The 144179-nt window shown below is 39.0% G+C and overlaps 1 protein-coding gene across 1 annotated transcript; it reads left to right on the top strand.

The window, feature by feature from the left end:
* Positions 1-7726: 7726 nt before the first annotated feature.
* On the top strand, positions 7727-112939 carry LOC140738651 (uncharacterized). Its single transcript, XM_073066271.1, has 50 exons — positions 7727-7810; positions 9345-9398; positions 11390-11464; positions 11564-11792; positions 14180-14297; positions 19714-19804; positions 24564-24652; positions 31310-31499; positions 31640-31762; positions 35137-35257; positions 35348-35486; positions 35586-35678; positions 35754-35826; positions 35909-36046; positions 42061-42216; positions 43535-43629; positions 44725-44851; positions 50042-50276; positions 50362-50420; positions 50508-50599; positions 53972-54120; positions 54213-54351; positions 55100-55204; positions 55343-55528; positions 58335-58580; positions 59348-59504; positions 64064-64189; positions 66113-66251; positions 69658-69686; positions 70404-70928; positions 73541-73996; positions 76619-77074; positions 79688-80143; positions 82766-83257; positions 85871-86326; positions 88940-89395; positions 92020-92475; positions 95091-95611; positions 97811-97970; positions 98097-98329; positions 98867-99053; positions 99172-99388; positions 101309-101478; positions 104489-104558; positions 106293-106393; positions 106480-106511; positions 108031-108141; positions 109123-109171; positions 111308-111425; positions 112535-112939. Exons 1-50 carry the CDS (start codon positions 7762-7764, stop codon positions 112713-112715), a joined length of 9525 nt encoding a protein of 3174 aa, XP_072922372.1. The 5' UTR covers positions 7727-7761; the 3' UTR covers positions 112716-112939.
* Positions 112940-144179: the final 31240 nt, after the last annotated feature.

Here is a 144179-nt window from a genome sequence, read left to right on the forward strand (position 1 = left end):
TCATAAACCTGCATGTTCAATCTTACTAAAGACATCTCACAAACAACCTTGTATTTGGAAATGAACTCTAGTTCAGCACATTATTAGTAGGGGCATCAGTGTGTCCACTTTAAGTGATTTGATTCAGCTACTCCTAAGCAAAACCATAATGGAAATCACAAAATGGCAACATCCATTCTTTCCTCTACATGGGAAGAACAAAGATATTTGGTTTGTTTGCTGCCATTGTTGTTGACTCAACTGAGTTAGATGTTTTCTTCCTTATTTTAAACCTTCGCGCTCAACAATACCTCCTCTTTGGTAATGCATACATGGTTGGGTGTCACAACTCACTTGTGATGGGAAGGTGCCTGCAGAGGGGCTTGATGGGTGGAAAGGGATGAGCGGTCCAGGAAGTCACACAGAGAGTGATCCCTGTGGAAGGCAGAAAGAGGTGGGGAGGAGAAGATGTGGCTGATGGAAAAAACAAAGAATAACGTGCTGTATGTCTGAGTGATAGTTAAAGATCAGGAGAACTCTGCCCATGTTCTGTCTGGGGGGGTCTGATGATATAATGGGCAAGAAGATATGTACAGGAAGTAGAGGAGACGTGGCTGATGGGTCCATCAATAACTGAATGGGGTACCCTGATTTCAGAAAAAGGGGAACATCTTAGAGTGGAAAGCCCTCTTCTCAGGAATCTCAACATCATGAACATTGAATTCTGCAATATTATGCAAACTGTCCCGCTATCCATTTTCTCCCTTCTTCTCATCTATCGGTCATTTTCTCCCCTCCCCCATCCACTCCAATTGCCAATCATCTGCACACTGCTTTCACTGAGCCTCCTCTCCCGACTGGTACCACCCGTCCACCCCATCTCCCTTATGCTGTTTCATGCTCCATCTTCCTTTTCTATCAGATTCAATCACAGCAGCAGCACTTTGTCTCCTCCAGCTATCACCTGTTTCCACACTCCCATCCTCACCTGCATTCACCTATCACTCGCTAGGTCTATTTCATCCCTACTCTTCAGAATTTTATGCCAGTTATTATGGCTATTACAAGGGGGCATAATTTTAAGGAGATTGTATGAAAATATAGGTGGGATGTAAGAGGTAAGTGATTTTTTTACACAGGGAGTGGTGACTGCTCAGTGTTCAACATAATCATACCCTCAGTTCTAATCAACAAGCTCACTACTCTGTTCTCCACACACCCACGACTGATGCTAGGCGCAGCTGAATCAGAATTATTGTTGGTAGACAAAATGACACAATTTCAGATGGTGATGAGGAGGCAATATAGTGAGATAAATCAGATGGTTGAGTGGTGTCGCAATAATAACCTTGTACTTTGCATCATAAGACCGACAAATTACTTGTGGACTTCAGGAAGGAGAAGTTGAGGGAGCACACACCTGACCTCATCAAGGGATCAGAAGTGGAAAGGGTGAACAGTTTGGAGTTCTTGGGTGTCAACATCTCCAAGGACTATCCTGGACTTAACATATTGATACAATTTCAAAGAAGGTAAGGCAGTGACTATATGTCTTTAGGAGCTTGAGGAGAATTGGTATGTCACCAAAGACACTCACAGACTTTTACAAATGTACCACTGAGGGCACTCTAACTGGTTCAGGATCAGAAAAAGTTGCAGAAAATTGTCAACTCAGCCAGCTCCATCATGGGAACTAGCCTCCCAATCATCCAGGACACCTTCAAAAAGGGATGCCTCAAAAAGGCAGCATCCATCATTTAGGATCCCCATCCCCAGGACATGCCCGATGGACATGCCCTTTTCCCATTGCTACCACCAAGGAGGGGGTACAAGAGCCTGAAACACACACTCAGTGATTCAGGAACAGCTTCTTCCCCTCCGCCATCAGATTTCTGAATGGACAATGAACCCATGAACTCTGCTTTAGTATTTTTCCCACACTTCTTGCACTACCTATTTTTATATATGCTTCTTATTGTAATTTAAGAGTTTTATTGTTATGCACTGCCACCGTTAAACAAAAAATTTCATGACATATGCCAGCGATATTGAAACTGATTCTGAATGCCCTGCAAGGGGTAATGGTAGAGATATATACATTAGAGGCAATTAAGTAACTCTTATATAGGTATATGGAAGACAGACAAATGCAAGGCTCTGCAGGAGGGAAACATTATATAATCTCAGAACAGGTTAAAGGGTCACAACAACATTCTAACATTATACGTCAGGGCCAACATTTTCATGTGAAAGTGAAAGGTGAAAATTTCAAGGGTATAGTAAAGAACTAGAAGGGAAGTATAAGCTACTAGAAGATGTACACACAAAATGCTGGAGGAACTCAGCAGGCCAGGCAGCACCTATAGAAAAAAGTACAGTTGAAAAAGAAGAGGGAAGAGCACCAGAAGGAGGCGACGGGCAGGCAAGGAGATAAGCTGAGAGAGTGAAAAGTGGATGGGGAATGGTGAAGGAGGGTGCAGGTGCCATTACAGGAAGTTGGAGAAATTGATGTTCATACTATCAAGTTAGAGGCTACCCAGGCAGAATATAAGCTGTTGTTCCTCCATCCTGAGTGTGGCCTCATTGGAACTTTAGAGGAGGCCATGGATTGATGGCCAGCCTGTGGAAACCAGTTCCACAGAATTCACCACTCTCTGGCGAAAAAAATCCCTCCTTATCTCTGTTCTAAAAGGACGCTCCTCTATTCTGAGGCTGTGTCCTCCGATCCTAGACTTTCCTGCCACAGGAAACATCCTCTCCACATCCACTATCTGGAGGTCTTTCAACATTGGACAGGATTCAAAGAACTCATCTTTCATTCTTCTGAACTCCAATGAATACAGGCCCATTAAACGCTCTTCATCTGACAAGCTGTGCAATCCTGGAATAATTTTTTGTGAACCTCCTTTGAAACCTCTCGAGTGTCAGCACACCCTTTCTAGTATAAGGGCTCAAAACTGTACACAATACTCCAAGTGAGGCTTCCCCAGTGCTTTATAAAGCCTCAAAATTACATCCTCGCTTTTATATTCAAGTCGTCTTGAAATGAAAGGTAATATCGCTTTTTGCCTTCCTTGCCACTGACTCAACTTGCAAATTAACCTTTAAGGAATTCTGCACAAGGACTCCCAAGACCTTGTGTGCTTCAGATTTTTGAATTTTCTCTCCATTTAGAGAATAGTATACACTTTTATTTCTTTTACCAAAGTGTATAAACATATACTTCCTGATACTGTATTCTGCCGGCCACTTCCTTGCCCATTCTCCTAAACTGTTTAAGTCCTTCTGTAGCCACTCTACTTCCTCAAAGCTACCTGTCCCTCCACCTATCTTCATAGTGTCTGCAAACTTTTCAACAAATCCATCAATTCTGTCATCCAAGTCATTGACATATAGTGTACAAAGAAGTGGTCCCAACATGCACTCCTGTGGAACGCTACTAGTCACTGGCAGCCAACCTGGAAAGGCTCCTTTTATTCCCACTTTTTGCTTCCTGACAACCAGCCACTGCTTTATCCATGCTAGTATTGTTCCTTTAATACCATGGACCCATAGCTTGTTAAGCAATGTTGTGTGTGTCACCTTGTCAAAGATCTTCTGAAAATTCAAGTACACAACATCCACCAATTCTCCTTTGTCTATCCTGCTTGTTATTCCTTCAAACAATTCCAACAAATTTGTCAGGCAAGATTTTCCTTAAGGAAACCATGTTGATGACAGCCTTATTTATCATGTTGCCTCCAAGTACCCTGAGACTTTATCCTTAGCAATCGACTCCAACATCTTACCAATCACTGAGGTCAGACTAACTGGCCTATAATTTTCATTCTAGTGCCTCTGTCCATCCTTGAAGAGTGGAGTGACCTTTGCAATTTTCATTGCAGAATCTAGTGATTCTTAAAAGATCATTACTAGCGCCTCCATAATCTCATTAACCACCTCTTTCAGATCTCTAGGGTGAACACTATCTGCTGCAGGCAATTCATCTACCTTTCAGTTCCCAAGAATCTTATCTCCAGTATTGGCAACCTCACACACTTCTGACCGCTGATACTCTCAAGCTTCCAGCATACCACATGTGTCTTCCACAGTGAAATACTTATTCAGTTCATCCACCATTTCCTTCTCCCTCATTACTATCTCTCCAGCATTGTTTTCCAGTGGTCCAATATCCACTCACGCCTCTCTTTTACACTTTATGTATCTGAAGAAACTCTTGGTATCCTCCTTAATACTAATGGCTAGCTTACTTTAGTATTCCATCTTTATCTTCTTAATGACTTCTTAGTTGGTTTTTAGAAGTTTTGCAATCCTCCAACCTCACTAGTTTTTGCTCAATTATATGCCCCCTTCTTTGGCTTTTATGCTGGCTTTGACTTCTTTTGTTAGCCACGGTTGTAAGCTTGTAAGGTGGGAATGAAAGCATAAAGAATTCCGGTTGTTGTTAGTCAAGGCATAAGAGCATGGAGTTAATGGAACAAATTCATAAAATTTTGATTCATTGGAGCTGGGGGTATTGTGCTTAGTTCTATTCACTATGCTATAGGAAAGGTATGGATGCACAGGAGAGAATGTAGAGTAGATTTACCAGGATGTCACCTGGGATACAGTGCTTCATTTATGAAGAGAAACTGTAGAGTCTGGTGTATGTTGTTATATGGCTACTTGATTGTTTGCATGGACATGTTGGGCTGAAGAGATAGTTTTTACACTGTATGACTCTTTGCCTCTACTATTATTCCTCATAATGAGTGTCTTGCTTTTAGCTCTTAATTTTCCATTCATTTTGAAACTGTGTCCCTTCAGTCTGGAACCCGATATGCCTTGAAGTAATGGTGGAATTAATCTTAACCATATAACAATTTATGTTCTCTTACAATATTCTCTCTTTCAGAAACAAGGCTCCCCACCTGTTTTGCCTATACATTCTTTTAGGGGAGGATTCCTTTTTTCTTGGTATCTGGATGAACTAAGCTAAACAGAATGCTCAATGCATGAATCAATCTTTGCATTATTTCCAAACCATACCGATCTAGTCGACAATATCATTTGACCTTTCATTAATTGCACTTTATAAAGGCATTGTTTATCGTTAGTTGGTATTTTTTATTCTGATTTCCTGGTTGTGCTTGCAAATAATCAAGTTGCAATTCAAAGCCCAAAAAAATCTCCCCAATTCTTGCCACCAACAATTGAAATTATATTAAATGTTTGCTTTATTGACTACTCTGAAGAACAAATGTCTCTCATGCATTAGTCTTATCTGAAGGATTAGATTCCAAACTCTTTGTGAGTATATTAAAAGCCAAACCAGGAACAAGAACTGAATCTTAGAACTTGAGAAAATTTATTTGATTTAAATAAACTTACAGAAAGGAAATCCTGCAGTTGAAGCTCACAACTGCTCAGAGCTTACTTTAAATTATAGTTTTAATTATTGAAGCCAAATTAGATTCATGATGAATTCAGGTCTATGGGTAAACAGAGCGCACACATTTAAGTTCATGTTGTTTGAACTAGAAGCGTGGAGGTGAATTTAATTACAGCTTTTGAAAGGAGACTGAATAACTAACAGGAGGGGAAAGGTTTTAGAGAAAGAGCAGGGAAGTGGGATGAAATAGAAAGAGTTGTCAACAAGCTAACATAGACACAAAGAACCAAAGTGCCTCAACTGTTCTACACCATTGCAATCTATTATAATTTTGTTTTGTAGAGCAGTTAAGATAGAGAATTATGGAATTCTCTATCAGGCTGTCTAAATGTGTCTAATAAGCTGGCTCTGTTTTTTTTCTCAGATTGATGGCTGTCCCCTGCATCCTTTATGTGACTTCTTTTAACTTCCAAAACCTGAAAGGATTTAAACTTTTAGTTGCAAGCAGTGAATGTGTCCTCTTTAGATATGTGGTTTTCATCAGTGCCACAAGCCTTACCTGGAGCTCACTACTATTTAAACTGAACCCAGTGGGTATATGCTGAGGCAATAAACTGCATTTCATGCTTCCTGGACTGTAAAATGATGACATTGAGTTAGGAGCCTGAATTTTATGCTCTCCCGCCACCAGTATCACTTGGCATTTGTTTCATTTGTTCTCTTCCATACATTTTTCTGATTAGATCAACTTCAAACTCATTAGATTGTCATCAATTTAAGATCGTAAACGCAATTTATTTTGTTTCTCTAGTGAAAGAGAACCTCAATTCCTTCAGGGCATTTTGATGTCTAAGATTTTAAATTCAATTCCTTTCTTTCAATCCCACTTAAGGTTTACAATAGTCCTTGCTTGCGTTGTGTGAAAAATGTAAGAGTGCACTTACCCAAAATATGGTTGTGTCGGGGCCTTGCATAATGTTCTTCGTTGTAGATTTATTCTTCCAATAGTTTCATCATTCAATTATTGTCTTTTGTGAGGCTATTGGTGTTTCAAATTTTGGTTTGATGGCACCCTTTGAAGGCATTTTATTAGTATACCAGGGCATATGATTTTATTGTCATAAAAGTTTACTGCCCCCTGGTGCTTTGATTGCAGAGTTGATTATAGAATGGTCATGTGCTTTTTTCTCTGTAATGATATGACTGTTAATATTCTTGATTTCATTGAATGAAAATGCCATTGACAGCAGATGAGCTCAAAAATAATAATAGAACAAAATATCTATGATCTAAGAGATGAACCAACCCATGGCCAAAATATAGAAAATAAGTTCAGATTTTTCCTGCAGGTATTTCTGCAAAGTATAGAGCTAGTAAGCCTCACCTTTCCCCATGTTAAACAAAATTGCTGTTGTTTCTTGGCAATGCCTGTATCTATTTTGAAGTTCTTTTTCCTCAGTTCTATTCATGAAATTATATGTCTGCAAAAAAACACTGAAAAGCCTGTTATAGAATTGTTTAATTGGGAACTCACTATTTTTGAAATTGTTTCCATATATTGCTCAGCTATGCTAAACAAACTTCAACATATATTTCTTTTATTGACCACTTCAGTTTAGGTGACTATATTAAATGCAGAGACAAACAGAACAAACCCTATGGGAGAGTGTACATATTCAGAGGTAAATTGAAATTTCTCTGAAACCATGATTAATTGTTGCTCTTGATGGTTAATGGATCCATATTATAAAACAGATTATCTGACGATTGAAAAAAAATCATAGACAATGCATTACCAGAAGAATTCACATAATACCCTCATACTTTTTAATTATCATTTCAGATTTTATGAATGTATTATAAATATCTTAAGTATCAATAAGCTTTGCTCAGAACTTTAGTAGTCCGTTTTCAGTCCATGAACGGCCAAGTAATTGAGTAATTGCAATAATTTTAGCCATTAAAGAATGAAACTTTTTTTTGTAGTTAACTTATAGGTGTTTGAATATTTTGGAAAATTAATTATAAATATACCCTAAAATGTACAGAAAAATAATCTCCTATATATTGCGTCCTAAATAATGGATAGTAAATTTAATGTTTCCACAATGATTTACCACAGTATGCCTTTGAGGCACTAGGCAAATCCCAGTAATGTTAATGTACAAAAGACCCTTATGACCTTAGGGTCAATGCATTTGTTTAATTTGCAATCTTTTTCTTTAGAAAATCAGAGCTGAAGTGTCATAACTCACACTGTGAGGATCTGTATTAATCCTTTACAGTTGCCTGGGACTTAATTATTTGAAACCAGTATTTCAAGTTTTCATTTCCTCATCCATTTACATGGCTATGAACTGATAAGTATAAAAACCATTCAAAGGACTGTAAATTTGCCAGCAGCTGCAACTATGAAGCACACTGCATTACTTGTAATCTGGGTTCTTACCCTCAGTAACTGTAAGTATTTTTGTAGGATTACATATTTTAGTTATATAAAAATGTTTAAACTGATTAAATCACAGTGTAATGGTATTCTAAACAACAACTATTTATTAATAATTATTTCTTTTATTTTGCAAGTTACTTAAGGATCTTACTTGGTGATGTATGTTACTATTTTGTAGATAACTGATGAATGATAAGAAACAACATTGCAGTTAATTAATGAAAATTATAATTTTAAAATCATATTAAAAAACAAAATTATAATCTTAGTAAAATTTCTCTAGCATAGGTTGTACTACTTAGAACCCTTATTATGCATGATCACCAATTAGAAACAAAACTTATAACTATTATAGTACAGAGAACAATTTAAAGAGATGTGTTCATAACTTTGTTAGAATGCTTATCTTTTTACTGTATAGATGTGAATGTCACTATGTCCTTACATTGTATATTAATTTTTCAATATTAAACAGTTTATTTCTTCTTTGTGCACAGAGCACCCATTCAGTCTTGGTGGGGTAAATGTGTAATTTCCAAAATAGCGTAACCACTAGCCTAATTTGAATCATGCTGTTTCCTTATACTGTTTTGTTTTGGTACCACTTTCTAATATATTTTCCTTAAAGAGTAGAAAATAATTTTGTTAATTCACTGGTTCTGTGAAGATAACTGCAATTCTTTCCAAGCTAATTCAGTTGCTCTTTTCAGTATTTCAAGTACAAGTATAAAAATGTTGAAGTAGAGAAACAGAAGTGATGAAATCCTTGGCTAATTAATAGTTGCCAAGAAAATCACCTCTTCGGTTTCTTATATGTTCTTATTTAAAAAGGAGAAAATAATGTGTCCTATATACAATTGCCATCCTTGTGTTTTCTCCCATCCCCTTCCATTACTTTCACCTCTGAATGGTTTTGGAGAGCAGAAAATTTAATTTAATCAGAAAATTTAATTGGTAACTTCTAAATTCATCCTGCCTTCTGCAAGATTTTCTTTTGGACGATTGATTGTTCCCATATATCTCATTGTCCCAAAATGGTCTATGGTGTTTTTGGTTAAGGTTTGAATGTGGTATTTACTGAATATCATTTTTTTAGGGAATAATTCCAAAGAACCATATTTTGAGCTTCTGATGGATCATTGCCCTCCCAATTTATCCTTGATTCCTGTGTGCTCTTGTATATTTAGTTTCATTCAGTGAAAAAAGGTACTGCAATAATTTACATTCACCAAATTGGTTCAGTCAGTCTGGTGAATAAGAAAGAGGACATGATAGTTTTGGTCAAGGGTGTAGCTGGTCGGAACAGTTGGAAAACTATTTATCTTTTTTATTCATCTCCTCATCATTCTAGCAAAGATTAGCTAGGGGAAATGAAGATAAAAAATATACAATAATATTGGACAGCACTGTTTTACTGTTTACTGTTATATTCAAAGTAAATTTTGATGTATAATATACTTTGAATATCCAGACTATTGAATACTCCAGATAGTTTGCAGATGGAATAAGTGATTATTTTCCTTATTTGTTATTTTTCTATCACAGGTTATGACTCACTTGCTGGGTGGTCTAACCAAGACTACTCACATTCCTCTTTTGGTAAGTCGATATCAGAAAGAAACAAAATCTTTTTGTAATGCCGTGAACATCCAAACTCAATAACATAGATAAAATGTATTAATGGAGCCCTAAGTTCTTACTGAGCTACTGTCATAAATCTTTCTCACTTTGACAGATTTGTCAATGGGCATTTCTCTGAAAGTGATAATTGAGCCTTAATTTTCTTTTTGTCATCATGATCCACATTGCTGTAATTCATATTTTTTTTCATTTATTTGTTTGATTCACACTTTGAATAGTGTATTGTCATGATTAAATTCCTTCGGGCCATTCCCTTACCCAATGAGACCTTCCCTTGCCACTCAATTGGTAGGCATTGTTCTTCCACTTAGGTGCAACAATTTGGAGTTTGCTTCTTACACGCTATATTTATCAATCCTTCCTTATAATCAAAAACATTTTGGTTTAACTTTTCAGTATTCTTTTACACTATTTTCCCAGGTTTTCTTACATAATGCACAGTTCATCAAGAGCACCCATGTGTAATTTCACTCCTTTGTCTTTTCTCAGGAAGGAATTAGCTTTTATTGAGTTCGAGTTTCTCATGTGAAATACAGAAGTCACATGTTGATGATGAAAACAAAATCTAGAATGTCATTAATATCTATAGAATAACTCAAATAACAAATGTATCTACAACAACTCACAAACAGGTTTTTCTGTAACAAGTATAGAGTAAGATAGGGAAGCTATTTGAAGGGATTCTTAAGGTCCACATTTGGAAGATAGTGGGCTAAATTGGGGCAGGCAGCCTAATGTTGCGTGGGGCAAGTTTTAACAATCTTACAAATGTGTTTGAGATTCTTGAGGATGTGACCAAGGTGATCAATGATTGATGAACATAGGGCAGTGGATATGTTGGTATAGACTTTAGGAAGCCTTTGAAAAGGTCTCTCATAGTAGGCTGATCAGGAAGATTAAGATGAACCATGACTTGATATTTTTTGGAGTGCAGGCTTCACATCCATTGAAGTGGGATGTAGACTGCTGTTAGGATAGCTGAAGTGAATTCCTATGGCAGTTAATATGTACAACACTTCGCCATTAGATATTCCAAACTGGTTAAGTAAGAGCTCACCAGAACTGTCACATCCAAGCACCATGAGTTGATTACGAAGCAGACCCTTGTGCACCTAACTTTGCTTGAGACACCATATAGTCATCCAGTGAACTGAGAAACCCTCAGGTTGTAAGTCAAGCCATAGATAGGGTAAATTAAGAGAGGCACAGATAGGGTGACAACGAGAATCTTTTTTCCCAGGGTAGAAATGTTGAATACTAGAGGGCATGGCTTGAAGCAAAAAAGGCGGTGGGAGGAGGGGGGCATTATAAAGGGAATGCGCAGAGCATTATTTCTTACATGGAGAGTGATGGTAGTAGTGGAGGGAGATACGATAGCAGCATTCAAGAGGCTTTTAGATATGCAGCAAATTGAGGGATATGGATCTTTTGCAGGCAGAAGCAACATGGACGGAAAGGTCTAGTTCTGTGCTGTACTGTTCAAAATTCTATATTCTATGTTATACATAACTCAGGTAAAATGTAGATTAACATTTAACAACTTGCATTCACCTTGAATGAGAAAAGATATGCTCTTTATTATAATGAATGCAAAGTCTGCAGGTGTAAGTAACCAGTGATTCTAAACCCCATATAATATCAATATTTAATAGATTCCAATGATCAGAATGAATAGCTGTTTCCATATTCTCTGGTTTTATTTTATCAATGATCATTCAAAACTATAGAAATTTCTAGAACTGCTTGAAATATTATCATATTTATCTACATTTTAGATATGTTGATGGCTGAAACTTCAAATTTTAAAAATAGAGTTGACACATTTCTTCTGTTCAATTAATTATTTTAATAAAGCATGATAAAAGCGCAAGAACAGCATTCAAAATAAACTCTATACCAGCACTGTATCTTAAATAACATATTAATTAAAAAATATTATTTTGTATAAGATCTGCGTGGGGATGTCCTTACCCAAGTGTTCAGGCGTTCAGCAGATAGTGTCCGAAAGGGAAGAGAAAACCATCGTAAGTACATTATGTTCAGTGTGCTTGATCCACCAGTTACATTTAGATTGCTTGTAATTTTCAACTCTTATAGCAAGGGTATTTTTTCTTTTCCTCTAGATACCTGCAAAACATGGGGAAAAGGATTATTCAAGAAATTTAATGATGAACTTTCCTTTTTCAATTCAAACTGTGACTTGATCATGAGTAGACTGTGCAGCCCTGAGCTTGATTTTTATGAGGTGAAGTTCCGCCGAGGATCAGATGGGAAGCTAGAGCATATATTCATTAAAATTGAAACCACCATCATTGTTGTGAACAATGGCGTAATTACGGTTAAAAACAAAACGTAAGTTACTTCTGCAGAATTGTTTATGATTTCAGTTGTAAGACTTCCATGTAACTTACCCACATAATGCACACCTTCAGATCTCTATCTCCAAGTTTTCAACATTTAATATATTTTAATAGCAATAATTTAAAAACAGCCATAGTGCTATCATGGCTTGACATTCTTTCACCTAATAATGGATCATTGGTTGGCTTAGGAATTCTATAGGAGAGTTTGCAATTAGTGTAACTACTTGATGTTCTTATAAAATATTAATTTCTGAATTTGTTCCCAACTGTGGAATAGTAAAACTGACTATTAATAAGATAAAATTGATTTATGATTTGATTGTTCTTTTCATGCCAGATGGCACATTAACTCATAGCTTAAAATATCACAAGATGGCAGTGCAGTACTGCTAAAGGTAGAATTGGCTACTATGTAATCACTCCTGATGAAGGATTTCGGCCCGAAACGTCGTCACTACCTCCTCCCATAGATGCTGTCTGGGCCTGCTGAGTTCTGCCAGCACTTTGTGTTTTTACTATGTAATACTGTCTATTAGTGCAATCTTGGGGGAAGGCAAACTTGGCAGTGAAAAATTAGTGTGCAGTTAAACAAACAAGAGAAAATTTGAAGATGCTGGAAATCGAAGCAACACACACACACACACACACACACAATGCTGGAGGAACTCAGCAGGTCAGGCAGCATCTATGAAAAAGAGTACAGTCGACGTTTGGGCTGATGCTGCTGTTTAGCTCAATGCAGTTTAAGTCAGTTTGTTGACCATAAATTGGATGGCACAGAAACAGAGTGATATCTATTGCTGTTACCTCACAACTGCAGTAGCCCAGGTTCAACACTGACCATGGTGCTTTCTGTATAGAACATTGCAAATTTCCAAGATTGCATTGGTTTACTTTGCATGCTCCAGTTTCTCCCACATACCAAAAATGTGCTGGTTATAGATTAGTTGGTTAGTTGAAAATTAAGAACTGAAAAACCTGATCTTTGGAGTTTGATAGAATGCCAAGGTTCTTGTCTGATCTTAATTGTGTCTTGCATTTCTAACCTTAAAAGCAGTTATCTACATAGTGCAACATTCTGTTTCATCAAAAAAAGGTTTTCTGAAAATAATCTATGAGCAGGGAGAACAAGAATTCATTCCTGATCAATAGGTGAATCAGGAGAATCCAACAATCATTAAGCAGGTGCTTCCTCCCCACTGAGATTGCCTATTTATGGGCCTTTGACCTGAATAATAAATGTACTAATGGTGCTTAGTAATTCTAATTTTTCATTTCATTTTGTTTTCACTTGTGGAGTTTTCTATGATAATACTTCATTCACTTCAACATGTATTCGCACACAGTCACACATTTTTGGCCCCGGACCTCGCCATTCTTTCACATAAAGTTACTGAATTTGTTCAGTTTAATTTTTACTGTACCTTTTGACCAAGATGAATCACTTCAGCTTCTGTGACATTATTTCCCTACTTTGCAGCTTCTCCCCAATTTTGTAGCTGTTAATAGTAGCTCTACACGCTGATCTTAATAGCACTCTGGCTGTTTACTTTGAGGGCAACATGCACTCACTGCATATTGTCAATACTCAGTCAATATCCCAAACATAAGTGTCCATGATGGGACATTTCAGATATATCAATGGAACCACCAGCAACCAGCCATTCAGGTGAAAGAAGTCCCCGTTCTTATGCACATTGTGAATATGAATCTTGAAAGGCTGTGGTGGGGTGGAGAAGAGCAAAAGTCTAATTCTCCAGCTTGTTAAACTCATTATGTCAATAGTAAATCAAGCATCAAAAGGAAAGTATTGATCTGATTGGTGCTTACTAGCAGCTGGTGGTTCTGTAGATGATTGGCTTTCCAATATTCATAAAGCTTTGGACTTCCATAAGTCACTTCACAGACACTTTACAACAGGGAGAGCTGGTGTGCATGCAGTATAGCGAACCTAATTAAATGCGGGTCTCCATCCTTGAGGGTAAAGTTGTAAGTGCAGGCTTGTGCAAGATACTTTACAAACTATCTCAAATACAAACCTGTTATATATATATTTAATTTTTTCTCTATTTTTATTATTTATAAATAGTTATTATTCAAGTTATTGTTGTGGTTTAAATGTCGCTGACTATTAAAGACATACGAACACTGTTCAAAAGACACACAGCCAGCAAATGCCATAGAAGTTTGAACTGTCAGTAAGCTAGCTGAGACTTAATTGTCCATGTGGTCATTCCCTATTGCCTGACCTAGAAGCTGACAAAGAAAGGATACTGAATCAAACACAGTTTTGCCCAATATATCAATAGAGATAAAAAGACTTCATGATATGTTGCAGAATTTTTAATGTTATTTTCATATCATTATTATTTATAGAGTAACTTTGCCATATAATGACAAGGTGATCAAAATTCATAATAATGGAATTAACACCAGAATTACAAACAAGAAGAATTCCGTATCGCTGCTCTGGAATGGTAACGATGCACTGTCGGTGAGATATTCTAAGTATAACCTTCCATTTTAGGAAACATATTATGTTATACTTGATCTTTATTTTTGAGATACAGATAATCTCTCCATAATTTGGGTGGTTGCAGGGTTGTGGGTTGTGTCCCTAGAAAACAGGCGTATAATGATTTTCCATAATACAGAGCTGCATCATGACAAGCAGTGAAAAATATAATGTTTTGTTGATTAATTTAGTTAATGAGTACATAAATTCTATGGGAGCCAATTTTATTTTGTAACTGAATTTTTTGAGTTGTGGTATGTGAATTCTGCAAGGGTTAATTTCCATAATACCAACAGCCTCTATGTGTTCTCTTGAAGACAAGGGAAGGTGAAGTCACATTTCTCAAAAATACCTCTGTGCAACCTCAGAAAAAAAACTACCATTTTATCAACCAGTCTCATGGAGCTTTATTAGTTTAAATCCTGTCTCATCAAAACAGATATTTCTTATACCTGAACAAATAAATTTTACATGAAGTAAAATATTATAATGCACAATAATAAAAAGGTACATCTTAATTTCACATCAGTGCGTTTGGAAGCAAAATACAGTTTATTGTGAAAAGAATGTCTGCTTATTAAAGCTCACTCTAGTTGATATTCAGCCTTCAAACCCCTTCAAGAAAGGTTTGCAAGCAAATTTTCATAAGAATATTAGAAATAGAAGCATGAATAAGCAATTGGCAGTTTGTGTTTGCTGAGGCATTCAGTAATTTCATGGCTGATCTTTTACCTCAGTACCACATTTCCTTTTAAGTTCTTAATTCTTAAGTCCAGCAAATATCTAATATCTGTTGATCTCTGTCTTGAATATACTAAATTACTGAATCTTTACAGCCCTTTCATTAACAGAATTCTTCACCTTTGAGTAACAGTATTTTTTCTCATCTCTGTCCTGAATGCCTAACCTCTTATTTTGACATTCTAGTCCCTCATACTGACACCAGCCACGATAATTATCAGTTCTGTATCAATAATTTTAGGCCTTATAAGAATTTCTATGCTCAGCCTTCATTTTTTTGGTCAAGAGAGTATGGACCCAATCAGCTAATTTGTCCTAATCGCTCAAATACCTGTGTCTCAAGAATGATTATAGTGAATTAAGTTGCATTATTTCTTACACAAGTATATCCTTCTTTAGGTTTGGAGAACATGCCTAAATGTCAGAGCAGACTCGATGGGTCAAATGGCCTAATACTCCTCCTAGGTCTTATGGTCTAAACACAATATTCCAGGAGTGGTCCCTTTAGTACTTTATGTAATTAGAGTAAGAAGTATCTGCTGTTGCAGTCATGTGCTTACAATGGTCAAGTACCATTTGCTTTCCTAACTGCATGTAAGCATATAGAATGATACTCAACCTAACTCTAAACATTGATATCTTTTGACATTTTACCTTGCTATTCTATTTTTCTACTGAATGTATGTATGACATATTCCATCTGCCACATACTTGCTTATTCACTATGTCTGTTATTATTCTCCCAGCATTTCTCTATGCCCTCCTCACAGTACATATGTCACCCAGCCTCTTATCAACAGGAGACTTGGATATATTATAGCTGACCCCCTCATCCAAATCAGTGATGTAGCTTGTGGGTGACTGGGGCCCAGCAGTCATCTTGTGGCATCACAGTGATCATAGCCTCCCAAATCAAACTGACATGTCTATTTCCACTCTTGTTTCTCTATCCATTGAGCAATGCTCAGACTTCATCATTTCATCAGCTCCAATAATGTGCACTTGAAATTTGTGTAATAATCCCTTGTGTTTCAATACAATGAAGGCCTTCTCAAGGTCCAAATAGATCACATCAATTAATTTGGGTTTAGCTCTTCCCTTACATTAAAAATATACAATATGTTTGTTGATTGTGATTTTGTTTTTGTACGTACATGATGACAGAACGAACCTCAGTCATATGACTGAGAGGGACAATAGCAGCAATTGGAGTTCATTGTTGGGAAGATTTTATTCATGTTTGGTAGTCCAGGCATTAGACACAAGGTCAGCACTGATTGCTCATTCTTAATTGCTCTTGAAAAGATAATGGTGTAATTCTTCTCCCAAAATGCTACTAGGCTGGAAGGTCCATATTTAGTCTCAGTAACAATGATTTCTATGTCATGATGGTGTGTAACTTGTAGAGGTACCTGCAGGTGGCAGCATTTACATGCATCTGCTCATTCTTGGTGGAAGAGGTCATGGTTTTGGGATGAGTAATTAGAGTGCATTTTGTAAGTGCTATACATACCAATCACTATGCACCAATGATGGATAGAATAAATATTTAGGAAGGTGATAGTATTACTTAAAAAGGTGTTTTGTCCTGGTGGTTCTGAACTTGAGATCTGTAGAAGCGGTAGACAGTCAGAGAATATTCTATCACACTCCTAACTTTTGGATGATATAAGGGCCTTTGGAAGTGAGGATCTGAGATACTTGTTACAGAATGCCCATCCTCTAATTTTCTCTTCCACCACTCTAATAATGAGTGGTTGCAGATGAGGTTCAGCTCAGTGATGGTCCCTCCAGAATATGATGATGGGGGACCTGTTGATAACGATGTTATTTAATGTCATGGATTACCTGGTAGTTGAAGAAATTGGAATATGAGGCTAATGGAATGTTGGTAATCCTCTCAAGGGATTTGGTCAGACTTGGTCAGACTCTGTCTGGAACAATGTCTTCAGTGGTGAGATCAACTTATATGAAGCCTCAGAACAGAGGCTTGTTCTTTTATAATTGAGATGAGGAGGAATTTCTTTAGCCTTAGAGGGTGAATCTGTGAAATTCATCACCATAGGTGGCTGGGGAGGCCAAGTCATTGGGTATATTTAAGACAGAGGTTGTTAGATTCTTGATTAGTCAGGGCATGAAGAGATATGGGGAGAAGGCAGGAGATTGGGGCTGGCAAGGAAAATGGATCCACCATGAAAAAATGGACCAAATGGCCTAATTCTACTCTTAAAACTTCTCGTCTGATAGTCTTATTGGGCTTGAAGAAAATCAGTAGATATTCACAAAAATGGCACCAGCTTTAAGTATCTAATGCTTAATTTATTCAGTCCGAATAAATGTTGTCCCTATTTCTTTGAGTTAACATGATACAGTTAAATTATTTTCTCTAGCTCAAGGATCCAGTATAAGGGGCATAATCTTTAAACAAAAGCTAGGGAATTTTGGACTAAAATCAGGAAAACTTTCAAATAATGGGATAATCCAGAACTCTGTTTCCAAAAGTCAGCAGATGCTGGATCAATTCATACCTAATGTTATTACTGAGTTTTATAAGGCTCAAGGTTCTGGCAGTTCATTCCATATACTCAGCACCTTCTGTGCGAAAAGGCTGCCTGTCAGGTCTCTTCTAAATCTTTTCCCTCTCATTCTAAATCTATGCCCCCAAGTTCTAGTTTCCCCTCCCCGGGGAAAATGACTGTTACCATCCTTTCTATGTGTGCCTCTCATATTTTAAACATTTCTGTAAGGTTGCTCTTCATTTCCTCTATTTCAAAGAATAAAGACCTCGTTTGTCCAGTCTCTCCCTATAACTCAGGTCCTCTAGTCCTGGCAACATCCTTGTAAATCTTTTCTGCACTCTTTCCAGTTTAACCACATAGCTCTTACAACAGGGTGACAAAATCAGTACACAGTGCTCCAAGTGCAGCTCTGCCAATGACTTACTTATCGCACCATAATGTCCTAACTCTTATATTCAGTGCCATACCTGATGAAGGTCAGTATGCTAAATGTCCTTTTCAACTGTGATATTGATTGTAATGAACCATATTTCTAATTCCTTCTGTTCCATTAAGCTCACAAGTGCCCTACCATTTATAGTACAAGTCATACCTTTGTACTATAAATTGCATCGCTTCACATTCATCTGAATTGAAATCCATTTGCCCATTTCAACAAATAGATCAAGATCCCCTTGTAATCTATGATAATGTTCTTCATTGTCAACAACAACTTCTAATTTTGTGTCATCTGCAAACTTAGCGGCATTTGCACCCAAACCATTTATACTAATAACTAATAACAAGGGTACCAATATCAACTTTTGTGGCACACCATTAGTCATTGGTCTCCATTCTAAAACAAATCTTTAACCACATTCCTCTTCTTCCTACTTGAGCCATTTTGAATCCAGCTAAATAGCTCTCCCTAAATTTCATGAGACCTAGCCTTCCAGACCAACTTACGATGTGGCACCTTGATGAAGGCCCTGCTAAAGTCCAAATCGACGGCATCAACTGCTCTACCTTTCATCTACTTCTTTGGTTACCTCTTTAAAAAAAGTCCAGAGGGCTTGTCAAACACAGCTTTTCACACACAAAGACATCTTGAATGCTCCAAATAAGACTCTGTTTATCCAAATGCTGGTCGATCCTGTCCATTGGAATTCCCTGTAGTAATTTCACCACTACAGATGACAGGCTGACAGTCTTGTAGATCGATGGCCATATTGCTACTTACATTAGAGGGCATGTGCTCTAAGGAGAGGTTGGACAAACTAGGTTTGTTTTCTCTGGAGCAGCAGAGGCTGAGTGGAGATCTGATAGAGGTTTATAAGATTAAGAGAGGGGAAAATTGAGTAGACAGCTGGTATATTTTTCCAGTATAGAAATGTATAATACCAGAAGGCACATGTTAAAGATAGAGGTGAGAATTTCAAAGGAGATGTGCAATTGTTTTTTTTTTAAACACAGAGTCTTTGGTGCTCGGATTGAGTTGCCAAGGGTGGGGCTGGAGGCAAATACAATGGAGGTGTTCAAAAGGCTCTAAGATTGGTAAATGAATGTGCAAGGAATGGGGGTTATGGACATTATGTAGCCAGAGGGGATTAGTTTAATGGAACACTTGATCATTAATAGTTTGGCACAATTGGTCAAAGAGGCTACTTCTGTGGTGAACTTAACTATGTCCTTTGACATTTATTTATTTTGGACTATGATGTTCCACATTGTCTTGGAATATAAGCGGCAGTTGTTGTTTTCTCATTGCTGGCTTTCCAATATTTTCTGATCTACAACTTAGTGAAATGCATATACATTTAGATTATTGCCTATTTATCTCATTTTCTGGCTTGGCCTTATCTCAGCACATGGTTAACCCAGTCCTTCACACAGGTATCTGATGTTTTATTATTTGGCCACTTGGATTGAAGTGTCTCTAAGAGGTACTTAAGCCATACTGATCATTTTCAATCTGATAAATTTTATCTTTATTGTAAACCTTTCAAACTAGTTAAAGGATGCTTTAAAGATCAACAGAGAACAAATTTATTTTTAGATTAATTTGTGGTGATGCAATTTAAGGCGATGCTGTTTCTGCAAGAAACCTAAATAACAATCTTTGCAAATAAATTTGGTCCTACACTTTTGTCTTTCAGCTAAAACTTCACCCTAGATACGGCGGACGTGTTTGCGGACTCTGTGGAAATTTTGATAAGAAGAAAAACAATAAACAGACATTTAAACAAAGTAAGTATAAATTGTTGTTTTTTAAGTTAGCATGGATTTTTCTATGACGTTGTTTATATTTTTCTCTTAAAATGAATTGCCAAAAATATAATTCTATTTGATTATCAAAATAAGTGCATAAATTATGTTGACTTTGGATGGAAATTAATTTCTTTCTGATTTACTATGTGCAGCAGTATATTAGAATTCTCACACTGCAACCCCATAATGAGACATGGTGAACTGAGAGACAAACTAACAGATAGGATTAAACAGACTTACTGATAGTAAGAGTATGTATTCTAGAAAATAGCTTCATTGCGGTGGCTTTATCAATGCTATGCAGTCCAAAATCAATGTAATAAGAAAGTAAATGACAATAGGGAGCGTTTCTGGATAAGCTAATTCCAATCTCAAAATTAGAATTGCGCTCCAGGTGGGATCTACTTTACTGTGTTAATGTTTTCTCCATGCCTTATACATCCTGTGATATCACATAACACATTTAGAACTTTCTACACTCAAAATAGAGTTCTTAGATGCAGAAAATAACTGTTGTTTGCCAAAATGCAAATAAAACAACCTGCTGAATTAATCATCTTGATGTCATTTAAAAGAACCCGCAGCTCACAATCGAACCCTTCAGAAAGCAGCACCAAAACTCACTGGAGACTTAACTCACTTCCCAAAGTGTATACTGCTGTCAAACTCACAAATAGTTTGTCTACTAACTAAGTTATTTAATAATGAGTGTCTGAGTGATCCCTCTGCCCACAGAAAGGGTTGCAAGACTTATCAGTAGACTTTCTACTATTCCTGAAACTTTATTTAAATCAAATATATATTTATTACACATCTGTGGGCTTGAACTCTTTGCTGGACAGATAACTGTGGGGAGTGTGTGTGTGTGTGTGTGTGTGTGTGTGTGTGTGTGTGTGTGTGTGTGTGTGTGTGTGTGTGTGTGTGTGTGTGTGTGTGTGTGTGTGTGTGTGTGTGTGTGTGTGTGTGTGTGTGTGTGTGTGTGTGTGTGTGTGTGTGTGTGTGTGTGTGTGTGTGCGCAGATCCTAATGAACTAGATTTGGGTGCTGTGAAGAATTACCTTGAATTGTCAAGTGATTCATAATGTTTCATTTTTTGAATAGCTCCTTGTATTTCATTGGCTAATATTGAAATATTTTTCTTTGAAAATGTTGGTGCTCTTTCTATGCCTCTTCAGCAAGCAAAAATATACATCACCCTACAATGTGTCTGGTCTCAATATGACTGTGGGGAAGGGAACTTCATTTTCTGATTGTTACACAGCAAATTTGCGGTAGCCATGAGAATTGAAGAACTTCTATTGGTTCTCAGACAGATCTCAAATTAACACAACCATGCACTGATGGCTTTCTAAACATTTTACACCCAATTTTTGAGATAATTTTTGGGGCACATGATTTGGAAAAAATGCCTCTACTCACTAAAAGGCAGTGAAATCTATTTTCCAGGCTAAGCAGTGCAAACTGTAAAAGTTGATGTATAGATAATATTTTAAAAGTTATTATGCTCACAAGAGAACATGCTCACAAACTAAAAGTGACAGACATAGGTCAAATTTGGAAAATGTACATCTTGGAAAATTTAACCAACATCTAAACTGCGTTCCAGTCATCGGAACAATGCTTTCCTCTAGTCTGGTTGGCACCAGGCACAAGAAAGCACCTTTATTCTCCAACGTTCAGATAATCTCCTTCCTTCTCCAGGTAATGTCAAACTTTATCCAATTATTTTTTCCAACTCGGCCTCACATTCATAAACACCTTGTTGAGAACATTAGGAGCTTTCTGTTCCTCTTTAGACTCTCTGGCTTCAGTGAAAACCATACTGTCAAATGCTACAGTATGGTTGTCATGTGGAGTGTAACTTTAAGGATGACATACTTTCCTTTGCTACACGATGACATTATGGCACCTGCAAGAACTAGAGAAGATTTAAATCTGTATCCATACAGATCACTATTTACTTTATATTTAACGCACCTACTGACATATGTTAAGCCAGTTTTGAGGGACACTAGTAAAAATGAAAGTAAGTTTTTGGGTTTCATTTGGGAAAGGATGTTTTAGGATACTGATATTATGTGCAGTCTTATTCTGAAAAAAAGTGGCCAGAAAATGAGGTGCTCTTGGTCACCATGAGCTGATTGTCATGTTTTCTGCATTGCAAGAATGACTGTGCTTAAAAAATACTGCCTGTACAGCTCTTTGGGATGTGCTGATGTGTTGAAAGGCATTATGTTATTGGAAATCCTTCTACACTCCCCCAGGGCTAGTAAATGCTCATATTAAAGTGACATCGAAGCATTAGAAAAGATGCAGAGAAGACTTACAAGAATAACACTGAAAGTTGGAGTTGCGGTATATTTATCAGGAAAAATCAAATGTAGAAAAGGGAGTGATGTCACAGAGTTTTCTAACATGAAGTAGGTTAATAAGGTAGATTTAAGGAATATATTTTTACTTGTAGGGGAAGAACAGAAATAGTGATTATAAAAATAAGATGGTTACTTTTAAGTTCAAAGAAGAATTCAGAAGAATCTTTCCTTCCCATTGTTTGCACTTTGGGATTACTGCAGAAAAGAGTAACAGCAGTATAGCTGGATTTCAAAGTTCAAAGTAACTTTATTTACCAAATACTACCCTGAGATTCATTTCCTTGTGGGCATTCATAGTAGATACAAAGAAATACAATAGAATCAACAAAAAGCTACATACAAAGGTGGACAAATAATCGACATGCAAGAGAAGAGAAACTGCAAATACAGAGTAAAACAAATCATAACACAAGTTGTAGAGTCATTTAAAGTGTGTTTATATGTTGTGGAATTAGTTCAGTGTTGAGGTGGGTGAAGTTATCCATTCTGGTTCAGAAGCCTGATGGGTGAAGATTATTAACTGTTTATGGGGAGGTAAGATTAAAAAAAAAACAGAAGATATAGGAGCAAAATTAGGCCATTCAGCCCATTGATCCTCCTTCAGATTGAAGAAGAAAGCAGCAGTTTTTAATGATTGGGCTGGATGAGATTTATTCCAACAGACAAAGCTACATGATTTCATCTAACTAAATTGTTCTTTTGCTGCTGTTCACTTGACTTTTTACATTATTTTAGGATTCCCTTTCCCCTTCTGCTGTAACATCGCCATAAGTGTAAATGATGGAATGCAGTGCAAAAATAAAATGACAAATGAAGGAATACATGTGGGAATTGTACACAAAGAATGCTGAATAATGGAAAATAGTAAATGGCAGGAGAATAAAATCATTCAATCTAGCTTCACTTCTAGACTTGCAAATAAACTTAAAAATCCCCAAGAGTAAAACTTTCAAGGGATTTGGTTTCAACGATATATGTAACAAATGAATTTATCAAATGAGTATCTCAAATGTTTGATATACTGCAATTATTGAATGATACACTGAAGGAAGAGCAGTAGATGTAGCGTATACGTATTTCAGCAAGGCATTTGATAATGTACCCCATGCAAAGCTTATTGAGAAAGTAAGGAGGTATGGGATCCAAGGGGACATTGCTTTGTGGATCCAGAACTGGCTTGCCCGCAGAAGGCAAAGAGTGGTTGTAGATGGGTCATATTCTGCATGGAGGTCAGTCACCAGTGGGGTGCCTGAGGGATCTGTTCTGTCACCCTTACTCTTCGTGATTTTTATCAATGACCTGGATGAGGAAGTGAAGGGATGGGTTAGTAAGTTTGCTGATGACACAAAGGTTGGGGGTGTTGTGGATAGTGTGAAGGGCTGTCAGAGGTTACAGTGGGACATTGATAGGATGCAAAACTGGTCTGAAAAGAGGCAGATAGAGTTCAAATAGATAAGTGTGAAGTGGATCATTTTGGTAGGTCAAATATGACAGCAGAATATGCTATTAATGGTAAGACTCTTGGCAGTGTGGGGGATCAGAGAGATCTTGGGGTCCAAGTACATAGGACGTTCAAAGCAGCTGCGCAGGTTGACTCTGTGGTTAAGAAGGCGTATGGTGTATTGGTCTTCATCAATTGTGGAATTGAATTTAGGAGCTGAGAGGTAATGTTGCAGCTATATAGGACCCTGGTCAGACCCCACTTGGAGTACTGTGCTCAGTTCTGGTCGCCTCACTACAGGAAAGATGTGGAAGCCGTAAAAAGGGTGCAGAGGAGATTTGCAAGACTGTTACCTGGATTGGCGAGCATGCCTTACGAGAATAGGTTGAGCGAACTTGGCCTTTTCTCCTTGGAGCGACGGAGGATGAGAGGTGACCTGATAGAGGTGTATAAGATGATGAGAGGTATTGATCATCTGGATAGTCAGAGACTTTTTTCCCAGGGCTGAAATGGTTACCACAAGAGGACACAGGTTTAAGGTGGTTGGGAGTAGGTACAAAGGAGACGTCAGGGGTAAGTTTTTTAATCAGAGAGTGGTGAGTGCGTGGAATGGGCTGCCGGCAACAGTGGTGGAGGTGGATATGATAGGGTCTTTTAAGAGACTTTTGGATAGGTACATGGAGCTTAGAAAAATAGAGAACTATGGGTAAGCCTAGTGATTTCTAAGGTAGGGACATATTTGGCACATGTTTGTGGGCCAAAGGGCCTGTATTGTGCTGTAGGTTTTCTATGATTCTATGTTTCTAATATCTTGAATTGTCATTCTGCTGTAACTCAGACAATCCAAGTTCATCTAGTGGTTTGACTGTAAGCATGGTACTAGCTATAGTTCAAAATAGAGTTTCATTTTTTTCATTCTTCTCTAGTGACTGAATCCACTATTTTGAGTGAGTCTGTTTCAACCACCAGTTGCAAAATCGATGTACCTAAACCTAAATTTTGCCCAGAAGCTTCGGTAAGTTTTGTATTTCTGTATGATTTCTTGTACTCACATTATAATTCACTTTAGCACACGTTTAATCTGACACAACCTAGGAATAAATATTTATTAATTTGGTTCAGGGATGGTACAAAACCCTGATCAATAAACAAACAACAAAGAAATCTCTTCTGAATATTTAGCTAATGAGTTCTCTTTAATTTCTTATTTCTTTTAGAAGGAAAAAAGATTTAGGAGAAACCTTGAATTTGTGAATTTGATCTTCCATCCAATAAAATTATGACTGACATTCTTACCAACTCCCCCTGAGCATATCCATCTCTCGGGGTAGAAATTTTCAAAAACTGAAAATATTAAGTGAAGAATTTTCTGTTACACTGTATCTTCAGACTCATGCACAGGGTCACACAGAGACTCAGAAGGGTTAAACTAAACTGGGAATTTTATTAACAAAACAAAACAGTTGAACTTACAAGGTCTTGGATCACTTAGCCAGAACTTCACTAGGCAAGGATCAGGACAACCAAACCAACAAAGGCTTAGCACTACCCCTTTAAATACACTTGAGGGCACAAAGGTGTCTGTGCTCAATTGATAAAGCTCCAGGCTAATAACAGGCTTACAAATAACTATTCTAATACGAGACAAATGTCCAAGGATGCTTAATTGGATACCTGCAAAGTCACAGAGAATTAATTGGAAGTATTCAAGGTCAATTGTAACTTAAATGTAAACTAGAGAAGACCTGAGAATAGCTTATTAAAAATCCCAAAGCAAAACAATACAGATAATTATAACTAATAAGATGCAGAGAATACAAAACAAAAAGCAACAGCAAAAAACTCAGAACCCTCAGAATATTCTACCAACAGTCCAAGGTCATGTCAGTCCTAAATGGGCAAATTATTATGCTATGAATATGAGCTGGATTCCAAAGGTCCAGAGCAACCACATACCCATAAAAAAAGCAAGAGCTCCAAATTCCGGATACAAGTGTATCTTGAAATTCACTCATGTCTAGGATAAGGCAAGAATGGAAAGTTATGACAGACATCAACACCACAGAAAGGCTTTTGGAGTATAAAAGGTGCATAAGATATAGGAACAGAAGTAGCTCATTTGGCCTATTGAGTCTGCACCACATTCAGTCATCGGCTGATCCAATTCTTCTATCATCCCCACTCCCCTGCCTTCTCCCCATACCCTTTGATGCCCTAGCTAATCAAGAACCTATCTATCTCTGCCTTAAATGCACCCAATGACTTGGCTTCCACAGTCATTCATGGCAACAAATTCCACGTTTACCATACTCTGACTAAAGTAATTTATCTGCATCTCTGTTGTAAATAGACATCCTTCAATCCTGAAGACATGCTCTCTTGTCCTAGAATCCCCTACCATGGGAAATAACTTTGCCATATCTAATCTGTTCAGGCCTTTTAATATTTGGAATGTTTCTATGAGATCTTCCCTCATTCTCCTGAACTCCAGGGAATACAGCCCAAGAGCTGCCAAATGTTCCTCATGCGTTAACCCTTTCATTCCTGGAATCTTTCTCGTGAATCTTCTCTGAACCCTCTCCAATGTAAGTATATCCTTTCTAAAATAAGGAGCCCAAAACTGCACACAATTCTCCAAGTGTGGTTTCACGAGTGCCTTAGAGAGCCTCAGTGTCACATCCCTGCTGTTATATTCTATACCTTCAGAAATGAATGCCAACATTGCATTTGCCTTCTTCACCACCGACTCAGCCTGGAGGTTAACTTTCAGAGCATCCTGAACAAGTACTCCCAAGTCCCTTTTCATTTCTGCATTTTCAATTCTCTCCCCATCTAAGTAATAGTCTGCCCATTCATTTCTTCCACCAAAGTGCATTTCCAATGTTGTATTTCATTTGTCACTTCTTTGCCCATTCCCCTAAACTATCTAAATCTCTCTGTCTCCTCAACACTACCCGCTCCTCCTCCAATATTAAAGTGAAATTAGAATAGCAAACTGAATGTTATGGAAAAATATGGGAGATGGAAGCAATCTAAACCAAGATATGTTAAAGATATGTGCCAAGGAAAGATTAGTCTGTGAAGAACAAATAACTAACACTTGTGTAAAGATGGAGGATGCACAAATCATAATATCTGGATATCATGTATCTCAGCCTCTTAAAAGAAAGAAGAGAGGAAATACTTACATTTTCACATTACTTCCATTTTGCAAAGTTGTTTGGTTATGGACAAGGTGCCAGAGGGCTGGTAAGCTTACTTATATAAGCCTGATTAAAATAGAGAAAATGAAACTGGCTACAGAGCTGAGATTAGCCAAAGGCAAATTGTCCTGAAAAGCTCTGAGGGATGGCATAAATCAACATTGAAACAAGGGAAATTAATGTGGATCTGTTAAGGGAACTTTTTTGAGGTAACAAGATTGAAGATTGTTTCTATAAAGGAGAACAAAATGATTGTTACTGCAGATCTGATGCTGCTAAAGAATACAATAAAAATACAATAAATAATAAACACAAGTAAGTCTGCAGATGTTGGAAATCCAGAGCAATGCACACAAAATGCTGGAGGAACTCAGCAGGTCAGGCAGCACCATTGATGTTTCAGGTTGAGACCCTTCTTCAAGGCTGTGAAGGAAGGGGGAAGATGCCAGAATAAAAAGTGGGGGGAAAGGACGGAGGCTAGCTGGAAGATGATAAATGAAGCCAGGTGGGCAGAAGGGGTAAGCGGTAGGGAAGAGTGGGCCATATGATAAAGGAAGGCGGAGGGGACACAGGGGGAATTAACAGGTAGGTGAGAATAGGTAAAAAGGTCAGAATGGGGAAGTAGAGGAGGGAAGGGTGGAATTTGTTTACCAGAAGGAGAAATTGATAAGAGTGGCCTCTTCTCGTCACATAGACCGACATGTTGAAAAGGGAATAGGAATTAAAACGTTTGGCCACCGTGAAGTCCCACTTGTGGCAGATGGTGTGAAGGTGCTCGATGAAGTGGCTCCCCAATTTACGACGTGTCTCACCAATGTAGAGGAAGCTGCATCAGGAGCACTGGACACAATAGATTACCCCAGAAGAGTCTCAGGTGTGGTGTCGCACCTGGAAGGACTTCTTGGGGTCCTGAATGGAGGTGAGGGAGGAGGTGTATGGGCAGGTGTAGCACTTAGGATGATTGCAGGGAATAGGGAACAGTGCAGGGAGGGAGATTAGTGGGGAGGGAGGAATGGACAAGGGAATCACAGAGGGAGAAATCCTTGTGAAAAGGAGAGAGCTGGGGGAAGGTAATGATATATTTAGTGCTAGGATCCCTTTGAAGATGGCAGAAGTTGTGGAGGATAGTGGGTTGGGTGCGGACACTGATGGGGTGGTAGGTAAGGATCTTTATCGCTATTATGGTGGCGGGAAGATAGGCTGAATGCGGATGTACATTAAATGGAGGGGATGTGGGTGATGACAACATCAATAGTGGAGGGAGGGAAACCCAGTTCATTAAAGAAGGAGAACATATCTGATGAATAGAATGAGGTGGAGGATAAATGCGTGGCTGAGGGATTGGAGCAGGGGGCAGGGATTCAGATTTCTGGATCACTGGGCCTCTTTTGGGGCAGGTGTGACCTGTAATAAAAGGATGGGTTGCACTTGAATCTGAGGGGTCCCGTATCCTGGCGGGAGATATTATGACTAAAGCAGATGAGCTTAGAGCGTGGATCAGCACTTGGAGCTATGATGTTGTGGCCATTACAGAGACTTGGATGGTGCAGGGGCAGGAATGTCTACTTCAAGTGCCAGGCTTTAGATGTTTCAGAGGGGACAGGGAGAGAGGCAAAAGAGATGGGGGCGTGGCACTGCTGATCAGGGATAGTGTCACAGCTGCAGAAAAGGACCAAGTCTTGGAGGGTTGTCTATGGAGTCTCTGCGGGTGGAAGTTAGGAACAGGAAGGGGTCAATAACTCCACTGGGTGTTTTTTATAGACCACCTAATATTAACAGAGAGCAAATAGGGAGACAGATTCTGGAAAGGTGTAATAATAACAGGGTTGTTGTGGTGGAAGATTTTAATTTCCCAAATATTGATTAGCATCTCCCTAGAGTGAGGGGTTTAGACAGGGTGGAGTTTGAAAGGTGTGTTCATGAAGGTTTCTTGACACAATATGTAGATAAGCCTGCAAAAGGAGAGGATGTACTTGATCTGGTATTGGGAAATAAACCTGGTCAGGTCTCAGGTCTCTCAGTGGGAGAGGATGTGCTAGAGCTTTTGGAAATATTGAAGTTGATAAATCTCAGGGACCGGATGGGATGTACCCCAGGCTACTGTGGGAAGCAAAGGAGGAGATTGCTGAGCCTCTGGCGATGATCTTTGCATCATCAATGAGGATGGGAAAGGTTCTGGAGGATTGAAGGGTTGCAGATGTTGTTCCCTTATTCATGAAAGGGAGTAGAAATAGCCCAGGAAATTATCGACCAGTGAGTCTTACCTCAGCGGTAAGTTGATGGAGAAGATCCTGAGAGGCAGGATTTATGAACATTTAGAGGCATAATATGATTAGGAGTAGTCAGCATGTCTTTGTCAAAGGCAGGTCGTGCCTTACAAGCCTGATTGAATTTTTTGAGTATGACTAAACACATTGATGAAGGTAGAGCTGTAGATGTAGTGTATATGGATTTCAGCAAGGCATTTGATAAGATACCCCATGCAAGGCTTATTGAGAAAGTAAGGGGGTATGGGATCCATGGGGATATTGCTTTGTGGATCCAGAACTGGCTTGCCCACAGATGGCAAAGGGTGATAATAGATGGGTCATATTCTGCATGGAGGTCGGTGACCAGTGGTGTGCCTTAGGGTTCTGTTCTGGGACCCCCTATTCTTTGTGATTTTTATAAATGACCTGGATGAGGAAGTGGAGGGATGGGTTAGTAAATTTGCTGATGACACAGAGGTTGGAGGTATTGTGGATAATGTGGAAGGCTGTCAGAGGTTACAACGGGACATTGATAGGATGAAAACTGAGCTGAGAAGTGGCGGACGGAGTTCAACCCAGGTAAGTGTGAGGTGGTTCATTTTGGTAGGTCAAATAGGATGGCAGAATATAGCATTAAAGGTAAGACTCTTGACAGTGTTTAGGATCAGAGGGATATGGGGTCCAAGTCCTAGTACACTCAAAGCTGTTATGCAGGTTAACTCTGTGGTTAAGAAGGAATACTGTGCATTGGCCTTCATCAATTGTGGTACTGAGTTTAAGAACTGAGAGGTAATGTTGCAGCTATATAAGACCCTGGTCAGACCCCACTTGGAGTACTGTGCTGAATTCTGGTCACCTCATTACATGAAAGACGTGGAAATAATAGAAAGGGTGCAGAGGAGATTTACAAGGATGTTGCCTGGATTGGGAAGCATGCCTTATGAGAATAGGTTGAGTGAACTCAGCCTTTTCTCCTTGGAGTGCTGCAGGATGAGAGGTGACCTGATAGAGATGTTCAAGGTAATGAGAGGCATTGATCGTGTGGATAGTCAGAGGCTTTTTCCAAGGGCTGAAATGGCCAGCATGAGAGGGCACAGTTTTAAGGTGTCTGGAAGTAGGTACATAGGAGATGTCAGAGGTAAGTTTTTTTACTCAGAGAGTGGTGAATGCGTGGAATGGGCTGCCAGCAACGGTGGTGGAGGCAGAAAGGATAGGGTCTTTTAAGAGACTCCTGGATAGGTACATGAGCTTAGAAAAATAGAGGGCTATAGGTAAGCCTAGGTAGTTCTAAGTTAAGGACATGTTCGGCACAGCTTTGTGGGCTGAAGGGCCTATTTTGTGTGTAGGTTTTCTATGATTCTGTGTTTCTATGTAAGCAAAATGCATATGAAAATAAAGGTAATTCTAGAAAATACAATGTGCAATGTACAAACACAAGGAATATTGAGGGGAATAGAGTACTTAGTGTAAGGTGCTAGGTACTAGCAGTTTTATCACAACAGCAAAGACCTTTGATCCACTAAAAGTGGTATTAGACTTTTCAAAATGAATTTTATTGATTGGAGGTTTTCACAGAACTCAGGAGTTAGCCTCTACATTTTCATGATACCTTTTAGTGAATTTATTCTGGTAGTTCAGAAATAGAGTTATAGAATTCCTGCTCTGCTGGGTGACACAATCAGCACGTAAATGTTATTTCAGATTTGTAAGAATACCAGATATACTCATCTGTGTCATCTGTTGATAGAGAAGCAGAAATAACACTTCAGGTTGTTGCCTCTTCACTAGCTTGATCAATCATTGTTATAGCATTATTTTAAATGACTTTTTTAGAAATTGGTATGAAAATGAGATACATTCTTCTGTGAGTGCCCAATCTGCAATTTCATTTTGATGTTCAAGGGGCAAACTTCCCATCTCCATAATGTTCTTATCATTTGCAGCTAGTTATCAAATGTTAAATTAGACAATGTTACAACACTCAGTATTTTGTCTTGCTTTAGAAGTTTTGAAGGATGGATCTAACATTAAAAAAGTTACTTTCAAATCCTGATCAATGAAATACCTTTCTTTAGAAAATGGAGTCCTATCTTAAATATAATTACTTAAAACTATGAAGGGGCTTGATTTAAAATAATCTAACAAAGTTGATTTCACAGCCAGATCAATATTTACTTGGTTTGTGATTATACATTTTATTGCCTTCCTTATTTCCTTTAGAAATGTATTCAGACCCTCTCAAAGCATCTCATTTCTTGTGAAAATTCTGAGAGTTACTCCACATTATGCATATTGGACAACTGTGCTTCTCCAAAAATTCCTTCCGATCACTGCCCTGTTTTACAACAGTTAGTAAGTCAGTGCAACCCTAAGGATATTGTGCCTGGTTGGAGGAAAACCTCAGGATGTGGTAAGATTTTCTCCATATTGAGAAATTAAATGTACAGTTTAGGGTTAAATTTCCCAAATATTGTCACTCTGAAATAGCACAGTGGCAGATATGCATTTGTACTAACTGAATGTGTGAAGTGCATTAATTTTCCTTTCCAGAAATTCCTAAATGCCCTGGGAATCAGATCTACAATGAAGCTGCTCAACCAATTATTCCAACTTGTACAAATCCAGATCCACAACAAATTGACACTCCTGAAAGAACTTGTGAATGTCCAAAAGGTAAGAGGACGTTTGACTTATGGCTGATTCACTATGATGGATTTATTGAAGCAGAATATGCTGATGGTTAGCCAGAAAGCCTATAGAGAGCTGCCAGCCAGCCACAGTACATTCTAGACTTAAGTAACTGGACACTGCAGTGCAGAGGTTTGGAAATGCATCTGACCTATCATTTAACTCCCAAGTTTAAATTCACTCCTGGGAATTTCTGATGTTGCTTAGCTGAGTGACTGAATAAATTTTATATCTGGCTTCCCAGGCTCTGACCAGCCATCCATTTGTATAGTGTTGGTAACCTTCATTTGAAAGGTAAATTTTGGGATTTAAAAGAAAAATTTACTGTGTAGTTATTTATGCCTTTAATTAATTGCTAATGACTTATTATGTCTTTATGTTTTCTTTTAATAATATCTTATAAATATTTTCCAAATTTCCAATGTCTCTGATCACCGGAATAATTTAGAAATAGTGAAAAAACTTATACACTGCTAGAAGCCAACAGGATGGGGCAGGCCTGCCTATGGCCCCTGAACATTCTACTTAACTGAATGGCAGTTGCGTTGGAAGTCTTATGATCATTAGGAGGCATTTTGTTGTAAAGGATTATTATGGCGGTGAAATTAGTTATAATGAGTGAAGACTTTAATAATTTTAGGCAAACCCTCCTTCAGAGACTCAATGGAGGATAAAAAGAAGGATTCTGATAAAAATATGATAGTTAAAGATTTCTGTCCACTGCTGTGGGCATACACAGTGATCGTGGTGTTATGCCCATAACTGGTAAGGTTATACTACAAACCTCAATGACAATGAAAGTACATTGTTAGTCACATCTGAATCATCATTGCACACTTCATATTGAAAACTGCATGGGTTGGGTCCAGAGGTGGGGTGAGGTTGGTGGGTGGCGGAGATAGGTAGCACTGGGAGAGATGCTCAGCAGTCAGAAGAACCACTAAGTTCTGGTGATTATAGTTGAATTCACCTGTCTAATGATCAGTGTTGTCTTGTGGGGTTTGGAGATTGGGACTCAGCCAATTAAAGAAAGATCCAGAACAATTTGGCAGTTGAGGGGTCATGCATGAGATTGATGAAGTGACGGAAAGTGCTAGTTGTGGGATTAACAGATGCACCTTAGAACAAGAACTATTTTCTTTCCCTTGCTGCAAATTGCTCCTTAATCCCCATGACTTGGTACCTGAACTATAGTGAGACATTCATAACCAACTTCAGTGAGATATTCATAACCAACATTTCTCATTCCACAATGAGCATTATTTCTGTTTTAAATCTTTCCATATCCCAACTTCTTTGCACATCATGAAAATACAATAGATACAAATTTCTGCCCAAACAGTTTTATGCTAATGAGACTGACCCTTAATTTCTTTCATTGTCAAAAAAGCCAAAAACACTAGCACAAATTCTAGAAAATCTTATAAGTTATTACAATACTGAAACTATAAAATCATTCACACTATTTAGACCAGCAGCAATAAATAAATATCTAACATTAGAATGCACAGTAGATTTTTATATTTATATTAATATTTCTTTTTACATACATGCAAAAAGTGCAGATTCTTATGAAAATTCACCCACTATAAATTCCACAAGGTTTATATTGTATATAAGTCTGATCAACTTAGAAAGACTAAACATACTTTGCAGGAGCTCCAATGTAAAATAATTGGATTGATTCCTGGAACAAGACTTTGGCCTCTAAGGTTGGGATCCAGAGGTCACAGTTTCATAATAAGGGATTGGATTTGCAGGACAAATATGTTCATTTCGATTCAAACTTTTCTGGGTTGCTGCCACTCGGCTCCCAGACTACATCCAAGTGCCCCCTCTCCCTTTCTAGCCATCACATAAAAACCATAAGGAATTTTGAGTTATGAGGCACAGTGAAAGAAAAATAGGAACTGCAAATTCAAAGCAGTAATAAATAATTGCAAAAATATTCCAAAGTTCAAAGTAAATGTATTATCAAAGTACATATATGTCATCATATACAACCCTGAGATTAATTTTCTTGCAAGCAAATATAAAGCTATTTATTTAATTACAGTAAAAACTATTTCCATAAACAATTTTAGAGCTTACATTAGTCGTCCAACTATTCACTTCATTGCTTTTCACCTTTCATTGAGATGGATGGGCTTGGTGCAGTGATATCAGCTTCTCAACATCAGGCTGAATGTCATTCAGGAAGTGTATCAGAACCCCATGTTCAGTAATTTGCAGTCTGTTTCGTTGCTTTGAAAGAAGTTGGGTGACTGTAAATGAAACCACACTCCAGTAAATATGATGTTGGAAAGGAATTAAAGAACTTCTTAAACTTTTTTTTCCATAGTGCAGGATGGCATTCAAAGATTCCTTCCTGCAACCAAAAGCTTTGATATGATTTTTTGAACATTGGTTTCAGCTCAAAGTCATTTTGTAGCAAGATCAGTTCTTCCTCCATCTTTCCTGTTAATTCCACATTACAAGTGTTCAGGAATGGATTTATTATCCAGTCTGAAATTCGGATTGAGAGAAAATCCTGCAATCTCTCTGACATATCTTTATGCAGCTCATATAGGTGGGCACAGTATAATTGAAGATCATTATCTGGTATCCATTCTTTCTTTCCTAACTCAGAAAGACAGAGAAATTTGAAAAGTTTGCTTCAGCCAATGTTACACTTCCAAACACAGGAGTGCCACATTGCTTTTCAACAACTATAACATGCTTCAAGCAAAGTGTAAGCAATGGTGACTTAGCAAGAGACTAGCTGATTACATGATCATTATGAGGCACAGAGGATCAAATGCTTATAACAAATAATTAAATTCTTAAATTAAGACTGTAATCTCTTGCTACCATGCATCCCCCCACTGCCCCTTTATCTTTATCATCTCCTTAGAAACTCCCAACACCCCTGGGAATCACTGACTTCCTGAATATTGAAGTTTTAATATTCTCTACCCAAGAAGACTGTGAAGGATCATGCTGAGACAAATAAGTCAGGGTTTGATTTTTTTTGATAGTGATCAAGTCAAGGGATATAGGAATGCTGCAGAAAAGTGGCTCCAAGATGAACTATCAGCCATAACATCAATGAATAGTGGAGCAGTCACATGGAATCAAAGTACTTCCTCCAGTTTCAGTTCTTGTATCTTTGCTTTCCTTTATTGCCATTCAACAACATTCTTTCAATGAATGGAAATTTCCTTTGTCTAACAAATGTCAAAATCTAAGTTTAAATACATTATCCAATTTCAATTTTCAAAATAGACAAAAATATTATAGTAAGCTCTTCAGTTGTGAAAATCTCAAACATTGCCTCATTCATGAAATGATGCATTAACTAGGTATTCTATCTGCTTCAGGCACCGTTCTTGATAATATAAGACATAAGAATGAATGTATTAAAAAATCGGATTGCCCATGTGAATATGGTGGAGAGATTTATAATGCTGGAGGAAAAAGAAGCACTGCTTGCGAAACATGGTAATAGCTTCTAATTCATCCCATTCTGAATCATTCATTCACTCTCTTATCAAATATTTCTCTGAGAGAATTGGCCTCTTTTTTTCTCAGTACTTGCGACAGTGGCATTTGGGTATGTACTCAAAGGGAGTGCCCCAGGAGATGCAGAGTGGAGGAAGGAACACATATTTCAACATTTGATGGTAAAAGCTATAATTTGAGAAAAGATTGCACATACATTGCAGTTCAGGTAAGTGACACATCTGTTGTAGAGATAACTATGATATTAATTCTTGCTTGATAGGTCTAAATCTATACATTCTAAAGCCTTCTTTTATAAATCCTGTAGGGAGATTCCTGGAGAGTGACGATTCAATTGGATTTATGCCACGAAGCAACTCGACATATATGCCTACGGCGTGTTGTATTTTCCAGGAATCAGGTATTGATTTACGATGTTGTTTAGTGTTCAATTACAATTTTTAATGGCATTTGAAAACAATATTTTGTTTTATAGATCTCATATGCATTCAATAACAATGGTGATGTTACTCTGGATGGAGAAGAAATTGCACTTCCATTGAAAATGGGTATGAGCAAAGTTAAATTAAATTAAATTTCCTTAAAGATGAAACTACTATTGAGTTAAACCAATGTTTTTTTATTTCACAGATGGAACTACAATATTCAAACAATCATCATATTTCATTCAATTTGAAACAACACACGGGTTGAAAATGCAAATACAAATTTCTCCCATTATGCAGCTTTACATTTCACTGCCGAGTAATAATGATCAAAGTTTAAAAGGTAAGGCTAAATGATGATTTAGAATTGATCAAGATTTGAATTAATTAACCATAATGTGTAATTTAGTAACTTCAAAGCAAGTTAATTTAACCAAAGTTAAGCATTTTGACACAGGTAATACTGTATAAAAATATTTTGAATCCATCAACTTCGATACAGGCATGAGATCATGTCACCCCAAAACATTGAGCAGTTAGTCATAAGAGCCAATGAAAATTGAACTGATGTTCACCTTTAATAAAATGAATCTTCAATACCTATTTCTTAGAGGGAAATGCAAAGATTCATTGTGATTGTCAAGATTTTGTTTAGCTGTGTGCAGGAAAGGTTGCCAGATCTTAAAGATCACATGCAAATTTCTGTCAAAAGCCTTCTATCAAAAATGTTGGTCAGGCATTGAAGGCCAATGTGATTGACGATGTGTGTGGTCACTTCCTTCACAATCCACTGTTGTGTTGGAGTTCCATGGCATAGATAGCCCTGCTTTACTGTGAGCCACAGGAAAGTCAGTAAGGTAAGAACAGCAAATAAATATAGAGCAGTACATAAAGTGAAAAGACTGCAAAGTATCATGGAGTAAGGAATACAATTGAATATGTTGAGCATTCAAAACTGAGGTAACTTGAGAGTAGAACAAATGCTGTCATCAAGTATTTAGTTCAGTATGGTGAGGTGTTGACAATATGAAGTCATTTCAAATGTTTCTAATATTGAATAGAATTCAAACACCTGATACAGGTTTGTGATTAATGCACCTTCATCCAGAAATGGGCTGCAGTATGATCTCCTGAAGATCACATGCTGCATTTTCAAGTTTCTAAGCTTAAGTAACACAAACTTTTGGCCACAGTTCCTGTGCCTCTGAATCCCAACTTCGAGCTTATCAAAAAAAAAAGCCATACAAGCTTTCACATATTCATGGTCAAAGCATCTGCTTAGAAGTAACAACCAAGTGGACTTTACATATCTTCCTGGGCAATAACATGATTTGTTTTGTTTTGTCAATATCACCCCTAACTTTATTAAACTTATTCATTCTAAGAGGTGGTGGTTAAGTGCATCTAAACCCATGCAGAATTTGTTAAGAATGGCTATGCTCAAGCTATTCATTGTGTAGACTCTTTCCATGAAGAAGTAGTATTTGCATACCTTATTAGGTTTATAGCCAGAAATGGAAGAAAGGTAATTGGACCTTTAGAATGGTGAAAGAATGTCAAAGCTTGCATGGCAGTTAAAGAGTCATACAGCAATACAGCGCTACTATTGACACTTCAGTCCAACAAATCCATGCTGACCAGGTTGCCCATCCAGCTAGTCCTAATTTCCTGCAGTCAGATGGTACCTCTAAGACCACCTTTCCATGTACCTACCCAAGTGCTTCTTAACTTATTTTATTGTACAAAGCTCAACCACTTCTGCTGGCAGCTCATTCCATATAGTTTCCACTTTCTGTGTGGAAATGTTGTCCCTCAGGTCCCTTTTAAATCTTTCCCTCTCACTCTAAATATATGCTGCCTAGTTTTGGACTTCCCTACACTGGGGAAAAGACTTTTACCATCCACTTCATCTATGCTTCTCATTATTTTAAACATTTCTATTAAGTCACCACTCGTTCTTCTATGTTCCAAAGACCTGTCATGGCTTGTCTCTTTACTCATGCCTCCTAGTCCCTCATAAATCTTTTCTGCACTCTTTCCATTTTAACCACATCTTTCCTATAACAGGATGACCAAACTTGTATACACTACTGCGAGTGTGGGTTTATCAATAACTTTCACAACTGCAACATAATGTCACAACTGCTGCTCTCAGTGCCTTGACTGATGGATACTAAATGTCCTTTTTCCCACCCTGTCTACCAGTGAAGCTATTTTCAGTGAGCTGTTGTACTCATAAATCCTTGTGTTCAGTTACACACCCTAACACCCTGCCATTCATTGTATAGCTCTTTCCAAAATACATCACTTCACATCTAACTGCATTGAAATCCCTTTACCAGCCCTCAGCCCATTTCACTAACTGATCAAGATCACTCGAAATTACAATAACCTTCTTCATTACTGATAAAACCTTCTATTTTCATATCATTTGAAAACTTACTCATGAAGCCTTGTGCATTTTTCATCCAAATAATTCCTATAAATAATGAATCACCACACTGTTCCATGTGGCTGACCCCTGTGGCACACCACTAGCCCCTGGCCTCTATTAGAAGTAGCAACTTTCAACCTTCACACTCTGCTTCTTGCTTTTGTGGCAATTTTCAATTGCCCTAAATAGGGCAATCTTGTTGGATTCCATGGGACTTAACCTTCCAGTCCAGCCTACCACGTGTTACTTTGTCAAAGTCCTTGCTAAAATCCAAATAGAAAACATCAATTGTCTTATCTACCTTTTTAATTAATCTCTTCAACAAACTCTAAAAGGTTCATCGAAACTTCAAACGCTGGTAACTCCCCCAGAACATCCTCCAGTAACTTACTGATGTCAGGCTTACTAGGCTCCTGGTTCCTGACTTCTCCTTGATAACATTTTTAGACAAAAGAACAATATTAGCCATTTTCCAGTCTTTGTGAACTTCACCAATGGCTAACAAAGAATGAAAATATCTCTGCAAGGGCCCTTCTGGAGTTCTTACGTTTAATGTGTGCTTCCTTCTTTCTCTTGAACAGAACTTCAATATTTCTCATCAGACAAGGTTCCCTGAACTTTCTAGGTTTACTCTTCATCAGAACAGGAACATGCTGCTCTTGGACACTTGCTGTCACACTCTTAAGAGCATCCTATTTGCCATTAATTTCTTCCCTTTCCAATAAGCTTACCCAATTGACCTCAGCTAGATCCCATCTAACTCCCTTAAAATTAGCCCTGCTTTGGTATATGACCTTATCCTATGCACCTCTTCTACCCTTTTCCATCACTATCTTAATGCTAATAGAAATATGGTCACTAGAGCCAAGGTGCTCTCCGACTGCCACTTCAGTTACTTGCTCTGATTGTTCTGGAAGAGGAGGTCTAGGAGGTCTAATTTCACACTCCCAAATAAGGCCCCCTATGTATATATATACTGACTCGGAAAATTGTGTTGGATGTATTTCACTGTCCACACCAGTCCAACCCAGTCCCTTAACACTTTGGTTGGCCCAGTTATGCTTTGAGGCATGCAACACAATGCTAGCCACAAAAGTTACCCCCTCCCAGGTGAGCAGCTACCACCTGTAACAGCAGCAGATGTGAAAAATACACTGCAGAGAGTCAATCCCCGTAAGGTGGCTGGACCAGACAACATCCCAGGCTGAGTACTCAGACAGTGTGCACACCAGCTCACTAATGTCTTCACAGATATATTCAAAACTCCATTCATCCAAGCTGCTGTGCCCACATGCTTCAAATCAGTCACCATTATCTCTGTACTAAAGGGTTCTGCACCTTCAGCACTAAGTGACTACCGCCCAGTGGCACTGACAGCAATCCTCATGATTTGCTTTCGAGTCAAGTCACTTTTTATTGTCATTTCTACCATAACTACTGGTACAGTACACAGTAAAAATGAGACGTTTTTCAGGATCATGGTGCTACATGAAACAGTACAAAAACTACATTGAACTACGTAAAAACAACACAGAAAAAATAACTACACTAGACTACAGACCTACCCAGGAGTGTATGTAAATTGGCTGGTAATAGCACATACCAAAAACTCTATCCCTGCCACACTGGACACTTACCAAAATGCTTACTGACAGAACCACTCTACAACAGATGCCATAACATCTGTCATGCACCTAGCCCTGACATATCAGGAACACAGTGGCACATATGAGAATGTTGTTTCTGGATTTCAGTTTAACATCCAGCACTATTGTCCCAGAGATCTTGGTGAACAAGCTCCTACTCATTGATCTAAATACACCACTATTAACTGGGTGTTGGACTTCCTAACAAACAGACTTTGGCTAGACAGGATGGACAACCACTCATCTGCCCCATCTTCCTCAACAAAGGTATCCCCTATAGGGCTGTGTGTTAGCCAGTTGCTGTACACCCTACACACACATGACCGTGTGGCCAAACACCTGAGTAAGCACATAGTTAAGTTCGCCGATGACACGACAGTGGCGCGGCCCATCACCAACAACAATGAGGCTGCCGACAGAAAGGAGGTCATACAGCTTGAGACCTGTTGTCAGGCAAATAATCTTCTCTTCAATGTCAACAAGGCAAAGGAGATGATTATCGACTTCAGGTGAATTTACACCACTCATCCCTCTTTACATTGACGGCACAACAGTGGAAATTGTGATGGGAGTGTGCTTCTCACACAATCTCTCATCATCTCAGAACACATCCTACATAGGCAGCTCACCAATCCCTTTACTTTCTGAGGAGGCTGAAGAGAGCCAAATATTAAGGCTGACCAATACTTCTACCCACCAACTTACCCCCCATCACCAGTACATAATTTCCAATTAGAGTCACCTTATGTACAGATATTCCTGTGTGCAGCATCACTTTATGGACCTACAAACAATCTATTTATATAAGCTATCTTGTGTTTTTATACTTATTGTGTTTTTTTTATTATTGTGGTCTTTATCTCATTATGTTCTTTCTGTCCTGCACTGGATTCAGAGTAGCAATTATTTGTTCTCCTCTATATTAGTGTACTGGAAATGACATTAAGCAATCTTGAATCTTAATACCAAGGCAAATGAAATCTTCCATTAATACAATCTAATTATTCTTACAACTATGACACCTGCTCCTTGTTCCAGCTGACCTTATTTGGGGGTGTGGTAGGGTGTTTATAATACAGCCCACTAACTGCCCCACTCCCCCTTCTTGTTTCTAAGTTCCACTCATACGGCCTCACTGTATGATCTAAAAATGTTAAGTACTGATATTCTGTCTTCCCTAAAATGGCTACACCTCCTCCTTACTTACCTGCACCTCCCTCATGGCATCTGTGTCCTGGAATATTGAGTTGCCAGTCTTTCCCTTCCCTCAGCCATTTTTCTCTTTTGGCCAGAACATCACACTCCTCACAGCCAATCCATGGTCTGATTGCCTTACCTGTTACCCCTTGAGTATTTGCAATAAATGCTGTTTGACTGAGTATTCCTTTCCCTGGCTTTTTAAGACTCGCTCTCTTTGGCTACTACTTTGTCCCATGTCTTGCTCCCACCTGAATGTCCAACCACCTGACCTTCCGTGTAGGACTAGCAAATTTTCTTACAAGGATAATGGTCCCTCTCTGGTCCAAGTACCACCCATCCCTCCTGTCCTCTACCTCTTTGCAGCAGAGGTCACAATTGCTCTAGAACCTGAATCCCTGCTCTCCCACCCCGACACCAGCTCCTCAGCCACAAATTCATCTGGGATATCCTTCTATTTCTGACCTCACTAGTACATGACACTGGGATCATTACCCTCAAGGCACTGCTTCCTCTTACCTAACCTCCAATACCCATTATGCGGGATCTTACCCTCATTCTACCTATGTCATTTGTACCAACTTGTACTGTAAAATGACTCCTGGCTGTTCACCCTCCTCCTCAAGAATTTTCTACATTGGAGAGGAAAACAAGAGAAAAATACATCAGGGACAAAGGGGAAGATTTTAAATCTTATCTGAGTATCAGTTCAGCAAGTGGACAAGGAGGGAAGACTAAAAGAAAATATGAACACAAATCAAGGACTGTGAAGAATGAAGAAAGTTTGAATTAATATGGTGATTTTACAAAGGTGTTAGTAACTGCATTAAATAAGAGAAGCCATAATGGAACACTGGTTAACTCGCAAATGAAAAAAAATCTAAGATGAGGCAAAGATATACATTAAACAACTAGAGTGATAGCATGTTGTTTTATTTTGTACTGTGTTGTTTGAGCAACAAGTTCAGTAAATCCGTTCAAAGAAACAGGCTGTGATTTTATGATGTGACTCAATTAAAGCAACTACTCAATCAGACTAAATTGTATTTACCAGAAGTTTTGCTGCTGTTTACTTTGTAGGTTTGTGTGGCAACTCCAATGGCAATGCTGACGATGACTTCACAACTCCTCAGAATATGGTGGAAAGCTCACATCTCATATTTGCTGCTTCATGGGCTATTGGCTCTAAATGCAAGCCTGATAAGGAACCACCAACATGCATCAGTTCAGAAAGTGGTAATGTACTGTTTCTGTTCTGATCTCTTTCTGCAATAAGTGTGCAGTGTAACACAGAATACCTTTGCCATTGATCATTTTGCTGAACCTTGTGTTAATTTTTGCATGCTAAAAATGACGGCTTGCATTCTGTCTCTGGAGGCACAACAGAAGGCCCAAGATATTGTTGTTATGGTGATTAAAAACTAAGATGAGTGTAAGGGTCTGGCATAATTTTCAGTGATAAGCCAACTCTGCCAAGCTCCCACTTTCAACAGATCTCCACAGTCCATGTCCAAGGTTAGACCCATAAACCCTGAGAATGAACAAAGTCCACACTAAACTACGGCCCACTCCAGTGTGCTCCCAATCACCAGGAGGACATACCAGTCAATCAGACATAACTTCATGCTGGGAAGAAACAAATGTACAAAGGTTGATTTATTATCAAAGTATGTATCCCTGTACAACTCTGAGATTTGCCTTCTCCAGATAGCCACCAAACAAAGGAAGAATGTGAAAATTGTTCAGAGACAAACATCAAACCCACCCCTCGCACAAAAAAGAACGGTAATACGATCATTAACCCCCCCAACCCCCTCCCCCACACAAAATGGAACAAGATCATTGACCCCCCCAACCCCATTCCCTCACACAAAATAGAATACGATAAGTGACCTCAACACCCCCTCCCCCACACAAAATGGAACAAGATCATGACCCCCAAAACCCCCTGCATAAAACAGAACAAACCCCCTCCCCTGCAGAAAATGGAATAAGGTATTCGACACCAAACCCCTCCCCTGCACAAAATGGAACAGAACATCAACCTCCAAACCTCCTCCCCTGCTCAAAATGGGACAAGGACATCGACCCCATAACCCCCTCCCTTGCACAACAAAATGGAATGAAATGGGCACTAGACTCGGAATATAAAAACCATTAGTCTGAGGAAGTCCACAATCCATAAACCCAGTAGTCCAATCCTTAGTGCAAAACCACGGTAACATCCTCCTTCATCACAGAAACAGAGGGACCCCACACAAATGAACACAGAGAGGTCCACACGCTTGCCACAGTGAGCACAGCGAATTGATGCACAGCAGAGTGGCAGAAAGTATTGTTACTGCACAGCTCCAAAACCTCAGTTTAATTTTGAACTTGGATTTTGGCATGCTTGTGTAATTTCACTGATGAAGCATCTATTATGACCTGCTCATGCTGACAACATTTTTGGCAGGGTTAATTTATTTCCAGTATATTTGTGTTAAATTTAGTTTGATTCTGACATCTGAATGATAAATACAATCATTCAAATCTTACCCAAATTTTATTGCAGAATACTATGCCAAAGAACATTGTTCCCTATTGAAACGCAATGACAATATACTTGCTCAATGTCATCACACAGTAGATTACAGTGAATACTATCAGGTAAGGAAGAAAGTTATGTAAATATGTGCAAATAAAAATCTTCATAACAAGTAAAATGAAAACTTACACAGCCATACTTAACATCTGCAATAATGATGAAAGAGACAAAAGTTAAACATACTTAAAATCGTCTGAAAATGACTTTCCTAGTCTCTTCAATTACTTTGCAAGCAGCCACTCAGGCTGTTAAGGTAGCATGTACAGGTAAACATAGTGTATTTTTAGACTGTACGCTCTGCAACCAGTGTAAACCAAAGCTGAAACAAATAGGTATCTCAGGTGGACAAGTGGAGTGCATTGTCCTGAATGGCTTTGAGCTTCTTGAGAATTACTGGTACTGCATTCATCCAGGCAAGTAAACCATGTATCGTTACCTTGTTAATTGTAGGAAGGTCCTGAGGTGTCAACGGATAGACTGTCAGCACAAGATATCCAGCTTCTAAAATATTCTTGTAGCCAACAGTATTTATATGGCTCGTTCAGTTGAGTTTCTGCTCATTTCTGACCTTCTGGATCTTTGATGGGTAGGTGAGATCAGGGAGGGTCAAGGAGGAACTTCTTAAATGGAAATAGCATTGAACATCAAGGGTAGATGATTAAATTCACTCTTGCCAAAAATTCTCGTTGACTGAATGTTAGTTGCAACTTAACAGCCTATCCTGGAATGTCGCCTCAGTCTTGTTGCTTGCAGACATGACCATTGCCCAATAACCTGAAAATATCTCCATTTTTAACCTTATGATGGAAGGCCATTGAAGAAGCAACTGAAGATAGTTGGGCCTAGTGCATTCCTTGAGAAACCTCTATAGTGAAATCTTGGGGTTGGGATGACTGATTGTAACAACCGTAACCATCTTCCTTTATGTGAGGTCAATTTGCAAATTGGGTTGGATAGACAGCAGCTTTTCTAGCAAACTAACATGAGACAGAGTCTCAAAAATAACACGTTGACTGCTAAACTGTTGAAGAAGACCCCATTTTGCTTACAAGTGGTGTGATTATTTGGCTCACGTTGCATCCTTAGGTTCCAGTTTACATTAATTTAGTAAACGTTCAATGAAGAAAATGATAGTTATGCTTGTATTTCTTTTAAAGATGTGCAAGATTTCCACATGCAACTGCCGGAATATTAATCACTGTATCTGTGCTGCACTGGGGTCATATGTCCATGCGTGTGCTGCAAGAGGTCTCATACTGAACGATTGGACTGGAGGAATTTGTAGTAAGTCTTTAGATTTCACAGAATTTCATACCCTTCCCTTCAGAAAGACAATCAATTTACACTATTGAATAAAGTCTTGAGATTATTGATGTCAGGAACCTAGGCTCAACAATATGTGCACTTGCTTATATTGTGAAAACATATTATTCCTTCTATCTTTCTGTTAAAATTAGGAGCTGGCTCTTACAAGAGTACAGCATTGTGACCTTAAAAATCACTGCCTGATAACTGATCCCAGTAGGAATAACCCCCAATTAAAAAGATGTTTACAGACATTATTGGAAATTTGCTCTTTGTATCCTTGAAACCTTGTATCTTTTTTCCTGTTAGATTATTCTATTCAGCATCTTCCAAGATAATTCCTTAAGGAAGCAATAGAGCTGAAGTAGGCTACATTATCAAAGTTTTCCTTGCAGCTCAGCACTCTGACCTCACTACCTAGTTCCTACATTAATATTAATACATTGCCTTGTTCTGTTTCCCCATTCTGCTAAAGATTGCAGGAATTTGAGTCACTGACATTGAGGCCAGTAATGAAAATCCTGATTAAGATGGAGCACAAAAATGAGAAAATCTGCAGACGTTGGAAATCCAAGCAACACACACAAAATGCTGGAGGAACTCAGCAGGCCAGGTAGCATCTGTGGAAAAGAGTACACAGTTGACATTTCAGGCTGAGACTCCGCATCAGGACATTCTGATGAATGGTTTCAGCCTGAAACTTCAACTGCTTACTCTTTTTCATAGATTCTACCTGGCCTGCTGAGCTCCTCCTGATGAAGATGTATATGACTCCATAAGGCCACAAGATATAGGAGCAGAATTAGTCCATTTGGTCCATCGAGTCTGTTCTACCATTTCATCATGGATCATTCAATTTTTCTCCCAGCCCAAATTGCCTGCCTTCTCCCCATATCCTTTCACGCCCTGACCAGTCAAGAGTCTATCAACTTCTGTTTTAAGTACATATAAAGACTTGGCTTCCAAAGCTGCCTACAGCAAAAAATTCCACATATTCACCACTCTCTGGCTAAAGAAACTCCTCCTCACCTTCATCCTAAAGGACGCACCTCTATTCTGAGGCTGTGTCCTCTGGTCTTGGACTCTCCCGCCAAAGAAAGCATCCATTTCACATCCACACTATCAAAGCCTGTTACCATTCGATATGTTTCATAGAAACATAGAACATCTACAGCACAATACAGGCCCTTCAGCCCTCAAAGCTGTGCCGAAGATGTACTTACCTTAGAAATTACCTAGGCTTACCCATAGCCCTCTATTTTTCAATAAGGTCACCCCTCAATCTTCTGAATTCTATGAATACAGAGGGGAATCTGGAGGCAATGATGCTTTCTTAACAGTATAAATTAAGAGTTTGGGAAGTAAAGCTTCAAACCAGTGGAATGTGTTACAGGACAGGGAGGGAGGTAAAAGAGATGGGGGCATGGCACTGCTGATCAGAGATAGTGACACAGCTGCAGAAAAGGAGGAAGTCATGAGGGATTGTCTACTGAATCTCTATGGGTGGAAGTTAGAAACAGGAAGGGGTCAATAACTCTACTGGGTGTTTTCTATTGATCACCCAATACTAACAGGGACATCAAGGAGCAGATAGGGAGACAGATTCTGGAAGGGTGTAATCATAAGAGTTGTCGTGGTGGGAGATTTTTATTTACCAAATGTTGATTGGCATCTCCCTAGAGCAAGGGGTTTAGATGGGGTGGAGTTTGTTAGGTGTGTTCAGGAAGATTTCCTGACACAATATGTAGATAAGCCTACAAGAGGAGAGGATGTACTTGCTCTGGTATTGGGAAATGAACCTGGTCAGGTGTCAGGTCTCTCTGTGGGAGAACATTTTGAAGATAGTGATCACAATTCTATCCCCTTTACCAATGACATTATCAGGCAGGAACTTAGAAGCAGAAATTGGGAAGAGATGTTCTCAGGGAAATGTACGGCAGAAATTTTGCAACTATTCAGGGGATATTTGCATGGCGTTCTGCATAGGTATGTTCCAATGAGACAGGGAAAGGATGGTAGGGTACAGGACCCATGGTGTATCAAGGATCTTGATAATCTAGTCGAGAAGAAAAAAAGCTTACGAAAAGTTCAAAAAACTAGGTAATAATAGAGATCTAGAAGATTATAAGGCTAACAGGAAAGAGCTGAAGAAGGAAATCAGGAGAGCCAGGAAGGCCATAAGAAGGCCTTGGCGAGCAGGATTAAGGAAACCCCTTGGCATTCTACAAGTATGTGAAGAACAAGAGGACAAGACATGAGGGAATAGGACCAATCATGTGTGACAGTGGAAAAGTGTGTATGGAACTGAAGGAGGTAGCAGAGATATTTAATGAATATTTTGCTACCATATTCACTACAGAAAAGAATCTTGGCAATTGTAGAGATGACTTACAGGAGATTGAAAAAGTTGAGCATATAGAGATTAAGAAAGAGGATGTGCTGGAGCTTTTGGAAAGCATCAAGCTGGATAAGTCTCCAGGACTGGATGAGATGTACCCCAGTCTACTGTGGGAGGTGAGGGAGGAGATTGCTGAGCCTCTGGCAATGATCTTTGCATCATCAATAGGGACTGGAGAGGTGCTGGAGGATTGGAGGGTTGCAGATGTGGTTCCCTTATTCAAGAAAGTGGGTAGAGACAGCTCAGGAAATTATCGACCAGTGAGTCTTATTTAAGTGGTTGGTAAGTTGATGGAAAAGATCCTGAGAGGCAATATTTATTAACATTTGGAGAGGTATAATATGATTAGGAATAGTCAACATGGCTTTGTTAAGGGCAGGTCGTGCCTTACGTGCCTGATTGAATTTTTTGAGGATGTGACTAAACACATTGATGAAGGTAAAGCCATAGATGTAGTGTATATGGATTTCAGCAAGGCCTTTGATAAGGTACCCCATGCAATGCTTATTGAGAAAGTAAGGAGACATGGGATCATAGGGGATATTGCTTTGTGGATCCAGAACTGGCTTGCCTACAGAAGTCAAATAATGGTTGTAGACATCCATAGAGGTTGCTGACCAGTGGTGTGCCTCAGGGATCTGTTCTGGGACCCTTTCTCTTCATGATTTTTTATAAATGACCTGGATGAAGAAGTGGAGGGATGGGTTAGTAAATTTGCTGATGACACAACGGTTGGGGGTGTTGTGGATAGTGTGGAGGGCTGTCAGAGATTACAGTGGAACATTGATAGGATGCAAGTTGAGAAGTGTCAGATAGAGTTCAACCCAGATATGTCTAAGGTGATTTTGGTAGGTCATATATGATGGCAGAATATAGTATTAATGGTAAGACTCTTGGCAGTGTTTAGGATCAGAGGTGACCAGATAGAGGTGTATAAGATGATGGGAGGTATTGATCTTGTGAATAGTCAGAGGCTTTTTCCCAGGGATGAAATGGCTAGCACAAGAGCACACAGTTTTAAGGTGCTCGGAAGTAGGTATAGAGGAGATGTCAGGTGTAAGATTTTATGCAGAGAGTGGTGAGTGCGTGGAAAGGGCTGCCAGCTGTGGTGGTGGAGGCAGATCCTGGATAGGTACATGAGCTTAGAAAAACAGAGGGCTATGGGTAACCCTAGGTAATTTCTAAAGTATGTACATGTTCAGCACAGCATTGTGGGCCAAAGAGCCTGTATTGTGCTGTAGGTTTTCTATGCTTCTACTTTAGAGAGCTCAGTGAAGTCAAATATGTCACTGTAGAGATGATGAATATGTTGAGTGCTTTGCAAAAAAAAGAGATCTGCTTTGTCCCAGATAATGCCAACTTTCTCGAGTAACACTAAAGATGGACTGTTGCAAATGAATGGAAAGTATTCCATCATTCTACTGACTGGTACCTAATGGATGGTGCAAGATTTGACTGGGTTAGGAGGGCAGTTGGACACTATAGAATATCCAATCATTCTTATGCTCCTAACATCGAAGTATTTATGTGGCTGTAATAGTGGACCATGCATAATGCTGATGATAGTAGTTTTCATTATAATGCCATTGAATGTCATGAAGAGACACCTTGTCATTTAGGAAATGACCATTACTCCTCCTTTATGAGGAATAAATCTATTTGTTATTTATCAGTCCAGCTAAAAATATAATGGAGCTCTGAATTGCTTCATTATTTGAAGATTTATGATTGGAACTGAATCCTATCTAATCACTATTAAAAATTCTCTCTCAGAAAGTGACACAGCATATTTGGAGAAAGATACAGAGTAAAACTTTAAAGTCAAAGACCCTTAACCAAACATCTCGATGAAATGAATGACTCGAATCCAGTATTGCCATGACTCAGTGGATAACTCAGCTACCCTTGGAATATTGAGTACCATCACCTGATATCTGGCATCTGCAATCAAAGTGTATGATTCACTGACATATATTCCCTCCCACCACCTTATTACTCTGACTTCTCATATTTTTTCTAGTCTTGATGAAGGGTTTCGGCCTGAAACATCGACTGTTAACTCTTTTCCATAGATGCTGCTTGGCCTGCTGAGTTCCTCCAGAATTTTGTGTGTTGCATATTCAAAGTATGTCTGCCACACTAACATTCCTTTCTGAAGATAATTAGAGCATACAATAGAACCTAGAGCATGAAACATTAAAGGGCAGAACAGGTCCTTCAGCCCTTGACGTGTGCTGATCTCTTAACCTACTCGAAGGTCAATCGGAACCTTCCCTCTTACGTAGTTATCTGTTTTTCTATTATCAATGTTTCTAATTGAGAGTTCCTTAAATGCCCCTAATGTATCTGTTTCTACCACACACCAAGCACTCAGCGTATCCTGGCAAATCTCCTCAGCGTTCTCTCTGAAGCTTCTACATCCTTCTTGTAATGAGGCGACTAGAACTGAACAGGTCTAATTGGGGATTTATAGCACTGCAACATTACATCATGGCTCTCGTACTCAATCCCCCAACTAATAAAAGCCAGCACACCTCAGGGCCTCTTAACAAGTCTACTAAGTCGCATGCTAACTTTGAGGGATCTATGGACATGGACATTCAGATCCTTCTGTTCCGCTACAATCTTAAGGATCCTGTTATTAACTCTGTTCGACCTTATCAAGTTCTACCTTCCAAAGTAAATCATTTCATACTTTTCCAGGATGATTGTGAGTACTTTGGGAATGGATTTCATTGGCTCTCATCTTTACTCTTGTTTTTTGTTTCCAGATAAAACCTGTGAGAACAATCAAGTTTTTGGCAATAACGTGACAGCCTGTAACCGTAACTGCAGATTTCTATCAAAAAATGATTTCACCTGTAATGTGAAGGATACTCCAGTTTATGGCTGTGGCTGTCCTGAGGGCAAGTACATGAATGAAAATGGATTCTGTGTAAATAGTGAAGACTGTTCATGTTTTTACAAGGGCGTATATATTCAACCTGGAGAGAGAGTTGATAATTGGTAAGAAAACCTGTCAAAACTATCAAAGTTTAGTCATTGACTAAGTGAAACTAGATCCGTTACCTTTCTTCTTCTGTTCCACCAGTTACTGTGAAAGTGGTTCAATTACCTGCAATGAAATTACAACCACGGTTGCTCCCAAAGGTATAATTAGTATCTTTTCAAGCTTTTATGTTCTAAGGCATGCAATGAAATCTCCATGAAATAATACTCCTTTCTTGTGTTTGTTAGTGTGTAAAGGGGGAAAGGAACTTCTTCGTTGTCCTGCTGCTGGAGGTCCAGCTCGTTGTGGAAAGAAATGCAGAAACTTGGAATCAGCATGTGTAAGTGATGTCCAACATTACAAGCTTGTTAAAATTGAGAAGAAAAACTGGCATACAAAACAAAATATTGAGCAATAACATAACAATCTATTCTAATGTAAACACAATATATTGAACATGCCATTCAAATCAGGGGTAATATATTGGATACATTACGAGAGAAATTCAGAGTCTAGGAATAATGATCAAAGCCAACATAACATTTGCTTTCTTAACCTATTGTGCTACAGTGCCTTGCAAAAAGGATTCAGCCCACAATTCTTTTCTCACATGAGTATTACAACCAGGGATTTTGATCAACTTAACCGAGAATTTTTATTTGTAATCACATGCTCCTTTTTCACAGTACAGCCCCCAAAACAGATAAAATTGTAAAGCATGAAAAACTAAAAATTCAAAAACTGAAATGTCAGAAGTTCAAAAGTATTCATCCCCCTTTGCTCAGTACTTAGTTGAACCACATCTCGCAGCTGTTACAGTCTGTATTCTTTCAGGGTAAGTCTCTATTTGCTTTGCACAACGTGATAGAGCAGGAGTTGCCCATTCTTCTTCACAAAATTGCTCAAGCTGTGCCAGCTTAGTTGGGGAGCGGCAGTGGATAGCAAACTTGAGGTCTTACCAGAGATGTTGGATCATGTTAAGGTCAGGACTCTGACTGGGCCACTCAAGGGTCTTGCATATGCTTCTCTGACCAAAAGACATTTTTCCACATCGTTATAGTATCTTCTAAGTGACACTTTACAAAGTCTTTACATACAAGGGCATTTTTTTTTAGCAAGGGCTTCTTCCTTGCCACTCTTCCATAATACCCTTTATGGGCAACACCCTAGAGATTGGATTGCCATGAACTTCATCTCCAGCTGCATCCACTGACTTCCATCGCTCACTCACAGTGACTGTTGTCATCACAATAGCCTCTCTTACAAGTGTCATTCTTCCCTGGAAAACAAGTTTAGATTGTTAGCCTGACCTAGGCAGTTAGGCAGTGTGGCTGTGGTTTCATATTTTTTCCAAATTTTCACGATGGATTGCACTGAGCTCTGAAGTATGTTCAGTGGCTTTCAGATGGTCTTGTACTCTTCCCCATATTTGTGTGTCTCTATTATCGTTTCCCTGACTTGTGTTGAATGCTTCTTGGTCTGATTTTGTTTTGTTCTGTTGAAAACCAATCATACTGTTGGATCTTACAGAGAGATCGGTATTTGTTCTTAAGAATTCATTGAAAACAGGTTATCCTCCAATTTTTGACATCAACCAATTGAGCGAGTCGGTAAGGTAATATAAAATATTGCACCTGAGGAAAGTTAGTGTAATAATTACAAAGGAAATAAATACATTTTCAGCCTCACAATTTTGGTTTTTAATTAATAGTAAATATCTGACAGGTTTTGGAATTTTTCTTCTGATTTGACATGATGCATAATATTTTGTAGATTAGCTCAAAAATTCATACTTCAATATACTTCAAATTTAAAAAATTATACAGTAAAATGTCAAAATAGTTGCAGGGGCTGAATACTTTTACAAGGCATTATATATGAATGTTTATGTTCACTGACTGATGTTTAGGAATACCCAAGTCTTGTTAACAGTTGTTAATACACTGGGTTTTTGCTTTTCTTACTGAACTGGATGACCTCAAATAATATTAGCTCTGTCATTTCCCAGCAAGAACAGGGTGAGCTACTTGAATGACTATCATTCAGAAGCACGCACATCTACAGTGATGAAGTGCTTTGAGAGGTTGGTTATGGCTAGAATCAACTCCTGTTCTAGCAAGGACCTGGATACACTGCATTTTACCTTTTGCCACAGTAGGTCTACAGCGGATGCGATCTCATTGGCACTTCATGTAGCCTTAGATCATCTGGACAATATTAATACTTATGGTGGTCAGACTGCTGTTTATTGACTACAGCTCACCAGTTCAGACAATCATTCTTGTAGGTTTGATCAAGAAACTCCAAATCCTGAGCCTCTGTATCTCCCTCTGCAACTGGATCCTTGACTTTCTAACTGGAAAATAACAGTCTGTGCAGATCAGAAATAAAATCTCTGTCTCACTGGCACACCTCAGAGATGTGTGCTCTACTCTACCTACACCCATGACTGTGTGGCTTGGCATGGCTCAAATGCCATCTGTAAATTTGCTGATGACACAACTATCAATGGCGGTATTTCAGATGGTGACAAGAGGGTGTACAGGATCAAAATATATCCGCTATTTGAATGGTGTTGCAGCAACAACCTTGCACTCAACATAAGTAAGACCAAAGAATTGATTGTGGACTTCTCAAAGAGTAAGATGAGCTAACACACACCAGTCCTCATAGATGGATCAGAAGTGCAAAGAGAGAGCAATTTGAAGTTGTTGGGTGCCAGCATCTACGAGGATCTATACTGGGCCTAACAGATTGATGCGATTACAAAGAAGGCATGGAAGTGGCTGTATAACATTCAGAGTTTGAGGAGGTTTGTTATGGCATCAAATACACTCGCAAATTTCTACATATGTACCATGAAGAGTGTCTAACTGGCTGCATCAATATCCGGTATTGGGGTGGGTGGAGTGTGAGAACTGCCCAGGATCGAAATAAACTGCAGAAAGTTATAAGCTCAGTCAACTTCATCATGGGTGCTAGCCTCCCCAGCACCCAGTACATCTTCAAGGAGCAATGCCTCTAAACGGCAGCATCCATCATTAAGGACCCCTGTCCACAGGACATGCCCTCTTCTTATTACTACCATCAGGGAGTAGATACAGGAGTTAGAAGGCACATGCTCAATGATCCAGGAATAACTTCTTCCCTCTGCCATCAGAGGGTTTAATATTATGTACTGCAATGTTCTTCTGCTCCACAACAACAAATTTCACAGCAATTTTGCCTCTTTGAAAAAGTGGGATTACATTTACTATTCACAATCTGCAAGAACTATTCTATAATGTATAGAATTCTGGAAAATGTGACAAATGAGTCCACTACCTCCATGGATATCTCCTTCAGTTTTGAACACTGAACATTATTTAGTATTTATTTATTTTTGTGTCAATTGTATTTTCTTACTAATAGTAATTTTCTTTTGATCTTTAATTCATTTGGTTTGTGTTTCCCTAACACTTCCAGGTTATCTGTGTTCCCTTTTGTGAAGGCAAAAGCAAATATTAACTTAACTGCTCTGCTGTTTCCTGCTGTTCTATCCCACAGTGCATTCTTTCATTACCAAATGTAGGGCACATACACACAACTTCATCTGTCTTTTAACTGTCTTGAGTTTTATCTGTCTGTCTATCAATTCATTTATTACTAATTATTTTTTGATATTACAGAATTACTCTCAAGAAATAACTTTCATGCTTTCTTTTCATAACAGCCAGACAAATGTGTATCCGAATGTATTTGTCCTGAAGGGAAAGCTGAAGATGATGACGGAAACTGTGTTTCCCCTGAAAATTGCCCTTGTTTATTAGAAGGAATCAGTTATCCCAAAGGAAAAGTTATTGAAGATAATTGCAAAAAATGGTGAGGTCCAAGATATGGTAAAATTTATGTATTTCATATTATAAAAAGTGCCTGATATTATGAAATAAATTTCACCATTCTTTATATTGTAGCACTTGCCAAGGTGGAATGTGGCATTGTACTGAGAAGCCATGTTCAAAGACCTGTCAAGTTTATGGTGAAGGTCACTACATAACTTTTGATGATTTGCGATTCAAGTTTGATGGCAATTGTGAATATATATTAGTAGGGGTAAGTTGTAATACCAAACGTTTAATTTACTTTTCAGAGGAAATGATTAATATATTTAAATTTTTACTGATTGTGATGACTGCGGAGAGGATCTTCAGGGTCTCTGAGAGGACTTATCAGGAGCGTTACATACACAGGGCCCCTAGTATTTGTTAATGATCCTTGCCATCTGTCCAACAATCTCTTTGACCCCTTACCATCAGGCAAGGAGGTACAGTAACATTAGGACAATAACTGTTAGGATGAGAAACAGCCTCTCCCCCTAGGTCACATGACTACTGAACGCCCTGCTATCATCCAGGTCTCATCATGTATGAAGCACCAGTAGCGCTATTCTTTTTACTTTTGAACTTGTGTTGTAAAAGCACCTTAGTATTTATTAATTTACTAGTAATAATATTGCTTTATATGTTATGTGTTTGAGTTATATGTATTGTGTTGTGCACCTTGTCTAGTGGAGTGTTGTTTCGTTTGGCAGTATACATGTGTACGGCTGAATGAGAATAAACTGAACTTGGACTTGAAACAGATATTACAATACTTTTTATCAGTACCTAACTAACAACATGGTTCATTGCAATTACTTTTCAATATGACTGTATAACTAATCATATTTCTGGTTTAAAAGTGAAATTGTTTTGTGTATTTTTCTCATTATATTAGTGTGCCTGTTGGTATTAATTATTGAACTGTTCACAGGAATACAAATTATACTCCATGTTTTTATTTAAAACTATCTTTTACTCAGGACCACTGCAATGGAAAAGATGGAACATTCCAAATACTTATAGAAAGTGTTCCTTGTTGTGAAAATGGAGTGACATGTGAAAGAAAGGTTAAAATTATTAATCAGGTATATCTTCAATTTTACAGTTATTACTTAGCTTTGCTGCTGTCATCAAAGAAGTTTTTAGAATGCAAATTTTATTTATGACTATCAATGATAAAAGTTACCATTGAGCATAACTTTGCCAAACTTGTGATTTTTTAGGGTGAAGTATTAATTTTGGAAGAAGGAAAAGTAAAAGAGTCCTTTGAAAATTCCAGTTCACGTTGCCTTGATTCTTATTCAGTTCACACCATTGGCCTTTATTTAAGCATTACATTTCCCAATGGAATCAATGTGATATGGGACAAACACACAAGGCTTTCAGTCACACTGGATCAACGCTGGAAGGTAAAATGGGCTTTGAATTTAAATGTACTCTTTTGTATAAGAATTATGATTTTTTTCTGAATTAAGACAAATGGCACTGTGATGGTATACATATGAAGATGTGTCAGACAGATTGTCAGCAATGCGATGCATATGCACTTGATTCAAAAAGACCACGTGAAAGAGCTAAACAAAAGCATTCTTCTTTGAACCATAGCACATCAGAATAATATTGACAGAAAACAAAACAGTTATCTTCTTAGAATATCATCAAGTATACACCAATTTTGGATTAGATGGATAGTGAATAGAGGAACAATGGTCAATCAAGTAACGTAACTTCAGGAGTTGAACTCCAACCAACAAATAAAAAATTTTTTTTCCTCATCATCCTTCATTGCCCTTTGAATTTCCCTCAATCATTAAAATTTCTCGGGTCATCAATGGGAAAGTAACATATCCTGAAAAAACACTGCTGAATTAGCCATAAATCATTCTTTGTGTTTGTTAAATTCCCACAGCTTGTTCAAGAGCAGAAATTTCGACTCACTGCTGTCACAAAGTTGATGAGCCCTTTTCCTCAGACTCTGGTCTATTCGCCTAACTCTCTAGCCAGAGAATTTTACCTGTTGAACTTTCTAAGAATTATAGGTGTTTCAACAAGTTTGCCTTTCATTCTTCTGAGCTTCAAAAACAATGAACATATTTTCCTCCATTTATCTTTCAAGGGATAAATCCAGAGAGCACTCATTACACTTCCTTTATGGCAAGAATATCTTTCCTTAGGGAAACTATAACCTCTGTTCCTATATGTTTTCACTAATAGTCTGGATGATGACTGGAAGAATTGTTTGTTGTTTTACTCCAAATGGCTCTTGTGGTCTGTTAAACCAGAGTACATAAATTCAAGGTGACAGTTAACTGTAGAGCTAAAGTACTGAGAAACCACAGGAAATTATCGAAATTATTTTGGTCCTCACAATTAAAAAAGCCTACCTGTTTTCAGATTGTTGCAGAAGAGAGTAAATATTTATATGATGTTAATGGGTAGTAAGACATTTTATTACCTGTTTTGCCATTCATTTTAATCCAGCAACAAACTAGATCAAAGCAGTGTTGTTTTCCCCCAGTTTACTTTCTCAAAGGCCTTGCCAGGTGTTGGGAGTGCAGTTCCTGAGGCATTACTGACAATCCAGTACTTATCAAGGACCCATTGTTCAAATATGATGCAAAACAATGTGGTCAGTTGTTCTGTATTCCAGTCCACTTCTGCCCTGTTAACCACATGCTATTTCTATTAATGGTTCTATTTAATGAGAACTTAGAATAATAGAAATGCATAACACAGAAACAGGTCTTTTCAACCCTCAATTCTAACCATAATTTCTAACTATGCTAATCCCATTTTCCTGCATCCTTCAATACCTTTCTATCCAAGGACCTGTCCAAACATTGTCATTGTATCTGCCTCCACCAGCTCTCCTGAAACTTTGATCCAGATATTCAATACTCTCTTTGTGAAAAACTTACTCCTCAGATCTCATTTAAAAATTTCCCTTCTTTTCTTAAACCTGTACTCTCTAGTTCTAAACTTGGGGAAAAATAAAGATTTTATCCGTCTCATCTGTGCCCCTAATAATTTTATAAACCTGTATAAAATCACCCTTCAACCTCCTCTGTTTTAATGAGAGTCTATTTAACCTCTCCTTATAATTACAGCCTTTCATTCCAGGCAACATCTTGGCGAATCTTGTCTGCACTCTTTCTATCACCACCACAGTTGACCAGAATTGTACACGGTACTTTAAGTGTGGTCTAACCAATTGCCACATGACTTCTGAAGTCATATCCTTCAGTGCTCTCTACTGTTGAGATCTACTCAATTGATCCTTTTCTCCAGCAACACATACAAAATGCTAGAGGAACTCATCAGTTCGGGCAGTTTCCAGTGGAAATGAACAGACAGTTGATGTTTCAGACTGAGAGTTTGTCACAGGGAAGCAGGTTCATGGGTTCAGTAACTGAGATATAAGACACCAGGCACATCAACCATTAATCCACAGACTAACAATAAAATACTCAACCAAACATCCAAGGCAAATGTACACTCATCCGTGCCAATGCAAGCCACAAATACTTTGACACCAAACACGCAGCTACACCCCAAACTCAACAGGTACTTCATTTCATCTCCCCAAGTTGCACAACTACTAAACTAAACATTCAACAGATACTTAACTAGGTGTGCGTGTGGGTTTTCCTATATCTGCAGCATGCTTTCCCAATGGCTGTAACTTCAGTGTGAAGAGGAACCTCTGGAGATAAAGGAAAAGCGAGCAAGTCTCTCACATGTGCTATTCTTACACCCCTGAGGAGCCTAGAATCAGACACTGGTGTCCTGGCAAGCAAGGCAACCAATGGGAAAGAGCTGCAGCATCCTTCAAATGGGCCAATCAACAATCAGTACAGTAGAGGCTGCTTTTGACCAGCAAGTAAATTAGCCCTTCACATTACAGAATTCCTCCAGCATTTTGAATGTTTTGCTTTGGATTACCAGCATCTGTAGAATCTTTGGTGATTATAATCATTGTCCTTGTCCTTTTACCTAATCCAGCAATGCTGTGGTGTAAGTTCTGGCATGCCAGCCATGCTGAACTGACTTATTTCATATGAACCAATGCAGATATAACCATAACCTGATTAATGTTTTCAACATATGCATCTGAATGGAGGAATATGTTAGCCTATTTAGTTTATTTGAATTGATTTTGAAATGCCAGATTAATATTTTAATAACATTTTGATTACTTTATAACTTGTACAACAGGGCAAAGTGTGTGGTCTCTGTGGAAACTTCAATGGTAAGACTGACGATGACCAAAGAACAAAATCTAACTTTGAAGCAAGTAATCCCATTGAGTTTGGAAACAGTTGGAAAACTACAGAATCGTGTCCCAGTTCACTGGATCAAAGTTTTCCTTGTGAGGACAATCCATTTTGTGCTGCGTGGGCAGAAAAAAAATGTTCCATTATTAAAAATGCAGATGGAATCTTTCAACAATGTCACAATAAGGTAAAACACTGTTCTAAATTTACTCTTCACATTTCAACAATTTGTTCCTGCAGCTTATAGCTTTTGCATAGCTTCAGTGAAAGTAAATTTCTGTGCATTAACCATTCTCTAAGCATCGCAGAGAGAAAATGGAATGCACTATCATAAGACATGGTGAAATAAGACATAATAAATTTAAGAGGCTTTTAGACAAGCATATAAAGATATGGACCTTGAGCAAAAAGAATTAATGCAGATAGGCAAAAAGGTTAACATGGATCTGGTGGGCCAAGCTGCCTGTTCCTTGTGCAGTATGACTTTGTAGTACTAGGATGAATGGAAATAGTCATCCCACCATTTCAGGTTCCCCTTCCATAATCTGCTCATTGACATACAGATACAAATATGTGATTTGGCTCTATTATTTTCATTGTCTTTACAACCTAGCCATCTCTAACTGGAATAGAGGAGAGGATAAGGTAACAGCTCTTAACATTAAGATAGTTTTATACTGAGTTTACTACTGCATGTGGTGGGTCAGGAATGGTCAAATGGGATACCTTCAGAAATCTAGATCTCTGCTGAATGGGAAATAAGGAGGTCATATTGAATAGAGGCCAATCGCTGCCAGCCCAAGAGCTCTCTGGAAGATTTCCTCAGTGCATATTCTACCCAAATCATCTCCTGTGCATCTGTAAACAAAAGTATTATTAAGGTTGTTCCTCACATTTAAAATAAATATTTTTTAAAGTATCGATTTGGTTTCTGATTTTCTGACTCTTTAACAGGTTGACCCTGACCCATACTATGAAGCTTGTCTTGAAGAAGCGTGTGCCTGTGATAAGGAGGGGAAGTATCTGGGATTCTGTACTGCTGTAGCAGTGTATGCAGAGGCTTGTAATCAAGTTGATGTTTGTGTTCGCTGGAGAACACCTGAACGATGTCGTAAGTCTATTAGTTTCATGGAAATTTTCATTTAAACTACAATAAAACTCCTCTATTCCGCCATCCATTCTAAATTCCCAAGGGTTCAGCATCTGACTCATCAGCTTATATTTGTTCATTTGCCATATTCCAGCTTTTGTGCTTCTTTCCATTCTCCCTGTCCTATTTCCTATGATCCACATCCACACACTGTGGCCCTCTCATGCACCAATCTCTGTTTCCACTCTTCCCATCCACACATTGGGTTTTGGTTCCCTTTCTCATGTTCATTTATCAGGTTCCTAGTTCACATATTTTCTTTGAACTCCTCTGGGTCTGAGGGCCACACTCGCTTGGATCAACTTCCCATGCTCTTTTAAAATTTATTGGGTTCACTGAAATATTAATTTATAACATCTTAAAAAATAAATAGGTGTACTGTATAAACACAATACTTCCAACGGCACAGAAAATCTGCTATTTGTCATGACCAACATCTTTGAAGTGCTGGATTAATGGAAGTTTATTATATCCTATACTTGCAGGAAAGCTTTTCGCATTAAATTGAAGTTACATAGTTCACTGAAGATGAATGCTAATGGTAAAATGATCACATAATAGTAATTTCTGACACTTACTTTTATAAGACTGATTTTGTTTGCTAGTACATGCTAAGAAAGCAAATCTGGAAGTCTGAAACTTGTTGACACTCTGAATTTGCTGCAAAGATGGATTCCTTGTTGTATTCAGTAGCAATTCCCCAATAGTTACTGATCTTCTCCTGATCTTCTGCCACTTTAGATCTGGTGCAGAGACAGTGAGTCCATTCATAAGACCCTAAGCCCATGAGACACAGGAGCAGAATTAGGCCACTTGGCCTATCGAATATGCTCTGCATAGTCATGGCTGTTTTATTATCCCCATTTTCTTACCTTCTCCTCAATCTCTGAAACCCTTACGTATCAATAACCTATCAACCTATGCTTTATATATACCCAATGACTTGACTTCCAAAGCCATGTGTGGCAATAAATTCCACAGATGCACCAAGCCTTGAGTAAGTAAATTCTTCCTCATCTCTGTTCTAAGGGGAAGTCCTTGTATATGGAGACTGCAGTCTCTGGTCCTAGACTTCCCCTCTATTGGAAACATCCTGTCAATGCCCATTCTCTCTACACCTTTCCGTACCCGATAAGAGATCCCTCCTCATTCTTCCAGCAAGTACAGGCCCAGAACTATCATATTATTATATTATATGATATGATTAACCTCATATTATTAACCATTGCATTCTCAAGATCATTCTAGTGCACTTTCCAGAAAGTGCCATAAGGGTTTTAAAACAAAAAGTTCATACCATCTTAAAAGTTCTTTCCCACGGGCAGTCAATCAGATCAACCATTCTAGTAACCTCTTCCACCTCTATGTATGACCTCATTCGCTGCACTGTGAGCATTTTGAACCACTTTTTATAATGCTGTTTACATTTAAATACATAATAGTATACATGTATTTTGCACATTTATTCCATATCTGTACTTCCAACTTTATTTTTATATACATATTTGCTCTAGATAATTTGTTAATTGTTGTTTTTGTTGCATGTTGGGCCAACACACCACAGAAAATTCCTAATACATTTAAATATATATGGTGAATGAAGTTGTTCCTAGATCCTTGATCCTCTGGACTCTCCAATATCATCATATTACTTCTTAGATTCAGAGCCCAAAACTGCTCACAATACTCCAAATGCAGTCTGACCAACGGACCCATGCCTCAGCATTACATCCCTGCTTGCTTTTATGCTGTATTCAAGTCCTCCCAAAATGAATGCTAACATTACATTGTTCCTGCAAGATAGCCTTTAGGGAATCCTGAACTAAGACTTCCTAGTCAGACACAGAATCGGAATCAAGTTTATTAGCACTGACATATGTCATTAATTCTTTTTGCATCAGCAATACAATGTAGTAGATAAATTATGATTAAAAGATATGTTAAAATTAACTAAGTTGTGCAAAAATAGTGAAGTAGTGTACTTGGGTTCATTGGTCATTTAAAAATCTATGTCGGAGGGGAAGTAGCTGCTCCTAAAATATTGAGTGCATGTCTTCAGGCTTCTGTACCTTCCCTCTTTTAATAGTAATTAGAAGAGGGCACGTCCTGGGTGGAGTGAGTCATTAATGATGTATGCTGCCGTTTTAAGGCATCACCTTTTGAAGGTGTACTTGACGGGGTGGGGAGGCTAGAACCCATGATGGAGCTGATTGATTATGCAACCCTCTGCAGCTTTTCTCAACCAGTGCTGTGACTCTTCCATATCAAATGGTGATGCAACCAGTAAGAATGCTCTCCATGGTACATCTGTAGAAATTTGTTAATCTTTGGTGACATACCAAATGTCCTCATACTTCTAACAAAATATAGTCACCAGGGTGCCATTTTTGTAATTACATCAATATAATGAGTCCAGGATAGATTTTCAGAGATGTTAACATCTAGGAACTTGAAATTACTCACCCTTTCCATTGCTTACCCCTTGACTGGGGTATGTTCTCTTGTCTTCCCTTTCCTGAAGTTCACAATGAATTATTTGATTTTACTGATGTTGAGTGAACAGTTGTTGTTGCAAGACAATTCAACCAGCCAATCTAACTCATTCCTGTACGCCTCCTCATCAGCATCAGAGATTATGTCAACAACAGATGTGTCATCGGCAAATTTATAGATGGTGTTTGCGCTGTGCGTAGTCACACTGAGAGTGTAAAGAGAGTAGAGCAGCGGGCTAAGCACATGTCCTTGAGGTGCATTGGTGCGCCAGTTTTGATGGTCAGTGAGGAGGAGATGTTATTTCTGATCCACACTGACTGTTGTCTCCAGATAAGGGAGTCAAGAACTCATTTGCAGAGGGAAATACAGAGGCCCAGATTTTGAAGCTTATTGATTAGTACTGAGGGAAGATGGTGTTGAACATTGAGATGTAATCAATAAACAGCAGCTTGGCGTAGGTATTGCTGTTGTCCAAGTGCTCTAAGGCCAAGTGGAGAGCCAGTGAGATTGCATCAGCTGTAACTCTATTGTGGTGCAGGCAAATTGCAGTGAATCCAGGTCCTTGCTTAGGCAGGAGTTGATTCTGGCCATGCTGTGCCTCACAAAACACTTCATCATTCTGGATGTGAGTCCAACTGGACAAAAGTTGTTGAGGCAGCTCAATCTGCTTTTCTTGGTCATTGGTATGATTAGTGCCCTTTTGAAGCAGGTAGGAATCTGAAAGACTAAAATATGCTTGAACACTCCAACTGGTTGGTTGGCTCTTTGCACCTCCAATTTCTGAATTTGGTCCCTGTTTAGAAACCAGTAATTTCTTCTAACATAGTGCATGATCTTACACTCCCCTACACTCCATTCCATCTGCTACTTCCTCACCCTTTCTCCTAATCTGTTCAAGTCGTTTTGCAGACTCTTTGCTTTCTCAATACCGCCTGCAGGTCCCAAAACTAATCCCTGAGGAACACTACCGGTCACCAGCAGCCTACCAGAAAAGGTCCACATTTTCCCCACTCTTTGCCTCCTGTCAGTCAGCCAATCTCTGTCCATGCTATTATATCTTTCCTATAATCCCATGGCTCTTATGTGTGGCACCTTGTCAAAGGCCTTCTGAAAATCCAAGTAAGCAACATCTACTAACTCATTTATCTATCCTGCCTGTTATTTATGAAAAGAAATCCAACAGATTTGTCAGGCAAGATTTCCTCTAAAGGAAACAATGCTGACTTGGCTTATTTTATCATATGCCTCCAAGTACACAGAAACCTCATTCTTAATAATGGTCTCTAATATCTCACCAACCATTGAAGATAACTGACTTATAATTTCCTGTCTTTTGCCTTCCTCCCTTCTTAAGGAGTGGAGTGACACTTGCAATTTTTGAGTCCTCTGGAACCATTTCAGAATCTAGTGAATCGTGAAAATTATTTGCCTGGAGAGGACTGGTTGCAAAGTGTATAATGAAAGATAAGGTTATATTGAATTAATTATGCTAATGTTTCTAATTGTTTAAAAGTGTTCTTTAGTGTTTTCATTTTTTAAATTTTAATTTGTTAGATTTATTTTCTGTTGCCCCAGCCATGCAATGACATTATAAAGCTCAGGGAGTCACTAAGTTGGAGCAAGATGCCTTTAGTCAGTAAAGCTAAAAGATTTATGTTAAATTACCATATAAGTCATTAGCTAGTGTGGATACCCTACTGCTGGTGGCAAATTTCTGGAACTGATATATTTTAAAATACTTCTTTAAAGTATGTTTTCTTACCATCTCTATGTGTGTGTGATTCTTGGAATGCTGAATGTTTTGTATCAGACTCTTGGACTGTGGCGTCCAGTTTTAATTTACGTTAACTGGTACACAGACCTGCACCATGAGACATATTTCATGGAAAGGTCTTGAAAAAGTGGTAACTATTTCTATTCTATTTCAGTGTTGTTTGGATTATGGCATAAATCAAACCTTTTTAATCACTTGGTGGTGAATAAATTACTGACAATAATGTACTAACTCCTTTCATTTTACATTGCAGCTGTATACTGTGACTATTATAATGGCGGCAATGAATGCACCTGGCACTACCAGCCATGTGGAACATTAACAGTTAAAACATGTTCTGATCATTCAGTTCGAAAAAAACTTTCTGCAGTTCTTGAAGGTAGGCTTATTTTATAATTTTACCATAGTTTAGATGTTTTGGGGGAATTCTACTTGTTTCCTTTATGTTTGTGCTACTTTTAACCAAACTTTTAACCTAGTTTTCCGATACTGCTAATATTTCTCTGCTAAGTCACACACAAGGTTTAAGGTTCAGTGCCTTGTTACGCTGTGGCATTAGTTCAGATCAGCACTGAGGGGATAGGCATTGATTTAATTCTCTGTTGATTTTTACATGGATTGATCATTCATGTTTTCCATTCATGAATTATGTTAGTTCTTTTTCTGGGAGTGTTGGGAAGTTGAAATTTATTGCCAATTCCTTCTGCTACTAATGTATGTTTAGAATTAATCAGACAAGGAAGCAGCCTGAAGTGTAGGCCAGATTGGTATAAGGAAAGCCAGAGCCTTTTTTGCCATAAGCAGTTCACCTTTATTAAAATAAAATCCATGAAAGAAAGATAGGGACAGAATTAACATTAGAAGTAAATCAGAAGATCTGCTCAGTGCATCACTTATCCATGAACAACTGGGCTCTGTCATGACACTAGCAAGGAAGGACAATCTTCCTCAATTCTCAGAATGGGATATCTGCTCTTCAAGCTTCTACCCAGATAATGTGGCATTTCCAGCAAACCAATTAAAGTCAGATATAAAAAAGCCACAGGGGATAGAAGGATAGCATGCAAATCAAAAATATAAATGAGAATTGCTTAATTTTCTGGTTTAAATGTGTGGAACATCTTGTTTCCGTGTGTATTCCTGTTTAAATATATTTAATTTATTTGTAAAATACTTCTTAAAGTAAGTAGTATTTTCAAATAGGTTTATACTATCTGTGCTGGCAATAAGGTCAGTATTATTGACCATCCCTAATTGGTTTTGAGAAGGTTGCTTGAAACACTGCAGTCCTGCAGGTGAAATTACTGCCACAGTGCTGTTGAGATTCAAGTTCCAGCAATATAAGTTAGGATGGTATACAACTTGAAAGAAACCTTAGAATGGCGGTTTTCCCGTGAACCTGCTTTCCTTATCCTTCTTGACTGTATATTTTGGGAGGTGTTGTCAGAATAACTGAGACAGAGGCCTACAATACATATTGGAAGATGTTACAAACTGCAGCCATTCAGTCAGTGGTGATGGGAATGCATGTGGCAGGCTGCCAGCTAAGCAGGTTTCTTTGTCCTGGAAATTGTCATATTTCTTCAGCGATATTGGACCTGGAGTAAAAGCTTAGGATGTGAATCTTTTGCCAAAGTATACCAAACTTCTTTCCTGCTCTTGTAACCTCAGTAATTATGTGACTGGTCTAGATAGATAGATAGATAGATAGATAGATACTTTATTCATCCCCATGGGGAAATTCAACATTTTTTCCAATGTCCCATACACTTGTTGTAGCAAAACTAATTACATACAATACTTAACTCAGTAAAAATATGATATGCCTCTAAATCACTCTCTCAAAAAACATTAATAATAGCTTTTAAAAAGTTCTTAAGTAGTTTACTTAAATACATTAAATACAATCAACCCCGGCACTTTAACATATCTTACTCCTGGCGGTTGAATTGTAAAGCCTAATGGCATTGGGGAGTATTGACCTCTTCATCCTGTCTGAGGAGCATTGCATCGATAGCAACCTGTCGCTGAAACTGCTTCTCTGTCTCTGGATGGTGCTATGTAGAGGATGTTCAGGGTTTTCCATAATTGACCGTAGCCTACTCAGCACCCTTCGCTCAGCTACCGATGTTATACTCTCCAGTACTTTGCCCACGACAGAGTTAAGTTAGTTAAGTTTGATTTTTTTATTCCAAGAGTCCAGCCAGTAAATTAAGTATTATATAAAATCATGATTTAATCCATTGATAATCTACTAATAAATGTTTAACACTGAATAAATTTAATTTTTTGTATTGATTAGGCTGCTATCCAAAGTGCCCAGAGACAGCTCCTTATCTGGATGAAAATAACATGAAATGTGTCAAGCAAGAAGAGTGTACCTGTTACTTCAACGGTCAAATATATAATGCAAATGATACCATAACTGATTGTGGACACTGGTAAGGTACTTCCGTAGTTATTAATCTGAAATGAAATGTTGGGATGTCCAAAACAAAGTAATTTTTTCCCCAGGTGTATTAGAATGTGAAACAGGCTATCCTAAGGCAGAGCCTAGATGTATATCAAGTATTGCTGGATGAATATGTCTGGATAAGAAGAATGTGATGATATATTAATAGGTTAGATTAAGGAAATGCATTGAAAAGAAATTACTATGGCCCAAAAATTTGCTTGTACCCTACTTCTGTGCAGCAAATACTGTTTAACAGAATATTAAAGTTGCAAGTTGTCTGTTATTATGAGAAATTTCTTAAAATTAAAAATCCATGTACTCCAAACAGACCTTCATTAAGAATACTGGAAGTAACTTGGTGATCTTACATTCTTACTATTAGAGTTAAATTGGGGATCTATAATGAAAGAATAACTTGAGTTTTAAGATCTTTCATGAAAATTAAGGTTTCATGGAAATTGTTAGCTGGTAGTGGGTTGAGGGGGTTTGCTCATGATTTGCTCCAAACTGATAAAAAGTCATGTATTATTTTTTTAACCTAAATGCCTTACCAAGTTGAATCTTCTGTCACTGACATGGGAAACAGAGAGATTTCTTTTTACAAATTGTCACGTTAATTAAAAGTCATGTCTTCAATCAAAACATGAAGTATCACCTTCTTTGCATTGCCTTGAAAATTGTTCATTTATACCTTTATCTTTCTGCCTTAGTTCTTTTCTACCTTTTGGGTATTTGTTATTTCTGAAGAAAACATCTACTACATGGTTTAATCTTTTACTAAGGGTCCATAAAACTGGCCCATAAAGGTCAGACTGGTTCAGCAATAGACAGCATATTTCTTATGTAATCATTACTACTTGTAAAATAGCAAAAGCAATGTCTCCATGAACTAAAACTGAAATAACTTAAGTTATCAATAAACATTAAGCTAGGTAGAGTAGGTCAAACTAATATAAAGCAATGGAAATGCTGGAACAATGGAAAAGATCTTGAGAGGCAGGATTAATGAACATTTCTTTGGAGAGGCATAATATGATCAGCAATAGTCAGCATGGCTTTGCCAAAGGCAGGTCGTGCCTTATGAGCTTGATGAATTTTTTGAGGAAGTGACTAAACACATTGATGAAGGTAGAGCAGTAGATGTAGTGTGTATGGATTTCAGCAAGTCATTTGACATGGTACCCCATGCAAGGCTTATTGAGAAAGTAAGGAGGCATGGGATCCAATGGGACAATGCTTTGTGAATCCAGAACTGGCTTGCCCACAGAAGGCAAAGAGTGGTTGTAGATGGGTCATATTCTGCACGGGGGTCAGGACCAGTGGTGTGCCTCAGGGATCTGTTCTGGAACCCTTACTCTTTGTGATTTTTATAAATGACCTGGATGAGGAAGTGGAGGGATGGGTTAGTAAATTTGCTGATGACACAAAGGTTTGGAGTGTTGTGGATAGTGTGGAGGGCTGTCAGAAGTTACAGGGGGATATCGATAGGATGCAAAACTCGGCTGAGAAGTGTCAGATGGAGTTCAACCCATATAAGTGTGAGGTGGTTCATTTTGATAGGTCAAATATGATGGCAGGACATAGTATTAATGGTAAGACTCTTGGCAGTGTGGAGGATCAGAGGGATCTTGGGGTCAGAGTCCATAGGACACTCAAAGCTGCTACGCAGGTTGACTCTGTGGTTAAGAAGGCATACGGTGCATTGGCCTTCATCAATCGTGGAACTCAAGAGTAATGCTGCAGGTATGTAGAGCGCTGGACAGACCCCAGTTGGAGTACTGTGTTCAGTTCTGGTCCCCTCACTACAGGAAGGATGTGGAAGCCATTGAAAGGGTGCAGAGGAGATTTACAAGGATGTTGCCTGGATTGGGGATCATGCTTTATGAGACCAGGTTGAGTGAACTTGGCCTTTTCTCCTTGGAGTGATGAAGGATGAGAGGTGGCTTGATAGAGGTGTATCAGATAATGAGAGGCATTGATCACATGGATAGTCAGAGGCTTTTTACCAAGGCTGAAATGGCTAGCAGGAGAGGGCACAGTTTTAAGGTGTTTGGAAGTAGGTATAGAGGAGATGTCAGGGGTAAGTTTTTAGCTCAGAGAGTGGTGAGTGTGTGGAATGGGCTGCCAGCAACGGTGGTGGAAGCGGATACAATAGGGTCTTTTAAGGGACTCCTGGATAGATAATTGGAGCTTAGAAAAATAGAGGGCTATGGGTAACCCTAGGTAATTTCTGAGGTAAGGACATGTTCGGCACAGCTTTGTGGGTTGAAGGGCCTGTATTGTGCTGGAGGTTTTCTAGGTTTCTGGAGGTCAGTGTGTCTGTAATCCACTGTGCAGGTGATTGACCTTTACTGCTTCACAAGAACCCTGTTAGCAAGCCTGGCCTGCTTCCACCTCTCACAACAGGGGTGTAGGGTTGGACTTCTAGAGGCAGTTAAAATGAGTAAATGTATGACTACTGTCATTAGCTGATTCACTCTCTTTGTTTTGAATGTGTAATAATTAAAAAGTCCCACAACATTATAACTAAGGACATGAACAGAATAATATATCCTCTCATTTTAAAATTAATATCTTGTTTGAAATTGTTTTTAACTAGTTTAATTAAAAATTGTAGTTAAAACAGAAAAGGTTTGTGAAACTATCCTGAAATCCAACACATCAAGAGCTTCTTTCACCTCCCATGTCAGATTTTTTTCACTATTTCCTCAGGATTTGTTAGAATGGCAATTGCATCTTAGACAATTTGATATGCGCTCAACATATCTTACTATTTTAAAGTGGTTTGATTGTGCTATTAATAGATAAAATAGTTTAAAATAAAGTAATTTGGCCTCCTGGGAATATTGGAAATAATTCATCCTCGTGATTGATGAAAATAATGTAATTTCTGGGTGTTAGGATACAAAAACTATTCAGGACAATTTAAAAAAGTCACAAAATAATTCTCACTAGTCTCATCACTTTATGCATGTATAGTGACCAAATTGTATCCTGAAGTGCTGTGGGTTTTGCACTGGCCACAATATAAGTGAAAATGTTGCAAAACAAAATCAAACTATCCTGTCTGTTGGAATAATGTACTCGTTAAAGGATGTTGGTTCTTTGCGTATTAGCTTAAAATAATTTTATTGATTAAAAATGTAAATTATTTTTAGGTATAGCTAGGTAGGTGTGCAAAAATGCTTATATCTTCCTCACTGGTTAATGAAACAGGGTTGAATATATAATTCTGCTCCATTTATCTGTTTTATAAATATACAAGGCTGCAATATCTCCTTGGCTTAATGATGACTGTAGATGATATGGAAGCTCTGGAGAGAATTTTTTGCATTGATTTCTCCAAAAAAATCTATTATCTAAAACTCAACAAATCATTTCATATCTTACAGCAAATGCACCAAAGGAAAGGTGGAATGTGGTGAGTAAATTTTCCCTTTCAACAACGAACTTAGTAGAATAAATCCATAGAAATAAAGAATTAACGGGTACTTAGGCTGATATTTCATCTAACTCTTTGTTAAATGAATTATTGATAACTCAAGTAATTTACAGAGTGCTTTTTAGCATCAGAAGTTGATTTCAATGCAAAGCAAAAAACTTCACATCCTGAAATCTAAACCTGGAAAAAACAAATGCTGAGAAGAACAGGTTAGGCGAGATGTGTAAAGAGTGCTAACCTTTCACCCGGATTTCCTTGATCAGGACTAGATAAAAGATCATCAAAGAAATTTATTGCTGTTTCCTCCACAGATGTCACCCAACCTTCTGAATATGTAATCATAGAGCAAATCTGGAGATATATTTAATAAGATTACTTACTAACTGTAACGGTAACATGACAAAATGACAATGGAATACTGTTGCAATCTTGATGGGATCAATACGATTTCACTTTACCACATGTTCATCAATAGCTTCATAATGTTATTAGTTAAGATACTATAAAGTTAAAAATGTTCTAACTTTTAAATTCCAGTTAATCTCCAGATGATTATATTTAAGGGCACAATGTCATAATTATTTTATAATCATTTCCTAAATATCTCTGTGACACGAAATAAAGTGTTTACTGCTTTGATTACTTTTTAGAAACCATTATTGTACTTTTCTAATTGTAATTATATTATTTTTTTAGAAATTACGACGACGACGACGACGACAACGACATCGACATCAACAACACCAACCACAACACCAACACCAACTCCAACTATAACATCAACAACAACTAGAACAACAACATCAACAACTCCAACAACAACATCAACACCAACCACAACACCAACCACAACATCAACAACAACACCGACCACAACACCAACAACAACTCCAACAACACCAACCACAACACCAACCACAACATCAACAACAACAACATCAACAACAACACCAACCACAACACCAACAACAACACCAACAACAACACCAACCACAACACCAACAACAACACCAACAACATCAACAACACCAACAACAACACCAACCACAACACCAACAACAACACCAACAACAACACCAACCACAACACCAACAACAACTCCAACAACAACAACAACAACACCAACCACAACACCAACCACCACACCAACAACAACACCAACAACAACACCATCCACACCACCAACAACAACAACACCAACCACAACATCAACCACAACACGTAAGTCTGGGTGAAAAGTGCATGCATATGTGGGAGGAAACACAATGATGGACAGGGATATTGGCAACAGCAGAACAGTTTGTATATCTGTTGAACGTGATACAGTGATCCAAGTGTACCCTTGCATGAATCTCAGGTGTGCATATGGTATGGTTTTTCAAGTCTATTTTCTGCTTGATCCCCAAGATATTAGATTGCTGGTTTATCCAATGCTCAAGTCACTTCAACCTTAAAAATATTCAATAATTTAGACTCAATAGCAATCGAAAGTTTCAGAAGTTCACTAACCTCTCCAAAAAAATCTCCATCCTGAATTTGTGACTCTTTATTTAGAGTTGTGTCCTCTTGTTTGGATCCACAAAGAGGGAAACATCTGCCATATCACCCCCACCCCTGAATTAAATTTGCTTCAAAGTGATTACCTTTAATTTTTCTATACTTTAACAATGTACATGCGGTGCCACCTGTACCCTGCTTGTTAATGCAAATATCTAATTAGCCAATCATGTGACAGTACTCAATGCACAAAAGCATGCAGAATTGGTCAAGAGGTTCAAATGTCTGACTGTGGAGTATGAGTCGGTGTATTGTCTGAGAAAAACCATTCTGGAAGATAAATTGATGAATATTATTACCTAACTTGCACATTGAATGACAAGTCTAGAGAACTGTATAGAAGATGGTGCACCAGTCAGTACTCCAACGGTTATGCATCGTTTCTGCCTCCAAGCCAAGGGATGAAATGGCAGACATACACCTAATCACATGTGCTTGTTCCCTGCTACCTTCACTGCTTTCCTCTGCCACCTGTCTGAACAATAAAGTTGAGGGTTTGATGTGTGGTGCTATGAGTGTGTTTCCGCAAAAAGAAGATGAGATCCTGTAAGCAATTTGAAAGGCATATGATCTGATAGCTTTCCTATGGGGGGTGGTGTATGACACACAAGTAAGGGAAATCTTGTTGCAACTTTATGGAGCTGTGCTAAGAAAACATACAGAATGTCGTGTTTAAATCCTCCTCTTGTGAGTTAGCAACTTGCTTTAGTGGAATATCTCACCGTTCAGAAAATAAAACAACCTGTTGATATTCAGCATCTGTATGTTCCTGGATAACAGCTGGTAGATCACATGTTATTTCCCTTCCCTCCTAGAGTATTGCCAGTGCCCAAGTATAGTACCCCATTGGTTATTTAGGTAAATTTCTGTGTAATGAGAACATTAAGATGCTCGCCGTTTGAGCTTCCTGCTGTCACACAAAGGTCAAACTTCCTTAGGATCAATAATGAAAAGGATCCTCAGTGCATTCATCACTTCCACTTAGACTAAAACAGTGAGCAACAAGTCTGAAGCTCTAATGCCAAGTCCTGCGACAGTAGATGATTTATATTATGGTAACTGATTTCCTGAATTTCTGTTTCTGCCGGTTGCCTGTCTCTAACCATACCCGTGCCATGAGATTTTTCTCACAATAACATTTTATGTGCTATCTCACTGAATGTCTTTCAGAAATCAAAATATGCCACATCCTCTGGATCCTCTTTATCCACCATACTTGTCATACTGAAATTCCTTCTTCAAATAACATTATACATTCTCTTTGCTGATCCATTCTTGAGAATCAGCGCATTGTCTAGGCTGACATTTCTGTGCTGCTGAGACCATCTCTGGGTTAAGAATGCTTGTTTTCTGGACACTCCAACATATGAGTGAACTTTTATAATATTATTAAATATAAGATAATGGAGCAGAATTAGGCCATTTGACCCATTGAGTCTGCTCTGCCATTTCATCGTGGTTGATCCAATGTTCCCACCACCTGACCACTGCGACTTTCCTCTGTTAGTTCATCCCCCCTTGAAGGTATACCTGTTGCTGAGGGGAATGGCCACAGGGGTTCTCTGCACTGCCTCCTTAAGCCCCTTCCCCATCCTGACTGTCACCCAGTTTCCTGTATCCTGCACCTTGGGTGTAACTACCTCTATATATGTTGTATCTATCACCCCTTCAGCCTCCTGACTTATCTGAATTCAGATAATTCCAGCTCCAACTCCTTAACATAGTTTGTTAGGAGCTGCATCTGGATGCACTTCTCACAGTTGTAGTTGTCAGGGTCACTGGAGGTCTCCTTGCCTTTCCTCATCCCATAAGAGGAGCATTTCTCTTTCCTCTCCGTCATCTCTATAAATATGATATGCATGTTTATACATTCATTTATATGAACAGCATAGCCAAATTCCCCTATCTCCAGCTTTAAGTAAATGATCTTTCTTATCATTCACATTTATTTTTGATGCCATTCATTGCAGTACTGTTGAAGTATGGTTACCATATCAAGTGGTGTCTTTTGATGTCTATAAAAACAGAATCTGCTCCTTGCAGGATATATTCAATATTAAGAAATTGTGATCGCAAATTAATTGCAAGCCTGACTTCACAGTTAGAAAATAAAGATTTGCAAAGTAGGACAGGAGATTTCAGTTTGTTTAATTTTATGGCTATTTTTCGATTCTTGACAAATGCAAATGAACAAGTAACTTTCAAACATTAGAACAGTGGCTGCATTTCAGATGATCCTTCACTAGACCTAATACTTTTTCCATTTTGCTTTGCAGCAATTCCTTGTGCGGGTTATTGGTCATCTTGGAAAAATAGCAATGAACCCAATGCAACAAACAGAGAAGATCATGAATCACCAGAGGGTCTCTGTAATCCCGGTGATAGACCTAGTAATATACAATGTCAATCTGTTAGATCCCCAAACAAACCAATCTCTGAAACAAGTAGCAATGTGAAATGTGGCTTGCCAGAAGGACTTACATGCATTGCATCATCCGATGAACCCATTTGCCCTGACTATGAAATTAGAGTATGTTGTGTCTTTTTCAGTACAACATCAACAACCACAACTCCAACAACCACAACTCCAACCATCAGCTCAACAACTATTTCAACCACAACTCCAACCATCAGCTCAACAACTATTTCAACCACAACTCCAACCATCAGCTCAACAACTATTTCAACCACAACTCCAACAACTACAACAATCTCCACACCAACCGCAACACGTAAGTCTGGGTGAAAAGTGCATGTATATGTGGGAGGAAACACAATGATGGACAGGGATATTGGCAACAGCAGAACAGTTTGTATATCTGTTGAACGTGATACAGTGATCCAAGTGTACCCTTGCATGAATCTCAGGTGTGCATATGGTATGGTTTTTCAAGTCTATTTTCTGCTTGATCCCCAAGATATTTGATTGCTGGTTTATCCAATGCTCAAGTCACTTCAACCTTAAAAATATTCAATAATTTAGACTCAATAGCAATCGAAAGTTTCAGAAGTTCACTAACCTCTCCAAAAAAATCTCCATCCTGAATTTGTGACTCTTTATTTAAAGTTGTGTCCTCTTGTTTGGATCCACAAAGAGGGAAACATCTGCCATATTACCCCCACCCCTGAATTAAATTTGCTTCAAAGTGATTACCTTTAATTTTTCTATACTTTAACAATGTACATGCTGTGCCACCTGTACCCTGCTTGTTAATGCAAATATCTAATTAGCCAATCATGTGACAGTACTCAATGCACAAAAGCATGCAGAATTGGTCAAGAGGTTCAAATGTCTGACTGTGGAGTATGAGTCGGTGTATTGTCTGAGAAAAACCATTCTGGAAGATAAATTGATGAATATTATTACCTAACTTGCACATTGAATGACAAGTCCAGAGAACTGTATAGAAGATGGTGCACCAGTCAGTACTCCAACGGTTATGCATTGTTTCTGCCTCCAAGCCAAGGGATGAAATGGCTGACATACACCTAATCACATGTGCTTGTTCCCTGCTACCTTCATTGCTTTCCTCTGCCACCTGTCTGAACAATAAAGTTGAGGGTTTGATGTGTGGTGCTATGAGTGTGTTTCTGCAAATAGAAGATGCGATCCTGTAAGCAATTTGAAAGGCATATGATCTGATAGCTTTCCTTTGGGGGGTGGTGTATGACACACAAGTAAGGGAAATCTTGTGGCAACTTTATGGAGCTGTGCTAAGAAAACATACAGAATGTCGTGTTTAAATCCTCCTCTTGTGAGTTAGCGACATGCTTTAGTGGAATATCTCACTGTTCAGAAAATAAAACAACCTGTTGATATTCAGCATCTGTATGTTCCTGGATAACAGCTGGTAGATCACATGTTATTTCCCTTCCCTCCTAGAGTATTGCCAGTGCCCAAGTATAGTACCCCATTGGTTATTTAGATAAATTTCTGTGTAATGAGAACATTAAGATGCTCCCCGTTTGAGCTTCCTGCTGTCACACAAAGGTCAAACTTCCTTAGGATCAATAATGAAAAGGATCCTCAGTGCATTCATCACTTCCACTTAGACTAAAACAGTGAGCAACAAGTCTGAAGCTCTAATGCCAAGTCCTGCGACAGTAGATGATTTATATTATGGTAACTGATTTCCTGACTTTCTGTTTCTGCCGGTTGCCTGTCTCTAACCATACCCGTGCCATGAGATTTTTCTCACAATAACATTTTATGTGCTATCTTACTGAATGTCTTTCAGAAATCAAAATATGCCACATCCTCTGGATCCTCTTTATCCACCATACTTGTCATACTGAAATTCCTTCTTCAAATAACATTATACATTCTCTTTGCTGATCCATTCTTGAGAATCAGCGCATTGTCTAGGCTGACATTTCTGTGCTGCTGAGACCATCTCTGGGTTAAGAATGCCTGTTTTCTGGACACTCCAACATATGAGTGAACTTTTATAATATTATTAAATCTAAGATAATGGAGCAGAATTAGGCCATTTGACCCATTGAGTCTGCTCTGCCATTTCATCGTGGTTGATCCAATGTTCCGACCACCTGACCACAGCGACTTTCCTCTGTTAGTTCATCCCCCCCCCCGCCCCTTGAAGGTATCCCTGTTGCTGAGGGGAATGGCCACTGGGGTTCTCTGCACTGCCTCCTTAAGCCCCTTCCCCATCCTGACTGTCACCCAGTTTCCTGTATCCTGCACCTTGGGTGTAACTACCTCTATATATCTTGTATCTATCACCCCTTCAGCCTCCTGACTTATCTGAATTCAGATAATTCCAGCTCCAACTCCTTAACGCAGTTTGTTAGGAGCTGCATCTGGATGTACTTCTCACAGTTGTAGTTGTCAGGGTCACTGGAGGTCTCCTTGCCTTTCCTCATCCCATAAGAGGAGCATTTCTCTATCCTCTCCGTCATCTCTATAAATATGATATGCATGTTTATACATTCATTTATATGAAAAGCATAGCCAGATTCCCCTATCTCCAGCTTTAAGTAAATGATCTTTCTTATCATTCACATTTATTTTTGATGCCATTCATTGCAGTACTGTTGAAGTATGGTTACCATATCAAGTGGTGTCTTTTGATGTCTATAAAAACAGAATCTGCTCCTTGCAGGATATATTCAATATTAAGAAATTGTGATCGCAAATTAATTGCAAGCCTGACTTCACAGTTAGAAAATAAAGATTTGCAAAGTAGGACAGGAGATTTCAGTTTGTTTAATTTTATGGCTATTTTTCGATTCTTGACAAATGCAAATGAGCAAGTAACTTTCAAACATTAGAACAGTGACTGCATTTCAGATGATCCTTCACTAGACCTAATACTTTTTTCCATTTTGCTTTGCAGCAATTCCTTGTGCGGGTTATTGGTCATCTTGGAAAAATAGCAATGAACCCAATGCAACAAACAGAGAAGATCATGAATCACCAGAGGGTCTCTGTAATCCCGGTGATAGACCTAGTAATATACAATGTCAATCTGTTAGATCCCCAAACAAACCAATCTCTGAAACAAGTAGCAATGTGAAATGTGGCTTGCCAGAAGGACTTACATGCATTGCATCATCCGATGAACCCATTTGCCCTGACTATGAAATTAGAGTATGTTGTGTCTTTTTCAGTACAACATCAACAACCACAACTCCAACAACCACAACTCCAACCATCAGCTCAACAACTATTTCAACCACAACTCCAACCATCAGCTCAACAACTATTTCAACCACAACTCCAACCATCAGCTCAACAACTATTTCAACCACAACTCCAACAACTACAACAATCTCCACACCAACCGCAACACGTAAGTCTGGGTGAAAAGTGCATGTATATGTGGGAGGAAACACAATGATGGACAGGGATATTGGCAACAGCAGAACAGTTTGTATATCTGTTGAACGTGATACAGTGATCCAAGTGTACCCTTGCATGAATCTCAGGTGTGCATATGGTATGGTTTTTCAAGTCTATTTTCTGCTTGATCCCCAAGATATTAGATTGCTGGTTTATCCAATGCTCAAGTCACTTCAACCTTAAAAATATTCAATAATTTAGACTCAATAGCAATCGAAAGTTTCAGAAGTTCACTAACCTCTCCAAAAAAATCTCCATCCTGAATTTATGACTCTTTATTTAGAGTTGTGTCCTCTTGTTTGGATCCACAAAGAGGGAAACATCTGCCATATCACCCCCACCCCTGAATTAAATTTGCTTCAAAGTGATTACCTTTAATTTTTCTATACTTTAACAATGTACATGCTGTGCCACCTGTACCCTGCTTGTTAATGCAAATATCTAATTAGCCAATCATGTGACAGTACTCAATGCACAAAAGCATGCAGAATTGGTCAAGAGGTTCAAATGTCTGACTGTGGAGTATGAGTCGGTGTATTGTCTGAGAAAAACCATTCTGGAAGATAAATTGATGAATATTATTACCTAACTTGCACATTGAATGACAAGTCTAGAGAACTGTATAGAAGATGGTGCACCAGTCAGTACTCCAACGGTTATGCATTGTTTCTGCCTCCAAGCCGAGGGATGAAATGGCAGACATACACCTAATCACATGTGCTTGTTCCCTGCTACCTTCACTGCTTTCCTCTGCCACCTGTCTGAACAATAAAGTTGAGGGTTCGATGTGTGGTGCTATGAGTGTGTTTCCGCAAAAAGAAGATGCGATCCTGTAAGCAATTTGAAAGGCATATGATCTGATAGCTTTCCTATGGGGGGTGGTGTATGACACACAAGTAAGGGAAATCTTGTTGCAACTTTATGGAGCTGTGCTAAGAAAACATACAGAATGTCGTGTTTAAATCCTCCTCTTGTGAGTTAGTGACATGCTTTAGTGGAATATCTCACTGTTCAGAAAATAAAACAACCTGTTGATATTCAGCATCTGTATGTTCCTGGATAACAGCTGGTAGATCACATGTTATTTCCCTTCCCTCCTAGAGTATTGCCAGTGCCCAAGTATAGTACCCCATTGGTTATTTAGATAAATTTCTGTGTAATGAGAACATTAAGATGCTCCCCGTTTGAGCTTCCTGCTGTCACACAAAGGTCAAACTTCCTTAGGATCAATAATGAAAAGGATCCTCAGTGCATTCATCACTTCCACTTAGACTAAAACAGTGAGCAACAAGTCTGAAGCTCTAATGCCAAGTCCTGCGACAGTAGATGATTTATATTATGGTAACTGATTTCCTGACTTTCTGTTTCTGCCGGTTGCCTGTCTCTAACCATACCCGTGCCATGAGATTTTTCTCACAATAACATTTTAAGTGCTATCTTACTGAATGTCTTTCAGAAATCAAAATATGCCACATCCTCTGGATCCTCTTTATCCACCATACTTGTCATACTGAAATTCCTTCTTCAAATAACATTATACATTCTCTTTGCTGATCCATTCTTGAGAATCAGCGCATTGTCTAGGCTGACATTTCTGTGCTGCTGAGACCATCTCTGGGTTAAGAATGCTTGTTTTCTGGACACTCCAACATATGAGTGAACTTTTATAATATTATTAAATATAAGATAATGGAGCAGAATTAGGCCATTTGACCCATTGAGTCTGCTCTGCCATTTCATCGTGGTTGATCCAATGTTCCCACCACCTGACCACTGCGACTTTCCTCTGTTAGTTCATCCCCCCTTGAAGGTATACCTGTTGCTGAGGGGAATGGCCACAGGGGTTCTCTGCACTGCCTCCTTAAGCCCCTTCCCCATCCTGACTGTCACCCAGTTTCCTGTATCCTGCACCTTGGGTGTAACTACCTCTATATATCTTGTATCTATCACCCCTTCAGCCTCCTGACTTATCTGAATTCAGATAATTCCAGCTCCAACTCCTTAACGTAGTTTGTTAGGAGCTGCATCTGGATGCACTTCTCACAGTTGTAGTTGTCAGGGTCACTGGAGGTCTCCTTGCCTTTCCTCATCCCATAAGAGGAGCATTTCTCTATCCTCTCCATCATCTCTATAAATATGATATGCATGTTTATACATTCATTTATATGAACAGCATAGCCAAATTCCCCTATCTCCAGCTTTAAGTAAATGATCTTTCTTATCATTCACATTTATTTTTGATGCCATTCATTGCAGTACTGTTGAAGTATGGTTACCATATCAAGTGGTGTCTTTTGATGTCTATAAAAACAGAATCTGCTCCTTGCAGGATATATTCAATATTAAGAAATTGTGATCGCAAATTAATTGCAAGCCTGACTTCACAGTTAGAAAATAAAGATTTGCAAAGTAGGACAGGAGATTTCAGTTTGTTTAATTTTATGGCTATTTTTCGATTCTTGACAAATGCAAATGAGCAAGTAACTTTCAAACATTAGAACAGTGACTGCATTTCAGATGATCCTTCACTAGACCTAATACTTTTTTCCATTTTGCTTTGCAGCAATTCCTTGTGCGGGTTATTGGTCATCTTGGAAAAATAGCAATGAACCCAATGCAACAAACAGAGAAGATCATGAATCACCAGAGGGTCTCTGTAATCCCGGTGATAGACCTAGTAATATACAATGTCAATCTGTTAGATCCCCAAACAAACCAATCTCTGAAACAAGTAGCAATGTGAAATGTGGCTTGCCAGAAGGACTTACATGCATTGCATCATCCGATGAACCCATTTGCCCTGACTATGAAATTAGAGTATGTTGTGTCTTTTTCAGTACAACATCAACAACCACAACTCCAACAACCACAACTCCAACCATCAGCTCAACAACTATTTCAACCACAACTCCAACCATCAGCTCAACAACTATTTCAACCACAACTCCAACCATCAGCTCAACAACTATTTCAACCACAACTCCAACAACTACAACAATCTCCACACCAACCGCAACACGTAAGTCTGGGTGAAAAGTGCATGTATATGTGGGAGGAAACACAATGATGGACAGGGATATTGGCAACAGCAGAACAGTTTGTATATCTGTTGAACGTGATACAGTGATCCAAGTGTACCCTTGCATGAATCTCAGGTGTGCATATGGTATGGTTTTTCAAGTCTATTTTCTGCTTGATCCCCAAGATATTTGATTGCTGGTTTATCCAATGCTCAAGTCACTTCAACCTTAAAAATATTCAATAATTTAGACTCAATAGCAATCGAAAGTTTCAGAAGTTCACTAACCTCTCCAAAAAAATCTCCATCCTGAATTTGTGACTCTTTATTTAAAGTTGTGTCCTCTTGTTTGGATCCACAAAGAGGGAAACATCTGCCATATTACCCCCACCCCTGAATTAAATTTGCTTCAAAGTGATTACCTTTAATTTTTCTATACTTTAACAATGTACATGCTGTGCCACCTGTACCCTGCTTGTTAATGCAAATATCTAATTAGCCAATCATGTGACAGTACTCAATGCACAAAAGCATGCAGAATTGGTCAAGAGGTTCAAATGTCTGACTGTGGAGTATGAGTCGGTGTATTGTCTGAGAAAAACCATTCTGGAAGATAAATTGATGAATATTATTACCTAACTTGCACATTGAATGACAAGTCCAGAGAACTGTATAGAAGATGGTGCACCAGTCAGTACTCCAACGGTTATGCATTGTTTCTGCCTCCAAGCCGAGGGATGAAATGGCAGACATACACCTAATCACATGTGCTTGTTCCCTGCTACCTTCACTGCTTTCCTCTGCCACCTGTCTGAACAATAAAGTTGAGGGTTTGATGTGTGGTGCTATGAGTGTGTTTCTGCAAATAGAAGATGCGATCCTGTAAGCAATTTGAAAGGCATATGATCTGATAGCTTTCCTTTGGGGGGTGGTGTATGACACACAAGTAAGGGAAATCTTGTGGCAACTTTATGGAGCTGTGCTAAGAAAACATACAGAATGTCGTGTTTAAATCCTCCTCTTGTGAGTTAGCGACATGCTATAGTGGAATATCTCACTGTTCAGAAAATAAAACAACCTGTTGATATTCAGCATCTGTATGTTCCTGGATAACAGCTGGTAGATCACATGTTATTTCCCTTCCCTCCTAGAGTATTGCCAGTGCCCAAGTATAGTACCCCATTGGTTATTTAGATAAATTTCTGTGTAATGAGAACATTAAGATGCTCCCCGTTTGAGCTTCCTGCTGTCACACAAAGGTCAAACTTCCTTAGGATCAATAATGAAAAGGATCCTCAGTGCATTCATCACTTCCACTTAGACTAAAACAGTGAGCAACAAGTCTGAAGCTCTAATGCCAAGTCCTGCGACAGTAGATGATTTATATTATGGTAACTGATTTCCTGACTTTCTGTTTCTGCCGGTTGCCTGTCTCTAACCATACCCGTGCCATGAGATTTTTCTCACAATAACATTTTATGTGCTATCTTACTGAATGTCTTTCAGAAATCAAAATATGCCACATCCTCTGGATCCTCTTTATCCACCATACTTGTCATACTGAAATTCCTTCTTCAAATAACATTATACATTCTCTTTGCTGATCCATTCTTGAGAATCAGCGCATTGTCTAGGCTGACATTTCTGTGCTGCTGAGACCATCTCTGGGTTAAGAATGCCTGTTTTCTGGACACTCCAACATATGAGTGAACTTTTATAATATTATTAAATCTAAGATAATGGAGCAGAATTAGGCCATTTGACCCATTGAGTCTGCTCTGCCATTTCATCGTGGTTGATCCAATGTTCCGACCACCTGACCACAGCGACTTTCCTCTGTTAGTTCATCCCCCCCCCCGCCCCTTGAAGGTATCCCTGTTGCTGAGGGGAATGGCCACTGGGGTTCTCTGCACTGCCTCCTTAAGCCCCTTCCCCATCCTGACTGTCACCCAGTTTCCTGTATCCTGCACCTTGGGTGTAACTACCTCTATATATCTTGTATCTATCACCCCTTCAGCCTCCTGACTTATCTGAATTCAGATAATTCCAGCTCCAAATCCTTAACGCAGTTTGTTAGGAGCTGCATCTGGATGTACTTCTCACAGTTGTAGTTGTCAGGGTCACTGGAGGTCTCCTTGCCTTTCCTCATCCCATAAGAGGAGCATTTCTCTATCCTCTCCGTCATCTCTATAAATATGATATGCATGTTTATACATTCATTTATATGAAAAGCATAGCCAGATTCCCCTATCTCCAGCTTTAAGTAAATGATCTTTCTTATCATTCACATTTATTTTTGATGCCATTCATTGCAGTACTGTTGAAGTATGGTTACCATATCAAGTGGTGTCTTTTGATGTCTATAAAAACAGAATCTGCTCCTTGCAGGATATATTCAATATTAAGAAATTGTGATCGCAAATTAATTGCAAGCCTGACTTCACAGTTAGAAAATAAAGATTTGCAAAGTAGGACAGGAGATTTCAGTTTGTTTAATTTTATGGCTATTTTTCGATTCTTGACAAATGCAAATGAGCAAGTAACTTTCAAACATTAGAACAGTGACTGCATTTCAGATGATCCTTCACTAGACCTAATACTTTTTTCCATTTTGCTTTGCAGCAATTCCTTGTGCGGGTTATTGGTCATCTTGGAAAAATAGCAATGAACCCAATGCAACAAACAGAGAAGATCATGAATCACCAGAGGGTCTCTGTAATCCCGGTGATAGACCTAGTAATATACAATGTCAATCTGTTAGATCCCCAAACAAACCAATCTCTGAAACAAGTAGCAATGTGAAATGTGGCTTGCCAGAAGGACTTACATGCATTGCATCATCCGATGAACCCATTTGCCCTGACTATGAAATTAGAGTATGTTGTGTCTTTTTCAGTACAACATCAACAACCACAACTCCAACAACCACAACTCCAACCATCAGCTCAACAACTATTTCAACCACAACTCCAACCATCAGCTCAACAACTATTTCAACCACAACTCCAACCATCAGCTCAACAACTATTTCAACCACAACTCCAACCATCAGCTCAACAACTATTTCAACCACAACTCCAACAACTACAACAATCTCCACACCAACCGCAACACGTAAGTCTGGGTGAAAAGTGCATGTATATGTGGGAGGAAACACAATGATGGACAGGGATATTGGCAACAGCAGAACAGTTTGTATATCTGTTGAACGTGATACAGTGATCCAAGTGTACCCTTGCATGAATCTCAGGTGTGCATATGGTATGGTTTTTCAAGTCTATTTTCTGCTTGATCCCCAAGATATTAGATTGCTGGTTTATCCAATGCTCAAGTCACTTCAACCTTAAAAATATTCAATAATTTAGACTCAATAGCAATCGAAAGTTTCAGAAGTTCACTAACCTCTCCAAAAAAATCTCCATCCTGAATTTATGACTCTTTATTTAGAGTTGTGTCCTCTTGTTTGGATCCACAAAGAGGGAAACATCTGCCATATCACCCCCACCCCTGAATTAAATTTGCTTCAAAGTGATTACCTTTAATTTTTCTATACTTTAACAATGTACATGCTGTGCCACCTGTACCCTGCTTGTTAATGCAAATATCTAATTAGCCAATCATGTGACAGTACTCAATGCACAAAAGCATGCAGAATTGGTCAAGAGGTTCAAATGTCTGACTGTGGAATATGAGTCGGTGTATTGTCTGAGAAAAACCATTCTGGAAGATAAATTGATGAATATTATTACCTAACTTGCACATTGAATGACAAGTCTAGAGAACTGTATAGAAGATGGTGCACCAGTCAGTACTCCAACGGTTATGCATTGTTTCTGCCTCCAAGCCAAGGGATGAAATGGCAGACATACACCTAATCACATGTGCTTGTTCCCTGCTACCTTCACTGCTTTCCTCTGCCACCTGTCTGAACAATAAAGTTGAGGGTTCGATGTGTGGTGCTATGAGTGTGTTTCCGCAAAAAGAAGATGCGATCCTGTAAGCAATTTGAAAGGCATATGATCTGATAGCTTTCCTATGGGGGGTGGTGTATGACACACAAGTAAGGGAAATCTTGTTGCAACTTTATGGAGCTGTGCTAAGAAAACATACAGAATGTCGTGTTTAAATCCTCCTCTTGTGAGTTAGTGACATGCTTTAGTGGAATATCTCACTGTTCAGAAAATAAAACAACCTGTTGATATTCAGCATCTGTATGTTCCTGGATAACAGCTGGTAGATCACATGTTATTTCCCTTCCCTCCTAGAGTATTGCCAGTGCCCAAGTATAGTACCCCATTGGTTATTTAGATAAATTTCTGTGTAATGAGAACATTAAGATGCTCCCCGTTTGAGCTTCCTGCTGTCACACAAAGGTCAAACTTCCTTAGGATCAATAATGAAAAGGATCCTCAGTGCATTCATCACTTCCACTTAGACTAAAACAGTGAGCAACAAGTCTGAAGCTCTAATGCCAAGTCCTGCGACAGTAGATGATTTATATTATGGTAACTGATTTCCTGACTTTCTGTTTCTGCCGGTTGCCTGTCTCTAACCATACCCGTGCCATGAGATTTTTCTCACAATAACATTTTAAGTGCTATCTTACTGAATGTCTTTCAGAAATCAAAATATGCCACATCCTCTGGATCCTCTTTATCCACCATACTTGTCATACTGAAATTCCTTCTTCAAATAACATTATACATTCTCTTTGCTGATCCATTCTTGAGAATCAGCGCATTGTCTAGGCTGACATTTCTGTGCTGCTGAGACCATCTCTGGGTTAAGAATGCTTGTTTTCTGGACACTCCAACATATGAGTGAACTTTTATAATATTATTAAATATAAGATAATGGAGCAGAATTAGGCCATTTGACCCATTGAGTCTGCTCTGCCATTTCATCGTGGTTGATCCAATGTTCCCACCACCTGACCACTGCGACTTTCCTCTGTTAGTTCATCCCCCCTTGAAGGTATACCTGTTGCTGAGGGGAATGGCCACAGGGGTTCTCTGCACTGCCTCCTTAAGCCCCTTCCCCATCCTGACTGTCACCCAGTTTCCTGTATCCTGCACCTTGGGTGTAACTACCTCTATATATCTTGTATCTATCACCCCTTCAGCCTCCTGACTTATCTGAATTCAGATAATTCCAGCTCCAACTCCTTAACGTAGTTTGTTAGGAGCTGCATCTGGATGCACTTCTCACAGTTGTAGTTGTCAGGGTCACTGGAGGTCTCCTTGCCTTTCCTCATCCCATAAGAGGAGCATTTCTCTATCCTCTCCATCATCTCTATAAATATGATATGCATGTTTATACATTCATTTATATGAACAGCATAGCCAAATTCCCCTATCTCCAGCTTTAAGTAAATGATCTTTCTTATCATTCACATTTATTTTTGATGCCATTCATTGCAGTACTGTTGAAGTATGGTTACCATATCAAGTGGTGTCTTTTGATGTCTATAAAAACAGAATCTGCTCCTTGCAGGATATATTCAATATTAAGAAATTGTGATCGCAAATTAATTGCAAGCCTGACTTCACAGTTAGAAAATAAAGATTTGCAAAGTAGGACAGGAGATTTCAGTTTGTTTAATTTTATGGCTATTTTTCGATTCTTGACAAATGCAAATGAGCAAGTAACTTTCAAACATTAGAACAGTGACTGCATTTCAGATGATCCTTCACTAGACCTAATACTTTTTTCCATTTTGCTTTGCAGCAATTCCTTGTGCGGGTTATTGGTCATCTTGGAAAAATAGCAATGAACCCAATGCAACAAACAGAGAAGATCATGAATCACCAGAGGGTCTCTGTAATCCCGGTGATAGACCTAGTAATATACAATGTCAATCTGTTAGATCCCCAAACAAACCAATCTCTGAAACAAGTAGCAATGTGAAATGTGGCTTGCCAGAAGGACTTACATGCATTGCATCATCCGATGAACCCATTTGCCCTGACTATGAAATTAGAGTATGTTGTGTCTTTTTCAGTACAACATCAACAACCACAACTCCAACAACCACAACTCCAACCATCAGCTCAACAACTATTTCAACCACAACTCCAACCATCAGCTCAACAACTATTTCAACCACAACTCCAACCATCAGCTCAACAACTATTTCAACCACAACTCCAACAACTACAACAATCTCCACACCAACCGCAACACGTAAGTCTGGGTGAAAAGTGCATGTATATGTGGGAGGAAACACAATGATGGACAGGGATATTGGCAACAGCAGAACAGTTTGTATATCTGTTGAACGTGATACAGTGATCCAAGTGTACCCTTGCATGAATCTCAGGTGTGCATATGGTATGGTTTTTCAAGTCTATTTTCTGCTTGATCCCCAAGATATTTGATTGCTGGTTTATCCAATGCTCAAGTCACTTCAACCTTAAAAATATTCAATAATTTAGACTCAATAGCAATCGAAAGTTTCAGAAGTTCACTAACCTCTCCAAAAAAATCTCCATCCTGAATTTGTGACTCTTTATTTAAAGTTGTGTCCTCTTGTTTGGATCCACAAAGAGGGAAACATCTGCCATATTACCCCCACCCCTGAATTAAATTTGCTTCAAAGTGATTACCTTTAATTTTTCTATACTTTAACAATGTACATGCTGTGCCACCTGTACCCTGCTTGTTAATGCAAATATCTAATTAGCCAATCATGTGACAGTACTCAATGCACAAAAGCATGCAGAATTGGTCAAGAGGTTCAAATGTCTGACTGTGGAGTATGAGTCGGTGTATTGTCTGAGAAAAACCATTCTGGAAGATAAATTGATGAATATTATTACCTAACTTGCACATTGAATGACAAGTCCAGAGAACTGTATAGAAGATGGTGCACCAGTCAGTACTCCAACGGTTATGCATTGTTTCTGCCTCCAAGCCAAGGGATGAAATGGCTGACATACACCTAATCACATGTGCTTGTTCCCTGCTACCTTCATTGCTTTCCTCTGCCACCTGTCTGAACAATAAAGTTGAGGGTTTGATGTGTGGTGCTATGAGTGTGTTTCTGCAAATAGAAGATGCGATCCTGTAAGCAATTTGAAAGGCATATGATCTGATAGCTTTCCTTTGGGGGGTGGTGTATGACACACAAGTAAGGGAAATCTTGTGGCAACTTTATGGAGCTGTGCTAAGAAAACATACAGAATGTCGTGTTTAAATCCTCCTCTTGTGAGTTAGCGACATGCTTTAGTGGAATATCTCACTGTTCAGAAAATAAAACAACCTGTTGATATTCAGCATCTGTATGTTCCTGGATAACAGCTGGTAGATCACATGTTATTTCCCTTCCCTCCTAGAGTATTGCCAGTGCCCAAGTATAGTACCCCATTGGTTATTTAGATAAATTTCTGTGTAATGAGAACATTAAGATGCTCCCCGTTTGAGCTTCCTGCTGTCACACAAAGGTCAAACTTCCTTAGGATCAATAATGAAAAGGATCCTCAGTGCATTCATCACTTCCACTTAGACTAAAACAGTGAGCAACAAGTCTGAAGCTCTAATGCCAAGTCCTGCGACAGTAGATGATTTATATTATGGTAACTGATTTCCTGACTTTCTGTTTCTGCCGGTTGCCTGTCTCTAACCATACCCGTGCCATGAGATTTTTCTCACAATAACATTTTATGTGCTATCTTACTGAATGTCTTTCAGAAATCAAAATATGCCACATCCTCTGGATCCTCTTTATCCACCATACTTGTCATACTGAAATTCCTTCTTCAAATAACATTATACATTCTCTTTGCTGATCCATTCTTGAGAATCAGCGCATTGTCTAGGCTGACATTTCTGTGCTGCTGAGACCATCTCTGGGTTAAGAATGCCTGTTTTCTGGACACTCCAACATATGAGTGAACTTTTATAATATTATTAAATATAAGATAATGGAGCAGAATTAGGCCATTTGACCCATTGAGTCTGCTCTGCCATTTCATCGTGGTTGATCCAATGTTCCCACCACCTGACCACTGCGACTTTCCTCTGTTAGTTCATCCCCCCTTGAAGGTATACCTGTTGCTGAGGGGAATGGCCACAGGGGTTCTCTGCACTGCCTCCTTAAGCCCCTTCCCCATCCTGACTGTCACCCAGTTTCCTGTATCCTGCACCTTGGGTGTAACTACCTCTATATATCTTGTATCTATCACCCCTTCAGCCTCCTGACTTATCTGAATTCAGATAATTCCAGCTCCAACTCCTTAACGTAGTTTGTTAGGAGCTGCATCTGGATGCACTTCTCACAGTTGTAGTTGTCAGGGTCACTGGAGGTCTCCTTGCCTTTCCTCATCCCATAAGAGGAGCATTTCTCTATCCTCTCCATCATCTCTATAAATATGATATGCATGTTTATACATTCATTTATATGAACAGCATAGCCAAATTCCCCTATCTCCAGCTTTAAGTAAATGATCTTTCTTATCATTCACATTTATTTTTGATGCCATTCATTGCAGTACTGTTGAAGTATGGTTACCATATCAAGTGGTGTCTTTTGATGTCTATAAAAACAGAATCTGCTCCTTGCAGGATATATTCAATATTAAGAAATTGTGATCGCAAATTAATTGCAAGCCTGACTTCACAGTTAGAAAATAAAGATTTGCAAAGTAGGACAGGAGATTTCAGTTTGTTTAATTTTATGGCTATTTTTCGATTCTTGACAAATGCAAATGAGCAAGTAACTTTCAAACATTAGAACAGTGACTGCATTTCAGATGATCCTTCACTAGACCTAATACTTTTTTCCATTTTGCTTTGCAGCAATTCCTTGTGCGGGTTATTGGTCATCTTGGAAAAATAGCAATGAACCCAATGCAACAAACAGAGAAGATCATGAATCACCAGAGGGTCTCTGTAATCCCGGTGATAGACCTAGTAATATACAATGTCAATCTGTTAGATCCCCAAACAAACCAATCTCTGAAACAAGTAGCAATGTGAAATGTGGCTTGCCAGAAGGACTTACATGCATTGCATCATCCGATGAACCCATTTGCCCTGACTATGAAATTAGAGTATGTTGTGTCTTTTTCAGTACAACATCAACAACCACAACTCCAACAACCACAACTCCAACCATCAGCTCAACAACTATTTCAACCACAACTCCAACCATCAGCTCAACAACTATTTCAACCACAACTCCAACCATCAGCTCAACAACTATTTCAACCACAACTCCAACAACTACAACAATCTCCACACCAACCGCAACACGTAAGTCTGGGTGAAAAGTGCATGTATATGTGGGAGGAAACACAATGATGGACAGGGATATTGGCAACAGCAGAACAGTTTGTATATCTGTTGAACGTGATACAGTGATCCAAGTGTACCCTTGCATGAATCTCAGGTGTGCATATGGTATGGTTTTTCAAGTCTATTTTCTGCTTGATCCCCAAGATATTTGATTGCTGGTTTATCCAATGCTCAAGTCACTTCAACCTTAAAAATATTCAATAATTTAGACTCAATAGCAATCGAAAGTTTCAGAAGTTCACTAACCTCTCCAAAAAAATCTCCATCCTGAATTTGTGACTCTTTATTTAAAGTTGTGTCCTCTTGTTTGGATCCACAAAGAGGGAAACATCTGCCATATTACCCCCACCCCTGAATTAAATTTGCTTCAAAGTGATTACCTTTAATTTTTCTATACTTTAACAATGTACATGCTGTGCCACCTGTACCCTGCTTGTTAATGCAAATATCTAATTAGCCAATCATGTGACAGTACTCAATGCACAAAAGCATGCAGAATTGGTCAAGAGGTTCAAATGTCTGACTGTGGAGTATGAGTCGGTGTATTGTCTGAGAAAAACCATTCTGGAAGATAAATTGATGAATATTATTACCTAACTTGCACATTGAATGACAAGTCCAGAGAACTGTATAGAAGATGGTGCACCAGTCAGTACTCCAACGGTTATGCATTGTTTCTGCCTCCAAGCCAAGGGATGAAATGGCTGACATACACCTAATCACATGTGCTTGTTCCCTGCTACCTTCATTGCTTTCCTCTGCCACCTGTCTGAACAATAAAGTTGAGGGTTTGATGTGTGGTGCTATGAGTGTGTTTCTGCAAATAGAAGATGCGATCCTGTAAGCAATTTGAAAGGCATATGATCTGATAGCTTTCCTTTGGGGGGTGGTGTATGACACACAAGTAAGGGAAATCTTGTGGCAACTTTATGGAGCTGTGCTAAGAAAACATACAGAATGTCGTGTTTAAATCCTCCTCTTGTGAGTTAGCGACATGCTTTAGTGGAATATCTCACTGTTCAGAAAATAAAACAACCTGTTGATATTCAGCATCTGTATGTTCCTGGATAACAGCTGGTAGATCACATGTTATTTCCCTTCCCTCCTAGAGTATTGCCAGTGCCCAAGTATAGTACCCCATTGGTTATTTAGATAAATTTCTGTGTAATGAGAACATTAAGATGCTCCCCGTTTGAGCTTCCTGCTGTCACACAAAGGTCAAACTTCCTTAGGATCAATAATGAAAAGGATCCTCAGTGCATTCATCACTTCCACTTAGACTAAAACAGTGAGCAACAAGTCTGAAGCTCTAATGCCAAGTCCTGCGACAGTAGATGATTTATATTATGGTAACTGATTTCCTGACTTTCTGTTTCTGCCGGTTGCCTGTCTCTAACCATACCCGTGCCATGAGATTTTTCTCACAATAACATTTTATGTGCTATCTTACTGAATGTCTTTCAGAAATCAAAATATGCCACATCCTCTGGATCCTCTTTATCCACCATACTTGTCATACTGAAATTCCTTCTTCAAATAACATTATACATTCTCTTTGCTGATCCATTCTTGAGAATCAGCGCATTGTCTAGGCTGACATTTCTGTGCTGCTGAGACCATCTCTGGGTTAAGAATGCCTGTTTTCTGGACACTCCAACATATGAGTGAACTTTTATAATATTATTAAATCTAAGATAATGGAGCAGAATTAGGCCATTTGACCCATTGAGTCTGCTCTGCCATTTCATCGTGGTTGATCCAATGTTCCGACCACCTGACCACAGCGACTTTCCTCTGTTAGTTCATCCCCCCCCCCCCCGCCCCTTGAAGGTATCCCTGTTGCTGAGGGGAATGGCCACTGGGGTTCTCTGCACTGCCTCCTTAAGCCCCTTCCCCATCCTGACTGTCACCCAGTTTCCTGTATCCTGCACCTTGGGTGTAACTACCTCTATATATCTTGTATCTATCAACCCTTCAGCCTCCTGACTTATCTGAATTCAGATAATTCCAGCTCCAACTCCTTAACGCAGTTTGTTAGGAGCTGCATCTGGATGTACTTCTCACAGTTGTAGTTGTCAGGGTCACTGGAGGTCTCCTTGCCTTTCCTCATCCCATAAGAGGAGCATTTCTCTATCCTCTCCGTCATCTCTATAAATATGATATGCATGTTTATACATTCATTTATATGAAAAGCATAGCCAGATTCCCCTATCTCCAGCTTTAAGTAAATGATCTTTCTTATCATTCACATTTATTTTTGATGCCATTCATTGCAGTACTGTTGAAGTATGGTTACCATATCAAGTGGTGTCTTTTGATGTCTATAAAAACAGAATCTGCTCCTTGCAGGATATATTCAATATTAAGAAATTGTGATCGCAAATTAATTGCAAGCCTGACTTCACAGTTAGAAAATAAAGATTTGCAAAGTAGGACAGGAGATTTCAGTTTGTTTAATTTTATGGCTATTTTTCGATTCTTGACAAATGCAAATGAGCAAGTAACTTTCAAACATTAGAACAGTGACTGCATTTCAGATGATCCTTCACTAGACCTAATACTTTTTCCATTTTGCTTTGCAGCAATTCCTTGTGCGGGTTATTGGTCATCTTGGAAAAATAGCAATGAACCCAATGCAACAAACAGAGAAGATCATGAATCACCAGAGGGTCTCTGTAATCCCGGTGATAGACCTAGTAATATACAATGTCAATCTGTTAGATCCCCAAACAAACCAATCTCTGAAACAAGTAGCAATGTGAAATGTGGCTTGCCAGAAGGACTTACATGCATTGCATCATCCGATGAACCCATTTGCCCTGACTATGAAATTAGAGTATGTTGTGTCTTTTTCAGTACAACATCAACAACCACAACTCCAACAACCACAACTCCAACCATCAGCTCAACAACTATTTCAACCACAACTCCAACCATCAGCTCAACAACTATTTCAACCACAACTCCAACCATCAGCTCAACAACTATTTCAACCACAACTCCAACAACTACAACAATCTCCACACCAACCGCAACACGTAAGTCTGGGTGAAAAGTGCATGTATATGTGGGAGGAAACACAATGATGGACAGGGATATTGGCAACAGCAGAACAGTTTGTATATCTGTTGAACGTGATACAGTGATCCAAGTGTACCCTTGCATGAATCTCAGGTGTGCATATGGTATGGTTTTTCAAGTCTATTTTCTGCTTGATCCCCAAGATATTTGATTGCTGGTTTATCCAATGCTCAAGTCACTTCAACCTTAAAAACATTCAATAATTTAGACTCAATAGCAATCGAAAGTTTCAGAAGTTCACTAACCTCTCCAAAAAAATCTCCATCCTGAATTTGTGACTCTTTATTTAAAGTTGTGTCCTCTTGTTTGGATCCACAAAGAGGGAAACATCTGCCATATCACCCCCACCCCTGAATTAAATTTGCTTCAAAGTGATTACCTTTAATTTTTCTATACTTTAACAATGTACATGCTGTGCCACCTGTACCCTGCTTGTTAATGCAAATATCTAATTAGCCAATCATGTGACTACTCAATGCACAAAAGCATGCAGAATTGGTCAAGTGGTTCAAATGTCTGACTGTGGAGTATGAGTCGGTGTATTGTTTGAGAAAAACCATTCTGGAAGATAAATTGATGAATATTATTACCTAACTTGCACATTGAATGACAAGTCTAGAGAACTGTATAGAAGATGGTGCACCAGTCAGTACTCCAACGGTTATGCATTGTTTCTGCCTCCAAGCCAAGGGATGAAATGGCTGACATACACCTAATCACATGTGCTTGTTCCCTGCTACCTTCATTGCTTTCCTCTGCCACCTGTCTGAACAATAAAGTTGAGGGTTTGATGTGTGGTGCTATGAGTGTGTTTCCGCAAAAAGAAGATGCGATCCTGTAAGCAATTTGAAAGGCATATGATCTGATAGCTTTCCTATGGGGGGTGGTGTATGACACACAAGTAAGGGAAATCTTGTTGCAACTTTATGGAGCTGTGCTAAGAAAACATATAGAATGTCGTGTTTAAATCCTCCTCTTGTGAGTTAGCGACATGCTTTAGTGGAATATCTCACTGTTCAGAAAATAAAACAACCTGTTGATATTCAGCATCTGTATGTTCCTGGATAACAGCTGGTAGATCACATGTTATTTCCCTTCCCTCCTAGAGTATTGCCAGTGCCCAAGTATAGTACCCCATTGGTTATTTAGGTAAATTTCTGTGTAATGAGAACATTAAGATGCTCCCCGTTTGAGCTTCCTGCTGTCACACAAAGGTCAAACTTCCTTAGGATCAATAATGAAAAGGATCCTCAGTGCATTCATCACTTCCACTTAGACTAAAACAGTGAGCAACAAGTCTGAAGCTCTAATGCCAAGTCCTGCGACAGTAGATGATTTATATTATGGTAACTGATTTCCTGACTTTCTGTTTCTGCCGGTTGCCTGTCTCTAACCATACCCGTGCCATGAGATTTTTCTCACAATAACATTTTATGTGCTATCTTACTGAATGTCTTTCAGAAATCAAAATATGCCACATCCTCTGGATCCTCTTTATCCACCATACTTGTCATACTGAAATTCCTTCTTCAAATAACATTATACATTCTCTTTGCTGATCCATTCTTGAGAATGAGCGCATTGTCTAGGCTGACATTTCTGTGCTGCTGAGACCATCTCTGGGTTAAGAATGCTTGTTTTCTGGACACTCCAACATATGAGTGAACTTTTATAATATTATTAAATATAAGATAATGGAGCAGAATTAGGCCATTTGACCCATTGAGTCTGCTCTGCCATTTCATCGTGGTTGATCCAATGTTCCGACCACCTGACCACAGCGACTTTCCTCTGTTAGTTCATCCCCCCCCCCCTTGAAGGTATACCTGTGGCTGAGGGGAATGGCCACTGGGGTTCTCTGCACTGCCTCCTTAAGCCCCTTCCCCATCCTGACTGTCACCCAGTTTCCTGTATCCTGCACCTTGGGTGTAACTACCTCTATATATGTTGTATCTATCACCCCTTCAGCCTCCTGTCTTATCTGAATTCAGATAATTCCAGCTCCAACTCCTTAACGCAGTTTGTTAGGAGCTGCATCTGGATGCACTTCTCACAGTTGTAGTTGTCAGAGTCACTGGAGGTCTCCTTGCCTTTCCTCATATCATAAGAGCAGCATTTCTCTATCCTCTCTGTCATCTCTATAATTATGATGTGCATGTTTATACATTCATTTATATGAAAAGCATAGCCAGATTCCCCTATCTCCAGCTTTAAGTAAACGATCTTTCTTATCATTCACATTTATTCTTGATGCCATTCATTGCAGTACTGTTGAAGTATGGTTACCATATCAAGTGGTGTCTTTTGATGTCTATAAAAACAGAATCTGCTCCTTGCAGGATATATTCAATATTAAGAAATTGTGATCGCAAATTAATTGCAAGCCTGACTTCACAGTTAGAAAATAAAGATTTGCAAAGTAGGACAGGAGATTTCAGTTTGTTTAATTTTATGGCTATTTTTCGATTCTTGACAAATGCAAATGAGCAAGTAACTTTCAAACATTAGAACAGTGGCTGCATTTCAGATGATCCTTCACTAGACCTAATACTTTTTCCATTTTGCTTTGCAGCAATTCCTTGTGCGGGTTATTGGTCATCTTGGAAAAATAGCAATGAACCCAATGCAACAAACAGAGAAGATCATGAATCACCAGAGGGTCTCTGTAATCCCGGTGATAGACCTAGTAATATACAATGTCAATCGGTTAGATCCCCAAACAAACCAATCTCTGAAACAAGTAACAATGTGAAATGTGGCTTGCCTGAAGGACTTACATGCATTCCATCATCCGATGAATTCATGTGCCCTGACTATGTAATTAGAGTATGTTGTGTCCTTATCAGTACAACACCAATATCCACAACTCCAACCATCAGCTCAACAACTATTTCAACCACAACTCCAACAACTTCCCCAACAACTACAACAATCACCACAACTGTTTCAACAACACCAACAACCACAACAACCACAACTCCAACAACCACTTCAGCAACTGTTTCAACCACAACACTAACAACCACCCCAACAAGCATCTCAGCAACCACCCCAACAATCCCTTGTTCCTGCACCGTGAACAAAGAACAGCAGGTGAGTTTTCTGTTTTCTATGAAGTATATGGTGTAGTAGACCAGACTGCAAGTATTTTGGAGGAAAAGGGTTTACAGATTTGATTCATTGACTATTTTTTCTCTAACATATTTATTCCATAAGGGAAACAATATTCTTCCTGCTATTAAAAATGTTTATTCATAGGAATGTGTAGGACACCATTTTTTAAATCTTGAATTGTCATCAATCACATCTGTGAAATATTAAATCCAAAAGATCAATATAAAGAATACCTAAAAGCCATTTGAATTTTCAAACAATGGCAATATTTTTAAAAAACTTTGACTTAGGGATGATCATACTTTTATTTTCTTCAGCTTTTTTTTAAAGCTATTCATGAAATTCTAATCAATCTCTCTTTCTGCTTCTGATTAAATGATAAAAGTTCACTATATTTCAGGACTCTATGTAGCCCCTCACATTTGGTTCACCCAATTGTCTTAATTTAAAGATTTGTTTTGTCTTCCTGAAAATTATAATTTCTTTGACTAATAAATGTGAATATTTTATTATTTTCCATTTATCTCTCTCTCTCTCTCTCTAGATATATATATATCTATGTATATATATATATATATATCCTTACCATGTTCTTGACAAGCCTTGTGTTTAATTAGAATTCTATTGACTTTTGAATCATCTCCAAAATGCATTTTTATACATTGCTTTTTGTCTGTCTATGTGTGGCTAATGGCAATGCTATGGCAGATGACCTTTAGAACAGTGGACTAATGGAGAGAGGGAAACAGAGTCAAAATCACAGATAGATTACTGGCAGAAATAGTCAGTTCTGACACAGATACAAAGAAAGAACAAGTTATCTAAAGTTGGAGAATTTGATATTGAGTATTTGGCAGGCTGCAGAATGTCAGTGAAACGTCTAAGTGGGATGGCAGAATCAAGTAATTCAAAACTGGATGCTCAGGGTTGCTCGTGCAGATGTTTCAAAAGACAGTCACTCAATCTGCATTCATTTGGTTGGCTGAATGTGTACTCACATTGAACAATTTCTCCTTCAAGTCCACTCCCTTTCTCCAAATTAGAGATGCAGCTATGTGCACTTGGATGGACTCAGTTACACCAGTCCTCTGCAACACACAGAACACTCTTTGATTGCTTCTTACTCAGGTGCAGTCCCTCAACTCTTTCTCCAGAATATCAATGACTGCTTTAGCATTGTTTTCTGAATTTAACCAGAATTTGACTATTTCATTGATTTTGCTCTAATTTCCTTCTTGCTTTCACTTTCACATGGTACATCTCTAATTCTTCTCTTTCTGAATCTTCATCTCTATCCCAAGGGACAAACAACCCATAAACGTCAATTACCAAACCCACAGACTCCTATGGCTATCTTGACTGTACGTATTTCTACCCTGCCTTCTCTTTTCACTGTTTTTCTTGTCTCCATTGCATTTGCTCTGAAGATGAGACCTTCTGCATGTGAAATGTCTTCCTTTTTCCTGAACTGTGGCTCTTCCCCTCTACCAAACTGAACAGAACCCTTGACTTGCAACTTCCACCTCATTCTTCTGGCTAGAGCACATACAGAGTTTTCCTAGTCCTCACATTGCATCCCACCTGCCTCCACATCCATCACAAGCTCTGCTGGCTCCAACAAGAATCTACCAGCAGTCTCTTCCCCTCTTACAGTGTTTTGAAAGATTTGTCCTCTTTGAAGTAAATGTTGTATATGAGGTTGGTTTTCAAAAATATTATTTCATGCATTACAACCATAATCAATGTAGACTCAACATCCTTTATGGGGCTGCATCAATTTTATCAATGTAACTTTGCACAATGTAAGCAGCATATTGCGTGTTAAAAAATTATTTTGCATTTCTGCAAACATACAATGTTTTGGTGGCTTCTGTTATTCTGTAGCTGAACCTGTTACAATAATAGAGAATACATAAGAGTATGTAAATGACTTCTGCTGACCATTTACCTAGGCCATTTGATTGTGAGTGAATTTTAGGTTGTAGCTATATTTTCACATCTTGGGTTTATGTGAAATGGGTGAAAACCCCAAAGGAAAAAGTCAATGTAAGAGCAAGACTTTTGCAAAATATTTCACTCATATTGGGTAAGCTTTGAGACATTATTATACTAAAATGACATCTGCTGAATCCATAGGGCAATCCACTTATTTACGAACCTTATTAACTATAATTCCAGTGCACTCGGACCTGGACTGAAGACTGTACTATTAAAAGATGTGACAATGGAACAACTGTAACTGTTAAAAGATGTGGAAATGAAAAGCCTAAATGTGGAAACAATTTAACACCCATTGAAGTAATAAATGAATGTGGCTGCCCAGGCTGGGAATGTGGATGTTAGTATCGCTTTCTTTTTCTAATTACTTATATACTGTACAGTGGATAATTGAAACATTAACATTCTTTGTTTTGTTTACCTTCTCACAAGAACATGCAAACCATATTGTGCTTACTTATTTTAGGTGAATGCAAGGTGTATGGTGACCCTCATTATATAACCTTCAATCAGCTATCTTATGATTTTTACAAGAATTGCACCTATATTCTTATGGAAGAACAGAAACCAAAACACAACTTGCGTGTTCTAGTAGACAATTACTTCTGCTTTCCTTATGTACCTTTTTCCTGTCCAAAAGGATTAATCATTTTTTACAATAAAGTTCATCTCACCATTTCAACCCATGATGGCAATGTGGTAAGTACTATCATTTTTATGGTATTGCTGCCCAAGACCACATTACTTCAATTCAACTGGCTATTGCAAATATTCTAATATTTGTTATAAATGGATATGAGAGGGCAATGAACTTATTTAAATAAATTCCTTTAGGAGCAATGGATATTTCTTTTATTGATTTACCTGTAATGAATAAACGCCTCATGATTAACCAAATCTAAAGTAATTCACAGTGGGCACCATGGTAGCATAACGGTTAGCGCGATGACTCGGGCCATCAGACTTCTTGGTACGTCCTCCCTGTAGCATGCGTGGGTTTTCTCACACAATCTAAAGACCTATCAGGTAGGTTAATTGGTCATTCTAAATTGTCCTTGATTATGTTATGGTTAAATTGGGGTTGTCGGGGGTTGCTGGGTAATGGGGCTCAAAGGGCCGGAAAGGGCTTATTCTGCACTGTCTCCCTAAATAAAAAAAATAAGCTACCAACTATTATTACTCTGCTGCTCTATAGTTCTGATGGCTTAGGTGAAACTCTGTTTTATAATCTTGCAGTTAACGATTGGTGGAATTAAAACAGGAATTCCCCACGCAAGTGATGGAATAATGATAAATGAAATGTCTAATGGCGGTGTAAAGATTTACTTCACTGCTATTCAAACAACAATTATTGCTCGGCGGTTTCATTTTAAGATAAGTGTTCCAGGACAACACTTCTTTGAAAATACCCAAGGACAGTGTGGTATGTTGTTTTAAATTTCATATATTTGTTGTTTCCTCCCTTACCCTTACCATTTTGTTTGTAGTCTTAAATTACTCATGTTCTACTGTTCACTACATCGTTTCTTTTTATTTCTTAGGCACCTGTACAGATGTTCCTGATGATGACTGCACGAGACCAAATGGGACAAAGGAGGCTACTGACTGCTGTCCCATCACAGCATTAGATTGGAAATATGATGACCCCAACAAGCCACAGTGTAAAACAGCTCGTACAGATGAAAGTTGCATTAAACCCACAGCCACACCAACACCCTGCAGTCCCCCTGAGAACTTTTGTGAGACCATTTCAAAAACGTATGTAAAATAAAATTCAAGTGTGTTTGTGTGCATGTGTGTGTGTGTGTGTGTGTGTGCGTGTGTGTGTGTGTGAGTGTGCGTGTGTGTGTATCGGGCAATGCATGTTAGGAAGGCCATGATGAACCCTTGGGATGATAACCCATACATCTCCATGCAGCAATTTAGAATCAGAATTAGATTTATTATTACTGACATATGCTATGAAATTTGTTGTTTTGTAGCAGCAGTACAGAGCAAAATGCTGGGATGTTATGTTGAAGTTTTCTGGAGGACCTGAGTTATGAAGAAAGATTGAATAAGTTAGGACTTTACTCCATAGAACATAGAAGACTGAGAAGAGATTTGATAGAGGTATTCAAAATTATGAGGGTTATAGATAGGGTAAATGCAAGCTGAGGTAAATACTGAGGTTTGGTGGGACTGCAATGAGAGGTTTTGGGTTAAGGGTGAAAGGGAAATAGTTTAAGTAGAACATCAGGGGAAATGTCTTCACTCACAGGGCTGTGAGAGTGTGGAACGAGCTGCCAGAACTAGCGGTGCATGCAAGCTTGATTTCAACTTTTAAGAGAAGTTTGGATAGGTACGTAGGTGTTGGGGTATGGAGGGCTATGGTCCCAGTGAAGGTTAATGGAAGTAGGCGGTTAATGATTCGGCATGGTCTAGCTGGGTCTTTGGGCCTGTTTCTGTGCTGTACTTCTCTATGACTTTAGGACATAAGGAATTAAAATTAAAGTTCAAAGTACATATCAAAGTACATACACATCACCATATTCAACCCTGAGAGCCGAATTTCTAGACAATTATTTACTAGTGTTTGTAACTTAGTTCTGACCATCCTCTTTAATCTCCACTCTTCGAGGAAAAAACAAACCTGGGTAGTTAAAAGAGAATTTATTATCTTAAACTAAATAAAATGGTTAAGATATTTGTTGGGATATAGACTTAAATTGGTACATAGGTTCATATTTTGAAGAGAAGTATCACCTGTATTATGTTTCAACATGATTATATGTTTCAAGTATTTTGGGGCTTTTTATTTTCAAATATTTTGTGGTTTCAATAGTTGTTTGTTGCATTTGAATTTTCATGATGCTTTTGAATGAAACATTTAGAATGGATAACCTTGATAACTGGCTGCACTGGTGACACACTTGCCTGGCCATAAGAAATATCCTGTTCCATTATGAGAATAAGAACCCTAAAAACACATCATTTTTCTTAGCTTCCTCACCAAATCTCATGTTGTCAAGGAAACATATGTTCTTTGTTAGGGCTCAATGAGAGAAGTTGACACGTTTATGGAACTCATGATCACCAAGAGGTAATGCCAGTGTTTGTTCAATGGTCAGTGCAAGATACGTGGCTATTTACTTCAAATTCCTCACTATTCAGCAAAATATAGAAATAATTTTTCACTTTGGGATTGTTTTGATCACGAATAAGGCAGCATAGTAGTGTAGTTGTTAGCGCACCACCTATGGTACAGGCAACATGAGCTCAATTCCTGCCGCTGCCTGTAAGGGATTTGTATATTCTTCCTGGGACCATGTGGGTTTCCTCTGGGTGCTCCAGCTCCCCACAGGCTAAAGACATGCCAGTTAGTCGTTGGTCATTGTAAATTGTCCCGTGACTAGGCTTGGATTAAATCAGGGGATTGCTGGGTGGCGGGGATTGGAGAGCAGGAAGGGCCTATTCTGCACTGTATCTCAATAAATTAATTAACTAAATAAGTTGAAAAAATATACAGTAATTTTATTTCTCAGTGGAGTTAAGTTACGAAGTCCTATTTTTGCTTTACATTGATGATCTATACGATTGATGAAATATATAGTTTAAAATATAAAATTACATTATGCCAGAAGTATATTATGGAAAATATAATGCTTTTCTTTGAGCAGTTTGTGTTTTCCTCTACAGTATATTTACAGATTGCACAGAGGACCAGCTTAAGCCTTATTATCACAGTTGTGTAACGGACTATTGTCTAACAAAAAATGCAAGTATTGTCTGCGCCGCTATAGAATCTGCTGCGGAAAGTTGTAACAGAGTCAAGTGTGTTGACTGGAGATCCAGTTCAGATATTTGCAGTAAGTACTATGAATCTAAAATCTCTATGATGCAGTTTGTATGATTATTTTAATTTTATTTGTTAATTTTGATTTAGAATCAGGTTTATTATCTCTGACATATGTTGTAAAATTTGTTGCTTTGTGGCAGCAGTACAGTGCAAGGCATAAATTTGCTATAAATTGCAATTAAAACTAAAATAATAAATAGTGCAAAAGAGGAGTAGTGACGTAGTGTCCATGGGTTCCTGGACCATTCAGAATTATAATGGTGGAGGGAAAGAAGCTGGCCCTAAAATGTTCAGCGTGAGCCATCAGGCTCTTGTACCTCCTCCCTGACGGTGGGAATGAGAAGATGGTATGTTTAGGATGGTGAGGTTCTTTAACGATGGATGCCGCCTTCTTTAGGCGCCACTTTTTGAAGGTATCCTCGATAATAGACAGACGTGCCCCTGATGTTGCTGGCTGAGTCTCCAGCCTTCTGCATCCTCTTTCAATCAATTTAAGTGCATAGGTAGTACAGTTGGTTGGCAGGCAGAATAGGGAAAGGAGCAGACAGTTGGCTTAGGTATCCATCCTAGGGTATTTTAATTCCATCGTTCCATCTGTGTTAATTAATGATCTGGCCAATAGCTGAGTAAACTTGAGGTGGCCAGAGAACATAAATTGGGAAAAAAAGTTAAGATGTTCACTTTGTGAATAAGTTCATAATTTAATGGAAATTGTAAAGGAAGATATTAGTTCAGAATCCTCAGCCATGCTTATTAAGATCAATCTAACAGTTCTCTCTAACATAGCCTTCCATTTTTCAATCATCCATGTGCCTAACTAAGAGTTTCTTATATGCCCCTTATGTACTGTATCTGCCTCTACAAGCACCCCTGGAAAGGTGTTGCTCGCACTCACCACATTTTTGTGTAAAAAACATACCTTTGACATCCCCCAATACTTCCTCCCATTCATTCTAAAATAATACCCTCTTGTATTAGTCATTTCTGCCCTGGGAAAAAAATCCCTGGCTATCCACTTGATCTATGCCTCTTATCATCTTGTATACCTCTATCGAGTCACCACTCATCTTCCTTCACTCCAGAAAGGAACGTCCTACCTCGCTCAACCTATCCTTATAAGACATGCTTCCTAATCCAGGCAGCATCCTGGTAAACCTTCTCTGCACTCTCTTTAAAGCTTCCAACTAGAACTGAACACAAAATTCCAGGTGTGATCTAACCAGGGTTTTATAGAGCTTCAACGTTAACTCATGGCTCTTGATCTCAATCTCCTGAGTAATAAATGCCAACATACCATATTCCTTCTTAACAACCCTATCAACTTGTGTGGTAACCTTAAGGGATCTAGGGACATTGACCCCAAGATCCCTTTGTTCCTCCACACTTCTGAGAATCCTGTTGTTAACCCTATATTTTTTCCTTCAAATTTCGAAGTGATCACTTCACACTTTCGCAAATGTGAGAAAATCTGCAGACACCAGAAATCCAAAGCAACACAGACAAAATGCTGGAGGAACTCAGCAGGTTAGGCAACGTCTACGGAAAAGAGTAAACAGTCAATGTTTTGGGTCAAGACCTTTCATCATTAGTCTTGCTGAAGGGTTTCAGCCTGAAACATCGACTGTTTATTCTTTTCCATAGATGTTGCACTGGCTTGCTGAGTTCCTCCAACATGTTGTGTGTGTCACTTCACATTTTTCTGGGCTGAACTCTTTCTGCTGCTTCTCAGACGAGCTCTGCATCCTATTAATGCCCCATTATAATCTACCATAAACTTCTACACTATCCACAGCTCCACCAAACTTTTGGTCGTCTGCAAACTTACTAACCCACCCTTACTTCCTCATTCAAATCATTTATAAAAATAATAAAGAACAGATCCCTGTAGAACCATTTTAAAGCCTCTTAAAGAGCTATTATAAATTCCAGACATCATTCAACTTAATCAGTTTGTCAGAGGAAGTCAAGGGAACAGAAACTAATGGGCTGCATTGTACCCGGGGTTACCCATAGCTAAGTTTACACTCATTATGAATAACAAGGTTGTGTTTGCCTATTCCAGCCCTGCAGTTTCTCTAAAGACATCTTTATTACATATGTACCATGAAGTGGAAAAGTCCACAACTTGTGACTGGACTTGAAAGCATTGGCATTTGAGGCCCTATCGTTCCTCCATGGACTGCTGATTGTCAGTGATAGTGAGAAACTGTTGAAGTACATTTGCATAATTAATTAAATGATAATTTTTCAAAATACTACATTGATAACTGATGTCATTATGCTAGCTATACAAGCAAGAGTAGCATCTAGTGACCATCCAAATCTAACTGACTTGTTTCATTTAGAATGACTTCTCTACATTAAAAGATACAACATAGAACATTACAGCATGGTACAGGCCCTTTGGCCTATGATGTGCCAACCTTTTGACCTACTCTTAAGATCAACCTAATCCTTTCCTCCTGGACAGACTTCCATTTTTCTATCATCCATGTGTTTACCTAAGGTGTTGCAATCAAATTTTATAGAGGAACTGTCCTCCTCAAAGTGCAGACATTTTCTATTTTTATGTGGCTTTCTGACCACGATCTTTCCAGCCAATTAGAAAATATTTTCATTCTGTCCACATCGCAATGTCTTGGGTTTTGTTTTATTGGAATAGGAAAAGAGATTATGGTCTCTTTTAATAATGCCGGACCATAAATATACTCATGGATAACATCATGGCCAGTAACTAAGAAAAAGGAGATGGAGACTTAAGAAGACTTATCTTCTACAATCTTGACTGTTATCAGTAGTTAATCCATTCCCTTCCTCCATCAGATTTCTGAATGGAATGACCAAGCAATATGAATAAGTTTAATTTCCAGTGTAGGACAGTGTATTCGTACTTGTAACAAAATATTGGCATTTTTACACTCAATTCTTTTAATATTGAGCCATTATCTATTTATTTATGATGGTTGCTCAGAATGCTTAATATTGTACATTTTAAAACATATTTTATAATTTTTTTTCAGAAATGGAATGCAAGGAAAGTTTTGTTTACAAGGGTTGTGTCCAGAAATCTGATGATTATTGTGAGGATAAGTAAGTATGGGATATTTTTGTTTTATAGTTTAATTGGATTGCAGTTACTGTTTTACATTGCCCTCTGGAATAAATAAATAATTTTCGATCATACTCTTTTCTGCAGGAGTTTGTTACAGCATGCAATTTAGCTGCCAAATGAGCAAATAGGTCACCTGTCATATGGCTTGGTATAGCAATATCATCTTTCACCCTTAACAAGCAAAAACTGGAGGCCACAAATTAAGGAAATCCTGAGGAAATTCAAGTTCGAGAAATAGTTAATTTGCCAAAAATAAAATGTAAAGCTATTTTAAATCCACTTACTCCTGGTGCTAAATTCTTTAATCATGCAAACTCCTAAAACAACACAGTGGTGTTTGTCACTTGACCGGACAATATGATTAACGTTCCTGATACTGAACCACTTGGTCCTATGTCAGTGATTGGAGCAGAAATTCACAGTATATTTAAATTAATTTGCATCAATGATTGAAATCGTACTTTGCACAGAGGAAGATGGTTGTTGTTGTTACAAATCAGTCATCTCAACTGGAGGACATGATGTAGGAATTCATCTGGATAAATTCTAGCCTAGTCATTTTCAGCTGCTTCATCAGTTACCTTACTTACACCATAAGTTCATTACTGCTTTGCAATAATGGGACAAAAGTAATCCTTCCATGTGTCATTGTAATGATAAATCTGATCCAGCTTAAGCAATCTGCTGACAGATGCCGAGTTTGGGTTTTGACAGGATCTCTGAATTCTAAACATCATTTCAAAATTCTGAAAGTTGCAAGTGATTGCCCTTAACATTGCGATAGCACTCATTATGGCATCGTGGAGCAAGGCACTGACTTGGTAAATTTTTGTAGTTGACCCATGCCCCAACATCCCGAAAATATTCCACCTTTGAGAAGGCATAATTAGGAAGTTTGTTAGAATGCTCTCAACTTTCCTGAATAACTGCAACTATAAAAGCTTCTTAATGTATGTGTTACTACATCCGCATGACTGTTGTTTGAGCAATTTATAAAATGCACTGCAGTAACTGATCTAAGCAAATCAACAACATTTCTAAAACTGACAACTTCTGCGCCAAAGACGAGCAACAGGTATATGGGATCACCGTGTTTTCCTCCAAGTCACATACTATCTTCTCTTGGAAATGGATCACCATTAATGATTATAATTCTGGAACTCCACATAACCACACTTTGGCAGTACTATACCCGCAGCATTACAGTAGTTGAAGAAGGTTGTCCCCACCATCTTCTCAAAGGTAGTTGCTGCAGGTCACATGAGTAGAGGATGCCTGACTTCCATTACCTTGTTAAAGGATCAATAACAGCAAGAAGTAGTCTAGCAGACAACATATTAATGGAAGTGTGCAGGCAGTCATTCAGGTCCAAGTGTATACCACTGAAAAACTCCAGAATAATCTGCAGACTTGGAGAAAATTAGTCTTTATTATTTATGTAATTCTCCTTGAAAGGAATACACATTGGAATCTATGGTGAAAAGGGATTAGGTAAAACTTCTGGCTAACACTGGTGGAAGGTGATATGTGGGGTTTCTAGCTACTTCATCCGGAGGGACACTGCAAGAATATTTTGTATTATTCCTCTGCAGTAGGATTGGTGTGAGAATGTAGCCAATCTTCTGGCAAACTGCTGGGATAAAGTTCTAGAAATATTTTGTGAAAATTAACAACTTCTTCTGAATATAAAAACTTTGCATTCTGTTTTTTAGTGCAATAATAAGCGGAGAAGATCTACTTTCTTATGAAGAAGGCTGTTACTGCCCAACTGGAATGATGAGATCTGAAGACAAGACGAAATGTGTTTCATCATGTAAGCTCAGAGTTAATAATAGATAATTTTGATTATTGTATCAATTAAAATCACAGTACTCATGAATCCTTTTCCCTGAAAAACAGGTTGTCGGGACAAAGATGGAAACCGAAGACCGGTAGGAATTCAGAATTTGATATTCCCTTTTTGTAAAAAGTGCTTCATAAGAACATAGAGTACATTAATTACCAGTGGCATTTGTGGCTTTCACAACTTTCAAGGACTCTCCATCTCATGTTCTCAATATTTATTGTTTATTTATTTATTGTCATTATTATTATTATTTCTTATTTTTCTTTTGTATCTGCAAGATTTTGACTTTTGCACACTGATTGTCTGCCTTGTTGAATGTGGTCTTTCATTAATTCTATTAGAGTTATTGGATTTATTGAGTATGACTGCAAGACAACAAATTCTCAGGCTGTATATGGTGACTTTGATTATAAATTTACTTTGATCTTTGAATTTTTCAAATGGGAAACACAGTTTGTTTTTCACTCCATCTTTCCTACTGATACAACCTTGTTGAAACAGTTTGATGAGACAGATAAATGATGTGCAATGGAAATTCAGCTCAAATCAGGCCCTTGCCTTCCAAGTCATAAAACTTTATTATATTTTTGGATTAGTAAAATTGTGATCATAAATTTGAACCAAATTATTGACTGTATTAATTTGTGTACTGGCTTGCAAGAAATAACTAACAGAAGTAGTTGTTGTAAAACATTAATGGCAGCTTCCAGGTTTGTTATTAACAAATTAAGAAGTAAACATTAGTTTTCTGGAACATCAATAACTACCTATTAGCAAACAGGAATCTATGTTGAGAATTTCAGAGCATTTCTCCCTAAATTTTGGTTGTAATTTCAGTAGCAATCCCAAGTAAATGGTATAAATGGTTATTCACAAAGTTTCTTGAGGGAACTATTGATCTCTTGTTGTAATACCCCTGCAAAGTTCCAGGCTGATACTTACAATCAATTACATTTCTGAATCGACAACTTTATGGTTAATAAATCCAATTCTTACATGTCCATGTAACCAGGATATTGCCCCCAAATATTCAGTGATTCATGTATTCCCAATTCTTTTAACAGAAAATTACCAGAAGGATTGGATATTAGGAAAGGATTCTGGAAAGGGAAACCTTAGTCATGCAGGAAGGTGAAAAGTTTCATCCCACCTTCTATTTCTCTGAAAAGATGCAAATGAAAGCAAGCTGGACTCAAAACTACAGCCCCACAAGTACATGCAATATTACAGTGTCAACATGCTAGCTGAGATGAGGCACACTAAGAAATGGTTGTGGTACTAGGATCACAGCCTTGGACAATCTTTAAACACAGTTTCTTCTCAAAGAGCTTGCAATCTTTTCAGTATTTTAACATCCAAGTTTCACTTGTAGCAAAGGAGTTGAATGAAAGGGACTTGCCCTTCACATTACAATCTTGTATGTGTCGGCCAAGGCAGCTCAATGGAAATGAATGGCACATTATATTTAAACAATATACTTGTTAGCAATGCCAGTCATGGAATTTCTGTCACTGCCCATTTGATTCAAGAAATGTTCATATAAATATTTTTCTGAAGTCTGTGAAGCCAGTTGAATGTACTTATTTTGTTTCTTTCTTTCCAAGTTAAATAACGTATGGAAGGATGAGAATGATAATTGCATTTTCCACAATTGCACTAGAAGGGGCATTTTAACAACTGTAAGGACATGTCCCTTCAAGGCTCCTTGCAAAGAGGTTTGTACATTAGTTGTTACATTTGTTAGCTTCTTTACCCTAAGGGTTGTTAACTAGGTAGATATGGTGAAATTGTTTAACTGAAAGTAATAATCATTGCAAAGCAAATCATTTGATGAATAAACCTAGGATTATAACATCACCAAGGAACCTTAACTACAAAAAAATCGAATAGACGCCAGTGTGCTTTATTTTATTCTTTTAACATCAAAAACATTTTATGTATTAGGTATAAATATGTTGTTAAGCTTAATATGTTGGCAGAAACACTGGCTAGGTTATAGTCAACACTCAATCAGAAATAATGCCACATTTTCTGTTTATATTTGCCTTTACTTGACTTCTAACTCACTTCCCTCAACACCATTTTAAGTGGCTTCCCTCTCCCTCTGCATCTACACCTTTTTTAATTTTCTGTGCCACACTTTGTCACATTTTCAGTTTATCTCTCATTCCCTCCCACAGCAGAAATGTACTCAGCCTAATGTGTTCCAATTTACATACATATTATAGTTTAAGCCATCAGCATAACTCCAGGATAAAACAAATAAAGACTGGTAGCAGCAGATTGACATGCTAACTGAATATTGGAATAGAATAGAATAATCTTCCATGGCAGAAGGCCATCCATGGTGGAAGTTGATTGTCATTAACCTCAGCAACTGAAATAGGCTAATGTTATAAAATTTGCGGCAAGAAAAATACATAATTGAGGGTTTAGATATTCAGAAACAAGTTGCTAACTAACAGATCCAAGGAAATCATAATGGTTCTGCCACCTATGAATATAATTTGAGAATGCTGTGTTGTAAATTGAGGTATTTCTGAAAGACTTGTTAACACATAAGCAGATACCTTACTTTTTTAATTCACAATTTAACACATGACCAAATTGAGATTCCTATATAATCAAAATCTAACAATAAGTAAATACATAGATCATTACTATATTAACGCTGACTATTAATTCTCATTGTTCAGTCTGACAAGATATGGGATGACGACCACTGCTGCTACACGTGTGCTCCAAGTAAGCATTCAATTATTAACAAAACGCTTACATTTATACAACATTGTATGAATGATCAATCAAATCTAACTTTCCTAACTAGATCCAATTTTGAATCAGCTCAAGGAATAGAACTTTCACTTCAGTGACAATTAATTAATTATGCTTGCTTTTTCTCTATCCTAACACCGGGATCTTCTGTAACATTATTAATTATCATCAGGAGCAAAACACCCAGTTGGTATTCATATTCCCAGCTCTGATGCACCATAGAAGCTCTGTTACAATCTTTGGCTTACATGGTAAATCAGAGAGTTGCTTTGCTATGTCCCCCCTCTCGCTGTGAAATGGAGACATCGCTCTCTCCCTTATTAGAGAGAGAGAGAGATCCTGTGGTATGTTGAATACTGGGTGAACTAGTAGTCTTTGGGGTATTGCAAGTCTGTGTCTTTATTGATGCTTTGCTGCATGCTTGAGTATTCAGTAGGGGGTGCCGTTGCTTTTCTTCTGGTTGGTGGGGGATGGATCATTGCTTTGCTGCTGCTTGAGTATGGGAGGGTGGAGTTGGGGGGGAGGCTTTGGGGTTCTAACACTTAACTGTCATTCATTCCTTGGAGCACTCCTCTGTTTACATGGATGTTTGTGAAGAAAAGGAATTTCAGGATGTATATTGTCTACATTTCTCTGACAAATGTACCTTTTAAACCTATTAATATAACACACAATAGATTTTAAGAAGTGTTTGTTAGTCATTTTGGACCATATCCATTTTCAAATCAGAATTTTGTGTTTTTCTTCAGAATTAACATTATGTTATTACTAGGAATTATTACAACATTCTGATAATGTTGAAACATTTGACCTAAAAGATTATTAATTATGGGATAATAGTGATAGGCCTCAAGTTATTATCAATTCCTTTTTTGTAAATAAATCAATCTTAGAGATTCATCTTTGCTAGATTTACTGATATAGTCTTTCCTACCCAAAACATTTTACCAGGTGGCGCTATGAGTGATAAATTGCACAATGTTGGGTTAGTAAATATTGAAGTTTGACCAGTGACATATAAGGTCAAGATAAAAGGGTCACCTGGATGTAAAGATTCCCATTCATATATAACTCTGAGAGATGCCAAGAACTACAAAATCTACAAAAAAGCCAGCATAATTTTGATATATTTTCACAGTTGAAGACAGCACAGGCCAATTTTTGTAAAGCAAAGCCCTTTCAACAACAATGATGTTGACCATTTATTGCTATGGATAAATGCTGATTGGGCACTGAGTTAACTCCCTTCTTCTTCTGCTTGGGCTCTTAGCTCCAAGCGGTGCATATGCCATTGATGCACTCACGTCTCCAAAATCCAAAGTCATTGGTATGGTTGGAGTTCATCAATGTTTCTGTAATCCAGTGTATCCACTGTACAGGGGATTGACCTTTACACCGTCACCAGAGTCTTGTTGGATGGTCTTACCCATCTTCACCTCTCACAACGGAAACTTGGGGTTGGACGTTGAGAGGCAAGTTAGAATAGCTCTCTCAAACTTCTTTGAATGATGTCATGAGATCGTTAACAACCATAAGAGTCTACTCTGAAACTAGTTTGTATGACATCAAATCAGCACATGAGGCCATGTGCTCATGAAAAATACAAATACAGCCTGAAATTTCCATTAATTTTTAATTCCTGGGATGCTGCATTAGCAGAAAGATAAATTGAAAACTAACACACTTGTTCACTATACAGTGTTGTGAACAGAGTAGAGGATCATTATTAGGGCATCAGAGTGTTAGGAGCATTAGACTGTCTCTCCATTCTCATTAGCTCTAGTTTTATTGAGGTTAAACATGCCCTAACATTAATCCTCACGCTTCTTACCTTGAAGCAAAATAATACCATGAGTTCCAATAAATCTTGGGAAAGTTCTCTTTCACAATATTAGAATAAGTAAGTGTCTTTTGCATGATTATCTTGTTTAATGTTATTAGCTTTTATGCAGCCACGGGTGTTCTGGGAGAAAATCTGTAAAGATTAGTTAAGAATATCTTAGTGTAAATGAACCTGCCAAAAGTCAAAGTTGCTTACTGTCTGAAATGTACAAAAATAAACTCTATTCAATTAGAGCTAAGGTGTAAAAATATTATTAATTCCAGAAGGTACATGTAAGCAGATAGCTAAAGCAACCACCATCACGAAAGTAATCAACGGTACAACCTATACAGCAGAAGTTGAAATGAATAGTTGTCAAGGGAATTGCCCTGGCATAACTGAGTAAGTATTTACCTATTAATTTTACATTGTGATTTTAAAAATGAATCATTAAATACTGTTTTATAAGAGAGATTAAATAGTAATGGGACTGGACAATAACTAGAGGACTATTTTCTCATATTAACTAATCAATTCTGTTTGAAAGATGCTGGTAAATTTAAATTTAACCTTCCATATGGCAAGTTTGTTTCTGTTCATTTTCCACGTATTCCCTGTCTACATGGATGTTTTAAGTACCAATGTTTGAAGTATCCAGGAAGCTTACAGATCATGAGCACAATTAAATTGATACAGTTTGCTTATTTAGTGTCTTTCCTGTTCACTCCTCATGAAGGATGATTTTTCCACTCTTAGGTGACCAAAATGGAGTCTTAAGCTATAATGCTGGATTTGCTCTTCTTTTAACCCAAGAGCCTCATAAGTGTGGTGAATTGCCTCTTAGGAATAGCTGCCCAGAACTTCATTGTGATTTGGCTCAAAGAGGCTGCATAGCATAGTTGTGATTAGCTATATTAATTTAAACCAATTACTGCTGAGGTTTTGAGAGGTTTTTGAAGCCATATTTGTTACTGGTGATTAGCTGAAAAGCTACAAGCCAAATTAATCCTATTCCTCTGTATTTGTTGCTTCTGAAACTTCCTTCTCTGAAATGCCCTCCAAGAACCTCCAGTATTACATCTGAGAATCTGTGAATCCTCTCCTTTGATCCCTTACATTTTTTCAAATATTATTTTTGCATCATCTAGTACTCACCATCAGTGGAAGTGAATGCTTGCTTACAAGCTATCCAAGCACAATTAAGCCATAGTATTTATATATACTGTAATCCAGACTTTCAAACAAGAAGGCCTTATTGACACAGAAACCACTTGGTAGCTGATTCCATTATAATATTTTAATCTCCATCTCTGTTTTGATTTATATGTCTTAAGTGTAATAAGATTTCTTGGGCTCAACATATGATTCATTATATATGAAATTCACTTAAATATTTTGGATGAAGTGAGCACCATAATGAAAGAAGTATATTTTGTTACATTGGTTATTGTGACTATATAATTCTATACTATTGTTCACGTATGTATAATTCTGTCATCTTATTTTTCCAGATATAACCCTAAGACAGACAAAATTGACCATCAATGTGAGTGCTGTCAAGAAACACAGACTGAAAGAAAGAGCGTGGACCTGAGTGCTCAAGATGGTGCATTAAAAATTTCGTACAGTTATATCCATATTAAGTCTTGTGACTGTAAGAAGACCATCTGCCCTAAGCCGCCTACTTTTTAAACAACTTTTCTAGATGATGAAGCCCAATACTAAGCCCAATTCTCTTTTTCCTTCTGATAAAAAAAATTCATTACATTTAGCCATTCACATTATGTTTAGAAAGAATTGCTTCTAATTGATTTCTAAATTGAGAGAAAAATAAATGTAACATTAGCTACATTGCTGCATGAACTTTTTAATTGTACTTAATTGCTAAAGCTTATCAATAAATAACTGCAAGCAAATCTCCATGGTCAATTACTATCTGCTTAGAGATGGTTTAGTTTGTATTCAGAGATGAACACTTCATTCATCACATTTTTTTAAATTCACAACTGTTTGCTGTCAGTTCTGAGCTGCCCTGGACAGAAAAGGAGCATAAAGATTTATTGAAATCTGCCATTATACAATGTATCAGTGTGTTGGCGCATGGCCAAGTGGTTAAGGTGCTGGTCTAGTGATCTGAAGGTTGCTAGTTTGAGCCTCAGCTAAGGCAGCGTGTTGTGTCCTTGAGCAAGACACTTAACCACACATTGCTCTGCGACGACACCGGTGCCAAGCTGTATCGGCCCTTGCCCTTCCCTTGGACAACATCGGTGGCGTGGAGAGGGGAAACTTGCAGCATGGGCAACTGCCAGTCTCCCGTACAACCCTGCCTAGGCCTGTGCCCTGGAAACTTTCCAAGGCACAAATCCATGGTCTCTAGAGACTAACGGATGCCTATTATTATGACAATGTACCAGAAATATTCTCCAAAGCATGATATTTTTAAGTTAATAGGACAATGCCATTTTGTTTTTAATGGTGGAGTATGAATGTAACTAAACTTTTCAAATAATTCCCTAACCTTCATTCTAAAACATCACTGCCACTGTGTCAGAACATCACATAGTATCAAAGAGATAAGAAGTTGCTGCTATTTTGCCGGTGTCGTAAGTAGTTTTGATACTTGGAGGTTCCTTTCATCTAAATCTGTTTTAGAACTAGTGAAGATTTCAATGTAAATTTTTCAAAAGGAAATCTTTATATTCTATGCAATAAAGAGGTGACTAGATTGGAAAGAGCAAATCATTTATACACAAACTGAGGTTTTCTCTGATTATGACTGGGAAATGAAAATCTGTTAATATTCTAAGTGTGGGGACTTGCCTTATTACTCTTTCGATGGATAGAGGTTATTTCTTTAGGGTAAGGGTGATAGTGAACTAATAAAGGAATGCAAATAATTTAGAAATGTCCTTCATGGAGATACTTGAAGCCCATAATGACTGGAGATGTAGCACAGAATCAAATTTTCTCAAGATCTACTAATTCCCCTTTTTCAAGCATTGTTCTAACAGTGATTTTTGAGTAAAAATAGCATTTGACTGTTAGAAGAAAATTCAAGTCAGTTTATGAAATTCTTTAATTGTGTAAAACTCACAATAAACAGTATACATGATAATAATAAATACAACAATAAATACCACAAAGGGACAAAAATGGAATGGTACAAAGCATAGTTGTGTAAACTGAGGTAATGCAAAAAAATGCTAAAGTAAGAATAAGAACAGATAGAATTAAACGTTCTAAAGCATGTTAGTATCACTGGAAAGGGAATGTTAAAAGGTGATTGACTCCGGTGTCTAATAGCAGTGGGAATGAAACTGTTCCTGCATCTGGTTGTTTGGACTTTCAAGCTCCAGTACCTTCTCCAAGATGGTAGAAAGGAAAAAAAGGAATGGCCAGAGTGGTAGGCATTCCTGACGGCATTGTTAGTCTTACTGATGCAATGCACTGTTAGGATGGACTGGATGGAAGGATATTAAGAGCCTGTGATAGATTGGACTGTGTTTATGAGTCTCTGTAGGTTCTGGTAATCTTATACAGTACTTTTTGCCAAAAAGGCTAAAATGCAGCCTGTCAGGAAAGTATCTGTAGGGGTTTGAGAGAATCCTTGTAGTTTGACACATCAGTGCAACGCCAAGTATTGTTCATAAAGCAGACACTACCACCTTGTCTCTTGCTAAAGAGTGCTGAGAGATATTAAAAAGAAAAATCATTATATCAGTGGCTTCCCTTCAGTTTATACTACTGTCAGTCATGCAATTCCTGGACAAACACTCAGGAATACCATTGCATTCAGATGTAGCACGATATGGTAGCATAATGGTTAGCACAACACTTCACAGTACCTGCGACCAGGGTTCATTTTCCTACCTGGACAGTACCTGAGGAAGAAGGTAAAACTGCGCTGGCGTGGGTGACGTCAGCGGCAAGCGCGGAGTTTAAAAAGAGGCCCACTTTCAGGAGCGAGCAGCGGAGTGCTGGGCTTTGGCGAGAGGAAATCAGTGAGCCTGAGTACGTGCTTGCTGAGGTAAAAAAGGTAAGGTCGGTAGGTACTTTTTTCATTTATTCTGACTAATCTGGGATCAGGTAATGGGGGAGACAGTTAGAGCAGTGGTGTGCTCCGCATGCAGTATGTAGGAGGTCAGAGTCAACACAATTGTCCCTGATGACCACACCTGCAAAAGGTGCATCCAGCTGCAGCTCCTATCAGACCGAGTTAGGGAATTGGAGCAGGAGCTGGATGAACTATGGATCATTTGGGAGGCAGAGACAGAGATAGATAAGAGTTATCGGGACGTAGTCACACCGAAAAGACAGGAGGTAGGCAAATGGGTGACCGTCAAGAGAGGCAGGGGGAGCAGACAGAGAGAGCAGAGCACCCCTGTGGCCATTCCCATCAACAATAAGTATACCGTTTTGGATACTGTTGGTGGGGATGACCTACCAGGAACAAGTTGCAGTGGTCCTGTCTGTGGCACTGAGGTTGGACCCTCGACTAGGATGGGGAGGAGGGAAGAGAAGAGAGCGGTAGTGATAGGGGATTCTATAGTCAGGGGGGCAGATAGGAGATTTTGTGGGGAAGATTGGGAGTCTCGGATGGTATGTTGCCTCCCTGGTGCTGGGGTCTAGGACATCTCAGATCGGGTGCAGGTTATTCTCGAGAGGGAGGGCAAGAACCCAGATGTTGTGGTCCATGTAGGGACCAACGATGTGGGTAGGATGAGTGAGCGGGTCCTGCGTAGTGAGTTCAGGGAGTTAGGTGTGAAGCTGAAGGGCAGGACCTCCAGGGTAACAATCTCAGGATTGCTACCTGTGTCACGTGCGAGTGAGGCAAGGAACAGAAGGATTATACAGATTATTACGTGGCTGAGAGGATGGTGCAGGAGGGAGGGCTTCAGGTTTTTAGATAATTGGGCTTTGTTCCAGGGAAGGTGGGATCTGTTCCGGCGGGATGGTTTACACCTGAACTGGAGCGGTACTAACATTCTTGCAGGGAAGTTTGCTAGTGCTGCTGGGGGGTGGGAGGGTTTAAACTAAATTTGCAGGGGGCAGGGATCCAGAATGTGAGAGAGGATAGCGAGAGGAAGAATAAAGGACAGGTGGGGACTACACGGTTCTGGAATATTAAGTGTGTAGTAGAGAAAGGTGAGGCGGAACAAGTGATAAGGAGGACACATGTACAGAGGGATGGTCTGACGGAACATGGAGTTAAATGTGCAGAAAGAATAAGTAAATTTAGGAAGGACAACAAAATTCAAGGGGCGTATAGCCCGATGGGAGTTTAGGGAGCTGGGTTAAGCACAATAGGCAGCGATTTAAACAGAGAAAGGAGAAATGGGCTAAAAATTCTATATCTGAATGCACGAAGTGTCAGAAATAAAGCGGATGAGCTTGAAGCTCAGGTGCGAATGGGTACCTATGATGTTGTTAGGATAACGGAGACATGGCTGCAGGGAGATCAGACCTGGGAAATGAATGTACAAGGGTATACGTGCTATTGTAGGGACAGAAATGTGGGCAGAGGGGGTGGGGTGGCCCTATTGGTGAGGAATGAGATTCAGTCCTTTGCAAGGGGAACAAATAAGATCAGGAGAAGTAGAGTGTGTGTGGATAGAACTGAGGAACAGTAAGGGCAAAAAGACTTACAGGCTCCCAAACAGTGGCATGGATATTGGGTGCAAGTTGAATAGGGAGTTAACATTGGCATGTGGCAAAGGTAATGTCGCAGTAGTTATGGGGGATTTCAACATGCAGGTGAACTGGGAGAATCAGGTTGGTGCTGGACCTCAGGATAGGGAGTTTGTAGAGTGCCTACGGGATGCATTCTTGGAACAGCTTGTACGAGAGCCGACCAGGGACAAGGCTATTCTGGATTTAGTGTTGTGTAATGAACAGGATTTGATAAGCGATCTTGAAGTAAAGGAGCCATTAGGAGGTAGTGACCATAATATAAGTTTTTATATGCAATTTGAGAAGGATAAGGGAAGATCGGAGGTGTCAGTGTTGCAGTTGAACAAAGGAGACTATGGAGCCATGAGGGAGGAGCTGGCCAAAGTTAAATGGATGGATATCCTAGCAGAGAAGACAGTGGAACAGCAATGGCAGGTATTCTTGGGAATAATGCACAAGGTGCAAAATCAATTCATCCCCCGGAGAAGGAAGGATTCAAAGGGGGTAAAGGGGCCACAGTGGTTGACAAAGGAAGTCAGAGATTGCATAACATTATATAAAAAAAAAGTATGACAGAGCTAAGGTGAGTGGGAGGACAGATGATTGGGAAGTCTTTAAGGAACAACAGAACTTAACTAAAAAGGCAATACGGGGAGAAAAAATGAGGTACCAATGCAAGCTAGCCAGGAATATAAAGGAGGATAGCAAAAGCTTTTTTAGGTATGTGAAGAGAAAGAAGATAGTTAAGAACAATGTTGGGCCCTTGAAGAATGAATTGGGTGAAATTGTTATGGGAAACGGAGAAATGGGAGAAGAATTTAATAAGTGCTTTAGATCTGTCTTCACTAGGGAAGACACAAGCAATCTCCCAGATGTATGGATGGGCCAAGGACATAGGGTAACAGAGGAAATGAAACAGATTGACATTAGGAAGGAAACAGTGATGAGTAGACTGATGGGACTGAAGGCTAACAAATCCCCAGGTCCAGATGGTCTGCATCCTAGGGTACTAAAGGAGGTGGCTCTGGAAATTGTGGATGCATTGGTAATCATTTTCCAGTATTCCTTAGATTCAGGATCAGTTCCTGAGGATTGGAGAATGGCTAATGTTATATCACTTTTTATGAAAGGAGGGAGGGAGAAAACAGAGAACTATCGTCCTGTCAGCCTATCATCAATAGTGGGGAAGATGCTAGAGTCCATTATTAAAGATGAAATAGTGGCATATCTAGATAGCAGTGATAGGATTGGGCCGAGCCAACATGGATTTACCAAGGGCAAATCATGTTTGACTAATCTATTGGAGTTTTTCGAGGATGTAACCAGGAAGTTAGACAAGGGAGATCCAGTGGATGTAGTGTACCTCGATTTTCAGAAGGCATTTGATAAGTTCCCACATAGGAGATTGGTGGGTAAAATCAGAGCTCATGGCATTGGGGGGAAGATATTGACATGGATAGAAAACTGGTTGGCAGATAGAAAGCAAAGGGTAGCGGTGAATGGGTGTTTCTCGGAATGGCAGGTGGTGACTAGTGGGGTGCCACAGGGTTCGGTATTGGGCCCACAGCTGTTTACGATTTATATCAACGATTTAGATGAAGGCACTGAGAATAACATCAGCAAGTTTGCTGATGATACTAAGCTGGGTGGCAGTGTGACATGTGATGAGGATGTTAGGAGAATTCAGGATGACTTGGATAGGCTGGGTGAGTGGGCAGATACTTGGCAGATGACGTTTAATGTGAATAAGTGTGAGGTTATCCACTTTGGGAGTAAGAACAGGAAGGCAGATTATTATCTGAATGGTGTAGAGTTAGGTAAGGGAGAAATACAAAGAGATCTAGGAGTCCTTGTTCATCAGTCACTGAAGGTGAATGAGCAAGTGCAACAGGCAGTGAAGAAGGCTAATGGAATGTTGGCCTTTATTACAAAGGGAATTGAGTACAAGAGCAAGGAAATCCTTTTGCATTTGTACAGGGCGCTGGTGAGACCACACCTGGAATATTGTGTACAGTTTTGGTCTCCAGGGTTAAGGAAGGACATCCTGGCAGTAGAGGAAGTGCAGTGTAGATTCACAAGGTTAATTCCTGGGATGTCCGGACTGTCTTACGCAGAGAGGTTAGAGAGACTGGGCTTGTACACGCTGGAATTAAGGAGATTGAGAGGGGATCTGATTGCAACATATAAGATTATTAAGGGATTGGACAAGATAGAGGCAGGAAATAGATAGATAGATAGATAGATACTTTATTCATCCCCATGGGAAAATTCAACTTTTTTTTCCAATGTCCCATTCACTTGTTGTAGCAAAACTACTTACATACAATACTTAACTCAGTAAAAAAAAATATATGATATGCATCTAAATCACTATCTCAAAAAGCATTAATAATAGCTTTTAAAAAAGTTCTTAAGTCCTGGCGGTAGAATTGTAAAGCCTAATGGCAATGGGGAGTATTGACCTCTTCATCCTGTCTGAGGAGCATTGCATTGATAGTAACCTGTCGCTGAAACTGCTTCTCTGTCTCTGGATGGTGCTATGTAGAGGATGTTCAGAGTTATCCATAATTGACCGTAGCCTACTCAGCGCCCTTCGCTCAGCTACCAATGTTAAACTCTCCAGTACTTTGCCCACGACAGAGCCCGCCCTCCTTACCAGCTTATTAAGACGTAAGGCGTCCCTCTTCTTAATGCTTCCTCCCCAACACGCCACCACAAAGAAGAGGGCGCTCTCCACAACTGACCTATAGAACATCTTCAGCATCTCACTACAGACATTGAATGACGCCAACCTTCTTAGGAAGTACAGTCGACTCTGTGCCTTCCTGCACAAGGCATCTGTGTTGGCAGTCCAGTCTAGCTTCTCGTCTCCAGATACTGGGAAAGTCCAGTACCAGAGGGCATGGTGTAAGAATAAGGGGTAGGTCATTTAGGACAGAGTTAAGGAAAAACTTCTTCTCCCAGAGAGTTGTGGGGGTGTGGAATGCACTGCCTCAGAAGGCAGTGGAGACCAATTCTCTGGATGCTTTCAAGAAGGAGCTAGATAGGTATCTTATGGATAGGGGAATCAAGGGATATGGGGACAAGGCAGGAACCAGGTATTGATAGTAGTTGATCAGTCATGATCTCAGAATGGCGGTGCAGGCTCGAAGGGCTGAATGGTCTACTTCTGCACCTATTGTCTATTCTGCCACTGTCTGTAAAGAGTTTGTATGTTCTCACTGTGACCACGTAGATTTCCTCCAGGCACTCCAGTTTCCTCCCACAGTCCAAAGACGTACAGGTTGGTAGATTAATTGGTCATTGTAGATTGTCCTGCGATTAGGTTAGGGTTGAATGGGGGAGGGGATTGTTAGGCAGAGTGGCTCGAAGGGCCGAAAGGGCCTATTCTGCATTGTTAACTCAACAAAAAATTTTAAAAATTCTCCATTGCTGTTTCTGTAGCAACTTTGTTTTATTGCAGTAATGGATTGGTGGAAATTGTACTGACTGTTAGTACAATTAACAGTTCCACAGAATTTTCACTCTTCTGGCTATTGATTCCACAAAATGAAGTGAGCAGATTACTGAAAGTCTAATGCTTGTTCACATTTCCATGGGTAATGCCCTTTGGCGTAGTAGTCAAAAATCTACTGCTTACCTATGCCTCACTGATTATACATGATATTTTAAATGCTAAAATCTTGAGCTCGATTCTAATATGTTGGAATTGGTCAACGAGGGGTGATTTCCATAAAGAGAAGAAAATCAAACAGCAAATTATTGGTGGAGGCTCATTTGATCCAAGGTAAGTTGGAAAATGGGATCCAAAACTGGACTGGAAATAGGTGACAGAAAATAATGGAGGAGGTTGCTTTTGTGATTGAATGTCTGTAACGTGGTGTTCCACTGTGATCATTGTTAGGTCCTTGCTGTCTGAAATGTACAGTATATTAATGATTTGAAAATGGATATAGAGTGCATGCTTAGAAAGTTTACAGACGAAAATTGATAGGTTTATTGATTGTATGGAGGGTAGTATTAGCTAGAGGTTGATATCAGTATATTAGTGAAACAGGCTGAGAAATGGCAGATGAAATTCAACACAAGTAAAAGTAGTGTATTTGGGAAATACAAATGAGGCTAAGACACATACCATGATTTGGAATGTCTGACTGAGTATTGATGAACTGACGGTGTATAAGTCCAAAGATTCTTGAAGGTATCAATTTATAAAACATTGGTCAGATCTCAGCTAGAGTGTGCAGTTCTGAAAGATGTGATTGCATTGGATTTTAATACAGATATTTGAGAGAGTGGCTACTTGATCGTGAGGGAAGACTTGTTCCAGCATCTGCAGTAGAGTATAGAGAAGTACAGTACAAAAACAGGTGCTTTGACCCACTAATTCATACAAAAACCATTTAAATTGCCCACTCACATCTACCTGCACTGGGATCAGAACCCTCCAGGTACATTTCTTAAACATTGAAATCGAGCTCACATGCACCAATTCTGCAGGCAGCTCATTCCACAATCTCATGACCCTCTGAGTGAAGAATTTTCCACTCATCTTCCTCTTAAACTTTTCACCTTTCATGCTTAACTCATGTCTTCTGGTTGTCATCCCACACAGCCTCAGTGGAAAAAAGCCTGCCTCTTTTTGCCTTATCAATATCCCTCATAATTTTATATACTTCTATCAAATCTATCTCAATCTTCTACATTCTAAGGAATACAGTCCTAACCTATTCAATCCTTCCTTATAACTCAGATCCTCCAGACCCGACAACATCTTTGTAAATTTTCTCTGTACCCTTTCCCATCTTTAGGCAACCAAAACTATGCACAATACTCCATATTAGACCTCACCAACATCTTATACAACTTAAACAGAACATCCCACCTCCTATACTCAATATATTGATTTATGAAAGCCAATGTGCCAAAAACTTTCTTTATGATCCTATCTACCCATGACGCCACTGTCAACAAGTGATGGACTTGGATTCTCAGATCCCTTTGTTCTACCACACTCCTCAGTGCCCTACCATTCACTGTGTAAGACCATTGTTGGTCCTACTGAAATGCAACACTTCACATTTGTCTGCATTTAATGCCATTGACAATTTTCAGCCCAGTTTTTCCAGCTGATACAGATCCCTCTATAAACCATGATAGTTTTCCTCACTGTCCACTGCACCCCCAATCTTGGTATCATCTACAAATTTTCTGATCTGGTTAACCACATCATCCTCCAGATCGTTGATAAAGATGACGGACAACAATGAACCCAGCACTGATCCCTGCGGCACACCACTAGTCACTGGTCTCCAGTCAGAGAGGCAACAATCTGCTACCACTCGCTGGCTTCTCCCACAAAGCTTATGTCTAATTTACTACCTCATCTTGAATGCCAAGTGACTGAATCTTCTTGACCAACCTCCCATGCAGGACCTTGTCAAATGCATTGCTAAAGTCCATGTAGGCTACATCCACTGCTTTGCCTTCATCTACTTTCCTGGTAACTTCCTTGAAAAACCATATAAAATTAGTTTGACACATCCTACCATGCACAAAGGCATGCTGTATCTCCACACTTATGGGCATAGACATCGATCAGTAGTTGGGAGAGGTCAAACTGATGTGGCAAATTTTAAAGAATCTCTTGGGTGAAGCACTTCTACTCCCTGTTTAAGAAAAAGTTTTCTTTCCTGCCATGAAAAAACTTCATTTTGATTGGCATGATGTATTGCTTCCAGGACCATGAAAATGATTCCAGGATTGAAAAGCTTGTCATATGAAGAGCGTTTGATGACTCTGGACCTGTAATCACTAGAATTCAAAGGAATGAGGTGTGAACTAACTGAAATCCATTGAATCATGAAAGGGCTTGATTGAGTGGATGTGGAGAGGATGCCTCTTATGGTGGGAGAGACTAAAACCAGAGGACACAGCCTCAGAATAGAAGAGCGTCCTTTTAGAACAGAGGTGAAGAGGAATTTCTTTAACCATAGAGTGGTGAATCTATGGAGGCCAATTCTTTATGTATGTTTAAGGCCGAGATTGATAGATTCTTGATTGGTCAGGGCATGTAGGGAAATGGGGAGAAAGGAGGAGATGGGGGCTGAGAGGAAAATTGGATCAGCTGTGATGAAATAGTGCAGCAGACTCAATGGGCCAAATGGCCTAATTCTGCTCCTGTCGTCTTATGATCACAGGAAGCCTACCTTTGAACTCCCTGGGCCATTGCAGACTGTCCAAGACAAAATGTTTTCTCAGAGAATGCAAATTCATTGGGGTACTTTTATTACTGTGTATAATCAATGCATCACAATAAAGACCTGGGCAAGTGAAAATGCATGGAAATTTGGAAGATAAATGCAGCAAAACCATTACCTATAAATGATATTGTGATTATCACAGGAAAGCTGCAGTTCTGTAATTTATCCGCCAATTAATAATGGGCCAAATCCTACAGATCTTGAAGGCAATGTCTGGTGATTTCTGTTGAGAGAACTATTAGAAACAATACTGAAGAAAACTTGGATTAAAGGAGCATTAGTGTAGATGAACAACATGAATAAAAATGTCCTGATTTTAATAAAAATGAAGAAAACCTTCATGAGAATAGTGATGCTGTCCACCCATGAATCTGTCAAGTTTTAAAAAAATGATTAAACCAAGAAGCTTTTAGGGTTCCCAAGGACAATAAACACGAGCATAAACAAATGAAGTAGAAGCAGGAATAATCTTTCAACTTAGTGGTTGGGCTCTTTTGTTGGATGTGGATAATATCTGCCACATCTTGTCACAAGAACCTTACTTGCTATTTATCAGCAGTTGCCTAAGCATTGTCTAGTTGTAGCTCCATGCAGGTGTCAACTGAATGACAATGAATATTGTGCAATCATCAATGCACATCCCAGTTTGATCTTGCAATGTACAGAATGGAATTGATGAAGTTGCCAAAGATAATTGTACAGAGGATACAGCATGGAGGAACATATAAAGGGTTATCCTGTAGCTGGGATGATAGGCTGTGTTTTTTTGTATGTGTCAGTGTAACTCCAAATTTTAGAATATCTTGATCGACATGGTAATCAAATTTAGAACTGTGGCCATAGTAAAACCAAAACTGGCATTACTTATCAAATTGCTAGCAAGAAAGTATTACAATACCATTTTAATGATACAATTATCTGATGAATTGAAAGTAGGTTAATTGTATGCAAAGTGTTATATTGGATTTGATCAGTCTTTGACTGTTTTGGTGAGTGGATATCAGTTTTGTAACTACGTTGTGAAGGCTCATTGTTCAGACAACTGCATTTGGAAGCATGAATAGATCTGAGGTCAACAAATTAAAGGCTGAGTGTAATGGTTTCTTATCATTATTGCTGACTCTTGCCAATAATATTCCCATTAACAGATAGAAAATTGCTTATTTCTAAGATAATGTCTGGATGATGAAACTGAATGAATAGAAATGTGTACAAGGTATTGGGAAGACACAAGCTTTTTTTCTCTACTGCCAAAAGCTGCCTGTAACCTGCTTGCCAACTCCATCACTTCCTCTGACCATTATCTAACAATTAACCTAAAGATGTGTTAACCTGATGATGGACTTCAGACATGTACAGTGTGTCCATAACCACTAATATCTTTGACAGACTCCTGCAATGGAGGATTACTTATTTCCATTCTTGTGGTTTTAAACTGGTCAATGAGGGTGACTTGGAATGAAGTGATAGACAGAAAAGGTCCTATGGTCGCTTAATGCTTTCTTCTAAGGCTTTAATATCAGGGCAATACCAGTACATCATAGCAACTAGATACCGGAACACCAACATTGAGTCAACACACACAAAAAGCTGAAGGAATTTAGCAAGTCATGCAGTACCTATGAAGTAAATATTTCAGGCCTAGACTCTTCATTGGGACTGGAAAAGAAGGATGCAGAAGCCAAACTTAGTTCTCTTGCCTTTCTAGTGAATTAGAAATATTTTGCAGTCTATAACATTGGTCATTTCTGCCTCTATAACTAAAACGTCTGGCATCCTTTCAAATGTAAGTTTCCTATTACCAAACACAATATTCTGTTTGAGGACTAATGTTTTATAAAAGTAGCACACTTCGCTTATGTAATTTATTTTTTTGTAAGGACAAAGATCCCTTATGAACTATCACCTTTCAATATTTATATAGATAAACACAATTTTTTCTGCTTTTGCATCTTTTAAAATTACACTATTTACATTGCATCACAATATAGTAACCATATATATCACTTCATATTCTGCATTAACTTCAATGTATATGCACATTTTATCTGTCATCTTTTGTTCTACCTAAGTCTGTCGCTATTGAATTAATGTATTAAATTAACAAATTTCATGACACATGCTGGTGATAATAAACCTGATTCTGATTCTTCAGATTTATTTGTTGTGCATAGAAGTTCACCAGTGATGAAGTTCTGTGTATTGATGTTGGAGTGAACCTTTAAAGAGAAGAGTTGGGATTATCATAGACTAAATAGAAACCAGAGAATATGACTAGAGATCACTGGCTAAGGGTGAAATGGGAAATATTTAAGGGGGAACCTGAGGGCAACAAGTTCACTCATAAAGTGGTGTGAATATGGAACGAGCTGCCAGAGGAAGTGGTGGAAGTGGGTCCGACTGCAACATTTAGAAGTTGGATCAGTACACGGATGGGAGGTACATGGAGAGCTATAGTTCAGGTGCGGGTTGATGGGACAAGGCAGACTGTCAGTTTGGTATGGACTTAATGGGCCAAAGGGCCTGTGTCTGTGCTCTAATGCTCTATGACTATGACTTCTGGACCCCTGGGAATGCACAACCTCATCCAACTTTGTTAAATTCACTTTTGTAGCTTCTAGTCATGTGTGGAAGCCTAAAGGTGGTTGAGTTCTTAAAATGCCACTCCAATGTTCTTGAAATCATAGGCATCACATTTGGAGCATAGCACCCATTGCCTCATTACACAGGTACCTGGTTGTTTGATGTTCTAACTTGATGTTCCTCAAGCCAAGCATCTTGTGTTTTCCTCAGCTCTCTCTTTCTACGATGTATAGTATGCAACAAAGTTGTTTGTTCACAGGAATCAGATATCATATTTATGGTAAAGAAAGTGGGAGTGTGTGATTATAAATTAACTTCCTGAAATGTTTTGATTGACAGCTGATTTTTAAACAGTCTATTTACCATTTTTTGTACTTTTTCCTAGTAGGTACATTCAGCTGTTCTGCTCCATAACTCCATTAGCCCCCTCAGGGCTATACTAGTTTTGAACCTTTGCTAACTCTTTCTATCCAAAGATATACTTCTAAGAATGTTAACAAGTTTTAATCGGGTAACATTTTGTAGCAGATAAAAAAAATAGTTGACAATGAGACTTCATTGGGACTGGAAAAGAATGAGAAAGAAGCCAGCATAAGAAGGGGGAGAGAGGGTAAGGAATACATGCTGGCAAGTGATAGTTGAGACCAGGTGAGGGGAATGTGGGTGGGCGATGGCTTTAGTGGACTAAGAAACTGAGTGGATAGGTGGAAGACGTAAATAATCAGAATCAATTTTATTATCACCGGAATATGTTGTGAAATTTGTTAACTTAGCAGCAGCTAAGAAAAATAAAATAATAATAATAATAATAATTAAGTAAATCAATTACAGTATACATGCTTTGAATAGGTTAAAAATCATGCAAAAAACAAAAATAATCTATATTTTAAAAGTGAGGTAGTGTTCATGGGTTCAATGTCCATTTAGGAATTGGATGGCAGAGGGGAAGAAGCTGTTCCTGAATCGCTGAGTGTGTGCCTTCAGGCGTCTGTACCTCCTACCTGATGGTAACAGTGAGAAAAGGGCATGTCCTGTGTGCTGGAGGTCCTTAATAATGGATGCTGCTTAAGGGCCAAAGAAGAAGGAATCTGATAGGAGAGAACAGTAGACCTTAGAAGAAAGGGAAAGAGAAGAGGATCTAGAGGAAGGTGATTAGCAAGCGAAGAGAAAATAAGGAGTATGGGGTAACGGGTAATCAGAATGGGAAATCAAAAGAGAGATGGAGGGAGGAGTAGAAATTACTGGAAGTTGGAGAGATCGATGATGATAACATCACTTTGGAGGCTGCCCAGATGGAATATGAGCTGTTACTCCACAAGCTTGAGTTTGGACTCATCATGGCAGTAGTTAATGTTATGGACAGACATGTCAGAATGGGAATGGAAAGGCAAATTGCAATGGATACCACTCCTTTCTGTGCTGGAGAGTTTTCCCTCAAGCTCCTTTCTTTAGCTTCTAAGTGATGAAATGGTTTTGCAGCATTTGGAATCACTGAAAACATAGTTTTCATGTGTGAAGTATGTGGCAATGTTAGCAAACAGTCAACAAAACCAAGGAACTCAATCTCTGCAACTTCCGCCATCTCAACAGATCCTTCCACCAAATACACCTTTACTGTCCCTACGCCCACTTCTCTGCTTTCCCACAGGGATCACTCTCCATAATCTTATCAATTCATCCTTCCCCAATAATCTCCCTCCTGCCTCTTAACACTGCAAGTGGAAGAAGTGTTATACCTGCCCATTCATCCCCTCTCTTGCCTCGACTCAGGACCCCAAACAGTCCTTGCAGGTGAGGCAACATTTCACCTGCAAGTCTACTGGGATTGTCTACAGTATCTGGCGCTCCCAGTGAAGCCTCCTCTACATCAGTGAGACCTGATGTAGTTTGTCGAGGACCTTCGCTTCCTCTAAACAAGCAGGGTATCATGGTGACCACCATTAGAATTACAATCCCTATTCCTAATCCAGCCTGTCAGCCCATGGCCTCTTCTGCCACAATGTACCAACTCTCAGGCTGGAGAAGCGACACCTCCTATTCCGTCTGGGTAGTCTCCAACCTAATGGTATGAATATTGATTTGTCTATCTTCTGGTCAATTTCCGCCTCCCCTGGCCTCTTCTTCCATTTCCCACTTTGACACTTACCTCTTCTCTTCTCCTTACCTGCTTATCACCATTCTCTTGTTCCCCTCTCCTTCACATTCATCCATGGTCCACTTGCCTCCCCTATCAGGTTCCTCCTACCATTTGCTTTTAACACCTATCGTCTCCCAACTTCTCACTTCATCCCCCCCACCCCTCAGGCAATCATTCACTTTAGAAAGGGTATATAATAAAGTCTCTACTTTTTGTGATGTGCTGAGATGTGGCTACAGCTCTCTGTAGTTTCTAATGATAATCTGTAAGGTGATGTTAACTGAGAGCTCCATATTAGATGGAGCACTGAGAAGAACTCTTCTGTTCTTTGAAACAGGACACAGTCCTGTAAAGAGGTTGTTTCATGTCAAATGTAGACCAGTAAAACCAAGACAGAGAGAGGGTATTCTCAATGTTGTGTGACAAGGATTTTATTCTACTACTAATCCGATCAGAAGTAACTCAGAACATGTGTAGTTGGATGGTTATTGGTTGGGTTAAGTTGTTCTCTGATCTTGGCAATTTATTTGGAAATGTTTCATCACTATACGAAGAGAAATTAATAGTGCACTGATAATGCCTTCTGGTATTCTGACTAAACATTTGTAAATAAACTCAACCCAACACCAAGACAATTGGCTAGCCTTGTCGTGCTATGTGCTTTGAGGAGTGGACAAGCACAAGGTTCACTATTAGTTCTGTGTAGGGTGTCACTGGAGAGAACTGAAGCAAGGAAAACTGAGAATACTAAGACACAAGTTACTGCAGAAGCTGTAGTCCAGAGCAAAAGGCAAACTGTAGTCCTCTGGGTCAGATGGGATACACTTCAGTTTACTACAAGAAGCGAGTGAGGAGGTTGCTGGGATGTTGATGATGGATGATCATTGCCTCCTCCCTGACCACAAAAGAGATACCAGAGGATTAGAGGAAGGCAAATGTTATTCCATTGTTCAAGAAATGTAATAGGGCTGATCCTGGGAATTATAGACTTATGCCAGAGGTGGGCAAACTAATGGAGAGGTGCAAAATGCATGACTATACACATCCCAACATCAACCTAATTATTGACATATAACATGAACAGAATTTACAGCATTTGGAGAAGCATAGTGTCATTGGAGATAGCATGGATTTGCGAGGGCCAGGTAATTCCTTGTTTTTTTGAGGAGGTGACAAAAATTGAGGAAGGTAGAATGGTGACTGTGATGTGTATGGATTGTAATAAAGTATTTGATATGGTTTCCCATGGTAGACTCATCCATAAAGTTATGAGTCCATAAGTCCATGAGATTTAGGAGCAGAATTAGACCCATTGAGTCTGCTTCATCATTTCAACTTGGCTGATCAGCTTTCCCTCTCAGCCCTAATTTCCTGCCTTCTCCCCGTAATCTTTGATGCTGTGTCCAATCAGGAACCTATCAAGCTTGGCTTTAATTACAGTCAAAGACCTGTAATCACAGATGTCTGTGGTAATAAATTCCATAAATTCACCACCCTCTGGCTAAAGAAATTTCTCCGCTTCTCTGTTTTAAATGGACGCCACTCTACCCTGAGGCTGTGTCCTCTAGTCGGAGACTCCCCCACCATGGGAAACATCCTTTTCATATCTACTCTGTCTAGGCCTTTCAACATTGGAAAAGTTTCAATGGGATCTGTCCTCATCTTTCTAAATTCCAACAGATACAGACACAGCACTATCAAACATTCCACATATGATAACCGTTTCATTCCTGGATTAATCCTACTGAACCTCCTCTGAACCTTCTCCAATGCCAGCACATCTTTTCTTAGATGAGGATCCCAAAACTGTTCAGAATACTCGAGCTGAAGCCTCACCAGTGTCTTATAAAGCCTCAGCATCACATCTCTGCTCTTGTATTCTAGACCTCTTGAAATGATTGCTAACATGGCATTTGCCTTCCTCACCACCAACTTAACCTGCAAGTTAACCTTTAGGGTGTTTGGCACAAGGACTCCCAAGTCCCTTTGCAATTCATATTTTTGGATTTTCTCTCAATTTAGAAAATAGCTTGCACATTTATTTTTACTACCAAAGTTCATGACCATGCATTTCCCAACACTATATTTCATTTGCCACTTTCCTTCCCATTCTCCTAATCTAAGTCCTTCTGCAGTCTACCAGTTTCTGCAATATCACCTGCCCCTCCACTAATGTTTGTATCATCTGCAAACTTGGCAACAAAGCCATCTATTCCATCATCTAAATCATTAATATACAGCATAAAAAGAAGTGGTCCCTACACTAATCCCTGTGGACAATCACAAGTCACTGGCAGCCAACCAGAAAAGGATCCTTTTATTCCCACTCACTGCCTCCTACCTATCAGCTAATTCTCTAACCATGCCAGTGACTTTCCTGTAATACCATGGGCTACCATCTTGGTAAGCAGCCCCATGCAAGGTACCTTGTCAAAGGCCTTTTGAAAGTCCACATTTGCAACATCTACTGCATTCCCTTTATCTGCCCTACTTATAACCTCCTCAGAGAATTCCAACAGCTTTGTCAGGCAAGAGTTTTCCTTAAGGAAACCATGCTGACTTTGTCCTATATTGTTCTGTGTCATCAAGTACTCCATAACCTCACCCTTAACAAGTAACTCTAACATCTCCTCAACCACTGAGGTCAGGTTAACTGGTTTATAATTTCCTTCGTATGGCTTTGCTCCTTTCTTAAAGAGTGGAGTGACATTTACAATTTTCCAGTCGTCTAGCACCATGATTTTTGAAAGATCATTAATAACGCCTTCTCAATCTTTACTGCTACATCTTTCAGAACCCTTGTGTGCAGTTCATCTTGCCTGGGTGACTTATGTACACTTAGTTCTTACAGCTTTTTGAGCACCTTCTCCCTTCTAATAGTACTCGCTTCTCTTTCCTCACACCTTTCAACATTTGGCACACTGCTAGTGTCTTCCACAGTGAAGTCTGATGCAAAATACTCCATTGGTTCATCTGCTGTCTTCTTGTCCCTCATTATTATTTATCTGGCCTCATTTTCTAGTGGTCCTATATCCACTCTCAACTCTCTTATTTTTTTACATACTAAAAAATCTTTTTCCATCCACTTTGATATTGCCTGCTAACTTGTATTCACATTTCATCTTTTCCCTCCTAATAATTCTTTTAGTTGCTCCCTGTAGGTTTTTAAAACTTTCTAATCCTCTTTGTCCCACTAATTTTTGCTTTGTTTGATGTCCTCTCTTTTGCTTTTACATTAGCTTTGACTTCCCTTGCCACCCACAGTCGTACTATTTTGCCATTTGAGTCTTTGTTTTTTTGAATACATCTGTCCTGCACCTTCCTCATTTTTCCCAGAAACTCACATCATTGCTGCTCTGCTGTCATACCCGCAAGCATCTCCTAATTTACTTTGGCCAACTCTTCTCTCGTACAACTGTAATTTCCTTTACTTCACTGAAATACTGCTATGTCAGAATTTACTTTCTCCGTATAAAATTTCAAGTTGAACTCCATCATACTGTGATTATAAGGGTTCCTCTACCTTCAGCTCCCTAATCACCTCTGGTTTATTACATAACACCCAATCTAGTATAGTTGATCCCCAAGTAAGCTCACTGAAAACTGCTTTAAAATGACATCTTGTAGGCATTCAACAAACTCACTTTCTTGAGATCCATTAACAACCTGATTTTGCCCAATTAACCTGAATGTTGAAATCTCTCATGACTATCATAACATTGCCCTTTTGACACGCCTTTTCTATCTCCCTTTGTAATCTGTGGTCCACAGCCCAGCTAATCTTGGGTGATCAGTAGATAACTGCCATCAGGGTCCCTTTATCCTTGCAGTTTCTTAACTCAACCCAGAAGGAGTTAACATCTTCTGATCCCACATCACATCTTTCTAATGCCATTCTTTACGCGCAGAGCTATGTCACCTCCTCTGCCTAACTTTGCATCCCTCTGATACAACCTTGGACATTCAGCTCCCAACTACAACCATCCTTCAGTCACGGTTCAGTGATGGCCACAACATCATACCTGACAATCTGCAGCAAGTGTTGGCTGCTCCAGGAACTCGGGCTCAAAGTTGATGACCCGGAACCTGATCTTCAAACACTGCGGCTTATCAGGGAGGGGCAGAGATGCCTGGATTCTTAGTTTCAGGAGGTAGTCACACCCATTAGATTAGCTGCTTCAAATTCAGTCTGTAGTCAGGGCCAAGAGGGAGTGACTGCAAGTAAGGCGAGTAGTGGCATCCAAGAGACAATGCTGGAGGAGCCTCAGCCTTTGAGCTTGTTCAATGGGTTTGAGATTTTTGTTCCCTGTGTGGATAACAGTGAGGGCTGTAGGATGGATGAGCAACCTAACTGTGGCACCGTAGTTCAAAGAGCAATTCAAGAGGGGGGGAAAGAAGAGAAATGGAGTGGTAATTGGGGATAGTATAGTCAGGGGAATAGACAGTTTTCTGTCACGAGGATAGAGTGTCCCAAAGGCTGTGTTGCCTGCCTGGTGCCCGGGTTTGGGACATCTTATCTGACCTGCAGAGGAATTTGCAGTGGTAGGGGAAAGATCCAGCTAATGTGTTCTACACGGGTATCAATGACATAGGTAGAACGAGGAAAGAGGTTCTGTTGAGGGAATTTGAGCAGCTAAGGACGCAACTAAAGAGCAAAGCCATAAAGGTAGTAATCTCTAGATTACTACCAGAGCCATGTGCAGATTAGGTGAGAACTAAAACTAGGGGACGTCACCTCAAGGTTCGGGGGAGTAGATTTAAGATGGAGATGAGGAGGAACTACTTTTCTCTGAGTGGTGAATCTGTGGAATTCGCTACCTCAGTGAATATATTTAAGACAATTTGGATATATTTTTGCTTAATAGGGGAATTAAGGGTTATGGGGAAAAGGCAGGTAGGTGGAGGTGAGTCCATGGCCAGATCAGCCATGATCTTATTGAATGGTGGAGCAGGCTCGAAGGGCCAGATGGCCTACACCTGCTCCTATTTCTTATGTTCTTTGCTTTTCCTTCTTATGTCTATGGTACCAATATATACCAAGACATCTGGCTACTCATCCACCCTCTCCAAACTGCTGTGGGTGCTGGCACCTGGGAGACAACATACTATTCAGGTGTCTTGTTTATGTCCACAGAATCTCCTGCCTGTTCCCCTGACTATTGAGTCCCCTAACACTACTACTCTGCTCTTCTCCCTCTTTCCCTTCTGCACCACAAATCTACGCTCAGTGCCAGTAACCCAGTCTCCGTGGCGTTCCCCTGGGAGGTCATCGCCCACAACAGTATCCAAAGCGGTATAATTATAATTGAGAGGAATGGCCACAGGTGTTCTCTGCGCTGCCTATTCACATTTCCACCTCTCCTGACAGTCACACAGCTACCGACCTCCTGCAACTTATGGGTGACTACTTCCCTGTAACTCTGATCGATTATCTCCTCACTCTCCCATTAAAGCCAAAGGTCATCCAGCTGCTGCTCCAGATCCTAACAAGGAGCTGCAGCTTGATGCACTTCATGCAGGTGTAGCTCCAACATCTGGCATGAAGAACACACAACATAATTTACTACACTAGGTACAGTTGGGGGAAAAAAGGAAACCTTAACAGAACCTTACCCAAAACCAACACGAGGAAATCTGCAGATGCTGGAAATTTCAAACAACACACACAAAATGCTGGTGGAACACAGCAGGTCAGGCAGCATCTATAAGAAGATGCACTGTCGACGTTTCGGGCTGAGACCCTCGAAGGGTCTCAGCCCAAAATGTTGACAGTGCTTCTCCTTATAGATGCTGCTTGGCCTGCTGTGTTCCACCAGCATTTTGTGTGTCTTACCCAGAACCAGTGCCTCTTTCAAGCCAAAGCCTTCTTTGAGCCAAAGCCTGACTCTCCTACTCTTACCAATGGCCTACTGCTAACAATGACCACCCTGTTTGTCCCTTCTGTACTTTAAGCAATCATCACTGACTTGTCCCAACACAGGCCCCTTTGGAACACCACTTGTCAGTGGCAGCCAATCGGAAAAGGCATGCTTTATTCCCCCTCTTTGCCTTCTGCCAATCAGCCAATGTTCTATCCATGCTAGTATTTTTCTTGTAATACCATAGAAAAATTTCAGAGGAGATCTACCAAGATGTTGCCTGTATTAGAGAACATGCTATATTAGGAAGATCGAGTGAGCTGGGGTTTTTCTCTTTGGAGCCAAGCAGGATGAAAGGTGACTTGACAGTGGTGTATAAGATTATGCAATATATAGATGTCTGTGCAGAAAAGTTTAAGGGACTTGTGAGAGAATGATTTTCTTTACACAGTGGTAGGGGCTGGAATTCTCTGTTGGGGATGGTGGTAGAGGCTGATGCAATGCAAACTTTTAAAGTGATTTTTTGGCACATCACTGCAAGAAAAATGGAGGGTTATGGGCTGTGTGGGACAGAAGGGTGAGATTGATTGTGGAGTAGATTTATATTAGTTGCAACATTATCACGTGCTGAAGGACTGCACTGTCCTCTACTGTTCTATGTTCGCTATGTGGCCCATTCAGTGGCAGGAGTAGGCCACAGCGACGAGGCTTCTCGCAGGTCAGCCACGCTTGTTTAGAAGGAGACCTTCAGAAGAGTTTGGGCTCATCCGGCAGCAGAACAGGCACAAGCCTGTTTCTCTCAATGTCTTGCCGAAGGGAGGCATTAGCTGCTTTATTTACTAAAAAGAGGCAAATTGAGTTCAATTAATCACAATCTCGTAATCAAAAATTAGATCATAGGAAATAAGTTTTTAAAAAAGTCTTTATAGTTTGGGAAACTTTTGAAATAGTGCTGAATGCACAAATCTCTGACTAAGAGACAAAAGAGCTGTCATGGAATAAATTATTATCATTGATTGTACTGGCTGGTGTCAGATAATAGCTGACAGTTGCTGTAATGAACCAGTCTATCCAGTTATACATTGTCTTGCTAATCTAGCCAATGGTAATACTTTGTCATTGGTTGGAATTTGAGAAGCCCTGTAATTTTGATCAACATTATTTAACAATGTTCAGTAGTTCACATGGGGCATTTTTAAAAATTCCTTCTGGTTTGCAATAAAGCTCTTTCATTTATATAATGTATCCCAGTAGGTTTATTACTAAATTATTGATTAATGACAGAATATTTATTAGTCTCTTGAAGTTTTAAGTATGCTTTTGCAAAAGTAGGAAGTTATTTTCTGTTAGGGCAAGCCAATGAGGCTCACCACTGCCCTCTTCAGGAATTCAAAATTGCCTTTTGTATGTCCACATATGTCAACTTCCTTCATGTGCTAACTTGATAGGCAATAACAATCTCCTGTGTTTATAAAATATTCTCACGTACAGAGTGGCAAATGTGGTTTGTACATATTGAGATAGGATTGCTGGAGCCTTGACTAATCTCTTTGTTTCCTCTCCAGCCACAGGCAAGTTCTGAGACTACTGGGGTGTTGCTAATGTTGTTGCATTATTCAAGAAGGAAATAGGGATAATCCTAGAAACTATAGACAGGAGAGTCTCACACCTGTGGCAGGGTAGTTACTGGAGAAGATTCTTTAAGATCAGATTTGTGAGCATTTAGAAAAACCATCTCTTAATTAGAGACTGTCAAAAGGCTTTGTATCGGGCAAGTCATATCTTACTAACCTGATTGAGTTTTCTGAGGAGGTGACAATAGTGATTGATGAAGGTATAGCTGTGGGTGATGCTTACATGAATTTTATTTATCTATTTATTTAGCAATTCTATATGGAGTGGGTCCTCCTGGCCTTTCAAGCCATGCCACCCCAGCAAATGCTGACAAACCCAGTTGACCCTAAACTAATCACAGGACAATTTATATTGACCAATTAACATACTTGGTGCATCTTTGGACTGTGGGAGGAAACTGGAGCATCCGGAGAAAACCCACATATTCCACGAAAAGAACATACAGACTCTTTACAGACCGTAATGGAATTGAACTCCGAACTCCGGACTGCCCTGAGGTGTAATAGTGTCGCATTAACCGCTACAGTGCAGTGGTGCCCAGTTTTAGGAAGGCTTTGGACAAAGTGCTTCATGGGAGTCTCATTCTGAAGAAGAAGATGTATGGGATTTAGATTCAGAGGGAAAATTGTAAAGTATGAAAAATTGAATTGTCTGCAGTTCAAAAGTAGTCATCCCTCTTAGTTGAACCACTCTTGCAGCTATCACAGCCTGTAGTCTTTTTGAATAAGTCTTTATTAACTTTGCACAATGTGATTGAGAGGATTCTCCCATTGCTCCTTGCAAAACTGCTTAAACTGTTGCCAGGTTAGTTGGGGAGTGGTGGTGGACATCAATCTTAAAGGTCTTGTCAGAGATATTTGATCAGGTTAAGGTCAGGACTCTGGCTGGGCCCTCAAGAACATCAATTTTCTTCATTTGAAGCCACTCCATGGTTGCTCTGGTAGTATGTTTAGGGCCGTTGTCCTGCTGAAAGACAAACTTCCTCCTCATTTTATGCTTTCTGGCAGGGGCTAGCAAGTATTTGTCCAGGATCTCTCTATACTTTGCAGCATTCATCATCCCAAAAATCCTGACCTATTTTTCAGTACCAGCTGCAGAAAAGCATTCCAATAGCATGATGCTACTCATGTATGGACCAAGCTGCTGATTTGGAAAAAGTAGAAGTTGGAGTTACATGTTTCATGATGAGCTCTTCATACTTTACAGTAAGGGTAGTGTCAGCTGGCTGATGTGCAGTATTCGATTTATGCCACACATACTGCTTAGTGTTGAAGCCAGAAAGTTACACTTTAGTCTCATCTGACCATAAGAACTTGTACATCCTTACACTATTTTCTAAGTGACACTTCGCAATATCTTTATGGGGAAGAATACGCTTTTTTTTTAAGCCAGAGGTTCTTCCTTGCCATTCTTCCATAAATACCCCTTTTGTGCAATATCTTACAGATTGTGGAACCATCAACTTCATCTCTAGTTGCTGTTCACTCAGAGTGACTGTTGGCATCACAGTGGTGTCCTACTTATGAGTTCCATTCTTCTCTGACTAACTTAGAGGTGTGGCCTGACCTAGGCAGTGTGGCTAGGGTTTCACATTTTTTCCACTTCATCACTGAACTTCAAGAAATGTTCAGTGCCTTTGTGATGGTCTTATACCCTTTCTCAGATTTGTGCTTCTCTATTATCATTTCCTTGACTTGCCTTGAATGCTTTATCTTTAACTTCATTCTGGTTTGGTCTGTTGAAAATCGACCATACTGTTGGACCTCCCAGAGAGGAGGGGTATTTATTCTTATGAATTAGTTGAAAACATCAACAAATTGGGCGAGTTGTAAAGGTAATATACAAAATTGCATCTGAGGAAAGTTAGGGTGGTAATTACAAAGGGGATTAATACTTTTTCAGCCTCACAATTCTAGTTTTTAATTTTTAGTAAATTATTGACAGGTTTTGGAATTTTTCTTTTCAATTGACTTACTGTTTTGTAGATTAATTCAAAAATCCTACTTTAATATATTTTAAATTTAGAAAATGATGCAGTAAAATGTGAAAGTAGTTGTGGGGTCTAAATAGCATTGCATGCTTGCTTTTATTTGTCAAGGAATTGAGTTCAAGAATCAGGAACATATGTTGCAGATTTATAAAACTTCTATTTAGGTCACATCTGGAGTGTTGCATTTAGTAAGATCTAAAATTAAGTAGGATTTGTACAACTAGCTAATTAAGCTACCAGTGCAACATTTGCAATCTAAGCTAACAATATTTCTGATTTAAGGGTTATCAACAAGAGAGAATCTGCAGATTCTAGAAATCTAAGCAACACGCACAAAATGCTGGAGGAACTCAACAGTTCATGAAGCGTCTATGGAAGACAGTACAGTCAATGTTTTGGGCCAAGACCCTTCAGCAGAACTGGAGAAAAAAAGATGGAGTTAAAAGGTGGTGGGGTGGGGGGGGGGGGGGGGTGGAGGGAGAAACACAAGATGACAGGTGAAACCGGGAGGGGAAGGAGCTGGGAAGATGATTGGTGAAAGAGATACAGGGCTGGAGAAGGGGGAATCTAATAGGAAAGGAGAGAAGGCCATGGAAGAAAGAAAAACATAGAAACATCGAAAACCTACAGCACAATGCAGGCCTTTCGGCCCACAAACTTGTGCCAAACATGTCCTTACCTTAGAAATTACTAGGCTTACCTACAGCCCTCTATTTTGCTAAGCTCCATGTACCTATCCAAAAGTCTCTTAAAAGACCCTAACGCATCAGCCTCCACCACCATTGCTGGCAGCCCATTCCACGCACTCACCAATCTCTGAGTAAAAAACTTACCCCGACATCTCCTCTGTACCTACTCCCCAGCACCTTAAACCTGTGTCCTCTTGTGGCAACCATTTTAGCCCTGATAAAAGGAGGAGCACCAGAAGTAGGTGATGGGCAGGCAAGGAGATGAGGTGAGAGAGGGAAAAGGGGACAGGGACTCATGGAGTGGGGGGGGGGGGGAGGTTGGTGAGCATTACCAGCAGTTTGAGAAATCGATATTCATGCCACCAGGTTAGAAGCTACCCAGACTGAATACAAGGTGTTGTTCCTCGAAGCTGAGTGTGGCCTCATCACAACAGTAGAGGAGGCCATGGATAGACATATTGGAATGGGAAGTGGAATTAAAATGTGTGGCCACTGGAAGATCCTACTTTTTCTGGCAGACGGAGCTTCAATGATTGATAAAGCGGTCTCCCAATCTATGCTGGATCTCACCAATATACAGGAGGCTGCACAGGGAGCACCGAACATAGTATATGATCAGAACCGACTCAGAAGTGAAGTGTCACCTCATCTGGAAGGATTGTCTAGGGCCCTGAATGATAGTGAGGGAGGAGGTCTAGGAGCAGGTGTAGCACTTGCTCCACTTGAAAGAATAAGTGCCAAGAGGGAGATCAGTGGGGAGGGTTGAATGGTCAAAGGATAATTTTGTATTATGAATAGTTTCAGTGCCCTTTCATGACCCAGGAAAGTCTCTACTTTTTTAAAGAAATCTGCCTCTACCTTAGAAGATGATGATTGGGGGAAATTTCTGTGGTCTGTCTCTAGTAAGGTCCCAATGGTGCTGGACTAGTGAATTTCAGCCTAGAATTGTAGATGTCAGAAATTAGAGTTTGGTATTAGCTGTGCACTTGTTACTCTTTCTAGAATGAATGCAGGTTTAATTGCTTAAAATTATTATAACACCAAAATCTATTCTTGAACATGTTCTATGATTAATATATTTAGGCTAATGTAAAACAAAACTCCATTTACCTCTTGGTTATGTAAGGCTTCATGCACTTGCTTTGTAGAATTCTAGTTGTCCCAATTTTAATAAGTTTATTTTTCTATTATTTGTTTTGAAGCAGGGAGTTTCAGTTCTCTGTCAAACTTTCTACAATCTACAATTCCACATCGTACTTTCTACAATAATTTGCTGAAATCATCTCTGAAACACCCTAAAATATTTATTTTATATCTACCTTATTCTGGGCTATTTAAACAGAATGAGTGGTTTCACTTTCCCTCCATAGCTTCTCAGTTAGGATATCCATTAATCTCTCCTCAAAGCTGAACTAACTCCACAATCTATAGACTCACTTTCAAAGACTCTATAACTCATATTCTCAGTATTTTGTATTTACTTTTTTATTATTTGCATGATTTGTCTGTTACACATTGGTTGTTTGTCAGTCTTTGCTATTTATAGTTCGTCATAATTTTTGTTGTATTTCTTTATTTTTCTGTAAATGTCTGCAAATAAATGAATTTCAAGGCATTATACAGTGACATATATGTACTTCAATAATAAACTTACTTCGACTTCACCTGTACTCACAAAAATAGAAGTATTGATTTTGCAACCAATACTGCTAATGCAACCTTTTTATCCCATTATTTTTCACGAGAATTATCAATCAACATTTACTGAGTTATTTGATCCTTCCTGATCGCAGTAGCTACAACTGAAAGTAGTGCACCAGATAGTGTGCTTGCAGCACCCTGTATTGGTGTGGCATGATGCCTACCAAACTGACTTTCTATCCCCTTGATATAAAATCTTGATGCCAGTAAATCTGAAAAATCTTATAAATTAAATTAGGTAAGTAGTACAAAAAAAGAACAAAACAAAAAATGAGGTAGCATGCGTGGGTTCATTGTCCATTCAGAAGTCTGATGACAGAGGGGAAGAATCTATTTGTGAAATGCTGAGTCTGTGTGTTCAGGTTTCTGTATCTCCTTGATGGTAACAGTGAAAAGGGGGCATGTCCTGGATGATGGAGATCCTTAATGAGGGATGTCAGTTTTTTGAGGCATCACCTTTTGGAAGTGCCGTGATGCTGGGGAGGCTAGCCCCCATGAAGGAGCTGATTGAGTTTATAACTTCATGCAGCTTTTTCTGTGATCCTGTGCAGTGGCCCCTCCATATCAGATGATAATGCAACCAGTTAGAATACTCTCCTTGGTACATCTGTAAAAATTTGCAAGAGATTTAGGTGACAATCCAAGTCTCCTGAAACTCCTAATGAAATACAGCAGCTGTTGTACATTTTTGTAATTGTATCAATATGTTGGGCCCAAGATTGATCTTCAGAAATGTTGACACTAAGAAACTTGAAACTGCTCATCCCTTTCCACTTCTCATCCCTCGATGAGGACTGGAGTGTGTTCCCTCAATTTCCCCTTCCTGAAGTCCACAATTAATTCCTTGGTCATGCACCCATTAGGTGAGGTTGTTGTTGCAATACGACTCAACCAGCTGATCTCCCTCACAACAGTATGCCTCCTTGTCACTGTCTGAAATTCTGCTAACAACAGTTGTGTCATTGGCAAAGTTAAAGTTATTCCAAGGAAGTAATGTAATGGAAAATAAAAGGTGTGGGTTAGGATTGCAGTAACTAAATTGGTATGAAAAAAGATTTGCTACAGATTACTTGGTTACAATGCAAACAACAAATGTAATACTTTGCAGGTGTTGGAAACTGATATTTTAAAAAATCGAAAATACTGAAAATATTCAACAGACAAGGCTGAAAACACCCAGAACTAGGAAAATTGAGAAATTAGGCCTGGTTAAGCTTGCAGTGATGGGGAGGGCTTGAGAAAACAAAGGGAATATCTGTGATGTGTAGATAGCGCAGCAAAAAGTGCTAGTTACAGATAATATGCAGGGCAGCACAGGCAAGGCCCAAACAAGATAGATTGTGAGATCAAGAATCTATCGCTTTGTATAAGGAGACCATTTAATAGTCCTGTAACAGCAGGATGGAAGTTGCCTTTGTGTTTTCTGGTATATGCTTTCATGCCCTTTTCTCACTGCTGCCATCGGATGGGGGGTACAGAAGCCTGAAGGCACATACTAAGCCATCCTGGAGCAGCTTCTTCCCCTCTGCCATCCGATTCCTGGATGGACGTTGGATCCTTGAACATTACCCCACTTTTTAATGTATATTGTTTCTCCTTTTGCACGATTTTTGGTCTGTTGGTATGTATTCTGTAATTGATCTACTTATTTATTGTTATTTTTATTCTTCTGTATTGTGTTTTACATAAACTGCCGCTGCTAAGTTAACAAATAAACCTGATTCTGATATTCTGCCTGATGAGGCAAGGGTTAATGTGGTGGGCTGCAGAGAGAAGGTCTGGGATGGGTGAGGATTTTTATTATGTTGACTGCTTTAACAAGACAGAGAGAGGCACAGATGGAGTCCATGGAGGGAAGGATAGTTTATTTGATGGGCTGAGCTGTGTTCACAACTTTCTGTAGTTTCATAAGACCATAAAACATTGGAGCAGATTGGGATTTGGCTCATCGAGTCTGTTCCACCATTCAATCATGTCTGCTCCTTTTCTTCTCCCCCCTCAGCCACATTCTCTGGCCTTCTCCCTGTAACCTTTGATGCCATGTCCAATCAAGAAACTGCCTTAAATACATCCAACAACCTGGCCTTCACAGCTTCCTGAAGTAACTAATTCGACAAATTCACCACGTGCTGGTTAAAGAAATTTTCCGCATCTCTGTTTTAAGTGGACCCCCCCATGCTGAGGCTGTGCCCTCTTGTCTTAGACTCCCCCACTATGGAAAATTCCTTTCCACAACTACTCTCTCTAGGCTTTTCAACATTTGAAAGTTTTCAATCAGACCCACCCACCCCATCCTTCTAAATTCCAATGAATACTAGCCCGGAGCTATCAAATGTTCACATGATAATCCTTTCATTCCTGGAATTATCCCTGTGAACTTCCTCTAAACTCTCTCCAAAGCCAGCACATCCTTTCTTTGGTAGGGTGCCCAAAACTGTTCACAATACTCAAGGTGAGGCTCACCAGTGCTTCATAAAGCCTCACATTCTTGCTCTTAAATTCTGGACCTCTTGAAATGAATGCTATAATTTCATTTGCCTTCTTCAATACCAACTCAACCTGAAAGTTAACCTTTAGAGTGTTCTGCACAAGGACTCCCAAGTCTCTTTACATTTCAGATTTTTGGATTTTCACATAAATAGTTTGCACATACATTGTTACAACCGAAATGCATAGCCAAGCATTTTCCAACATTGTATTTCATTTGCCAATTTCTTGCCCATTCTCTTCATCTGTTTTTAAAAGCATCCTAATCCTCTATTTTCTGACTAATATTTGTTTTGTTCTCTGCCCTTTTTTTTGCTTTTAAGCTAGCTTTGATTTCCCTTGTCAGCTACGGTTGTACTATTTTGTCATTTGAATATTTCTTTGTTTTTAGAATACACATATCTTGCACATTCTTAATTTTTCTTAGAAACTTATGCATTTGCTGCTCTGCTGTCATCCCTGCCAACATCTCCTTCCGGTTTACATTGGCCAACCCCTCTCTCATATCACTGTAATTTCCTTCAATCTTCTGAAACACTGGTATTTCAGACCCTCCTATCAAATTGTAAGTTGAATTCAATCATATTGTGATCACTGACTCCTAAGTGTTCCTTTACCTTAAGCTCCCTAATTGTCTCCGGTTCATTATATCACACCTAATCCAGTATAGCTGATCCCCTAGTAGGCTCAACAACAATCTGCTCTAAAATGGCATCTCGTAGGCATTCAACAAACTCACTCTCTCAAAATACATTATCATCCTGATTTGCCCAACCTATCTGCATGTTAAAATCTCCCACAACTGCCATTACATTGCCCTTTGAACCTCTTTTCTATTTCCTATTGCAATCTGTAGACTACATCCCAGTTTTTGTTTGGAGGTTTCTTAACTCAACCCACAAGGATTCAACATCTACTGAACCTATGCCACATATTTCTAATGACTTGATGCCATTCTTTACCTGTAGAGTCATGCCAGCTCCTCTGCCTACATTTGTATCCCCGTGATACAACATGTAACCTTGGACATTCAGCTCCCAACTACAACCATCTTGCAGCCATGATTCAGTGGTGGCCACAGCATCATTGCCAACAATCTGTACAGGTACAACAAGATCATCCACCTTATTTCTTATACTCCGTGCATTCTGCATTTGTAATAAACTGATACTCATCCCACTGACTGCAATTTTATCCTATCATCTGCCTGCCCTTCCTGACAGTCTGGCTGCACACTATCTTTGCTTTTTTCACTATCCATCCTATCCTAAGTCCCTTTACTCCAGTTCCCATTCCGCTGTTAAATTAGTTTAAACCTTCCCCAATAGCTCTAACAAACTTTCCCAAAAGGATATTCATCCCTTTCGGGTTCAGATGCAACCCCCAACCCTTTTGTACAGGTCATATGTTCTATAGGTCAGTTGTGGAGAGTGCCCTCTTCTTTGTGGTGGCGTGTTGGGGAGGAAGCATTAAGAAGAGGGACGCCTCACGTCTTAATAAGCTGGTAAGGAAGGCGGGCTCTGTCGTGGGCAAAGTACTGGAGAGTTTAACATCGGTAGCTGAGCGAAGGGCGCTGAGTAGGCTACGGTCAATTATGGATAACTCTGAACATCCTCTACATAGCACCATCCAGAGACAGAGAAGCAGTTTCAGCGACAGGTTACTATCGATGCAATGCTCCTCAGACAGGATGAAGAGGTCAATACTCCCCAATGCCATTAGGCTTTACAATTCTACCGCCAGGACTTAAGAACTTTTTAAAAGCTATTATTAATGCTTTTTGAGATAGTGATTTAGATGCATATCATATTTTTTTACTGAGTTAAGTATTGTATGTAATTAGTTTTGCTACAACAAGTGTATTGGACATTAGAAAAAAGTTGAATTTCCCCATGGGGATGAATAAAGTATCTATCTATCTATCTATCCCTTCCCCAGAACAGAGCCCAATGATCCAAGAACAGTGAAGCCCTGCACCCTCTTGCTGTCTTAGACAGAACAGTTGGTATACCAAGTTGTAATCCATTTGGATTGGTTGTTTTCAATTATACATCTATAAAAATAAGTGTAGATCAAAGGGTACATACCAAATTACTTGCGCCCCTTTCTTGGGCATGGCATCAGCATAGTTAGTATTGTTCCT

Source organism: Hemitrygon akajei, chromosome 14, assembly GCF_048418815.1.
Source record: "Hemitrygon akajei chromosome 14, sHemAka1.3, whole genome shotgun sequence".
NCBI lineage: Eukaryota > Metazoa > Chordata > Chondrichthyes > Myliobatiformes > Dasyatidae > Hemitrygon > Hemitrygon akajei.

Coding starts and splice junctions, on each gene's coding strand:
- LOC140738651 (XM_073066271.1), top strand. CDS start 7,762: ATGAAGCACACTGCATTACTTGTAATCTGGGTTCTTACCCTCAGTAAC. Junction 50,600..53,971: donor GAAACTTGGAATCAGCATGT/GTAAGTGATGTC, acceptor TTTTCATAACAG/CCAGACAAATGTGTATCCGA. Junction 109,172..111,307: donor CTGCTACACGTGTGCTCCAA/GTAAGCATTCAA, acceptor TATTAATTCCAG/AAGGTACATGTAAGCAGATA.